General features: G+C 46.2%; 2 protein-coding genes across 2 annotated transcripts; both read left to right on the forward strand.

Annotated features, from left to right (window-relative positions):
- The first annotated feature begins 12,317 nt into the window (after positions 1-12,317).
- CFAP221 (cilia and flagella associated protein 221) lies at positions 12,318-94,772 on the forward strand. The gene is made up of 23 exons (XM_045575523.1): positions 12,318-12,577; positions 15,670-15,770; positions 24,580-24,666; positions 24,820-24,918; positions 26,765-26,865; positions 44,684-44,787; positions 51,523-51,682; positions 53,917-54,037; positions 54,121-54,232; positions 54,429-54,537; positions 61,650-61,737; positions 65,608-65,697; positions 67,162-67,260; positions 72,671-72,776; positions 73,818-73,948; positions 75,302-75,382; positions 79,414-79,521; positions 79,604-79,738; positions 82,972-83,130; positions 84,424-84,515; positions 89,158-89,250; positions 91,815-91,901; positions 94,390-94,772. The coding sequence occupies exons 1-23, from the start codon at positions 12,439-12,441 to the stop codon at positions 94,496-94,498; spliced, it is 2,511 nt and encodes an 836-aa protein (XP_045431479.1). The 5' UTR covers positions 12,318-12,438; the 3' UTR covers positions 94,499-94,772.
- Positions 94,773-101,412: 6,640 nt separating this feature from the next.
- TMEM177 (transmembrane protein 177) lies at positions 101,413-105,122 on the forward strand. Its single transcript, XM_036422087.2, has 2 exons — positions 101,413-101,500; positions 103,298-105,122. The coding sequence occupies exon 2, from the start codon at positions 103,320-103,322 to the stop codon at positions 104,253-104,255; it is 936 nt and encodes a 311-aa protein (XP_036277980.1). The 5' UTR covers positions 101,413-101,500; positions 103,298-103,319; the 3' UTR covers positions 104,256-105,122.
- The last annotated feature ends 39,057 nt before the right edge of the window (positions 105,123-144,179 follow it).

The following is a 144,179-nucleotide window of genomic DNA, read 5'->3' on the forward strand; positions in this document are numbered from 1 at the left end:
GATTACCATATTTTTAGGTAAAATAGATTTGAATAATGACAACTTTATAAGGTTCAACCTAATTGTATGTTGGTTGTGTCTGGCCAGACTTTATTCCCTTTTCCTTTGATACAAGACCCCTTCCCCGCTCTCAGACCACAGAAGCTTGCGTGGGGCTTTCACCGCCAATAGCCCAGGAGTGAGCACATGACCCTGACCTGGAGGAGGAGAGTCACCTCGCCAACTAAGCACAATGATTGGTTCAAGAAGGAGCACCTGACTCAAGCTGGGCCAATAGGGCTGACACAGCAACAACAAAAACAGTATGTGTTGGCAATAAGCTCAAGTTGGGAGCAAGACGACAGCATTTCCAGGGCATGAAGAGCTTCTGGCTAAGAATGCAGGCCACGCAGAGTGAGAGAACCAGGGAACAGAGAGACACCAGATCTTGACCGCATCACCTGACACCTAGATGCAGCTGTGGCTAAAGCCTCTCTCGATAGATGATAGATTATTTTTAAGTTTTTTTTCCCCACTTTTGAATCCATTCTGTCACTGGTAACAGAAAGAGCCCTGACATACACAAGCCTTCCAGGGAACGTAATATATGCGCTGAAGGGGTTGATTTGGGGTGGGCAGGGGGAGAGCATTGGAAGGAGTGAGGAGTTGGCTTTCCCTGGTTTAAGGCCTTCACCAAGTGACTCTACCAATGAAATGAACTTGCTCTGCCCCATCAGCTGCTCAATAAATCAAACAAAAAGGTCTGTCCTCCCCTGAATGTGAGCTTTACCGGGAGTCGAGCTAATGTATTACTGATGAGCCATAAATGATGGGACATGTGTGATTTCCTATTCAGTGCTGAAGTACAGAGATGTAACACTGACATTTTAATGAGACTTTTATGGTCCGGGTTCACTGTTTACACTCTGGAAATGTGGGCTGGCTTTGTCCGGAAAGCAGTTTTTCCTTTACTTTTATTATTCCCTCCTCCATTTGTCAGCATCCTTTTGAGCATTTATGTGGAATATTATGGTTAAAACAGATCAAAAGAGAGGAAATAAAACTGCACAGGAGCTATTGCTCCCAATGCCTCACCTCCCAACCTCCCAAGGGCTCCCCACATTTCTGCCCAGAAGGCGATTTGGTTTGGCATACAGAAAAGAAAATTTACAACAGACAAAACTGGGTTCAAATTCTGACTAGACATCAATTAGCCATGTGACTTGGACAAGTTACTTTGGCCCTTTAAGCTTCAATTTCTTCATCTGTATGATGGGAAAAGTAATCCCCATATTTCAGCATTGCCATGAGGTTGAAAATAATTTAGTGCATTAAATTGTCTGGATACATAAATTAAGATGTATTTGGCTGCAGAAAATAGACAAACCAACATATACGGAGTGTGACAGCAATAAGGATAGGTATCAGCTCGCCTGGTGGAGAGCCAGAGATAGAGCACGCCTCAGCGTGGACTAGGGCGTGGCGCAGGCTCTGTTTGCAGTGCTTCTCTTGGCTCCGCCCTTTCCTCTGGGGCGGGGGATGGGGGGTGGGGGGGTAGGGGGGGGAGGGGATGACCTCAGGCTGATCTTGCTGTGGGCAAAATGCGTGCTGCAGCTCAGCAGCCTCACAGCCACAGCCAATGCCAGAAGGAGACAATCTCCTCAGAAGCTGACCCTCCTTCGCCAGAAGATAGAGTCTATGTTGCTGGTGGAGCTTTGCAACATTCTCAACTGACAGAGTGAGGTGGGGTGATGCTGCATAATTTCCAAGGCCAGGTCGTAACAGAAATGCAGCATAAGCCTGGCTCTCTCCTGGAACCCAGCTGCCACATTGTGAGGAAGTTCAGGGCACGTGTGGGAATTTTGGTCAAGAGCCTTATCTAGGTTCCCAGCTGGCAGCTTTAGCACCAGCCACCAGATGATGCCTTCAGACTCTCTCACCCCCTAGCTTTTGGGGGTCTTCCACTTGAAGCCCCCAACATTGTGGAGCAGAAACAAGCCTTCTCTGCTTGCCCTGTCTGAATTTCCACCCTTCAATATTGTTCAAGACATGATGAACATAACATAAACAATTTAAAAAACTATGGGGGGACATTTTACAACATCACAAATAATATCCCTAATATATGAAGAGCTCCAACAACTCAATAAGAAAAAGATCAAAAGCCAATGGATAAACAGAGGCATGGATTTATGGAAAAGGAGGCACAAATGTCCCCTAAACATATAAAAACATGCTCACCTTTACTTATATTAGAGAAATAAAAAATAAAACCATATTGAAATACTATTTTTTATCCATCAGATGGGTAAAAATGTAAAAGTTTTATAATATATTCTGCTTGTGAGGCTGTAAGGAAACAAGTGCTCTCGGGCATTACAAGTAGGAGTGAATAATTAACACAAAGTCCGTGAGGGGAAACGACAATAGTTATCAGTGTCACCCATGTGCAGACCCTTTAATCTAGCACACTTCAGGGGCTTTTCTTAGAGATACACTCAGGTGTATATCAATGGATGGATGTACATGTTTGTAGAAATTATGTATTCACTTGTTTAAATCATTACAACACAGTTTATAATAGCAAAAGATGAGAAATAATCTACATATCTAATGATGGGGGACTGGTTATATAAATCATGGAGTATTTATAGTCAGTCACAAAAGAGAATGAGGAGGCACTTGATGTATGGAATGATGATATAGTGATATGGAATAATCATCCAGATATATATATATATATATTTAAATTTTTTAAAAATATATTTTATTGATTTTGTACAGAGAGGAAGGGAGAGAGATAGAGAGTTAGAAACATCGATGAGAGAGAGTCATCGATCAGCTGCCTCTTGCACATCCCCTACTGGGGATATGCCCGCAACCAAGGTACATGCCCTTGACGGGAATCGAACCTGGGACCCTTCAGTCCCCAACCCGACGCTCTATCCATTGAGCCAAACCAGTTTCGGCAATCCAGATATATTTTTAAGTGAAAAAACGTAGTCAGGAGAGTACGGTTCTTGGGCTTTTAAATAGGGGTGAACTTTTCACACATGTAAGCATACATATAATTGCTTCTATACATGTAACACATCCCTGGAAAGATAAATAAAAATCTAGTAACATGAGTTACCTCTGGGAAAGGGAACCTGGTGGGTAAGGACAAGAGTCAAAAGGAGAATTTTTACTTCTTGAATTTTGAACCATCCTAATGTATATATATATAAAAAGAAAAACCCTGGGTCATAACAACCAATAACAACCAAGGCTGTACCAACCAGTCTGACTGCTTCCGATGCAGGTGCAGTGACCCAGCCCTGACTGCTGAGGGGGCTGGGAGAATCAGGGCCAGAGAGAGGCCTGAACAGAGAAGCAGGGACTGATCCATTGCCTCTGTGGCAGCTTTTCATCAGCACTTTCCTCTCTCTTTCTCTCCTGGTCTGGCCAGCAGTGTACCTCCATTTCTCTCCAGACCTACACGGGGGCTGCTGATCAGCCCTGCCTTTCTGATTAGGCCCCATTGATAGGCCCAGAGACGCTGACTGGCATAGGAACTGACCAATCAGAACCAAAAATGGCTGCCTAGGAGGCAGAGCTTTTGACACTGACTGGCATTGAAACTGATCAATCAGAACCAATTCTGGGTGCTGTGGGGAGCCAATGGCTGCCTAGGAGGTGGAGCTTTTGAGGTTGACTGGCAGAGAAACTGACCAATAAGAACCAAATTGACCAGCAGAGGAGGGCAGTTGGGGTGAGATCAGGCCTGCAGGAGAGGGCAGCTGAGGGTGACCAGGCTGGGAGGAGAGGGCAGTTGGGAGTGAGATCAGGCTGGCAGTGGGGGAGGGGCAGTTAGAGGTGATCAGGCAGGCAGGCAGAGGCAGTTAGGAATGATCAGGCAAGTAGGCAGGTGAGTAGTTAGGAGCCAGCGGTACCAGATTGCGAGAGGTATGTCCTACTGCCAGTTTAGGATCGGGCCTAAACTGGCAGTCAAACATCCCCCAAGGGATTCCCAATTGAAGAGGGTGCAGGCTTGGCTGAGGAGAATCCTCCCCGGGCGTGAATTTCATGCACAGGTCCTCTACACTCTCTCTCTCTCTCTCTCTCTCTCTCTCTCTCTCTCTCTCTCTCTCTATATATATATATATATATATATATATATATATATATATATATATATATATATAAAACCATTAAATCCCAACAGACAACTGAACAGGCTGCATGGGGCAACCAGGCCAGCAAGGGGGGATGAGGGTCATTTAGGGGCAACCAGGATGGGGGAGGCAGTTGGGGCAACTAGAATAGTCTTGGGGAGGCAATTGGGGGCGACCAGGCAAGCAGAGGCAAATAGTAAGGAGTGATCAGGCAGGCAGACAGGTGAGCATTTAGGAGCCAGTGGTCTCAGATTGGAGAAGGTGCAAGCTGGGTTGAGGGGAACCCCACCCCCCATGCATGAATTTTGTGCACCGGGCCTCTAGTATTAATATATTGTCCATATTCCAAAAATGTGTATTTAGAACTCACTTGACATAACTCATAAATAATTAAATTCTACAATCATTTGAGGTCCCAGTGCCAGGCAGTGCACAAGGTGATGAGTGTACAGTGGTGAACAATCATCCTTCGTTAAACTCATCCAAGAAGCAAGCCCATCAGTGGAGAATCACTCACTGCATTAAGGGCATGGAAAGGAGAGAACCCAGAGTAGGGAGAGGATAAGAGGTGGGACCTGTATTAGAAAGTGTCAAATATAAAATAAAAGCCAACTAGCCACTCCATCACCAAAAAGGGTTTATATGGAAAAAGGAAACACTGCAATATTGTAAGTGCGGCCCCGGAGGGCCAGGTGGATGTCCTGCTCAGAGATGGAGGCAGCAGTTCACAGAGGGGAGAAGTTAAGGGGAGGGGCTGTTACACCCACCCAGCTGTGCTGTACAATACCTTCTTCCTGTGGGCTTTCTTGATGATGAGAGACAGCTCCTCCCACAGGCCCTAATTCCTTCTGGATTTTGTCCAGATTAAAATCTCTCACAAATTTTAACTAAAGGGAAGCCAGGGGGAAAAACAAAAAACAAAAAAACCTTTGAGGAAGGGATTCTTCGGCTATGTAGGAATTAGCCATGTTTCTGGTTATTTTTTTCCTGCAGCTATAGCTTTGCTCAAATGTACAGGATTGAAACAATAACCACTTTATTATTTCTCACTAATTTGGGGATCCGAAATCCCCCCAGGACTGGATGGGGAAGTTAAAGCAGTCATAGACCCACCTAGGTTCAAGGGGAAAACACTGGGAGACCCTCCCAACAGCCATCCATGGGAGAGGTGTCAAAGAATTTTCAGCCAGCTTTAACCCACCACACCAGGCAATGGGGGTGTGGGAGGAGCACAGAGACATGGTGAAGAGAAGGGGGGAGGAGGGGCCAGCAGTCAGGACTTGCAAAGTCTTGAAACTTGTGTTAAGAATTAGAATTTTAGTTTCTGTACAATGTGAAGACACTGGGGGGGTTTAAGCAAGGTGATGAATTGCTCCCCTTTTGCTACCAAAGTGTGGGCTTGCAGCTTCTGCACCTGTTATCACATTCACCTCACTGATTTAGTTCTCAGGAAGCTGGGATACCTTTGTATTCTGCTCCTTGCAAACACTAAGCTAAATAAATGTGAAATACATGAATGAAATGATTAAATAACTGATAATCTAAAACAGCTATAATTCTAAGGCATCAGTTCAGTGATTCCCAAACATTAATGTGTTTACAAATCTCCTGAGGGGTCTTCTTAAAATGCAGAACCTGATTCATTAGGTCTGGGGTGATCTGAAATTCTGCATTTCTAACCAGCTCCTGTGCTACAGTTCACACTTTGAGCAGTAGCACACTCAAAAAAAAAAATATGTTAGAATGTTTTCAGCTGAAATAAAGAGATGGGTGGCAGGTGCCAAACAGTCCAAGGTGAAATGCTGTCATCTACATCAGTCTTCTTCCTTGTCTCCTGCCATCCTCATCAGCATCACCCTAATACCTGGGCCCCTCGTGGCCTCTGATGGCTACGGCAATTCCAAGGAACCTCTTCTGGTCACTACAATGTCCAGACAGAGGAAGACACTATCTATGTGTGTCTCTTTTTTAGGAGAGAGGAAGCCGTTTCCAGAGTTCTCCCAGAAGCCAACCCCTAATGTCTCTGTCCAGAATTGGCTCACATACTCAATTCAAAATCAGCCATGTGTGGAGAATCCAAGATGGTGGCATAGGTAAACACCTAACCACAGCCTCACACAAAAATTTCAATAAAATATAATTAAAATACAAAATGGACATTACCCAAAACTACAGGAAAGTCGACTGACTGGAAATTTTACAATGAGAAGGAAAGAGAAAACCAGAAGGAAAAGCAGAGGAGCTGTAAAAGTCTAAGGTATGGAGACACAACACGCTGCATGTGTGGAGAGAACAGAGTCGGAGAGGAGGGGCAGCTGAGTGCCTGGCTGGTGTTCCTTAGCAGGAAGGAGATAAAAGCTTCTGACTGTGCTGAGCCCCAGTTCCTACTGCACTGAACCCCAGTTCTAGGCCAGACCCCAGGGACCCAGGCTCATACAGAGGGAGCCTGGGCTGTAAGGTGGAAACCCAGGGGAGCGGCAAAAGGAAGTCCCTGAGGCACGCACATTGTAGGCAGAGAACGGGCGGTTGACTGTGCCGCTGATTGCCCTAGCAGGAAGGAGACAAAAGCTCCAGACTGCTCTGAACTCTACTTCCAACTCCACTTCCAAGTGAACTGAACCCCAGTTCCAGTCTCATTGGGGGAGAGCCTAGACTGTTTGGTAGCAGGTGAAACTCGAGGGCACCTTTCTCTCAGAGGTGCTTGCAGTGAGTACCGAAGGACCCTGAGGAACACTGAGACTCAGGAGACTCATAGGGCGGGGCTGATGGAAGCCAAGGCTGTAGGCTCTACCCTGAAACTCCACCCCATTCAAGCTGAACACAGAGACTTTTAAGGCTACCAACTCAGGAAGCTGTGAAAATGCCGAGACAAGGAAACAGATCACAAATGAAAGAAATGGAAGACAAAAAGCGACTGGATATAGAGTTCAAAACCACACTTAGAAGGTTTTTCAAGAATTTCCTAGAAAAGGCTGATAAAATAAACAAGACCTATGAAGATATAAAAAGGGATCAACTAGAAATAATAAGGGATCAACAAGAAATAACAAGGGATCAACAAGAAATAAAGAATACATTGTCTGAAATAAAAAAATATTATACAGAGTCCTAAAAACAGAATTGAAGATCGCAAGAATCAAGTCAAAGATTTGGAACATAAAGAGCCAGAAGACACTCCTCCACAGAAGCAAGGAGACAATAGAATCCAGAAAGTTGAAGATAATGTAAGAAACTTCTGGGACAACTTCAAGCGAACCAATATCAGAATTATGGGGGTCCCAGAAGAAGAGAGAGAGCAAGATACTGAAAACATACTGAAAGAAATAGTGTCAGAAAACTTCCCCCACCTGGTGAAAGAATTAGACTTACAAGTCCAGGAAGCACACACCCCAAACAAAAGGAATCCAAAGAAGACCACACCAAGACACAACATAATTAAAATTCCAAGAGCAAAAGACAAAGAAAGAATATAAAAAGCAGCAAGAGAAAAGCAAGTAGTTACCTATAAAGGAGCACCCATATGATTGTCAGCTGATTTCGCAACAGAAACCATGCAGGCCAGACGGGAATGGAAACAAATATTCAAGGTGATGAATAGCAAGAACCTACAGCCAAAAATAATCTGCCCAGCAAAGCTATCACTCAGAATCGAAGGCCAGATAAAGAGCTTCAGTAAAAAAAAAAAAAAAAAAAAAAAAAGCTAAAGGAGTTCATCATCATCACCGCCAAACCAGAATTATATGCATTGCTGAAGGGGGTTCTTTAGGAAGAGAAAGAAATTAAAGATAAAAATTATGAACAACAAATACGTAACTATCAACAAGTGAATCTAAAAACCAAGGGAATTAAAAAAAAATCTGATGAACACTATTAACTGGTGAATATAATAGAATTGGAGGTATGGAAGGGGAGTGAACTGACGATTCTCGGGGAGAAGGGGAGTGGGAAGAGATTGAACATAAACTGTGCACCTATGGATGAGGACAATGAGGGGTGGGGAAAGGGCAGAGGGTGGGGTGGGAACCTGGTGGAGGGGAGCAATGGAGGCGGGGGGGAAATGAGGAACATTTGTAATAATATGAACAATAAAGATTTATTTTTAAAAAAATAAATCAGCCATTGGTGAAAGGGTCAGGAATTCAAATACTGGCCTAGACTAATCGGGATCTACTGCTGGAATTGGAGATGTGGGGAGAAACCTAATCAATGCTGAGGTTCTGTTGCTAAGAAAGCAGAAGTAGGCAACCACACAATTTGGTTAATTGATTATACAGAGACAGACATATTATATATCATATCTATGTATAAAATAGGGAATTTGGAAATTGTTCCAAGGAACAAATTAAGTAAAAAGTATTAGGTGCTACTCAATACTCATTTTAAAAAAATGTGTGGAAACAAGCACTTGATGATTTGAGCTGGGTGGAAAATTCTGGCACTATTGGAGACATACCTGCCCTGAAATCTACAACCTTGTTGGGGCAACAAAGCAGAAAGAACTAAAGTGACCTACCATACAAGGAAATGAATTTTTTACCCACTTGGCCAACAGTTACTGGGTAATCACTATGAACAAAGAACTATGTCAAGGGCTGAGGGAGATCCAAAGATAAAGCATTGTCCCCTCCCCCTAAGAATTCTGCAATTTAAGACATATACACAAATAATGAGAGGTACAGCATTTAAAAGGCTGTATTGAAAAAGACGGTGGAACAAAGTGTTTGGAGACCCAGAGAGGGAACAGCGCTTGTAACCTGTAAGGTTACAGGAAGGATAGGGGATCCACCATCTCTAGCTGTAGCCTTGAAAGATGGACAGATTTTTAACCAGTGATGACCATAGCCAGGAGGGAGGTATCGGAGAATGGGAAGTTGGAAGAAACCAAGAAACCACAAGAGCATAGCAAGTGACGTGGGTGTGAGAAGGCAGGTATCATCTCTTATCAGCACAAAGCCATAGATGGCATCAAACAAGTGTCGAGTGATAGATGGAGGGAGAAGGCAAGGGCAGCTGTGTGAGGAGCAATGTCCTCTGAGAGCAGGGTGGCGTAGACAGGGCAGAAAGTTAGGGGAACTGACCCAGTTTCATGGCGTAACCCTTAAATATCAGTAGCAAAGACAGAAACAACTTCTTTAGTGAATAAATTGCAATAACAACAAAATGATACAGAGGGAGAAGCCACTGATTAAAAAAGACCTGAAACATATCAATCTATCTCAATGTGTGGATTTTATTTGAATTCTAATTCAAATAGGCGAATTATAAGAATATTTTATGACACTTATAAGACAATTGAGTACAGATATTAGATGTCTAAAGTTATTGTAATTTTTTAGGTACTGATATTGTGGTTTTAGTTAGTTTTTTAATTCTCACCTAATGACATTTTTTCCATTTATTTTATTTTATATTATATTATTTTATTTTATTTTATTATAATATTTAAGGTGTTACAAATAGTAGCATATATGTCTCCTTTTCCCAACCCACTGACCTCCCACATGCCTCCCCTACCCCCCACCCCACAACTTGCTCTTGCCCTGCCACCTCCAGTGTCTTGTGTCTGTCGGTTGTGCTTATATACACATGCATATAAATCCTAACCCTCCCCTATCTTCCTGATCTAGTTTGACAGTCTGTTCAATGCTTCTTTGCTTCTGTCTGTTTTTGTTCAACAGTTTGTAATGTTCTTTATTATCCATAAATGAGTGAGATCATGTGGTATTTATCTTTCACTGACTGGCTTATTTCACTTGGCATAATGCTCTCCAGATCCATCCATGCTGCTGCAAATGATTTTTTAAGAGAGAGTGTAGGGAAGGGACAAGGAAGGGGGAGAGAGAAGAGAGAAGAGAGAGAGAGAGAGAGAGAGAGAGAGAGAGAGAGAGAGAGAGAGAGAGAGAGAGAGAGAGAAATGAGATAAGAGACATGTGAGAGAGACACATAGATTGATTGTCTCCGCCTCAAGATTGAGACGTCAACCAAGGTACCTGCCCTTGACTGGGAATTGAACTTGAGACCCTTCGGGTCCACCACTGAGCAACCACTGAGTCAAACCGGCCAGGGCATCTTGTGGTTATGGTCTTTAAAAGAGCCCTTATCTTTTGGAGTTATATTCCTAACTATTTATGGGGGAAATGATGCCTGGGGTTTTCTTAGAATGATGCAGGGAGTAGGGAAATGTACAAACTATGTAAGATTGGCAGTGATTTGATCATTGTTGCAGGCGAGTGCCTCAGGTTCATCATACTATTCTTCCTACTTTGCATATATTTGAAACTTGTCCTAATAGAAAATGCAAAACAAACAATTTAAAGCAAGGCGCCCTTGAACGTGTCGGGGAAGCTGTCCCCGCCGCGCCAGGGAGGCCACGCCCCCTTCAGCCCGGCCTCTCCCGCAACCACCTTCCAGGCGCCCAGTTTGCAGTCTCCCCGGACTTTCTCACTCCCCCCGGGGAATCCATCGGCCTTGCACCGCCTGGGTGGCTGTCTATCCCCCGGGGCCCCACACACCGCTCAGGGTCCCCAGGAGACACCCACAGCCTCCGGGCCCCGCGCTGCGATAGCGCAGCTCCCCCCGCGGCTCTGGGCAACTTGGTCGCGCCCGTCGCCACCCCGGGAGCGCGTCCCGTTGTCATGGCGACGCTGTGTGCTAGAGTGGACGCAGCGACATCCTGCCGGGGACCAGGGGACCCCCTCAGTGTGAGCCGCCCCGGGGCTGGGGCGGGGTGGCCCGTGGCCTCTGAGCTGCTGGGCAGCCCGAACCCCTGGCGGAGTCCAGCCGCTGCAGGCGAGGCCGGGCCCGAAGGATTAATGGGGATGTGGCGGGCCGGGGTCCAGGGTCCATCCCAGCCCCGCGCAGGGGATGGAGTCCAGCGAGCGGAGGGAGGGTTAGGGTTAGGGTTTGGCAGGGGCGAGCGAGGGGACCAGGGCTGGGGCCTGCTTAGAGGGTGGGGCGAGGGGACCAGGGCGGGGGCTGTGAACAGGGAAACAGGGTCACCCTGGCGGTGGGTGGAGGGAGGATGGTTGCTCTGGCACCTGCCTGACAGGGCATGGCATCTGAGGGACCCGGTGGAGAAGGGGCCGGAGAAGGAGCTGGGGAGGTAGATGTTAGGGGTGAGCAGGTGAGGTGGCGGCTGTGCCGAGGAGGATGGGGATGCAGCGATGCTAGAGAGAGGGATGGCCAGCGAGGGGAAAGGAGGAACTTCTTTTGGGAAGTGAGTGTTAAGCCCCTGCAGGGTAGCCAACCTCCTTTTGCTCAATGCCAAAGACGCTTTGGGATCTCAAGTTATGAACCTTCTCAGAAACACAACCACCGCCACAACACACAAGGACACAGAGATTTTACATCCAATTTCAGAGGCTTTACAGAGCAGTCCCGTCTGTACCAGGCACCGGGTTAGGGCATTTAGCTGGGGAATATGAAGATGTGTGGGATTTGTAAGGTGCCATGGCAGGGCAATAAATTGTTTTTGTTGTTGTTGTTGTTTTTGTTTGTTTGTTTGTTTGTTTTGTGTGTGTGTGTGTGTGTGTGTGTGTGTAGCTTCCATTTTGAAACAGACATTCTTAACGAAGCCAGGGCAATAAACTGTTAATGCCAGATGAGAAGGAGAGGCAGCCATTGCTGAAGTGGTGGGATGGGTGTGGACTTAAGAAGAAGGTGGGACTTGAAATGACTGCGTTAAGGGAAGGCAAAACTGGCAAAGGGTGTGACATGCCCGGGCCCCTCCTGGGTCCTCAGACAGAGCTTCCAGGAAGGGCCAGGGCAGGCAGAGGGTGTCTGTGGCGCTCCACCCCCTCACCGCAGAGGCAGCCAGGAGGTGGCTCATCAATGCCAGGGTCCTCACAGCGTCTCCAAGATCACAGGGTTTCACAGCCGCATCTGAGAATCTGATTGGGGGGGATCTCAGAAAGAACAGGCCCGTTTAACTGTTTCCTGCAACATTTTCCAAACCTACTCGACAGTGAGGGCCCTTCACTCTGCTTTCACTCGCCTCTATTAATAGCGCAGGAAGCATGTCAGGACTACATTTTGGGAAAAGCTCTTGAGAGTTTAGGACACGAAAGGGTTGGGCCATGGCACGATACGGGTGTGATGGGTGACTCGGGGAGATTAATGGGACCGCCGTGTGTGGGAACGGGGTGGCCAGAGGCCGGGAGGGCCGTCACACGGTGACGCCATAGGCACATTTGTCAAGGGCTGAGGGGAAATGTGGAGGTTTCTCACGGATGACTCTACCATCACTGTGTTCTTCCCAGGACATGACCTTCGGCCCTAAGAACAACACTCCGTTTTTCATGCTAAAATGGCAGCAGTGAAAACCCCCAGCCGAGAACTGCAGAATGCAGAGGAGCCGCTCAGTGACATTTCGCCCCTCCTGTTGAAGAGCCTAGTGGAGGAGCCCAAGAAGAGGAGAGAAGTGCCCAACCACCTGCTGCAATCCAGTAAGCATGGGCACGGATGTGCTGTCAGCTCACGGCCCAGCGGCCCTGGGGCCCGGGGAGCGTGGTGGGTGCTGGGTGCTGGGTGCTGACTGTCTAGGTGGTTTTCTAGGCGCAGATCGTTTTTATTAAGAACATGAGCCAAAACGGTTTGGCTCAGTGGATAGAGCATCGGTCTGCGGACTGAAAGGTCCCAGGTTCAATTCCGGTCAAGGGCATGTACCAGTGGGGGGTGTGCAGGAGGCAGCTGGTCAATGTTTCTCTCTCATTGATGATTCTAGCTCTCTATCCCTCTTCCTTCCTCTCTGTAAAAAAAAAAAAAAAAAAAAAAATCAATAAAATATATTTTTTTAAAAGAACAATGGCCCTATTTAGGTCCACTTAACTGATAGGTTTTTGGGGCATGAATTAGTCACCAAGTTCTAAGGCTTCCGCTTCCTCAAATAGTTTTCCTCTGTGTCCCCCAGCCTTGCCCATGGTCCTCAGCAGGTCCCAGGCTTATGGCGGTGCTTCTCACGCCACCATACTCTCCCCAGACCACCTTTCACACCCCGCCAGTTTCCCTTGTAGAATCCCGCTGGCCTCTGCCCCCGTCCTGCTGGAATATTCTGAGAGGTTTCTCTTGCAGGCAGGACAGAGTTGCAACTCCTGCAACTGGCTTTGCAGACCCCTCCCACCCCCAGCTCCAGCCCCTCCGTGACACACCTCCTCCAGTGCCTCTGCATTTTATAACTTCTTTCCTTTCCCCCTGCACATCTCTTAGCCTGGGAAGCCTGGTAAATCCCATTGCTGCTAAGTAAAATGCTAAAGCATTTGCCTGCGTTATTTTCACTTACTCTGCATGGCACCAGCATTCCATTTCCATGTTCGTGTTGGGGAAGCTGAGGTTCCGAGAGGCCTGGCGAACTCTCCAAAGCGGAGAGTCGGTGTAGTGCTCCAGCTGGTGCAGCCCATGCCCAGCTTTCTGCCATCACACGAGGCTGCTGCCCCTCGTCTTCCAAGGCCCTGCAGATGCTGGGAATGCAGTATTGATGAGGCTCTTCTGTCATTGTGGAACTTGAGTGTGCATTAGCACACTGGACTTATTTCTGGGTCTGAAGAGAAAAATGCTCATCTACATGTATTTGTGGCCCTAAAAACAAAAACAAAACCATCAGTGTTTAAAAAAATTATCAAGGAATGTTAAGTTCAGTATTTTAAAATTACCTAATAGCCGAAAATGGTTTGGCTCAGTGGATAGAGCATCAGCCTGCGGACTGAAGTGTCCCAGGTTCGATTCTGGTCAAGGGCATGTACCTTGGTTGCGGGCACATCCCCAGAGGGAGGTGTGCAGGAGGCAGCTGATCGATGTTTCTCTCTCATTCATGTTTCTGACTTTCATCTCTCTCCCTCTCTGTAAAAAAATCAATAAAAGATATATTTTTTTAAAAAAAAATTACCTAATAACCTGCAGAGCTGGTCAGTCCCTGTGAAACGCCATCCTAACTCCATCCCAGGCCTTCAGTTTGGCCCAAAGCTGATGGCAGCAGCAGAAACACCAAATGGACCACACACCCTAGGTGAACGCTGGCAGCACAGCTGGCAGCACAGTGGGCGAAGGGATGGACAGGGTGCCGGGGCTCACAGGACTGGCAGGTGGCCAAAGGTGAAAGGTGATTGTTTATTTTTTATTTTTTAAACTGGACAGTGCATTCATATTGAGGCAGTTTAGCGGTTGGAATAACACAGATCTGGGCTTAATTTGTTTTTTTAATCCTCACCAGAGGATATTCTTTTCATTGATTTTTTTGGAGAGAGTAAAGGAAGGGAGAGAGGAGAGAGATAGAGAGAGACATTGATGTGAGAGAGGCACATTGATTGGTTATCCCTGAACATGGCCCTGGTCTGGGATCGAACCTGCAACTGAGGTATGTGCCCTTGACAGGAAATCAAACCCGGGACCTTTTGGTGCGCAGGCCAAACTGGTCAGGGCTAGGCTTAATTTTTAACTATCAACTTGGGCAAGTTGCTTAATCTTGTTGAGTCTCAGTTAGCTCTCTTAGCTACAAATGGAGCTAATGCCTGCCTCCTCCATAGGGGGGAGGAGAGAGAAGTGGGAGTGCAAACACACGCCTGGCTTAAGGCACTGGAGGCGCTGGAACCGTGGTGCCTGTGTGAGCAGCCAGGGAGCTCTGTGGACCCCGGCACTTTTGTGAGCTCAGCAGTTTAACATTCCTCTCAAAACTGGGGGTGTGTGGGGGGAGATATTTATGTTACAGTGGCAGTCTGAGACTTTACTGTCCAGAGCGATGATTATTAAAAGCCTTAAATTACATCAAATAACAGATATTGCATAACATCCATTTAAAAAGTATTTTTCTGTATCACATTGCAATTCTATTCAGAGGAAAACAATAACAGTTAAACACACAACAATGCAATTAAACGGTGTGAGATTCTTGTAACCGAGCTTAGATTGCACAGTAAGCACTCACGGTGTTACACAGAGCAAAGGCCATGTGCACTTTGTGAGCTCGTGTTTTACCGCAGAGACTTGTACAAAACATGAAGAGCAAATTATTTTGTTATTTACTTACTTATTTATTTTTATCCTCACCCAAGGATATTTTTTCATTGATTTTTAGAAAGAGTGGAAGAGAGAGGGAAAGACAGAGAGAAATATCGATGTGAAGCACATCATTTGGTAGCCTCCTGTAAGTGCCCTGACCAGGGCCAGGGCCAGGGAGGAGCCTGCAATCAAGGTACCGGCCTTTAACTGGACTCAAACCTGGGTCCCTTCAATCTGGAGGCCAACGTTCTATCCACTGAGCCAAACCGGCTAGGGAAAGAGCACATTAGTTTAGTAGGTAATGAACAATACACATGCATTTGTATTGTGGTGATAATATCTCCCATGTCATGTGTAAAAGTAGGAGGAGAGGCACAGCATTTATTTGAAACAGACTATTCATGCTGACAGCTATATTCTCCAGCTGAAGCTTTCATGTGCTGAAAACGTCCTTAATTAAAAAGAGCCGTGTTAATAGGATCTGCTCTCATTTATATTTTCCTTTATGTCTCATCTCATGATGTACTTATATGCATTGTTTTTATAGAGGTCTATGCAAACGTTCTGAATAATAAGGTTGTGCAAGCAAAGCCTGGCATACTGCATTTTGGAGGCTACCAAATAGGAAAACAACACCAGCAGATTGTGGTAGGTGCTGTGTAAGTGGAATAACTAATCATAATAATGAGAGATGTGAATTTTCTGCATATATTTACTCATTCATCTAAAGAGCAGCAGAAGTGCAGGTATAAATCGGGCCAGAAAAGTCGTTGAAGGATAAGAGACATTGGGTTGCATGTGTCCTTGGACCAGCTGCTGTTCCTGTGCCAGAGACTCCTCCGAGCACTCTGTACATGTGCGAGTAGGTATCATTGCTGAGCGACTCCCAGAGGCAGGGGACTGTGCCTTGTGTCCCTCAAAATTCAATTCAGTCCTCATACCGGCTCTGTGGGTATTGCAATGTTACTATCTATCTATCTATATATCTATATCTATATCTATATCTATATCTATATCTATATCTATATCTATATCTACATCTATCTAGATATATAGATATATAGATATATAGATAGATAGATAGATAGATAGATAGATAGATAGATAGATATATAGATAGATAGATAGATAGATAGATATTTAGATATTTAGATATATAGATATATAGATATATAGATATATAGATATATATATATGCAGAACCCAAGATTCCAGAGGTTAAATAGTTGGCTCAAGCACCCTGAGCTACAAAGTGGTGGAGGCCGACTCTTAGACTGCCTTTCTCCAAGCCAGTGTCTGCCCAGTGGTGCCTACACCAGCAGGGAAAGCAGGTCCCTTCCTTACAAGGCCCCAGCCAGGGTCCTGTTTCACTTGCCCAGGTCATATGCCCATGCCTAAATCAGTCATTCTGGCCAAAGATATTCTGCCCAGACCTGGACGGCAGGGGCAAGCTCCACTGGACAGGCCTCGGAAGGGACAGCGGGAGCCTGCAGTGACCACAGTCCACCACGGGGCCACACCGAGGGCCAGTCCTTGCTGCGCCCTCTCAAGTGACCTGGATGCAGTGGGTTATGGGCGACCACAGCATCCCTAACTCCCATGCCAAAGGGCACCTGAACAGTCAAATCCACTCTACAAACCTCAGTGACCTCTGCACAGTCCCCTGAGGTTGCACGGAACAACACGTGAGAATCACTCCAACTAGGAGGCCTTGGAACTGAGCCAGACAGGCCTCTGAGCAGGTGCGGGAATGGGGGGAGGTGAGCTCTGCTCAGGTGGGCCCTCGGAGAACTGGCTTTGTATATGATGTGACCGCTGGCCCTGTCCCCAGCCACAAGAGACTCTTCTTTTAAATGTAGTGAATTGTTAAAAGCCATGACTTTTTTTTAAAGATTTTTTTATTCATTTATAGAGAGAGAGAGGAAGGGAGCAGGACAGAGAGAGAGAGAAACAAAGTGAGAGCAAAACATCGATTGGCTGCCTCCTGCATACCCTTCAGCCAAGATCGAGCCCACAGCATGGGCATGTGCCCGGACTGGGAATGGAACAGGCAACCCTCTGGAGCACAGGACTATACCCAACCAACTGAGCCACATTGGCCAGGGCAAAAGCCATGTCTTCTCATGGGTCATTTTAAGATAGAATTCTGACTGCTGTGCTGGATGCTCTTAAGTGAGGAGAGTCACTGAGAGGCCCTGACCAGTGGTGATGCTCCCCAGCGAGGGAGATAGTTTCATCAGAGCCCCCAGTGAGCAGAGGGGCAGCTTCCAATAGTCCTTATGCGTTGAAGTGGGGAGAATAGGGAGATCAGGAGAGGAACCTGCCAGGTACCAAGTGTCTCCTCTCAGGAGAAGGGTTAGGATTTGAAACTGTAATTAGAAACTTCACCCGTCAACCTTTAGGGGCACATTTCTTAGAACGTGGCATCAAAGACCATGGTCAGTAATACATTCTGGGGCTTACTTTTCCTGGTTATTAGGTTTGCTGTCTAGATTATAGTAGGATAGATCTAGAATGATTATCACTCATAAATACTCATTGTTTCATTGTTTATGATGAATAAACAATTCACCACCCATCCCTAGCCCCCCTCACTCTCCTCATCAACCACACCACCCCCCTCCCCACCCTAGGCAGCTACAGTTTCTTTCTGTTGGTATAGATTTGCCTGTTCTGGACATTGCATATAGATGGAACAGTAGGGCATGTGGTCTTCTGTGACTAGCTTTTCTCACTCGGCATGTTTTCCAGGCTCATCCAGCTTGTAGTATATACCAACACTTCATTGCTTTTTATGGCTGAATAATGCTCCATTGTATGGATGTACGGCGTTTTGTTTATGCGTTCATCACCACTGATTGACAGTTGGGTTTGTACTTTGGGGCTATTATGAAGAATGAATGCTGTTATGAACATTCACATCCATGTCTGGGGTGGGCATATGTTCTTGGCTATCTATCAAAGAGTGCAATATTAATTTTCTGTGGCTGCTCTAGTAAATCACCACAATTTTAGGGGTTTAAAGAACAGAAAATTATTCTGCATGGGAGAGTCCAAAATCAAAGAGTTGGTACAGCTGTGCTCCCTCCAAAACTCTTGAGGAGAATCTTCCTTTGCTCTCTCAGCTGGTGGTGCTCCAGGTTCTTTTTCTTGTGGCTACATAACTCCACCTGCACGTGGCTTTCTCTTCTGATTCCCTCTATCTTCTGTCACTTAAAAGGACTCCTTTTATTGGACTTGGGACTCCTCTGGGTAATCCAGAATGATCTTATCTCAGGGTCCCTAACTTAATCATATATGCAGTGACCCTTTTCCCAAATAAGGTCACTTTCACAGGTTTGGGTATTAGGTGTGCACATATTTTTTGAGGCCACCGTTCACCTCACTGTTGTTTTATTTGCATTTCCTTAAACGTCTTTCCATTCACTTACTGGTCATGATGCATAAAAGTCTTGGGCGGAGAAGCCATTTGGGATATTCCAAAAGCAAAGTGGGAAGTGGGAGGAGACACTCTGGGAAGAGAGGAAGGCATGGAGAGGGCTGCAGGGGAACAAACTCTGATGAAACTACTTCACTCGCTGGGGAGCATCACCACTGGTCAGGGCCTCTCAGTGACTGTCCTCACTCAGAGTGTCCAGCACAGCAGTCAGAATCCTATCTTAATTTGGAATCCAGAGGCTATCTGATTTATTGCGGGGGGCAGGGGGGATGAGGAAGGGAATGGTGGTTCCTGAAGAACAGGCCGTTTCTGTCTTTTGTACAGCACAGTGCCCAGCACACAGGAGGCACTCAGTAAACACTTAGGAAGATATTGAACTCACTTTATTGCGTCAGCTAATGGTTGTTGGTCCAAATCCAATGCCAACAGGAATCCCCAAGTTAGGGTGTTGTGAAGAAGGAAACTTTATTTAGTGCAAACAGCTCAATTGTGATACAGCGCAGCTTGGAACAGTACCCTGTGAGGTGGCCCTGGGCGAGGCAGCTCTGCTCTGCTTTGCTTTAGTGTCTGCCACTAGCTCTGGTCTGCTCTGCTCCATTCTACTCTGGTTCAGTGAGACTTCTTCCATTTCAGCTCCCTCCCGGGAAACTCAGTCTTCCGTCTTCGGAAGAAAGGAGAAGTGCTCTCTCTGAGTCAGGGTCTGACTTAAGAGAGAGGAGTCCCTGCCCCTCTTCCCTGGTCGCTCTACACTCATGCAAATGAACACTCCAAATCCTCACAGTTTTACTGGCCCAAAAGGCATTGTCCTGATTGGTTACGATGGAGTTGCTCTGATTGGTTGGTGAAGATGCTGATGGAGATATTGCCTTTCCCATTGGACAGGGAAAGCCTCAGTCCTGTTAGTTGAAATACATATCCAGGAACTCCTTGGCAAGAGCTGGCTCAGAGGTCGGGAACACAGTGCATGCGCATGGTGGAAGGCAGGCTTCCCGCTGAAGTGTGTTTTGTGTTGCTGCTTAGACATGGCTGCCAGGCTCTGTCTTCAGGGGTGAGCCCAGGGAGCCACCAGCAGCCTTGTTGGTCTGTGTCTTCTTTCTTGGGGCCCACATTGAGAAGGGAGTGACCTGGCGAAGACTCAGTAATTCCAGATAAATGCAGGGTAAAGCCTAGATAATCACACTGCTTCTATTGGGCATCGAAACAAACAGAAAGAGATAAAAGTACAAACTGATTTCATCTTAATCACATTCTGGGAGCTCTTAGGAGAGCTAGCCTCCTGTTCCCATCAGCAAAGTTAAGCAGAAGCTTAAGGCAATTGCCTTGAGATTCCTGCCAAACAAGGGGAAAATCCAAACCTGCTTTTATCTTGGTTTTGCTACAGGAAACTATGCAAATTGCCCAACAATGGAATGATTGAACGTGGGTTTAAAACCGCAATAAATTGTTCATTAACATTTGAGCTTGATCCATGTCTGGTGAACGAAGTGAAAACATTTTACGTGGATTCATACTGAAATCAGTGTTTCAATATACTTTAAAATTTGAAATAACGATGTTCAGTTTTCTCTTAAATTCTTTTTCCTCTGTGCTAAGGCTTTGTCTAGGAAACTACATTTATTCATTAAGTAATCAATTTCCCCATGAGACATCCGGTATTGGTGTTGCTAGCCCAAACCACAGCTCTTAGCTTCTATAGCCTTACCTTACGCCCCTTCACAGTCCCAGCATTCTGTAACCACAGTGTGTCTTCAGTTTCCAGTGCAGCACCAGACACGCCTCCCCACCTGGTCCGCAGCCTCTCCCCAGGGTGCCAGGAGGGAGTGAGGACCCCGTGTAAACATCTTTTTGGAGCATCAGTTTGCTCACTCGTTCTAGAGAGCTGCATTATAGAGCAACATTTTAGAGTAAAATGCGTGATTGACACTTGAAGAACTTAAGACTGCTTGGATTTGGTCCCCCAATCCCTGGGGTTGGGTGTTAACCTTCCCTGGCTGAGAAGCTGTGCCGCTGAGGGCAGCTATTAACAGACTCCAACTTTGAATCTGAAATGCGGTGTTTGGGAAAACACTATGGCAAGTGCTTGTGTTAAAGCCCCCTTTAACCCAAGCCAATACTTCACTGAGGGGGTGGGGGGGAGGGTTGCTGCCTCGTAGAGGGGAGGGTGGAATCTCCAGAGGGGACACAGGAGGGGCTTGTGAGGAGCAGAGATTGGAGGGGGAGTTTAGATAGCTGTGTGCAGGACCTGAGAAATCCCTGTAAATCTGAGTACAAGCTGTTTAACCCCTTGTTTGAGTGGGATTTTTGTTTGTTGTGGGATCAGTTCTGAAAAACTGAAGTTCATATGGTATCCTGTGGAGGCAACATCAAGGTCCTGAGGGCCAGGAAAAGGCCAGCCCCCACTGGAGGGAGATCTTGGAGGGTTTGGGGACATCTTCAAATTGACCCCTCAAATTGGAAGACAGGGTAGGATCTTAGGCAGTTCTCACACTCAGTTACTCATGTTTTCAAATAAACTTTTGTTATTCATTTAAAATACACTTTCTAGCCATGACTGTTACAGAAAAACGAAGAAGAACCAAGCAATACTTAGAGAGATGTAGTTACATTTATTACGCGTGGGTCCAGAGGAAAATGTCTCTCAAATTCTGGGCCCCAACATCCAGGAATTTTCCCTATTTATATGTTTTTATCTTCTTTGTCTCCCAAATATGGGGTGTTTTCAGCCCCTTTTGCAAGTTCTTAAAGAGCCTGTATGTACTGGGGCCTTAAGACCTCAACCAGAGGCCTGCCTGGAGCCAGCACTGATAACCTTGTCTGGGAAAAGTTTAATGGCCTCTCTGAAGTGGGAGTGGTCTTAGCAAGCAAGAATTTACAGAAGCCAAATAGCAGGGTTAACATTTCAAACAGCAGTTTTTATATAAGATGGATGCTTCATGGCCAGTGTTACTCAGTGGTTGGAGTGCTGGTCTGCACACACAGGAGAGTTCCAAGAGCCAATTGAGATGTATCTCTCTCTCATCCATGTTTCTCTCCCTCATTCTCTCCCTCCCTTCCTTCCATTCTCTCCGAAAAAGAAAAAAAAATCAATGGAAAAAAATGAGTGAGGATTAAAACATAATATTAATAAAATACATTGTCTAAACACTTTCTTCAACTTCTCAAGGCTTTCCCCCCTTGAATGAGCATTATTTTCCTCAGTTTCAGTTATAAATAGAAAGGAGAAGTGCCATTTCCATTTTAGTCCTGAAAGGATATTATTTTGAACCATTTAAAACAACACTGACCTGCTGATAAAATACTGAAAGAAAGCTGGGGAGAGCAGTCTGGGCCCTGGGCTGTGCTGAGCTGAGAGGCAGTGGGATGTAGTGGACGGAACCCTAGAGCAGAGCTGGGCACAGGGTCCTAGGCCCAGCTGGACCACTAGTCCCGGTCGGTGAACAGAACCCAAAGGCCATCTGCATGCAGCAGGGGGTGTCCTCAGTGCCTCAGTCCTTCTGGGCTCAGACAACAGTCTCCAGCAGGCGAAGGGCATGGTTATGACAGCATGCAATGAGTGTCTGAACCCAAAAGTTGAAAATTGCAAGACTTATAGACTCTCCAGTGTTCCTGGTGTATTTCAGAAGTCAGTCTGAGATGTTGACTTTGTTTTCTAAAATGTAGAGGGCAAGTTGTTCATTTCTTGCTTTAATTTGTTACTATATTTTTGTATTGTTTTAAGTTTATTAAAAAACTCATTGGCAAACATGCCCCCGGGCATTGTCTTAGGAACATTTGGTTTAAAAGCCCTCTGAGAGGAGGGATCAGCCCTCCCATCAGGAGGTCTCTTGGCTGCCTTCCTAGCACCTGCCCACCCCCTACCCCCACTACCCACCGCGGGGGACCCTGGGCCCAGCCTTCAGTCTGAGCGAGTCTTCCTTTCACGTCAGATGTCAGGCAAAGGCTGAACATCTTCTTCCTCTCTTTACACTCCCTGTCTAGATAACCCTAAATATCTACATTTTTACATGAGCCTGTTCTTTTTTATTTTTCATTGATCCAAATGCATAGTTCCAGATCAGTGAACTTTTAAAGGGGCATATGGGAAGCGGCAGCCAATGGGGTCTCCGAGAAGTGTGGGCACAGCCCCTCCCCGGGGAGCCCTCGGGCAGCAGTCCTGACTAGGACTGGCCCACCTTCGTCAGTTGGCAGCATTTTTTGTGCAACAAGAAACACAGGGCCTGAGGGGGTCCTGGGCCTTTACACGCTGTTCCAAAGGACACTGGGCTCTGGGCTCTTCAGATTCTCACAGCCCTTTGCTCGAGAGCAGAAATGCCAGCATGACATTCCTGTGTACATCCCGGGCATCCGTTCTGCTAACACCGGAAACCCTGAGCGCCAGCCCAGGCGAGCGGACCTGCAGCCCCCTCGGCGCCCACTGCGCTCTCCTCTCCCTGTCCCTGCTTCCTCACGCCTCCTTTGTTGTACTGTCCTTCCTCCATCCTGACTTAGTTTAAGGTGCATGGCCACAATGCAACTTCTTCTGCTCCCAGTGCTTCCTGAGCTCCAGTCCTCCCTCTGTGACCCCTAAGGGGACAGAGGTGTCTGTGAAGACTTCAGAGCCTGGCGCTGAGCGTCTCCCTCTCTGTCTCCAGGCGGGTGCCTCCACCCCGGACTCCGGCTCCAGCACTCGGTCCTCCCTGCCTCTCCTGGAAGGACCCACCTCCCAGGTGGAAGGCCCGGGAGCCACACCTTCACCAAGACTGCCCTCTGCAGGGCCCCACGGAGGTCAAAAGATGTCTTGGCAACTTCGGGTGTTTTTTTAGGCTTTTAAGGAATTGAAACAAAGAGAAAATATGTCAAAACAGGATCACTAACATTGTACTTTGAGAATGTTGGCAGGTGATAAATGGGAACCTTTAACAAATGCAAACACCAGTTTAACTTCACCAGGAAATATTGTCTGAAGTCTAATCTGGGGCTTTGATAGATGTGAGGCCTCGGGCAAGGGGTCAGGGACAGGCCAGCCTCTGGCCCAGACTTTGGAAACCAAAGGCCTCTCAGCTGTCCCTTGGCCCAGAGGAAGCCCAAATGCCCAAAGTTCTTGCTCCTCTGCCATGCAGAGGAAGGAAAGCACGTTTCCTCAGAGACGCACCTCAGTCCCCAGCACTGTCCTGCGTCACGGGGTTGGCCTCCTGTCACCATCAGAGCACCCCGACCTTGGGTTCCCTTAAGTTTGCCCCAGGGGTAGGTAGGAGGCTATCCTAGCCACACTCCCTTTCCTGAAATTTTGACTACCTGAGTGTGTCCGGGTTCCCAGGATCAGTGGCATGTAATCAGAGAAACTGTGAGAGTTGGTGGGTGGCTGGCTTCTTAGCTCAGTGAATCTCGGAGCTAAACTGAGTTCAACAGGAAAGTACATGCAGTAAGCTGTCAGGACTGGGAAAGATACAGGCCCAGAATGGGGAGTTGCGGGGGGGGGGGGGGGGGGGGGAGGGTTGGCAGGAGGGAGACCCTGTGAAGATAGGGTGTGGCCTCTGGCCAAGCCCTTAAACTGGGCAGAAGGCACATGGGCATAGTTTATTATTCATTCAATGGTGTTTGCTTGGCTTATTTTATCATTCTTTAAACTAGAGGCTCAGTGCACAAATTCATGCGCTGGTGGAGTTCCTCAGCCTGGCTGCTATCAGGGGCAATCGGGGCTGATTGGAGCCAGCCGGCCAGGGGGAGGGATGATGGAAATTGGCTGGCCGTGGGAGGTTGGCTGTGGGAGTACACTGACCACCAGAGGGCAGTCCTGTGTTGAGTGTCTGCCCCCTGGTGGTCAGTGCACATAATTGTGACCAGTCATATGGTTGCTTTGGCTTTTATATATATATATATATGGCATGTGATGGGTTTACAATCTTTTACAAATTAAAAAACACAGCACATCTTCTCAAGTTGCTTTTAAAATAAGATGAGGGATAACTAAATGAGGAGATGAATTTTCAAATAGATTAAATGGTGTGTTTATTCTGATTGCTTCTTTTTCTCTCCCAGCAACTGATCAATATTTCCAATGAGGACATACATGTTCATATTTTACCCCCACAAACCAAATACTTTCAGATCAAGTATATGAAGAAGGTAAGCCCCGCCGGGTGGCCCCTGTCTCACGGTGTTCTTTGTCGGGCTGTAGTTTTCTGTCCCTGGTCACCTGGGCATGGTGTGGAGGTTGTCCCCGGATCCTGCCTCTGAGCGCTCTGGGGTTTGTCCCAGCCAGAGCCCCTTTTCTTCTAGGAGCACCGCCTTGTCCCTGGCTTGTCCCTCACCATCACCGTCACGTTTTCTCCAGATGAGTGGAGATACTATTATGATTGCATCCGTGTTCACTGTAAGGTAAGTCTCTTACAATCAGGCTTTGGGGGGTGGGGTGGTGTCAAAACTAACATCCTCAAGGGGAGCAGAGGGAAGGAATGACGGGGGTGGAGTTTCCCGGCCCAGCTCCTGATGGCCCTCTTCAGCCAGTCCGATGGCATGAGGGCCCTTGTGCAGCGGGTCCCAGCTGGGAGCATGCGAGGCTGCGGGGAACCGGGGCAGAGCCACGAGACTCGGTTCAGGGCTGGGTTCCCACCTGCCCTGGCTACAAGCCTCATTTGTCATATGGGAGAGGCGAAGGCTAGTCAGAAGTGTAGCCACTCTCTGTAAGTGCTAGATTGAAAAGTTAGCAAGAACCTCGAGTTGTGTTTATAAACTCTGGGGACTGGATCGTATCTTTAGTGGGAATGTCCTCGGAGCCAGCCCTGGGCTCTGCGGAGATGTGGGAGCCCAGGGAACTGACCCCAGGAGGCTGGCTGTGCTGCATGCCTTCTTAGGAGCCTTCCTCTAGGTCACCTGAGTCATCCTGTGGCCTCCAGCCAGAGCCAGCTCCTGGGCCACCGGTCCTCTTAAAACTGTCACTCCACCCTCCCTTGCTCTGTATTCCAGCCCTACCTCTTGTTAGTCCAGAAGCCTTAAGGTTAGCTGAAACCCGAAACCGGTGTGGCTCAGCGGATAGAGCATCAGCCTGCGGACTGAAAGATCCCAGGTTCGATTCGGTCAAGGGCACGTACCTTGGTTGCAGGTACATCCCCAGTGTGGAGTGTGCAGGAGACAGCTGATTGATGTTTCTCTCTCATTGATGTTTCTAACTCTGTATCCCTCACCCTTCCTCTCTGTAAAAAAATCAATAAAATATATTTTAAAATAAAAAAGGAAGAAGTCTTAAGGTTAACTAAATTTGATTTTCAAAACTAAAATGGAAGAGTATGCTTTCATAACAAATGAGTTTCAATTTTTTAAATTATTGATTACAGAGAGGAAGGGAGAGGGAAAGAGAAACATCAATGATGAGAGGGGATCATTGGCCGGCTGCCTCCTGCACATCCCATACTAGGGATTGAGCCTGCAGCCCAGGCATGTGCCCAGACCAGGAATGGAGCCATGACCTCCTGGTTCATAGAGAGATGCCCAACCACTGAGCCACACCAGCCCAGCGACTTTCAATTTTTTAAAAGAAAAAAAATACCTAAAACTGAAAATAGAAAATTGCTTTCAGAGGAATATTCTGCACCAAGAACTCAAATCCCTAACCAGGCGTGTGTAGGTAGCTTGGTGCGTGTCCTGCTCCCGGCAGTAATGCTAAGGATAGCCGCACCTGTGCAGCACTTTACACTGTGTGAGGCCACCACCTACTTTAATTCTCAAAAACACCTTTAAGGAAAGGCAGAATATCCCCATTTTGCAAAGAAAGAAGCAAGGCCTGAAGAGGTTAAAGGTCATGGCTAAGGTCGAGTTTGATGCAGGACTAGAAGCAGGCGTCTGCAGGCTTCCAGTGCTGGTTCCTATCCCGCTCTGGGCAGCTGATTCTATGCCCGTTTCTCTTTTCTTCCCTACAACTTCTTGAAATAGAAACAGTCAGACAACTGACTTCATATCCACACGAAGGCATCACTGTCTTTAGCAGTTCTGTGTGATAGTGAACATTGTTTAAATGTCATATATTTAAATTATTTACACTTTGGTAAAGCAAAGAAAAATCAATGTTTTAAATGTTGTATTTAAATACTCAGATTTCTTAAAAACTATTTTTTCTAGAAACTTTTTTTTTTTTTAATGATAGAGAACAAAATAAATATCTACCAGTTCATTCTTCTAAAATTCTGGTCTTCAGTGTGGTAAGCTGGACTTTTCCCATTAATTTTAGGGTGATGACACTTTGCTTATTCCCATCCATGCCTATCCTGTCATGAACACACTGGATTTCCCCTCATATATAAACCTATCAAATGTTCTACTTGGTGAAAGGTGAGTTACCGAATGAACTACCAACATGTCATAGAATGTGAAAAATTAAGAGAAACATATATAAAGATTTATATTTTTCCTAATAGAAGGTTACCTTTCTAGCTGAGTTAGACCAGACTTGTAATTGCAAAAGAAAAACAAACAAAATAAAAACACTCGGAGTGAGAAATAGAATAACTCTGGTCACTTAACTGCCAGGTGTGAGGTGGATCTTCAGGCGTAGCCAGGTCTGGGGGTTTAAATCGAGTCACAGGAACCTCACTCTCCCCATATCAGGGTCTGGAGGCTTCTTTCTCAGCAGCCCCTCTTCCTGGGCACAGTTGCCATAAGCTCCAGAGACTGTTAGCAACATGGGTGGTTGGTTGGAGGGGCTGGAGAGGCTGGGGTATTTAAGCAAAAGTCTCAGGACTGAGTCTTATTGGGCCAATTCGGAGCTTGTGCCTCTCCATGAACTGATCTTTATTTTTAAATGAAGGGAAAATAAATGCAGAGATGACAAAGACAATAGAAGTCACAATAGATGCCACATTTCAGATTCCTCCTCCTCCTTGTTGGGAAAATAGTTGATGATTCTAGTTGTAATTTATGTATGTCTTTTTTTTTATCAATAAATATTTATTGAATATCTACTCTCAGGCATAGTGCTATTTGTCCCTAGAATATAAAGAAGGTGAATATCTAACAGCCCAAGGCCATGCCAGTTGTTGAAATATGGAAATACTCCTCTACTGGTTGAGAAATATATACTGTCCTGAGCCCTGTCCCCAACCCCCCAATCCCAGCTCCTATTCCTTCTCTCTTGCCGTTCCCTGGCTTCCCAGTGATTCAGCAATTAAGTTGTTGATACAGCATTTGGGGTTGGGAAGCTCCTGCAGGACCTGCTGCAGCCCTTTCCCCATTCTAACTGGGTGCTGTCTGGAAGTCCTGACTGAGCAGCCAAAGGCTCTGATTCCGGAGGTCTTAGAGTCTCATCAATGAGCTGCTCTAATTCCTGAGTGCTGTAACAGAGGCACACAGGGGGGAGTCCTCATTCATCTGGGGAGGACATTCATTTGGGGTTATCCTAAGAGGACTCCATGGGGTGGGCTGGGACGGTGGCATTCCAGGCAGGGAAGTAGCATGTATGAAGTCTTGGTGGCAGCCGAGGGCATGGGCTTAGGAGCTTGAAGGGCCACTGAATGATTTCAGTTCACACAGTTCCTGGCAAATACTACAATAGATGCCTCTTGCTATAGCCCCGGACTGTGAGCAAAGACCTTGGGCTCCAGCATGCTCTGCAGGTAAAGGCTAAGGTCACCAGATCTTCCAGGTGTTGGCGGGACAGTCCTGATTTCTAACAATTTTTCCCGCGTCCCACAGCGTTTTAAAAAAGTCCCGATTTTTTTGAAAGATTGGAAACATTGGAAAGATTCTTTCCAAAAATCGGGACTTTTTTAAAATGCCGCGGGATGCGGGAAAAATTGTTAGAAATCAGGACTGTCCCACCAACACCTGGACGATCTGGTGACCTTAGTAAAGGCCAATTCAAGCCTCTGCAGGCAGCACCGAGCAGGTAAGTGTTTCAAAACTCTGGAGGTAGAGAGAGGGCAACTGAACCCTTTGGAGGAGGTGGGAGGACTGGTGTATACGAGTTCCAGGACCTTTCCTTTTCACTCCCACCTGTTGTCCTGGAGAGAAACCCCCCCAAACTGGGTCTGGAGCAATGGCCTTGGTTCAGCCGGTGGGTGCCCCTCTTCTCTCGCCTCCCACACCTTCCCGTGAGCTCTGACTCACCACTCTGTGCGCTCGTTTTAAACAGCTCTCTAGGAGTTGTAAATAAATAATACAAAACAATGTATGATAATCTGTACAAATTAAAGAATAATAAAATAATATAATGAAAAATAGTTTTAAGACATAAAACATTACCAGTAACTTTCCAACCACTATTCTGAATTTTGAGATAATCATTTTTTATTTATTTTAATAGTTTTGATATATACAATACATATGTACACCTAAATAACACATTGTTTAGCTTTGACAGTGTTTTATCTTTATATAAAAGGGATCATACTGTATGTACATTCTGTTGTAACTTGCTTTTATTCATTCTATATTCTGTTTTGGTGGTTCAGCCGTGTTAATGCATATGACTGTATTCACAGCTCTAGTGTCTTGCTGTATAGAGGTGCCAGTTTTTTCTCTGTCCTACTGCTAATGGACCTAGGTGTTGTTTTCACTTTTTTTTCTTTGCCCAACACTACTGTTGAGTTTCTTTGTAAATGGCCTGGGGCACATGTCCTACAGTTTTCCCTGGGTATATATGTGGAAACAAAATCCATTGTTACTGTCTAATGTCAAATTATTTTCCAAAATGGTTGTACCCATTCATACACACACTGCAGTGCATGAGAATTTCTTTTCCACATCACTGCCATCATGGGTATTATCAGAATTTTACATTCTGGCTCCTTGTCCTTTCTTTTCTGTTTATTTGCCCCAAAATGTTCTGCCAAAACTATACCAGGGCTTCCTCCCTCCCACTCATTAGCCCTTCCTGTCTTCACCTTGTCCTTCTCAGGGTTAAGTGCTCTGTTCAGGGACCTCAAGATTCACCTAACAAAGGTGAATCCCTCCTGGTGGGACCCACTCACTCTATGCATTTTGAGGTCAAACATTGCTATTTTCTTTAAATGGGCGAATATTGCAATTTTTACCAAAATCCAAGTGGCAGGAAAAAACTGACTTCATTCTTTTTTCCTTCCTTCCTTCCTTCCTTCCTTCCTTCCTTCCTTCCTTCCTTCCTTCCTTCCTTCCTTCCTCCTTCTTCCTCTCTTTTTCCTATTCCTCTTCCTTTCTTCCTTATTTTCTTTACTTTCTCTCTCTCTTTTTTTTCTTCCCTTCTTTCCTTCCTTCTTTTTTCCTTTCCCTCCACAAATTATTTCTTGTTTGGATCATAAATCAGGCTTATGAAAACAATGGTTTAATATACTGTTGAAAGTTACATGTCTTAAAATGCAGACATCAATCTTGGTTCTTACAACACAAATCTACCAACTTCCCTAGAGACTTTTCCAAAACTATTTTGTATATAATTCCCTTCATTTGTAATCAGAAATGAACATTTCAGCTAAACTGTTTATTAAACTGAGTTATAATGTATAATGATATAATATTTTTAAAAATCTTTCCAACAATAAGCATGCTGTCTTTTTCCTTCAATCCAGAATGTCTGGTAGCACGACAGAGATTTTCACATGAAAGATTTCCTACTAAGCAGGTAGCATTTGGGTAGATTCTTTATTTAGCATTATTCACTAAAGAAATCTTTATGGAATGCCTATGATGTCTCAGGCACAGTGTTCGGTACTGGAGGTGTAGAGATGACTCAGACCTGATATCACGATTAAATGGATGATTGTAATTTCTAATTCCATGTATTCTGAGTGAAGACACCTAACCCAGCTCAGTGTGAGGGGAGTTAGAGGCATGTGAAATGGGGAAGCTCCACAAGACTTCCTAGAGAACATGTCTGAGCTGAGTTGTGAAGGCTGACTGAAATCTACCAACTTCTCTAGAGACTTTTCCAAAACTATTTTGTATATAATTCCCTTCATTTGTAATCAGGAATGAAAATTTCAGCTAAACTGTTTATTAAAGAAGGGAGTGGAGTAGGAGAGAACAAGGTGTGTCGGGAAATGCTGTAGCGTGGGCAAAGGCAGAGGTGAAATGGCACAGGCAGCTGGGCCTGTCTGGAAAGTTTGTGTGACTGGACATGCGTTGCAAGAGCTGTGGCAGGGGACTAGAATGCGGGCTGAGAAAGATGTTTCGCAGGGATGTGTACGTGCACCCTGAGACTGTCACCGAAAGACTTAAACAGAGAAATGGCATGATCATGGCTTCCCTTTAGAAACCTCATTTGGTGCCCCTGCAGAGATGTGGAGGAGGATGGGTAGGACTGCTGTGGACACCCAGGCACAATATGGCAGAGCACTGGAAGTGCCTGGACACTACAAAAATAAGCAACGAGGGGGGTGCTGGTCAAGATGACGGCATAAATAAATGCGGTACTTGAGTCCTCCTACAACCACATCAAAATCACAACTAATGAACAGCTTTGGACCACGCTCTATCCACTGAGTCAAATCAACTAGAGCAAGTTTTTAATATATAGTAGTAAAAACAATGTTTAGCATATAGTTAGTGATTTATATTAGCCATCATCACCACCACCACCACTCAAGAGATTTTTACCTAAAGAATGCACAATGAGACCCAGCCAGTTTGGCTCGCACAGTAACAAAGGTAGACAACATAAATTCTAGTTGCAAAGAGAGACTTGGTGTGGAAAGGCTGGTGGCCAAGTTGAAGGTGGGCTTATGGCAGGTAGGGATGTGGAAGCCCCCAAAGCAGTCTGTCAGAAACTGCACAAGCTAATGGCCATCCCAATGGCCATCCCACGGGGGCACCGAGCAGGGACTGAGATGAGGGTGTGGTTGCAGGTCTAGGATGAATGAGCAGCTTCTTTCTATTGGCTTTTACATTTTAGGATAAGTCTTGTTGAGATTATCTACATATCATAAAATTCACTAACTTAAATTGTACAAGTCAACAGTTTTTGTATATGCAACTACCACCATCATCAATTTTAGAACATTTTCATCCCCCTCAAGAGAAACTGCACACCCATTCCTTATTTTCCCTCCAAACTTCTCAGCCTCAGCAAATTTCTATCTCTATAAGTTGTCTACCTGGAAACTTCATTATGTGGTCTTTTGTGGCTGACTTCTTTTATTTGGCATAAGGTTTTCAAGGTTTATCCCACTTATAACATGTGTCGGTACTGCATTCCTTTTATTGCTGAATAACATCCCATTGAGTGGATGGACCACATTTTATTTATCCATTCATCAGTTGATGGACATTGGGTTGTTACTACTTTTGGCTACTTTGAATTCCTATTGTGAACATTTGTATGTTTTTTGCAATTATAGTTTACAAGTAGAGGCCTGGTGCATGAAAATTCATGCACTGGAGGGGGGTCCCTCAGCCTGGCCTGTTCCCTCTCACAGTCCAGGAACCCTGAGGGGTGGGAGTTGGCCCGGTGATCAGGGGACCCATCACACCTCTGCTGTTGCTACTGCCAGCAGTGCAAGTCTTGGCCGGCTCTGGTTACCTAAGCCTCAGGCCAGCCCTGGATAGCTGCAGGGCTGAGGAGATTAGGCATCGCCATCTTGTGGCCGTGGGTGTCACCATCTTTGAGAGCGGACAGTCAATTAGCATATTCCCTCCTTATTGGCTGTGGTGCCACCATCTTTGCGATAAGGTGAAGGGAGAACACAAATTCAGCAGAAGGGAAATTCAGAAGTATATATTTCACTTTGTATCTAGAATTGATTTAGACAGAATGGCCAGAAGTTGCAGGATTTACATTTAATGCCATTAAGTTTGCTTTCTTACGTTGAGGCTGTGTTATTGGGCAGAGCCTCCCTGAGGCCTGGATGGCATCAGTACATTTCCACAAGGTCATGAAGTGGACTCGTGTATATTCATCAGTCACATGTTCATTGTCCAGGTTTGGTGCTTGTAAATTTTCCATGTGGACATTTGCCAGCTACCTATAAACAGCCTTGGTGGCTTAAGCTCTGGTGAGATGAATTGTGACGGCTTCTGTAAATAACAGAAAGCTGCATTCCAGTTTCCGTCCAATGTCTCAAAATCAAACCCTGGTGCAGAGGACGTCCAGCTCTCTCTCTCCTGGGAGCTGAGGTTGTGCTTTATAACTGGGCAAACCTAACCATCGAAGCTGGTTAAATTTTGTCATCTCTTTGTATCTTAGAAAGCTCCATAGGTAAAGTACAATTTCCCCCTTTCTATATACACAAGGAAGCAAGAACATGCTTATGTGAGGTGCTGAAGTTTTATCTTTCCAATCCCATGGTCCTGGAAAGACTTGTGTGAGTCTATTATGCCCTGTGGTTTCTCCTACAGAGTCTACCTGGCACCAAGTAAGTGGTTAGAGCAAACCCAGGCAGCTGGCCAGTGTTCTCTCCTCAAGTCATCAGCTGACCCTCCTTTGCTACAGGCTGACTGCCCTGGCCAGCCGGTTCATGTGTGTGCAGGCAGAGCTGACAGGAAGTCACCGAGTGTTCCCTGGGTTCCCCCTCACTTCCCTGTTTCTACTCTGCACCTGGTCCCACAGGCAGGGCAACCAGGCTGCTCTCCCAGCAAGTGGGACCGTGATGCTGGGCAGACCAGAGGCCACGTTCACATTGCAAACAGAGAAGGTTCCCTCCACTCTCTTCAAAGCCAGTATATTTTAGTCTCTGGAACTTTCACATCGTTAATTTAAAATTTACCAAAGGATGCTTTTCCTTAAGTGGAGAGACTGTGTCTGATTTTAGAAAGTGTGGGAATAACCAAGGTCAGAATGGGATGTCCAAATGGAGCCGAATGCCCTCACTGCCCCGGGCCACGGGGGAATGGGAACTCTTACCCTAGGCCTGGGAGGGCAAGATTGATGAGAGCAGTTGCCCAGCTGGAACAGCAGGTCCTGTCTGCACTGCACCAGTACGGGCTCTGAATGGGGGCCCGAGAACCAGCTGTGACTGGCTTAGGACGAGGGTTTAAGAAGAAGACTATAATGTTGACCTTCAGAAGGATATTTGAAACCAGCTCAGAGAATGAATTCACATTTCTCAGCTCACTGAGGGAAATATGCTTTTTCCTCATGCTGGGTCGCATGTCCTAAACTCAAAGTTGATTTGAAGGAACAGCAGCATTTCATGAGACCATTCTGACAAGGATGATTTGAACTAATCAAAAAACTTGTTTTTTACTTCAGCCCCTATGTGGGTTGAACTTACATTTTAAAATTGCTTTGAAATGTTTATTCAGATAAAACATCACCGTTAACTCTCAATAGCCTGAATTTTTACTGCATGAAAATTTCTGCCATATTTTGTAGTTAAAATGTCTTTGATTTAATATCCTTTTGCTGACGTAGCATTGATCGAGTTACTTATCTTGACCCTGTCTTTTTTTTTTTTTAATTTTAGCAGGAAAAGAAAATTATCCAACCCCTAAATCGCAAGGATCTATAATAATGAAAGAGTTTATGTGCTTCACTCTTCATTTATTATTTTTATTTCATTAAAAAATATTTATTGTTGAAAGTATTACATGTGTTCCCCGTTTTCCCCATTGACCCTTTCTAGCCCACCCCTGCCCCTGCCCCAGGCCTTTACCACCCTATTGTCTGTGTCCATGGGTTATGCACATATGCATACAAGTTCTTTGGTTGATCTCTTCCCAACCACCCACCCTCCCCATGCCTTCCCTCTGAGGTTCTGCAGTTTGTTCCATGTTTCTATGTCTCTGATTCTATTTTGTTCATCAGTTTATTTTGTTCATTCCACATATGAATGAGATCATGTAATACTTGACTTTCTCTGACTGGCTTATTTTACTTAACATAATACTCTCCAGGTCCCTCCATGCTGTCACAAAGGGTAAGAGATCCTTCTTTTTTACTGCTGCATAGTATTCCATGCTATAAATGTACCACACCTTTAAAATATATATATATTTTATTGTTTTTTTTTGTTTGTTTGTTTTTTGTTTTTTGTTTTGTTTTTTTTTTACAGAGAGGAAGGGAGAGGGATCATCTCTAGAAACATCAATGAGAGAGAAACATCGACCAGCTGCCTCCTGCACACCCCCTACTGGGGAGTGCCCACAACCAATGTACATGCCCTTGACTGGAATTGAACCTGGGACCTTTCAATCCACAGACCAGCGCTCTATCCACTGAGCCAAACTGGTTTTGGCATACCACACCTTTTTTGTCCGCTCATCTACTGATGGGCACTTAGGCTATTTCCAGATCTTAGCTATGGTAAATAACACTTCTATGTACATAGGGGTTCATACCATTCTTTCTGATTGGTGTTTTGCATTTCTTAGGATATATTCCTAGAAGAGGGATCACTGAGTCAAATGGAAATTCCATATTAATTTTTTGGGGAGACTCCATACTGTTTTCCACTGTGGCTGCGCCAGTCTCCATTCCCACCAGCAGTTCACTAGGGTTCCATTTTCTCCACATCCTTGCCAGCACTTGTCATTTGTTGATTTGTTGATGGTAACCATTCTGACAGGTGTGAGATAATACCTCATTGTCATTCTAATTTGCATCTCTCTGATGATCAGTGACTTTGAGAATTTTTTCATATGTCTCTTGGCCATCATCTGTACGACCACATTGGAGAAGTGTCTATTTAGGACCTTTGCCCATTTTTTTAATTGGATTGCTTGTATTCCTTTTGTTAAGTTGTATGAGTTCCTTATATGTTTTGGATGTATCAGTGCATCCAAATATTATATGTTCTCCCATGCAGTGGGAAGCACAAATTTATGGTCAGCATCTAAAGCAAATAAAAGTGTGTCCTGGACAGTAATTAAATGTGGAGCATTTTTCTTGTTTTGGGTCTTTTAGTCTTTGTATAAATTCTTGGACTGATTCATTAATTTCAAAAGCATATACATTTTGTCGCTTCTATGAAACTCAGTATCATGGACTAAGCAGTAAGGAACTTTAAAATATTATTATAAAAATAGCTGTGGATTATTCTCAAGTCTAATATTTAAGAATATAACAAGGAATTTCAGTGTTTACCCAAAGCACATTCTTTGAAGAAGCAAAGGCAGAAATTGTGGATTATTGTCAGTCTTGGAGAGACACCCTCAGCTGGAAGTGTTTTCTGGGCATTCCTCCTCCTTGCTGGTTTATATGCTGTCAGACCTCATTCATGTGCTGTACAGGCTGCTTCTACTTCAATGCCAAATACGTCCATGCTATCGAACCTCATTCATGTACTGTACAGGCTGCTTCTACTTCGATGCCCTATATCACAGGCTTGTGATGCCTACACACACACACGCATGCACTGTTCACATGAATTCAGGAATGTGATTATTTAATATTGTCATAGTATTTAGAACAGAGTAACAAGCAACCATTCAATTTCAGTGTGATTTTTTTTCTTAAATAGTTGCTTTGTCTTACAGATGCCCAAATGTTCTCACTAAAAAGTCTTATATACTACAATTTCAAACCCCAAAATACTTGAACTTAAGTTGCTTTGCTTTAAAATGTGTTTCCTATTCCACTGTCAAGTGACCTTTTCGTTCTAATAATTGCTGGTGGGTACGTCGCAAGGACCCCAGCTGGCAGCTGTTGCTGGCTGGCTGTTTCAGGCCAAATATCATTACAGGTCATTTAGCTCCAAGGAAGTCTGATCGAACACAGTGAGCATGTGGTTCCTTCTACCCTCGGTTTTTAAAGGTGCAAAAGCTCCCAGTAGTTTTAGTGTATTCTTATCTTCTCTGAATAAATGCTGTTTTCCTCAACAAAAATGAAATCAGCCTGCAGGAGGCTTCTCCCCTCCTTCCCTCTAAGGCGACTTTCTTGCTGATGCCAGACCCCCCCTACTCTCTGGTCCCCAGCCACGGGCCCTGCTGTTTCCAACAAGCCTCCCCTGATTCCACTCCTCACCCCACATTACCTGCAGCTCTGGTGAATTGTAAGGTGTTTATTTTCTAGTTAATGCATTATTCATATTGATACATATTTTTAAGTGAAGTTAGTTTTAAAGGTACTTTATACTGCATAATTCCACTTATGTGAGCTACCTACAGTAGTCAAATTCAAGGTGGAAAGTGGGAGGGTGGCTGCCAGGTCCCGGGGAGGGGAATGGAAAGTTACTGTTTAATGGGAACAGAGTTTCAGTTTTACAGGTGAAGAACGGCCTGTGGATGGAAGGTGGTGAGGGCTGCAAAACAATGTGAATGTACTTAATGCCACTTAAAAATGGTTAAAATGGTAAACTTTTTCATGTACATTTTCTCACAATTTTTTGAAGTGTTTTTAAAATATATAAATAGGGTAAATAGTGTCTCTGCCAATGACAGTGCATCCCTGGTCACATGTACCTTTTCCTGAACCCAGTTCCTTTCATTCCTTTCGAGTCTCCAGTTAAATGCCTTTACTTTCTCACCGAGCACACGGAGGGGGCCTCATTAATTCTGCTGGTTCCCCAGTGTTTGCAGCAGAATTCCAGCCTAATCCGCTGGGGCAGGGGTGAGCCTGGGGAGTGGGGGTGGTTTCATCAACGTGCAGGATTAACTACAGTTTGGGAAGGAATTAAACCAAGGACAATAAAGGAGTCAAGGGCCAGGCCAGCAAGAGAGAAACATTACGCCTCCCTGACTCCACCTCTTCATTTATCTCTGCCTCTAATATTGGTCTGAACTTAGTCTAAAATGAGGCTGGTGTTTAATTCCCTGGGTATAAAAATAACTAAATGCCTGTCATGTGAACATTTATTTATGTAAATTGTGTTTTTATTTGACTGTATCATTAAGGACCCATGAGTCTACTATGAAGTTCCAATGCCAGTTAAATTGTGTCTTTGAGCCGAAACAGATTTGGCTCAGTGGATAGAGTGTCGGTCTGCGGAGTGAAAGGACCCAAGTTCGATTCCAGTCAAGGGCATGTGCATTGGTTGCAGGCACATCCCTGGTAGGGGGTGTGCAGGAGGCAGCTGGCAGATGTTTCTCTCTCATCGATGTTTCTGGCTCTCTATCTCTCTCCCTTCCTCTCTTTAAAAAAATCAATAAAATATATATTTTTAAAAAATAATAAATTGTATCTTTGAAAATAAGACAAACAGCCCAGCAGGGTGTTCAGTTGGTTGAGCATTGTCTGGTGCACCAAAAAGGTGCACATCCTGATTATTCATAGTCAGGGTGCTTACTAGAGGCAACCAATCAATGCTTCTCTCACACATTTCTCTCTCACTCTTCCTTCTTTTCTCTCTAAAATCAATTTTTTAAAAGTATCATTTTTTCCATATATAAGAGGCCCCTTACTTTTCCAACCCCAAATTAAGAAGTCAATATCAGAACACATTTTTATTTAGTAACTAGAGGCCCAGTGCATGAAATTAGTGCATGGGGGGAGGGGGAGGGAAGACGGTGTCCCCCAGCCCAGCCTGCACCCTTTCCAATCTGGGACCCCTATAAGATCAGGCCTAAACCAGCAGTCAGACATCCCTCCCACAATTCGGGACTGCTGGCTCTTAACCACTTGCCTGCCTGCCTGCCTGCCTGATTGCCCCTAACCACTTCTGCCTGCCAACCTGATCGCCCCATAAATGCTCCCCTACCAGCCTGATTGACCCCCAACTGCCCATCCCTACAGGCCTACTCCCCTCAACTGCCCCCTCTGTTGACCCAGTCACCCCCAACTGCCCTCCTCTGCTGGCCTGGTTGTCCCCAACTGCCCTCCCCTGCCAGCCATCTTGTGGTGGCCCTCTTGTGATGATGTGAGGATGGCCATCTTGGGACAATGTGGGAGCAGCCATTTTGTGGTGGCCATCTTGTGAAGATGTGGGGGCGGCCATCTTGTGATAACATGAGGGTGTCGTGTAACAGCGCAAGGGCCATCTAGGCTTTTACTAATATAGATTACCACAGGTTCACATACCAGTATTATGATATTATGCAGGATATCACTTTATTCAGAATAGCCTCAGTTGCATCACTGCTCTCCTCTTCATCACTATTAGTTCCAGACTTATCGATTTATTCAACTTCTATTGTATCACTGCTGCGCTCTGAGTCACTGTCTATATGTGAGATCATCCTTAGTTCAGTCCGTGGCATTGCTGCTTCCACATTTCTTGAAGGACTTCACAATCACCTCCTGTTTGACAGCATACCATAAGTTTGAGACCCAATAATAGACCTCAGTAATTTTTTTTTTCACTCTTCGCATCAGTGTCAAGTTATCACCTGCTTATTGCATCCATCTACTCCATTATTCTCTCATCAGGCTTTAGTGGCTTGTTGATTAAAACATCTCGTGGCTGTAGCTGGCCTGTAAGTCCACCAGGAATAACTGCTAGGTGCGTTTGCAAATCTGATGCAACCCTTCTTGTATTTTCTGTTAAATGTACTCAGAATTGATCAAGGACAAATAGAGCTGGCTTCTTTAAGAGCCCCCAGGGTCTGCTGGACCAAACCTTTGCAAACCAGGTGGCCATAATGTCTTCATTCATCTATTCCTTCTCTTGAACTTGCACAATAATGCCAGGTGGTACGGTCTCTTTAGGGTATGTTTTCTTCTTAAAAATAAGCATAGGAGACAGTTTTGTACCATCTGCACAGCATGAAACAGCAGCATAGTGCGTCTTTTCATGGCCACTTGTTTTAATTGCCAGTCTTTTTTTAAAAAAATATATTTTATTGATTTTTTACAGAGAGGAAGGGAAGGGGACAGAGAGCTAGAAACACCGATGAGAGAGAGACATCAACCAGCTGCCTCCTGCACACCCCCCACCCAGGATGTGCCCACAGCCAATGTACATGCCCTTGACCAGGATCGAACCCGGGACCTTGCAATCCGCAGACCAACGCTCTATCCACTGAACCAAACCTGTTTCGGCTAATTGCCACTGTCTTGACTCCTTTCGTATCAACAGTTCTGTTGGAAGGCACATCAAAATTGAGAGGCATCTCATCCATGTTTGCAATTTGACTGGGTTTAAAATCATATTTTTTCTGCAGTTGTATGACATAGGAGTAAAACCATTAGATTTTATCCTTATAAATTGATGGCGTTTTCTGAGCTAACTTTATTCGTGTTCTCATGGCCAGCCCTTCTCTCTTCATGAAATTGAAGCACCATTTTGCCTTTCCTGTAAAATCAACAATGTTCATTTCACTTGCAAACATTCTTGCCTGACATTGAATAAGCGTGGTTGACACACATAAGCCACTCTGGCACCCAGTCTTAAGCCTCTGTTCCAAGTTTGCCGTTTTTGCTGGTTTTCCTCTTAAGGCCTTATTTTTTGGCATCTTAAGGAGTTGTTCTTCCTGTTTTCTCCACTATCTGATCAGACACTAGTGGGAGGAGGTCCAAATTATCTCTCTGCATCTCTATTTCCATGTTCTTTTGCATAGCTGATTACATTCAGTTTGAATTTTGCAGAGTAAGACAATCATTTATAGGCTTTTATCTTTTAATTTTTTGACATTTTTATGGGCTTAGAACACTCTGGTCCCTGTTACACCTGTGCACTCTCCACATCCATCTCCAATTATGGCATCAGCTTAGGCATGGTTTTACAGCTTGGCCATGGAGCTCCAGCTTGGCCATGGAGCTATATCTTGGGCAGGGAGCTATATCTTGGGCAGGGAGCTATAGCTTGGGCATGGAGCTATAGCTTGGGCATGGAGCTATAGCTTGGGTATGGAGCTATAGCTTGGGCAGGGAGCTATAGCTTGGGCAGGGAGCTATAGCTTGGGCAGGGAGCTACATGAACTACAGGTTACAGCTTGGGCATGAAGCTGCAGCTTTCGCATGGACCTGAAGTTTGGGCAAGGAGCTGCAGCTTGGGCAGGGAATTGCAGCTTGGGCATAGCTCCATGGAAAAGGCCAAGCTCTGTTCCAGGTAGAGTCAGCTGGCTCTGCTCACCTGGGCCAAAAGGTCCACTTCCAAGACAGTCCCTTCACCTGCTGGCTCTTATCTGGGAGCTCAACTGGGCTGAGTGCTGGGATCTCCATGCAGGCCTCTCCACAGCTGTGTGGGCTTTTACAGCCTGGTGGTCAGGTTCCAAGAGGCGCATCCCAAGAGAAGTGGAAGGTGACAGTTTCTCGGGCTTGGCCTTAAGAAACAGTATGGCAAAGTTTCCACTGTGTTCTGGCTAAGAAGTCAGAGAACCCACATTCCAGAGAAGGAGACACAGACTTCACCTCTCCGTGGGAGAATGGCCAAGCGTTTATAGACTGGTTTCAGAACTGCGGCTATGTGTAGTCCCCAAGCTTTCCCAGACCATCTTTCTCACGAGTCTTGTGTGCATTTGGAAGGGAAAGAATGGCACACAGACACCTCACTGCTACCACATCTTCTGATCTGTGATTTGTCTGTCAGTAGCAGGTGGCCATATAAAACTCCTACTTCACTGAGTGTAGTCTGATAGTTTAAATGGTCAGCCGCCTCTGAGGGTACCTTCCCTCTACCTGCATGGCATTTCCTTCAAACGTTACACACCCATAACAGCTTACTGCTAACTTACTGTGCTGCCTGAACCCAGTATCTTGATATCAATTAAAACTTGTCATGCTCATTGTCAATTACCTGCATTGCCCCCAAAGGAGTCAAATCCTACTTATGATAAGATAACTGCTCATTTACTCTCTAGGCATTGAGATTTTCTAATCAGGGAGAAGATTTAATTTTTACTATCCACAATAAGTTCACAAGATGACACTCTCTCAAAAAAATCCTTGATTACTCTTTTGAGAAACACAATGTTAAATTTGGGATAAATGAGAAAATAACATCAGAGTGAGGTAAAAATAAATGTTATATAATTCACTAGAAACTAAAGGGATGTCTGGCCCTCTGCTAGCATTTGTTTAGGGAAGAGACAAGAAAGAAATTTGAATTTATATAAATTATTTTATAATTTTACTTACTATAAGGCAAATTTATGCTCTCTTCTAACAGGCACAAAATGTGTACATGATCATAATATAAGTTTCATTTTGTTTTTCGTTTGTTTTTAAATCCTCACCCGAAGATATGTTTATTGATTTTAGAGAAAGAAGGGGAGAGAGAAGAGAGACACCAATGTGAGAGAGAAACATTCATCAGATGCTTCCCTGTATACACCCCAATCAGGGATGAAACTTGAAATCTACCATGTTTCTCCAAAAATAAAACATCCTCCGAAAATAAGACCTACTTACAGGTTTCCTTCTGAGTGAAATATAAGATATCTCCCCGAAAATAAGGCCCCTCCAGGCTCTGTCTCAGAATGAAAATTAATTTACCATAAACTGGTAGCTAGGGCCGCCCCGACGGCGACTAGCAACCAGTGAAGTTATGCGGAGTCCTGAAGTCAGTGTGGGCGGAGCGGAGGTCGGAGTGAGCGGTGAGCACAGGGCAGGAGAGAGGAGGAGACTTTCGCAGATGCATGTAGAACAGGAGGATTAGAGCGGACAGGACGCGGCGAAGATGATGAGAGCTGGTCTGTCTCTGGTGACACTACGTGATGCTCTCAGCCGCCCTCATGATGACTGAAGGTTCTAGTCAGTGGCAGACCCTGCTCCAGCCCAGATCCAGGCCCCAGCAAGCCCAGTGACAGTCCCCAGGCAGGCCCCAGGGGGTAAATGTCTGATAAAGGGGTAGGGGGGATGTCTGGTGAAGGTTTTCAGTGGCACAGGGGTGGGGGGAAGGGGATCACTTAAAATGACACAGGAGGATCAGAGGGGGCAATCAAAATGACACAGAAGGATCAAAAGGGGTTACTAAAATGGTAATTCCCCCTCTGATTCACCTGTGCCATTTTGACTCCCCCCTTTGATCCCCCCGTGTCATTTTAAATGATCCCCCTCCCTCCACCTTGATACCCCAATTCCTTTTCTTTACCCCTAGAAATGAGAGCAAAAAGAAAAAGCTACTCTGTGGAGTACAAGAAAGGAATCGTGAAACACTTTTGGGGCCAAAATCTTACTGCTTTCTGCAAAGAGAAGATGTTGAGTATGCGATTGGTCCGAAAATGGCAAGCAGAGTATGGTAACCTCATTGAACAAGTGGACAAGGGAAATGCTAAAAAGCGCAAGTGTGGATCAGGTCGGCAACCATTATTTTCCGAGCTGGAAGACCTGATCTGTGAATGGGTTGTTGACAGGAGAGCAAAAGCTTTGGTTGTGAATAGGGCTCAGATTCAAGAATTTGCCCTTGCAATGGCACCACAGTTTGACATAGCCCCCGAAGACTTCAAAGCATCACAACACTGGCTGGATAATTTCCTTCAGCAAAGTGAACTGTCTTTAAGAAGATCTACCTGTACAACATTGTTTAGGTTGGAAGATACACAAGTTATTAAGTGAGCACTTGCATTCAAGTCCTTTATTGATGATGCTGACTTCTCTAAATACAATCTTTCCAACATGATTGCTATGGATGAAACTGCAGTGTTTATGGGCCAATCATCTCAAACAACAATTGAACAACGGGGTGCCTCCTTAGTGTACATTCCCTCCACTGGTTACAAAAGTGTACCTGTTTCCTGTATTTTGGCAATTCGTCTGGATGGCACTAAAATCCCACCTTTAATCATTTCTAAGGGCAAGAAAGAAAAGATTGAACATGTTTTGGGCTTTTTTATTCTTGAAACTGAAAAAGCCTGAGCCACACAAGCAGTTATAAGGAAGTGGGTCGATTTAATGCTGCCCCTTGTTATGCGAGGAAACCAAAGAGGTCTGCTAGTCTGGGATGCAGCCAGCACACCAAGCTAAAGACATGAAGATATTTCTTCACGAAAGAAAAATAGATCAGATAATGATTCCCGCAGGAATGACGGCCTATCTCCAGACGCTTGATATTGCAATAAACAAGCCATTCAAAGACAATTTGCACATAGAAATTAATGACTACATTGAAAATAGAATGGAGAGAAATCAGCGTGGAAACTTTGTTAAACCTAAACTGCAAGAAGTTGTGACTTGGGTGAAGAATTCATGGGAGAAAATCACTGACAGTTGCATTGCAAATGCATTGCGAGCAGGCTACCTTGACAAGAAGTACTCATTTAAAGACAGTGCTATTGCTAAACATGAGAGATTTGGTCCACTGATTCTGAAAGAAATGGAGTCACAAGAAATTCACCAGGAAATTCAGGAATTGGATTGTTAGGATGATGTTCCAGAAGATGTTGACATGATTGTCATTAAATAAATGAGTAAATTCTTGATACTGTAGGATTCACAGTTTGTCTGGTTTGTGTTGACAACTACCGTACTACCATACCATATACAGGTAATAAATTTCCTTTATTTTCATTTAACAATAAATGTGTACCGGAAAAATAAGGCACCCTCTGAAAATAAGACCTAGCGCATCTTTGGGAGCAAAAATTAATATAAGGCACTGTCTTATTTTCGGGGAAATGGGGTAGGTATGTGCCCTGACGGAGAATCAAACCTGCAACCTTTTGGTGTACAGATGACACTCCAACCAACTGAGCCCCCTGGCCAGGCCTATAAGTCTAATATTTTAAAGGTTCAGGTTTGTTTCTATTTAAAATAGGGAATCATTCTCTTACTTTTTTTTTTTTTTAATCTTCACCTGAGGCTATTTTTCCGATGATTCTTAGAGTGAAGAGAGAAGGAAAGACAGGGAGAAATATCGATGTGAGAGAAACACATTGACGGTTGCCTCCTATAGCCGTGTCACCGTGAGCAGGACATTTATTCTCTCTCCCTTGTGCCTGTTTCGTCATCTGTGAGTGGGAGATCATAGTCCTACCACACAGGGTTAGAGTCATTGCCACCTGGACATGTGTAGCAGGCCAGTACCCAGGAATTATCATACTGGCGTTGACTGCTGTCATTGTTGTAGCTGTTTATTATACATTGAGTCTCTATTCTTCGTTACTAAAGAGGGAGATATATGTCGAACACTACAATGCCCAGGGCCGTTTGTGCCTAGCGGCTTTGGGAAGGGTCTGGTTTCCTGTAGAATAAGGCAGTGCATACATACTCTCTGTGGGTCCAAATCTCAGCTCCACCGCATACTACAGAGTGCCCTTTAATCCCTCTGACTCATTTTCCCCACGGTTTTCTGATGAAGACATTCCTCAGAGTGCAGTTTGAGGTCACTGTACTAGCCTATCCTGCCTGAGGGCCTATAATTCTATTAAGTTCTGTAGGCAGAAGGAAGCTGCTAAGATTGCTGATATTTTCTATTTTTCTTTTTTGCAGCAAAAGATACGTTATTCCTTTGAAGTGCAGCTGCCCTGTAGATTTTGAGTTCCGGATAGATATGATTCGGTCTCATCCGGCCTTTACTATTGAGCCAATGTCAGGTAAGGAGAGGCAAGATTTCAAGTTTCTAATTTCCTTAGAGTTCTTAGATCAAAGAGGATTTGGAGGGTAGGTCTCAAGTGACACAAGAGAATAAGCCACATTTGAATATGACATTTTCAAATGCATAACAGTGACAGATTTTACATACCTGGCACAGTGTAAATTGGAATCAGACACTTGGAGATAGACACTTAAGATCAGTTGTGTTGTGCAGATAATTTAAAATAATGCCCAGATAAATTTTTTCCAAGATCAAAACTTGAATTTACCCTAATTCTAATTTTGCTTCTTGGTACCTTATATTCATCTTTCAATTCAATGTCAAATAAAATGAGAGTATTATTTTCCCCAAGCTCTCAGAGGCCTTGGGAGGTTTCGGATGAATTGTGGACAGTCCGTCTCTGGGTGTCCCAAAGGACCTGGGTCCGGGCTGCTCAGGACCTTTTGGGAGAGAAGTCCCCCTTGAAGTGGGTGCTGCTCCCCAGCTTCTGGTGCTGGGTGTCTAGGTTTGGGATTTAAATAACATCAGGGGGAGTTATCCATCTGCTTCCTGCCCTTTCGTTGTTGCCAGTGCATGTTTTGTCCAAAATGAGGGTTCAATCACTTCTGAATTATGAAATGTACCTTGATTATTTCCTAGAGAACCATGAGCCATTCTGAGATTTTTGCCATACATTGTAGGAAAAAATATAAATAAATTGTTTTCTGCAATTTATTTATATTGCAGAAAACAGGGCTTGATTCTCTTTCCAGAGAGAAGAATTTTGTTATTTTGAAGCTTTAAAAAGAAGATAAAAATAAGTGGTTACAAAAAGAATAAACTAAACAAGATAATATTTCTGCTTTTATTACCGTTGATGTTCTCACAATAGGTCTTTTGGTAGAACAATAATAATAACAATACTTAGTGAGGCTATACATATAGATAGAGATACATTATATACATACGCTTAATCTCTACCAGAACCACATGAGGTCTACAATCACTATTTCAATCTTATAGACATAGAAATGAGGCTCAGAGGGGTTAAGTAACTTGTCCGAGGACACTCAGTAGTCAGTGGCAGAGGAGAGATTTGGACCCATTCGTTCTGGTTACACAGTGAATGTATGCACTGCCTCTGCCTCATATGTGCAAACTGGACCTCACCCTCCCTCTGGAGAGGTCATAAAAATGTCACCTACAAGGTGAGTCGGTAAAATAAACTCCCTCCTGCGATCTTAGTCTGGACTCTACTCAGAGAAGTAGAGATTGTAGTAAGAAAGAGAGGGTAACCCTGCCCCCGGTGGCCCATCAAGACCACACTGAACCCCTGGGTTTCCCTGAGAACCACCCTCTAAGGCAGGGCCGCGGAGTCCCAGTGGAAGGACGTGGGGTCAGTGAAGCGTGGGGATGACATGCCTCGGAAGGGGAAAAGGGCCCTGGAGGCAGGTTAGCTGTGTCAGTGCTGAGGGCCGCTGTGGAGAAGAAAGGGACGGGCTTGTGCCCCGTGGCTCCCGAGGGCAGAGCTAGAACCAGTGCAGCGTCTAGCTGCCCAAAGATGGTTTCGTTGCTTAGCAAGTAGCTGGTTCGCCACCACCGCAGACTGGTGGGAATGCAACGAGGGCAGTCAAACTTCAGAATGGGGATTCAACTGGGTCAGTGCCCCAAAGTGTCCAACACTACGATCTGGGCTCAGCAGCCCTGGGCGTGGCCTACCGGGCCTGGCGGTCTGTGACTCTCTTAGTGCCACAGCAGAAGGAAGCTGCTGAGGTTTCTGGGCAGGCTTCACAGGAACGGCTTTCAGGAAGGCCGTGGAGCCGCAGGGTGAGGGTGTGACCGAAGTGGGGGCAGCAGAGGAGCAGGCGATCATCGTGTTGGGAATGAAATCATTTAGGCCTTGAGAGCCTGAATTAAGCTGGTGTCAGCAGCAACAAAAAGAAAGGGAGAATTTGGGAGAAGGCTAGAGATTCTTATGGCCAAGCCATTCTTTAAAAAAAAAAAAAATTCCCAAGACACAAAATATTAGTTTACCCAGAGGGTTTTGAAACACAACGTATGGCTACGTCCATAAACAGAGACAGTGTTCACACATATGAATAACAACTGAACGTGAAACACTAAAAAACCACGCAGGCCTTTCCACTAGCGCTCGGGTTGTGGATTGCACAGCCACACAATTCAGATCAAGAGTGGTCCCTGAGCACATTTCCTGCTCCATCTGATAAGCTTTGGTGGTGGTTCTGGTGCTTTGTTTGTGGCTTGCCTTTTAAATTCCTCCTTAAAGTAAAATTAAATTTAATATGCCAGTTTGGAGTCAAAAGAGAGATGAGAGCTAGCGACATAAATTTGGCCTGAATATCGACGACCGTAGAGCTGTGGGGCTGGCCATGAGTCACCCAGGGATTGAGTGGACTGAGGACAGAGCCCTGGGCACAGGCACTCAGAGGGAAGTGGGTCGAGGGCAGAGACCAAGGAGGAAGTCAGGAGAGTGTGGTGCAGGAGGAGACATGAGTGGATGGATGGATGGATGGATGGAAGGATGAAGGAACAAGGGCAAGCCCGGGCCCTTAAACTTTGGGAACTCCGCTTCTGCGGTTTTAAATGATCTGCTTCATGTGGATGGTGCTGCTGACCTGGCTTTACAAGCTGGTCTCACTGAGCCTCCTGGGTAGCTTCTTCTTCTTTTTTTTTTTTTTTTTTTTTTTTTTTTTTTTTTTTTTGACTTCGCCCATCACTCTGCTCCCCTGGTCTCGGCATTTTCTTGCTTTGGTTTCTCACTTTGTTGATGTAGCGATACATTGTGGCTTTAACTCTTCTGAGGCTATGAATTCCGTGATGGCTTTATTCGCCTGCAGTAAACCCCTTGGCTGCATGGACAGTGAATGCAGTTTGGGTGGCACGCAGCCCAGTGAGCTTTGGGCTTTCCTGGCTTGTCGGGCACCTAGCCTGACTCACAGGCCTGACAGCTGGACAGTCCAGGGTCACTTTTTCTGCTAGCAAGTCACCTCGCCTTTATTTCACAGGTAGGCTAAGAGCTCCAGGCTAATTTTATGCAGTGAGCAGGCGTATTTTGTACACACGGTTTCAGATACTTCTTTGCTAACTGACTGCCTAAAGGCTTGTGGAGCTGCCCATCAGTCCATTAGGTTACAAAGCAACTTTGTCTCTGGGCACCGGGAGCACCCAACGCCCATGCCTTCCAGGCATCTTGTGCTCAGGCTTGCCACATGCAAACATCGGGGTAAAGCTCATTCCATTTACAAGATGTGAACCTGACAGAGAGCCCGCAACTTCAACTCACTGGCCTGTGCCCACTGCTCACCCTCATGCGAGATGACTGTCCTGCCAGGACCTGGGTCTCATGATGGCGCCAGGAGCTCCCTGAGCATTGGACATGCATAAAGGAGTTTGTGACCTGCCTTGTACTGTGGACAAGAAATCATGCACAATTAAAACACCAAGACACTGTTGATGATTTTGGAAGAACCAGCAACACATGAGTCTGGCCAAGATCTTATTAGTGTTGGAGACCAGCCAAGCTCCACAAAAATGCTCGGCACTCGTTTACTTCTGACTACTTTGAGATCTTGGACATTCACCTGGTGTCACACACACACACACAGCGGGGATGAACCCATTCATAGGAATGGTGACGTAGCATAAAATGGCTCGGTTAGCAAGAATGCCTAGGGCTGGGGCCCAGTGCTCTTACTTCAATAGTTTTGTTCTCTTTTCTTTTTCGACTATGATGAGCACAGCAGGCATTTACAAGTAAGTTTCTACTTTCATTGTCTTCCAAAATGTACACTTTTACAATGTTGTGTTGATTTGGGTATAATCCCAGAACGTGCTTATTTGGCTCAGTCATTAGGAAGAACACATTGACAGGACACACAAACGTGTGCCAGCGTGGTCACAGATCAAGTTGTTATTAACTTCCCAACTGTGGCTTGGAGAGATTAAGAAGCTAGTGAAAGCCTAAATTTGGAAGATTAAGGTTCATACTTGCTGTCACTACAAGCATGTGGGAGAATGGTCTATACTTTCTGAGATGTTTGAAGAAAAATGTTACTTTAAAATTATAACAACATTGTAATAACACTGTGTGGGCACGTAAGAAAATAAATTTTTTAAAAATAATCCCCATCCTGGGCCTATGCCCTAACAAATAATATGCTTTTTAGTTTCCCTTTTCTTTTAGTAACTGCCCATATTTAATGCCCATTTTACACAATTGTAACCACAGCAAATATACTATATTTGTGGTATACTATTTGTGGTATACTATATACTACAAATATACTATATGTAGTGGTATTTCCTGGTGACTTCATTTATAATTGCTGAGTGTTGTTACATTTTCTTCATAATACTCATTTTACTGATAAACTGGTATTTTCTTAGCCTTTGTCTCTGCCTCATCACCGTCCCTGCCCTGGAATTACCATTATCCCTGGTTGTGTTAAGGGTAATGATCTGAATTGAATGGAAGCCACAGAATCATGGGGGGGGAGGGGAAAGGAGATTAAATGAAGTAGTAAATTTTGGGGTGCTCTTCTCATTTTTAAAACATGAAACAGTCTCTCGTTTCTCCACCATTAATTTTTGCCAAGCAATAAGCTATGAGAGCTTGGCACACCTTTGTAGCTGTTAACATTTGTCAATGGGCTACGACCCAGTTCTGTTAACAAAGCTGTTAACTGTGTCCCTGTTAATGGAAAAGGCAGTGAGTGTACTTCGGTTGCCTTGGCGACCGCCCCCATGCACTTTATGTATTTGAGCTGGGCCGGGAGCACTTAAACATAAATGAGCCAGGTCAAGGCAAACATTAATCCTTGCTCCAGAGCTTGTCCTTATTTTCCACTTTAATGAGCTGGAGCCGAAGCACTGTTCTTAGCCTGAAGCCCCCGGTGAATTGCAGGTCAAACGGGTGTGTTTTCTGGTCAAGTGGGTGACTGAGGTACTGAACTGCTGGGCTGACAGACAGACAGAGCAAGCTCTTCCGATTACCTCTTCCCTCAGTGGTCTCAGGAGTCACTAGTGGCTGTTATTTAAAGATTTTCATGTCTGCCCTCAAGAAATAAATACCTGTTTCTGAAGCACTGGGCTTGGGGTCTATGAAGATAAAAGAGCTTTGGGCCTGTTGCCTGCCTTGGGGGCTTGCAACCTAGTTAGGAGCTTGTAAGCTCTGAAAGGCTGCAGTTCTCACAGCACTGGAGTCCTGTAGGGCTGGCAGAGCTGAAGGGGTTTCCGCCTCCTGGAGAGAGTCAGGAGGAGTTTCATGAACTTGGCATTGACGTGCGGATTCATCTACTCATTCAGCAAGTGTCCACTGAAGTCGGGACACAGCTGTGAGGAGGTACCTGCTTTTGTAAAATTTACACTCAAATCCAGGGAAAGGCAGATAGTAAGAGGTAAACTTTGTTTTGTTTATCTCTATTTCTTGAGTGCCTAAAACAGCGCCTGGCGAACAGTGAGTGCTCCAGGAATGTTAGCTGGCAGCGTGGGGTGTCCATGTGGTTAAAGCTCAGGGAGCACAGGGGGTACAAGGTTCAGAGGAGAGGGAAACGGGAAGGAGGGGTGCCAGGAGTTTATGAGAGAATGTGCGAGGCCCCTGCAGAGACAGGGGAGACTGAGGCGCAGGGCATGAGGAATCATTTGGAAAGCAAGCCGGAGAGCCTTCAGTGAGTCAGAGCATCAGCCCTTCTCAAATGGAACACTTTGGTCCTCGCCCTCCACCCGCTCCCCTCTCTCCCTTTCACTTTTCTTTCCACGTGTATTAAGCACTTGCTGTGTTCCAGCCCTGGGGGCCACAGAGACACAGAGAGGAATGAGACCTGGTGGGATATTTGACGTGGAAGAGAACAGATGTCCATCGTGAAAGTTTTAAAGCAAAGAATCAAGTTACACAACACTATAGGGAGCTGTGTTATGTGGGCAAAAACGTTTATGTGTATTCCCAGCTTTTCTTTGTTGCTCCCACCATTCACACTGACACCTGGTAATTAGTTCAAAGATTGCAGTTCTGGGAGTTCATCTGTGATTTACTGACACTGGTTGATACGCGTATATTTATGTAAATGGAACAATCCAATAATTATTATGTCGTAATCTATATATATGAAAGCCTAAGCAACTGTTATAACTGAATGACCAGAATGATGAGAATGACCAATCCCTATGAGGCTCACTGACTACTAGGGGGCAGCCGGTCAATGCAGGAGCTGCCCCCTGGTGGTCATTTCCCCTACAGGGGAAGCACCACTCAGCCAGAAGCTGGGCTCACTGCTGGCGAGTGCAGCTGCAGCAGCGGGAGCCTCTCCCACCTCGGTGGCAGTGCTACCAAGCTGCCGTGGCAGGCGCAGCAGGGCAGGGATGAGTGGGAGCAGCACCTTATCGGCCTGGCTCAGGCTCTTCCCGGGCCGCCTGCCCCTTTGGCACTGCCACATCCCTCCTGGCCTGCGGGGAGCAGGCCAAAACCAGCCGTCTGACATCCCCCCAGGGGTCCAGGATTGTGAGAGGGCGCAGGCCAGGCTGAGGGACCCCACCCATGCACGAATCCATGCACTGGGCCTCTAGTTAGTAAATAAAGTTGATGAAGACACCAAAAAGTGGTTCACGTGTACCTAATGAAAAGAGTATATAAAGAGGATAGAAACCTGTGCTTATCCTGGGAAGAATGTGTGTGTGTGCATGGACTTGGGACTTTGCAGAAGAGAAAGCATCAGTTTTTCCTCATTTCCTCCCTCAGGGATAATCCCAGCTAATGGGAAGACGAACGTGACTGTCAAGTTTACGCCCTTTCAGTACGGGATGGCACAAGTAAGAATGCAGTTGAGGATTTCCCAGTTCAACTCTGAGCCCTACGAGTGTGTCTTCACCGGAACTTGCTATCCCAACATGGCTTTAAAGTATGGCAGCCGGGGACTGTGTGTGTTTATCCTTAAGCCCTTTTTAAAATCCAGTCTTCCTTCCACTCTGCTTTCCTTCCTTCTAACAGAATGCCATCGAACACTTACTTCACATGCACTTTAAAGTATAATGGTGATACATAGGATATCTCTGTGCTGAAGCAGCCGTTGCTTCTGCCAAGAGGAGGAGCACTGACTGAGATAAAGGGGCTTTCTAGGGAATACATTCTCTCGCCGATGATTACTGGTGTGCTGGTTGAATTTCTGACCAGAAATTAACTCAAAAGTTAACCCATGAGGCCAGAACAACATAATTCTTTTTAAAGTTTCAGTACACTATTATAACGTATAGAGTGGCTCTCTGGGCAGTGTCCACTGCAATGCCCCATGGGAAATGGTCCAAACCCTGAATATACCTGCAAAAAGGGAGCCGAAATAAGTCCTCTCTAACAATGGCTTCCACATCAGGCAGAAAGGAAGACGTGCCACACGGCAGGTGCATTAAATACCATCAACATTAAGTCAGAGGACAGATGTGAAAGGGGGTTAGGTTGTAGGCCACCACAAATTTTTCCTGAAGAAAATAAGAGCTCACATTCTACTTTCATTCGAATGTGAGCTCTTATTTCTATATCCCAATGTATCTGGATAATATTATGTTTTATCCTAGCATACATGATTTTATCAATGTTAAAAGAAAAATTTGCCAAAGTATAAATACTAATTTTGGAAAACCCTTATAAATATTTCAAAAATGATAAAGAAATACCTTGATATTCTTCTTCTTGTCGTGAATAGATATAGATTACATATTTACATCGTAAGGCATATTAAACATGTAACTTCATGATTTATTATATATTTATATCATGGTTTTCTTCCTAAAGACATTACTTGAGTAAGATTTTTGCTTACATATCTTTCCACAGACATGTTCTTAAGTACACAAGAGCACTGTATGGAAATGCTGATATACACTATTTCTAAACTGTCATGTTTTGGTTTCCCAGCTAGTTTAATATCTTATTTAGCACACTCAACATTTTCAAGGACTAGGTTTCAATACCTTCATCTCTCCCCGCATTGCATGTAGACCAATAGCATGTAAATTTCACAGGAAGGAGAAAATTGCCCTGCAGCCATGTTCTCTGGAAGTTTCATAGGTTGCTTTTTGTTTCACTACTGTGTGTGTGATGGACTTACTCACGTCCTAAACTTGGCATGGCCAAATGTAACTCTTTATCACTGTCTTAGACCCCTTCATTTATTTTTGTTGTCAACACTAGCAATTAGATTTCTTGAGGAGACTGTTTTGTAACACCCTCATTTTCTATTGTTCCCCTATATTTACAGCAGAAGTGATGTCACGGCTCTGTAGAGACGTAGAGGCTGAGCTCCCTAACCAAGCGCCTCATCTCTGCACATCACAGCACACCCGTCAGTGTGTGGGTCCCCAGCAGACAGGTGCTCCCACGCCATGGGCCTTGCGGGACACCTTACTTACGTGCTCATGCTGTGCACGGGGCCTGTTCAATAGGTGCTCAGCAAACGCACGTTGACAGTTGGAATGGATGAATGTTAGCATATTCTTAACTTCTATCTGTATTAACAAGGAAATCTGTCATCTTGTAAGACAAGTGTTCAGGCATTCTTGCTTAAAGAAACGCTTCATAAGCAGCACTTAGGAAAGTAACGTAGCTCTACTACATCTCTTTAGGAATAACTCTAATAGTTTCCGTGGACATGTTAGCAGCACTATCTCTATCTACATATGTCCAAAGGCAGTTTTCAGTTGCAGAAAATATCTCAAACATTTGTCTGAATCATCTTTTGAAAGATCTTATTATACACAGTGGATATAATCATTCTTTTGCTATAAAGACAAATCAATGTAAGATTTTTTAATGTAGTGAATTTAGCTAATGAAAACCAATGGCCTACAAATCAGTTATGCTAGACCATGAGAGCAATTTTCAGCATATCATGTTTTCCACTTGTTATGTTCTTTGAGAATGTAAAGAAAAACAGCCATTGGTAAACTATTTTGATGTAAATGGTTTTCCTTTGGTATACTGACATTGCATTTATCTTGGTAGGCCAATGTTTTAGCACACCAAATTAACCTGCAATTACTAACAAATGGACTATAAGTCATGGTATAACTAGAAGGAAGATAGAAAAAGGAATCTTGAGTTGTTTGATTATATACAAATTTAATATGTTTTAAACTATAGATTAGAAGAATTTGAAAGATTAAATATTCTTTCTAAGAAAATAGACCTTCCTGCAGAGAAGTCAATGACACGGATAAATTTTCACCGACAGCCAGCGAAGATAAAACCTCCAAAGGTTAAGGTAAGTGGCCATCCATGTTAACCATCACGGAAGGGGTGAGAGAGAAGCAAAATAATGACTTTTTCTTCCTGATTTGGTCCCAGGAAATTGAATATCATAACTTGAGATTTCCAGTAGATTTATCAAATCCATTTGCTGTGGCAACTGTTTTAAACCAAGAACCAGGAAAACTGAAAATTAAAGAATTAAGAGAAGGTAACCAGCTGACCCACTGTAAATCAGCACCTGGGCAGAACCGGAAAGTATTATTGCTTGTGGCATTTACTATTCATGAGCAATAACAACAAAACCCAATTAGGTCACTGAGTTTCATATTTAGAAATGTGTTTTCCTCTCAGCAAATGGTTCTGATTTGATTACCGGTATAATCATTGTCTGCTCCTGCCCCCAGTTTTGGACCAAGGCAATGAGGTTTCAAAAACAAGACAGATGAAGGAAGCACTTTTTGAACAGAAAGTCAGACAGGACACTCTCGAAGAGATTGAAAATCATCTTAAATGGTAAATATTAAGCAATTATTTGTATCAAATGACAGTACTTTGTTTTAAGTAATGGCTTTTATTATATGAGACAATGAAATGTTCATAACTCTTGAAAATTTTAATTATTCTTTCCCTCCACTGGCCCCTCTATTTTAGAGCCAAGTTACTTTTGGGAATAAATCAATGTGGTCAAACTCTGCCCTTTCCAGTGTGGCCAGACAGTGGCAGAACCAGGGTGCACGTGGGAGAAGGGGACACTCCTTGCTGCCTGCTGCTGCCCCAGCCTCCCCTCCCCCCCCCCCTCCAGTCTCACCACACCAGGAGCCCATGGGCCTGCTGAGAGCCCAGCAGTACAGGGTGGGGGAAGCTGCTGATGGAGGTTTTAAAAAAGATGTGAGACTGCTGCCTGTGCTCCTGCAATCAAAATGGAGCCCTTTTTCCAGTTTCTTACCAGGACACACCAGGCCTTTCCATGTGTTCAGATTCAGCTGAAAGAAACTTCAGAAACTCTTACATTAAGCTAAAAATTAAGACTCTAGGAAAGGGTCTTTTGGAGGCCATCTTGTCCATTCCCCTGCCTAAGCACTCCTCACCCAGCCACCCTGCTCGCATGGGAGAGAAAGTGCCCTTTGTTCTCATGGAAATACCTTCTACTTCAGCAAATGTCTGTATTCAGGATGTGACCTCAGCTAAATAGAAAGTATACCAAGTAACTGAAAAGCAGTTTTAATATTTTTTTATTTCAGTTGACATACAATATTGTATTAGTTTCAGGTATTCAACCCAGTGATTAGACATTACTAACTGATCATCTCAATGAATTTAGTACCCATCTGTCACCATACATAGTTATTACAATATTATTGACCATATTCCCTGCCTGGTACTTTACATCCCCATGACTTTTCTGTAACTACTAATTTGTCCTTCTTAATCCCTTTACCTTTTCCACCCAACCTCCCACCCCACTGGCAACCATCAAAATGTTCTCTACCAGTCTGTTTCTGTTCTTCTTGTTTCTTCCTTTTGTTTTTTAGATTTAATTATTGTTATGTATGTATTTATTGCCATTTTATTATTTTTAAAAAAATTTTCCCCCTTCTTCTTAAATAAGTCCTTTAACATTTCTTGTAATAGTGGTTAAGTGGTGATGAACTCCTTTAAGTTTTTCTTGTCTGGGAAGCTCTTTATATGTCTTTTGATTCTAAATGATAGCTTTGCTGTGTAGAGTAATCTTGCTTGTAGGTCTTTGCTTTTCATTACTTTGAATATTTCTTGCCAATCTATTCTGATCTGCAAAGTTTCTGTTGAGGAATCAAATGACAGTCTTATGGGAGCTCCTTTGTAGGTAACTTTTTCTTGCTGCTTTTAAGATTCTTACTTTTCTTTAATCTTTGGCATTTTAATTATGATGTGTCTTGGTGCATGCCTCTTTGGGTTCATCTTGTTTGGCACTCTCTGTATTACGTACTAGATACAATAGATACATGTTTCTATGTCTATTGCCTTAAAGAGGTTAGGAAAGTTTTCCATCATTATTTTTTCACATTTTTTTCCTGTCTCTTTTCTCCTTAGGCGCCTCCATGGTGCAAATGTTAGTATGCTTGAACGTTGTCCCAGAGGCTCCTAATACTATCCTCACTTTTTTGGACTCTTTTTTTTTTCTTTTCTATTCTGATTGGATGCTTTCTACTTCCTTGTCTTCTAAATCTCTGATTTGATCTTCTGCGTCATCTACTCCCCTGTTGATTCCCTATAATGTATTCTTCATTTCAGTTAGTGCATTCTTCATTTCTGACTGATTCTTTTTATGTTTTATACTTCTGTTTTTGTTTTATCTTTGTTGAAGCTCTCAGTAGTTAATTTATTCTTCCCCTAAGTTCATTGAGCTTCCTTATAACCAGTGTTTTGAACTCTGCATCTAGTAGATTACTTGTCTCCATTTTGCTTAGTTCTTTTTCTGGAACTTTCTTCTGTTTTTTCACTTGGAACATTTTTCTTTATCTCCTCATTATGGCTGCCTCCTTGCATTTGTTTCTATGTTATATAGGTCTCCCAGGCTTCATAGATTGGCCTTGTGTCATAGGTGTCCTGTAATGCCCAGTTACACAGCCTTTCCAATCATCCAAGCTTGGCATTCCAGGTTGGTCCCCCATGTGGGCTGTGTATACCCTCCTGTTGTAGTTGAGCCTTGATTGCTTGTTGGCACCTCAATGGGAAGGATCTACCACAGGCTGACCAGTTGTATGCACTGTCTGCAAACACTGCGGAGGGTCAGGGGTTGACCCCTAAGAGCAGGACTTTTCAGCAGGGCTCTGGTGCCTTCTGAGTGTATCCCTTGGTGGAGATGGTTGGGTGGAGCTTTGATGAGGTCCAAGGCTGGTGCCCACCTTCCAGCTCAGTGGGGAGGGACTCAGAAAAGAAACAATGGCCTCTGTCAACACTTCTGTCTGGAGAAAGCTGACCCTCCAGCTCTCACCCTGATGCCAAATAATTCAGTTCCTCCCATCTGTCCCTGGTGCCCTTCCAGCAGCTCTCCCAGTGCTAGAGCTCAGAGAGAGTAAGTCTAAGGAAGTCTGTAAATGAGTCCTTTAAGAGGAACAGCTGGGACTCCAGCTGCCCTTCACCTCACTCAGTCACAGTCCTCTTTGGCTTTTACAGCCAGAAGTTATGGGGACTTCTTTTCCTGCCACTGGAATCCTGGACTGGCAGGCTTGGAGTGGGTCTGGGACCACTCACTCCTCAGGGGGGACTTCTGCAGCCTAGATATCCCTCCCAATTTTTTTTTTTTTTTTGTATTGCCACATGTAGGAGTGGGACCAGTCCATTCCACATTTTTGCCCCTTCTATAAGTTTCAATGTGGGTTCTTCTTTGTATCCTTAGTTGTAGGACTTCTGTTTAGCTTGCATTCAGGTAGTTCTGAATGATGTTTATTCTATAGGTTAGTTTTGATTTTGATGTGTTATGAGAGGATTTGCATACCAAATTTACCTATCCACCATTTTCTTTTTCTTTTTTTTTTCTTTTTCTTTTTTATAAGTTTTTATTGTTCATATTATTACAAATGTTCCTTTCCCCCCCCCCCACCATTGCTCTCCTCCACCAGGTTCCCACCCCACCCTCTGCCCTTTCCCCTCTCCCCATTGTCCTCATCCATAGGTGCACAGTTTATGTTCAGTCTCTTCCCACGCCCCCCTCTCCCCTTTTCCCCAAGAATCGTCAGTTCACTCCCCTTCCATACCTCTGATTCTATTATATTCAATAGTTAATATTGTTCATCAGATTTTTTTAATTTCCTTGGTTTTTAGATTCACTTGTTGATAGTTACGTATTTGTTGTTCATAATTTTTATCTTTGTTTACTTTCTCTTCTGAAAGAACCCCCTTCAGCAATTCATATAAATCTGGTTTGGTGGTGATGAACTCCTTTAGCTTTTTTTTATTAGTGAAGCTCTTTATCTGGCCTTCAATTCTGAGTGATAGCTTTGCTGGGTAGATTATTTTTGGCTGTAGGTTCTTGCTATTCATCACCTTGAATATTTCTTGCCATTCCCTTCTGGCCTGCATGGTTTCTGTTGAGAAGTCAGCTGACAATCGTATAGGTGCTCCTTTATAGATTACTACCTTCTTTGCTCTTGCTTCTTTTAATATTCTCTCTTTGTCTTTTGCTCTTGGAATTTTAATAATGATGTGTCTCGGTGTGGTCCTCTTTGGATTCCTTTTGTTTGGAGTTCTGTGCGCTTCCTGGACTTGTAAGTCTAATTCTTTCCCCGGGTGGGGGGAAGTTTTCTGTCACTATTTCTTTCAGTATGTTTTCGATATCTTGCTCTCTCTCATCTTCTGGGACCCCAATAATTCTGATGTTGGTTCGCTTGAAGTTGTCCCAGAGGTTTCTTACATTATCTTCAATTTTCTGGATTCTCTTGCCTTCTAGCTTCTGTGGAGGAGTGTCTTCTGGCTCTTTATGTTCCAAATCTTTGACTTGATTCTTGTGATCTTCCCTTCTGTTTTTAGGACTCTGTAAAATATTTTTTATTTCAGACAATGTATTCTTTATTTCTTGTTGATCCCTTATTAATTCTAGTTGATCTCTTTTCATATCCTCATAGGCCTTATCCATCTTTTCTAGGAAATTCTTGAAAAACCTTATAAGTGTAGATTTGAACTCTATATCCAGACGCTTTTTGCCCTCCATTTCTTTCGTTTGTGATCTATTTTGTTGTCACATTTCGCAGTTACAGATGGGACGGGGTTTCAGGGTGGAGCCTGCAGCTTTGGCTTCCGTCAGCCCCGCCCTATGCGGGTCCTTCAGTGCTTGCTGCCGGCGCCTCTGAGAGAAAGGTGTCCTCGATTTTCGCCTGCTGCCAAACAGTCTATGCTCTCCCACAATGAGCCCGGTATTGGGGTTCAGTTCAGTTGGAAGTGGAGTTGGAGGTGGCGTTCAGAGCAGTCTGGAGCCCCTGTCTCCTTCCCGTCAGGGCAATCCCGCGGCACAGCCGACCGTCCTTTCTCTGTGCGCAGTGTGCGCACCGCTGGGACCTCCTTTCGCCACTTCCCCGGGGTTCCGCCTTACAGCCTGGCTCCCTATGGCTGAGCCTGAGTCCCCGGGGTCTGGCTTAGAACTGGGTTCAGAGCAGTCCGGGGCCCAGCACAGTCGGAGTTTTATCTCCTTTCCGCTAGGGAACGCCCGCCAGGCACTCGGCCTCCCTCCTCTCGGGCTCTGTCCTCTCTGCGCGCCGTGTCTCCGCGTCTCCGTACCTTGGCTTTTCCAGCTCCTCCGCACCTCCTTCTGGTTTTCTCCTTGCTTCTCACTGTAGAATTTCCAGTCAGTCAACCTTCCTGTAGTTCTGGGCAATGTCCGTTTTATATTTTAGTTGTATTTTATTGAAATTGTGTGTGGCTGCGGCTAGGTGTTCACCTGGGCGCAGCCATCTTGGATCCTCCATTTTCAAAGAGCATTTTTAAAAATATTAATTCCCTATTATAAAAATGAACACATTGTCATGATAGAAAACCTGAAAATTATTATTGGGAAGGAAAAATAATCACTATATTTTATCACTTTATATATTATTTTTAAAATAATAATAATAATAATAATCAGTATGATGCAATGGCCATGTCCCTCCTTCTATCTTTGAAATCACATCCTAAATTCAGTTTCTCCCAACTTTTTTTGTTGAAAAATTTTAAACCTGCCATTAACACCCATATACAGTTGATGGAGTTTCGCCAGTTGTTAACATTATGCCACATATACTTTCTCTTACACACACCCACACACACACACATACGCACACTTTTTCTGAACCGTTTGAAAGTAAATTGCAAACATCATGAAGCTTCACTCCTAAAGACTTTAGCATGTAGTTCCTGAAAACAAAGACATTCTCCAACATTATCATAATCACTTCTGGGAAATTTAAGATTGTTACAATAATATTGTCATCAGCCAATACACAATGTTACCCAGTTGTCCCATTAATGTCCTTTATACCTGGGTTTTTGTTTTTAGAGAGGAGGGATCCAGGTTCCAAGCAAGGCCCATACAATTTGTATTTAGTTTTCATTTTTCTTTAGTCTCCTTTAATCTAAAACACTTCTCCAGAAACACCCTTCCATTTTTAAAGTATAGTTTTATTGATTTCAGAGGGGAAGAGAAAGAGGGGGAGAGAGAGAGAGAGAAAGAGAAAGAGAAGAGAGAGAGAGAGAGAAACTTCAATGATGAGAGAGAATCGTTGATCAGCTGCCTCTGGCATGTCCTTCACTGGAATCAAGCCTGCAACCCAGGCATTTGGCCTGACAGGGAATTGAATGTGACCTCCTGGTTCAATCACTAGGCCACACCAGCTAGACCCCCTTTCATTTGTAAAACCATAGCTACTATTTCTTTTTAACATGTATCATGTTTCATGATAAATACATTACATGCCAGATATTTTTAAACTGTGATAAAATGCATAAAATGTAAAATTCACCATTTTAATAATTTTAAAGTGTGCGATGCAGAGGTTTTAGGTATATTCACAATACTGTGTCACTATCACCATTAATTAACTCCAGAATATTTGCATTACCCCAGAAAGAAATCCTATACCCATTAAGCAGTCATTCTCATTCCCTTCTCTCTTAGGCCCTAGCAGCCACTATAGATTTGCCTACTCTGGACATTTCATATAAATGGGATCATATAATATGTGGCCTTTTGCAGCTGGCTTCTTTCATTTGACATGTTTTCAAGGTTCATCTATGTCATAGCATCTATAGGGACTTCATTCCTTTTTATGGCTGAATAATATTGCATAATATGGACATACTGCATTTTATTTATCCATTCATTAGTTGATATTGGGTGGTTTCCATTTTTTGGTGATTGTGAATAATGCTGCTATGAACATATATTTTCAATTCTCATGGGCAGAGAGCAAGGAGAGAATTGCTTGGTCATGTGTTAACTCTATATTTAACATTTTGTGCAGCTGCCAAAGTTTTCCAGCATGGCAAACCATTTTATATTCCCATCAGAAATGTTTAAGCATTCCAGTTTCTCTACACCCCTGGCAATACCTGTTATTTGTCTTTATTATCATTATCATTATCATCATCGTCATCATTGCCATACTAGTGGGTGTGAAGTGGTACATCATTGTAGTTTGATTTTCATTTCCTTAATAACTAATGATGTTGAACATCATATTTTTTTAAATATATTCTTACTGATTTTAGAGAGGAAGGGAGAGGGAGAGAGGGAGAAAAACATCAACGATGAGAAAAAATCATTGATTGGCTGCCTCCTGCATGCCCCACATTGGGGATCAAGTCTGCAACCCGGGCATGTGCCCTGACCAGAATCAAACCCTGACCTCCTGGTTCATAGGTCAGTGCTCAACCACTGAGCCATGCCAGCTGGGCAAACCAGATTTTTTTATTCATAAATATTTCAGCATGTGTCATTAGAAGATAAGCTTAATTTTGACTTCTAGAACACATTGTTCATCTTAATTATGTTGCTTACGTCTACAAGTTTCTTCCCCATGATGTCTCCTCCAATCGTAGAGTATAGCTGAGAGACTTCATTCTGATGGGTTCTGGAGGTTATGTGTGTGTGTGTGTGTTTTTTTTCTTTCCAGGCAGGTGCACCTTGGTAAAGATCACATGGCTTTTAAATTTATAAAAGACCTTGCTGATGAGCAGCAAAAAACAAACGAAAAATACAAGGTCAGAATTACTTCTAATTGTATATCATGTAGTTTGCTAGCTATTTTGAATTCCTGCTATAGGCAAGATGCCATATCAGGGAAAGAAAACTTAACGTTAAGTTGGGAGGGGAGGAGGAGGATGGCAAGTTAATTGTTACCTGTAAATCAGGGCTGGCTGTAAGTATCACAGGAGACCTATACTAAGTATTAGGGGAACACAGAAGCCAGAGAGGAAAGAGAACTCATCTAATTGAAAAGCTTTCATTAAGACATGGTATCATTTTTGAAATATTGTAAAGAGGACAAAGGCATTCAATTGAGAGTGATGGAATGCTTAAAATTTGGGCTGGAATTCCGGGTGTGAATTTCACCCAGATCTGCAGATCATGAAGGCAAGAGAGGCCCAAAGACAATAACTAGGAGCCATGCCAGATCCAGATTCAAATGGAAGTTCCAAGTCAGAGTCACTCAAAGAGCAGAAAGCGGGAGGCCACATCTGACTCACCAAGTCAGCACCTGCAGGTTCGGGGAACTGAGAGTAAAGAGGGGACTGTGGGGCTGTGCAGCACCCCTGAGACCACTGTGGCACAGGCATTGTCATGTGCAGGGCAGGCCCAGAGAACAGCAAGGACGGGTCCATACTGGCTGAGGCACAGGGCACACAGTGGCCAGAGGTGATAGGACTTGGCTAGGGGCTTGGACTTGATTGATAGGACTTAATGGAATCATCACTTATTGCATTAGTCAGCTAGTGCTGCTATAACAAAATACAAGACTATGTAGCTTAAACAACAGAAATTTATGTTCTCACAGTTCTGGAGGCTGGAAGACCAAGATTAAAGTGTTGGCAGGATTGGTTCCTCCTGATGTCTCTCTCCTTGGCTTGTAGAAGGCCATCTTTTCCCTGGATCTTCACATGGTTTTCCTTCTGTGTCCAAATTTCCTCCTACCCTAATGACCTCATTTTAACTTGATTACCTCCTTAAATACCATATATCCTGACTAGGAGTTGGGATTTGAACATATGAATTTTGGAGGGGCACAATTCATCCATAATACTCTAGTACATGTATTTAAGCTTAGGAGTGTGTGTTTCCCACACTCAGTGCTACACACAGTGGCAGTACTAGGTAGGAGGGATTGGGAAAATCATGTATCTTATCATATATGAATATATTTCTCATATGAACATATCTCCTTTCTAGATTTGAAGTACAAATCAGATATTTGAATAAATTTGTTCCTTTTTTTATTTTTTAAAGGATGTTAAATCATTACATAGATAAATCTTAGCATTAAGGAAAGGAACATATTAGGTTGGCATTTAAATTTAGTTTGGTATGTTGTTCAGATCCTTTGCACATGATTTTAAAAACAAAATGTCAAGTGTTTTCTGTGAACCCCACAATGGAATATTTTCTAACTGTTTTAAAGATGAAGGTGACACAGACGTGAGAGATAAGGCTGTAATTGGCAGCATTTGGTTGACAAACTCAAGTGTTCATTTACTTGGCCAGTGCATTGAGTGAATGCCCACGGTCTGTAAGATTCTGTGCCAGTGAATAAGGGATGGTCCCTGCCTTCAAGAAGGTCAGTCCAGAAGTGGCACAGAATCATTAAGAGATGATACGAAATGTGCTTTGTGCAGTGATAGAGCTAGAACCTGTAGATATATTAGAAATGAAGGGTAAGGTTCGTAGGTTCCCAGCTTGGGTGCATGTGTGTTCAATGAGATCTCAAATATGGAAGCAAAGCAGGCTTAGTGGAAGATGAAAAGTTTAATTTGGGCTATGTTACATCTGGGGTGCATCCAGGTGGTAGCTGAAGGAACAAACCTGAGCTGGAGGCAGAGACTTGGGAGTGACCAGCATAGAGTAGAGATTGGCACCAGAACACCTGTGGTGACCTGTGAAAAGTAAATATCTTGAGAAAGATGGTAGCTCAAGGCAAAAATTCTAGAGAACTTCACGATTTAAGGGGAGAGCAGCGGACGACCAAGAAGGTAGAGCAGAAATGGTTGAGAGGTCATGGAACCTGAGAACACAGAGAAAGCAGACGCAGAGGGATCAGTCACATGCAAGGAGGATTCCAGGGTCATAAGGCCTGAAGAGTGCACATTGGATGTGGCCATTTGGAAGTCCTTGTGTGCCTCAAGTGACAGCGACTCCAGTAGACCTGAGGAGGGGAAAGCCAAATTGGACTTTCGGGAATGGGTGGAAGTGAGTTGAGGTGAGCAGGTGAGGTGAACAGGGGTAAAGAGTGATGGAGGCATCACAGAGGAAAAGGCGGCAGAAGCTTGGGAAGAGGCCATGGTCAGGCGGAAAGACTGTCTTGAACAGGAGGAAGGACGGGAGGAGGCTGCAGTCTTGCCTGCAGAGTGGGAGCTGTTGAGGCGAGCTCGTGGTCTTGTCTTCCCGATGACACAGGAAGCAGACCTCTGCAGAGACTGTGGGGAGCAGGCCCCGGAGAGAGGCTTGAAAGGCTATTGAGGGGAGCAGGAGAGGAGCTGTCCCATCCTTGCTACCCATCAGCAGGGAGGCAGAAGGAAAGCAGGCCACCCTGCGAGCCCAGGGTAGTGGGAGAGCAAGTGTTTCGGGAATGCCATTCAGTGTGCCCAGACTTCCCCTGGCAGCTGCATCCTGGCTGCTGACTCAGTGGGAGGAACCCTGGAGGCCTGAGGCATGCAGCACAGAGAGAGCGGGAGGGAGTGGGAGCATGTGGAGGGAGTCAGCACTCTAGCTGGAAGGCGCAAACCCTCAAGGATGATGAGCTCATGGGAGAGGGATAGACTGACTTCAGAAGTGTTCGCCATAGTAGGTAGTGTCTTACTCAAGATGTAGGAAATTTCCCTCCTTGCTTGTAGCTAACAACCTGGTTGCCAATCCCTTCATTAGCTGCCTGTTTTAGTTTACGGTCAGTGGTTGTGAGGATCTGGGTTTGTATTTAGAACCTAAGATACCCAATCTCAAACTCCCTAATGAGTGCAAATTAGAGATGGACAGCTCACCCCCCTGAGTCAATTCTGTGCCCCTCTTATCTCTGAATAGGGTGTTATTGTGGTGACCAGAATAGGTTTCTTCTAGTTCAGTCTTTTAAAATGATTATGAACAGTATACCTAAGAGCCTAGCTAGTTTTGGAAGTTACCTATCAAACAAGTAATAAACGGTACAGACAGGTGAAATGGTTGCAGCGTGCATAGTGGCGGGCGTGTATAGACTGATCCCAGCCCAGTCAGCCTTCCCTGCAGTGACCAGGGGCTCTGGGGACTAGGAAAGAGAGCTCGGGGGCCACTGGGGAAGCAGGGGGGTGGGGGAAGGAGAGCAGGGGGTGGTAAGGAGAGCAGGTGGGGAAATAGAGCTGGGGAGGGATGCCATTGGGGAAGCAGGGGGCAGGGGGAGGGGAGAAGAGGAGCAGGAGGGAGAAGGGGAGCAGGCAGGGGAACTTACACCCAGGAAGGGACAGACCCCCTCAACCTCTGCCATGCAAGAAAGGGGAGGCATCCTTTGCCTTTGTTGAACCTGGTACTTGGATAATCAGCTATGGGGAGCTTAAAACGGACATTACATTTCAATGAAATTTCTGTAGTGCTGTGGTTACATGGTTCCTTAAAATCCTTTCTGTGGCTTTTAAATGGCTTGGAAACAATTTCTAGACACTTTCCTCTAGTTACAAAAAGAAGGTATTAGTTTTGTGATTCTATAAAAATTTCCTATGTGTAAACAGTAAAGTTATCACAATTACAATGATAACTTCAACCTAGTTATACCACCACCTCTCCCAATGGAACTTTATGGGTGGATTTGACCCATTGTATGATGGGGTTCTAGCAGTTTTGAAAAGAAATAAAATTGTATTCAATTTTTATATTTTTGGTGATTTAAAAACCAGCAAGATAGAGGAGATCCTGTCTTGGAAAAGGAATTTCAGCGACTGAAGACGGAGATTAACCAGAAGCGGGTTGTTCACAATCTGGATGAAGTGGGTAGCTTTCCTTTATTTTGAATCTCATTATTGGCAGCTCTTTAAATGCTTACTTTTAAAACGCTAAACAATTTTAAAGAAATCCTCTTAGCAAGGGATATTTAATCTTTAATATGCTAGTGTTTTCAGAGTGTCTTTTACTACATATTCACAGTAAAGCATCACAATTCATAATTAACGTTTTCATTGAAATTAATGGCATCACATGCTTTGGCTTCTCCTCCCCACCCCTCACTTTCTCCGCCTGTCTCCTTGGGCATTTCATTCCCTCTGCTCCCCATGCCACTGTCTGAGGGGCCTCCGTGGGTCTCTGGGCCTCTGCTCATTGGACTTCCCCTGGGTGGAAGCTAGAAGCCAGACTTCAGGTCCCAGCTCTCCCACAGACTGGGACCTTGGAAAGGCCTCTGGGCCTTGGCGCCTTGGTTTCTTCAAATGACAACTGGGAACAGTAGCCCCTCCACCTGAGTATCCACTGTCATGTGATAGTTTCTGATTAAACCCCAATTTTTACTTTTAATGAAAAGATTCTTCCTAATCTCCCCACCTTCATCATTCTCACGTTCTTTTCCTGGATTTGTCACATCTGAATTATTTCAACCTCTTTTCTTCTCCCCCACATTTAATCTGGCCACCATGTCTTGCCAATAGCTCTTCTACAGGGTCATACCCAAGCCCAACCTTCAGATCTCACCCCAACTAATCCAGCAGACTGTCTGTTCATATCCCTGTCCCTCTGCCCTCTCCTCTCCAGCCCACTGCCTGTGCAATGTGAGACATTCATTTCTGATACATTTTCCTCATATTGTTTCCCTGTTCAAAAACCTAGTGCCTGAGGCTCTGGCTGGCCTCAGTAAACCCTCAGGCACCCTTTCCTCTTCACTCACTCCCTCAGCACCTCACACCTGTGCCCTGGTATGCAGGTGCTGGTACTGGTGCTGGTGCTGGTGCTGATGCTGGTGCTGGTGCTGGTGCTGGTGCTGATGCTGGATGCTGGTGCTGGTGCAGGTGCAGGTGCAGGTGCTGGTGCTGGTGCTGGTGCTGGTGCAGGTGCAGGTACTGGTGCTGGTGCAGGTGCAGGTGCAGGTGCTGGTGCTGGTGCTGGTGCTGGGGGGAAGGCTGAGCATGGCAGTCCTCCATGGCATCATACAGTCGGCTCCTCTCCGTCCGGATTCAGTGCCAGCACCCACCACATCTGACTTCATTCTTCTTCCTCAAGGTCACATGTGTTTGCTTGAAATAGACTATAAATTTTTTTAAGCCCAAAGCTTCCACTTTTAGACCCAACCCTATGTATTCCAATACGTATTCCCTATGATGCTAAGTATACTAAAGTGCTTAATAAATGCTTATTATAAAGCAGAACAAATAAAAAGTAAACTAGGGATCAAATCCAAACATTTTTATTAAATGCTTATATTAGGGGTTACATTTCTAAGATGTGCTTTTATTTTATATTCACAGAAAATCAAGGATTTTGAACCTGATTTTGATCCACTTATCAATAATACTTGGGTCAGCAGGTTCAGGGCACAGAGACGGTTTCAGCAAGCAGCTCGCAAGGTATGTCTCAGCACCAGATTGAAATTTTAATTTGTGTAGTCATCAGCATAAGGAAGTCAAACATTGAGTACCTTCTTTATTGAGATATAATTTGCATAAAATTTAACCTTATAAAGTGTACAACCCAGTAGATTTTAGTCTATTCACAGAGTTCTACAACTATCACCACTATCCAATTTTAGAACATTTTTATCGCCACAGAAAGGCACCTGGTTCCATTAGCGGTCACTCTCCATCCCCCAGCCCTGGCAACCACTAATCTACTTCCTATCTTTGTGGATTTGCCTCTTCTGGACATTTCATATAAATGGAATCATACAATGCATGCCCCTTGGCAACTGGCTCCTCCTTAACGTGTTTTCAAGGCTCATCCATGTGATAACATATATTAGTACTTCATTCCTTCTTGTGGTTAACTAGAGGCCCGGTACATGAAATCATGCACTCAAGGGGTCAGGGTCCTGAGTCCAGCCTGTGTCCTCTCACAGTCTGGGAGCCCTCAGGGGATGTCTGACTGCTGTGGAGGCAGGAGAGCCTCCCACCACCTCCACTGCACTCGCCAGCCTTGAGCCCAGCTTCTGGCTGAGCAGTGCTCCCCCTGTGGGAGCACACTGACCACCAGGTTATAGCTCCTTCATTGAGAGTCCGCCCATGGTAGTCAGTGAGCATCATAGCGACCAGTCGTTCCACTGTTGGGTCTATTTGCTTATTAGCCTTTTATATATTTATATTTACCTGATATATAGGATACTGTTCCATCAGATGGGTAGTCCACATCTTATCATTCACCAATTGAAATATTTAGTTGTTCTCATTTTGGGTTATTATGAATGATAATGCTGTTAACATTTGTGTATAGTTTTATGAACATATGTTTTCAATTCTCTTGGGGATATATATATATATATATATATATATATATATAGAGAGAGAGAGAGAGAGAGAGAGAGAGAGAGAGAGAGAGAGAAAGAAAGAGAGAGAGTGTGTATGTGTTTCTGGATCATATGGTAACTCTAGGACAATGGGATATTGATCAGCACTTTCTGGGGAGAACAATGGAGAATTCCTGTGGGCTCTTGTCTCTTACCATTCAGGCTCATGGCTCCCCCTTCATAGCAATCATCTTGCTGCTCTGGCTTCTTTCCCTCACAATGGCCTTCCATCTGCCACATTGCTAGCCCTCAATGGCTTCCTAGGGTCAGAAAATAATGAAGACCTATCCTCTAATGCCAGTAAAGAGTATAAGGTGGGTCCCTGGTCTGGCTACAGGCACACCTCCCCAGCTGTTCCCTGTTCTCTATGTTGTTTCAGTCCTCATCTTCCAAACTTATTCCCTACTACAACCTGTGTTTCTGCTCCTTGCCCTTCAACTGACATGCCATTTCATCTCCCCTCCATCTGTCTACACCTGTCATCTGTCCTTTGGGCCAACTCAAGTCTACCTTTCCTCTGAGAAAGAGTCCCTGTGAGCTTCAGCATCCAGCAGTCCTTCTGTTACTTCTTGTATCTTATGCTGCCTGTAGCTCTCTTGACCCTGTCACTCAAATGTGGCTGGTTTGCAGGGGGTGGGGGCAGAGCTCCTCCTCAAGCAGGGGAGAGCAGTGATTAAGACTTGGACTCTGAAGCCAGGGCTGCCCACCCTTAATTCTTGGTGCTACTTCTCATAGCCTTCTGGTCTTGGACAAGTTACATTACCTCTGTGCCTCAGTCTCCTCATCTGCAACTGAGGATAGCAATAAGAGCTGTTTCATAGGGTTAGTGTGAAGATTAAATGAGTATATATTCATAAGGGACTCTGAAAGTTTATGGAATAGATCCTCTTTCAAGTAGTGCTTTCTGCCTCAACTGATGACAGTCTAGGCCAGTGGTTCTTAGGGTCACCTAAGACCATCGGAAAATACAGATATTTATATTACAATTCATATTATAACAGTAGCAAAATTACAGTTATGAAGTAGCAACGAAAATAATGTTATGGTTGGGGTCACCACAACATGAGGAACTGTATTAAAGGGTCGCAGCATTAGAAAGGTTGAGAACCACTAATCTAGGCCAAGAGCAGCAGAGCTCACTGCATTGGTGACCTGCTCACCAATCTCTAAGGCCCTTGAGAGCCAGAGTCCCCACTGAGGCAGAACATAGGTGGCCACAGGTGTTCAATGTGGGAAAGAACGTGGTGGAAGGAGGCAGCACAATGCTGTGCTCTGAGGGAGGGAGCACAGCTGTTGCCAGTGGATGAACAGCAGCAAAGGACAGGCTGGGCGGGCTTCCCACCAGTGGGACCACCCTAATCCATTTGGAACAAGTCCGCCAGGGTAAAATATATATATAATATATATATATATATATATATATATATATATATAGTCAACAATTATGTGTTTTGCTTGAGTAATGGCTCATCCTTCTCACACTCCCAGCAAGTACTATCAGTTCAATGTAAATATATTCCCAGTATGATGACTTCTGGCCTTCACCCCAGCTCAGTAATAGCCACATCATCTTCCACCTGGGTCATTGCAGCATCTTCCACCTGGGCCATTCCACTCCCTGTGGCCCCACCCTGCTGAGTTCAGCCCTGTAGGGAGATCAGAGTGCCACAGAACTGGGATTTTTGGAGCACATCTCCTGGGAAGAATTCATGAGAGAAGATATTTGCCAATGTGATCTTAGATAAGGATTTAATCTCCGAATTTTCAGTTAACTCATACAACTTAACAAAAGGAATATAAACCATCCAATAAAAAAAAAATGGGCAAAGGATCTAAATAGACATTTCTCAAAAGAGGGCATACAGAAGGCCGAGAGACTTATGAAAACATGCTCAAATTCACTAATCATCCAAGAGATGCAAATCAAAACAACACTGAGGTACCATATCACACCTGTCAGAATGGCTATCATCAACAAACAACAAGTGCTAGCCAGATGCGAAGAAAAAGGAACCCTTTTGCACTGCTGGTGGGAATGCAGACTGGTGCAGCCACTGTGGAAAATAGTATGGAAATTCCTCAAAAAATTAAAAATGGAACTCTCACTTGACCCAGTGATCCCACTTCTAGGATTATATCCCAAGAAACCAGAAACACCAATCAGAAAGGATATATGCACCCCTATGTTCATAGCAGCACAATTTATAATAGCTAAGATTTGGAAACAGCCTAAGTGCCCATCAGCAGATGAGTAGATTAGAAAACTGTGGTATATCTACACAATGGAATATTATGCTTCTGTAAAAAAAGAAGGAAATCTTACCATTTGCAACAACAAGGATGGAACTGAAGAGCATTGTGCTAAGTGAAATAAGCCAGTCAGAGAAAGATAAATACCACATAATCTCATTCATTTGTGGAATATAAAGAACATTATAAATTGATGAATAAAAAGATAAAGAGGCAAAGAAGCATCGAATAGTCTGTCAAACTACAGCAGGAAGGCAGGGGAGGGTTGGGGGGTGGTAAAAGATCAACCGAGGACTTGTATGCATGCATATAAGCATAATCAAAGGACGCAAGACACTGGGGGGCGGGGGCGGGGGGGGGGAGGCAAGTGCTGGTAGGTAGGGGAGGCCTAGGGAAGGTCAATGGGGGGGAAGAGACAAATGTACTACTATTTGTAATACTTTAAACAATAAAATACAATTTAAAATAAAATTTAAAAGCTGCAGTATTTTACACAATAGAATACTACTCAACTGTAAAAAAGAAGGAAATCTTACCTTTGACAACACCATGGAAGGACCTTAAAGTTATAATGCTAAGCAAAATAAGCCAGAGAAAGACAAATACCATGTGATTTCACTTATATGTAGATTCTAATGAACAAAATAAACTGATGAACAAAATAGAAGCAGAGGCACGGATACTTGGAACACACTGACAGCTTTCAGAGGAGATAGGAAGGGGAGGCTGGATGAAAGAAAATGAAGGGATTAAGCCAAAAAAAAACACGCAAAGCCATATATATATATATATATATATATATATATATATATAGAGAGAGAGAGAGAGAGAGAGAGAGAGAGAGAGAGAGAGAGAGGACAGTGTAGTAATAGCCAGGGGGAACAGGTGGTGGGAGTTAGGTGGAGGGGGGCAAAGTTGGAGGGAAACAGGAACAGAGACTTTGCTATAGGCTGTGTGCAGATGATGTATAGTTGAGTTATACTCTTGAAACTTGTATGTTTTGTGAACGAATGTCGACCCAATAAATTCAATAAAAAAAAATAAAATAGTCTATTACACAGTTATTATCAAGGCTACAAGGTCATGCTGGATTTCTCTTTGTCTCTTCAGCACATCTTCTTTGTTCCTTGATTAGGATCTTTGTACTCACTGGTTCCTCTGCTCAGAACTTTCTTCCCAGGATCATTGTTTCCTTATCATTCAAGTCTGAGATCAACCCTCTCAGAGTAGCCTTCCCTAATTATTCTTGCATAATGGCCAGACCACTCCCTCCCCCCCCCCCCCCCCCCCCCCGTCATGTTTCCGTGCATTTACTCTCATTTTCTTCACGGTGTTGATCTTGTTTAAGTGTTCACTGTCATCCATTCCACACCCCACTTCCCAATATACACACACACACTTGGACCATCACCTCTGTACAGGCTAATATTTGTTTGTTCCCACTGTATCTCCAATACCTTGCACAGAACTGGCCACAGATTAGCTACTTCATGATATCTGTTAAATCAGCAGTGGGGAATGTCCACCCGCAGACTGTATAAAGCCCAGGAAATCATTTGGTCTGGCCCTGCCAAGGCATTAGGGGTGAGCTAATTCCATGTTTGACCAAATATAACAGGCTAATCTTTAAGTTGATAATATTGTATGGCCTATGAATTTTGTTACAAATATCCAATGGCCCTTGGCAGAAAAAAGGTCCCCATGCCTGTGTTAAAAGAAAGAATTTTCACAGGATGGAAAGGAGTGTTGGTTATGGAATGAACAATCGTTCCAATAACTAGGACTGATTTGCGCGCATCCACTCTGAAGTCAAAGCACAGCGGAGTACAGTTAGCATTGCCCATATTCCACAGCCCCGTTTCTGCAGAATTGTCCATTCAGTTTGTCCTTCAGCTGTGGGGGAGCATTTACTACTCAGATACACTGGGGGAAAGGAATGTAGAAGCAGTCATTGCTTCCACTCTGGAAACATGGGGAAACGGAGTCTCGGACACTGGGTAAGACAAGGCAGATGGCAACCTGGTCTTGTCTGTGTTCAGGGAAGTCAGCAACACCCTGACATTGAAGTCCCCGGCCTCGGTCTCAGGCAGCAGCTTGCCATTCTCCTGGTGAATTCTGACTGACAGCCGTGGCCTTAGCCCTTCGCTGGAGAAAGTGAATTAAATTAAACAATAAAAATGAGCATGTGTCAACTACTCATTTGAAACCCTTATTCTTTCTAATTCTAGATCATGGTTCACCGACGATTACTTAACATGCTGGACATCATGCGTACCATGGACAGAGAGACCTTACTGAAGAGGTTCAGGCATAACAGACAGTCCATATCACATGGTGAGATGCAGCTGGGGAGTCAGCGATGCTTCGACCAGCCGTCCCCACAGCATGAGTTTCTTTACAATGAAGTTGGCTGCGTAGAAATACGATATTTTCATAAATCACATGTGTGTTTTCTATGGCTGCTAAACAAACCACCACCAACGTGTGGCTCAGAACGACACACAATTATGATCACACAGTTTTGGAGGTCAAAAATCTAAAATCAGGGATCTGCAGGGTGGGTCCCTGAGGCTCCAGGGGAGAATGTGTTCCAGGCCTTTCCCGGCCTTTCCCAGCCTCAGGAGGCCACCTGCACGCCTTGGCTCCTGGCCACTTCCTCAAGTCACTGACCTCTTGCCTCTGTCATCACTCACGTCTCCTTCTCTGACTCTGACCCCTTTATCTCCCTCTTTTATGGGCCCTGTGATTGCTTTGGGCCCACCCGGATCCCCCAGGACAATCTCTCCATCTCATTCAAGACCCTTAACTTACCGGTAATCACACCCGCAAAGCCCCTGTACCATGTAAGCTCACCAGAGACCAGGACAGTCAACACTTACACTTGCTGACTGATTGGCTGGGTCTGGTTTTATCTCACAAAGTGTTTTACCTCATATTATTTTTGTTATTTAAAAAAAATTCCAATCCACAGGTGGTCTGGGGCTGTTGGAGGCCCATCCTCAGAAGCTCTAGGAGCCCAACAGCCATCTCACCACCTCCTTCCAGAAAAGGTGCTGCCAGTCTGTGGCTGGTGCAGACCCACAGCAGGCCTGGTCTCTGCAGCCCTCCTCCCTCCCGAGCCCAAGCCCCTGGACCCGGCTCAGGCTGCCCTCCCCGAAAATGAAGTGAACATAAAATAACGTTTTTTATAAATTGGAGCGGGATGGAGGTACAGGACAAACGAGACACTAAAAATTGGAGTAAATACGTACACACATAGATACAGTGATTGAAATGGCACATGGCAGGTACAAATAAGCAAATGAAGGTGGTGGCTTCACATAAAAATACCTTGGAAAATCGCCCCAAAAGCACTGTTTTGTTTTTCCCTCATAGACAAGAGTGTCTCCAAATTCTTTCTGCTGTCCAGTCAAGACAATCATCTCAGCCCGGTCTCTGTGTCACCCAAGCACGTGCTGCCCTTCGCCTTCCCCTCCTACAGTCCTCCCCAGGGCTTCGATGAGCTGGTGGGTGCTGCTGGGCGGGAGGGCCCAGGCTTGGTCAGAGGGTTGTTCGGCAGACACCAAGGCAGGCCCTATCACTGTCTCGGTCCCTGTGCCTCCTCCGAGAGGCTCCCACGGGAGACCTGTGCCCGAGAACTGTAGCCAGTGGGAAACCAGGGACCATGTACTGCTGCGGCCTGACATCTGGCTCGCCTGTGCAGAGCTGCTGAGAGCCGGGCTGGCCCTTTCCTGCCTGGGGCCCAGCAAGAGCACTGAGCAGAGCTTGACAGCCAGGCTCAGGCCTGAGAGCAGACGGGCAGACGGAGAAACCCAGAGGACCTGGCCTGGCCCGGAAGGCAGGTCCTGCTCAGCTGAGCCCTTCTGCTGCATGAGCAATGGAGAGGCCAGAAGGACGGCCCAGAATGCCACAGTCTAACTCATCAGGCTCACAATTCCCTTCCCCTTCCTCTCTCTCTCTCTCTCTCTCTCTCTCTCTCTCTCTCTCTCTCTCTCTCTCTCTCTCTCTCTCTCTCTCTCTCTCTCTCTCTCTCTCTCTCTCTCTCTCTCTCCCTTCTTCTCTAAAATAAATAAAAATGTATTTTTGAAAATATTTATCATCTTTGAAATTGGGAAGGGTCTTATAATTGATGGCATATAAACATTGCATCATGCTAATGTAATGCAGGCACTGTTTCAGATTCTCTAGGTGTCTGAGGCAGCTTGGCCAGCAGGAAGTTGATTGGGTAGTACTCTAGGGATTAGCACTGTGGAAGGGTGGTGGGAGTGGACAGAGTGGGAGTGGGAGTGGACAGAGTGGGAGTGGGGTGGACAGAATGGGAGTGGAAGTGGACAGAGAGAGAAGCAGTATGCAGACCTTCATGTCAAAGGCCTCAGCTGAATTCATGAGGAGCTCTGCTGCTGAGACAGAGTGAGAGGGCCCGGCATGTAGGCCCGTCATTGGAGGTGGGCTGCCTCGGAGGGGCACATGCCTTCACTGAGGCCGCTTCTGCAGCCAGGGCACCTCCTCAAGAGGGCTGGCCCCAGAGAGTTGTTTGCATGAACTGGACTCCTAGAAACTGGGGGACTGAAACCTTCAAGTCTAAAGGTGATTCTGGGTGGCACATTGCAGCATCCATGACAGTAGAAAATGGAAATGCAGAATCACTTCTACTAAGAGATGGGGGGACAGGGGGGGAGGGTTGGCGTGGCGGGCAAGGCCACCTGTAGGCCCCACACATGCAGTAACGACTGTGGTTGTGGGAAGGGATACGTTAAGAATGGAACTGTTCGTTTAATGTTCAAAGTGTAAGGGCTAGAAACACAGCTGCCTTTGCCCAGTGTGATCATGTGTCAGTTGTTTGCATTTTCCCCTTTCAGGATCCTCTTGGCCTTGGACCTGTCCCAATTAAACCTTCAGATGTCCAAGTCAAGCACCGTCATTCCTTCTTCAACCTGCAGGTCAGACCTATCCCATGGTATCCTTACTGAGGTTTCTTATGACTTGAACAGAACATTTGAATGGCGTTATTTTAATAGCTTGTTTTACTATGAATTATACTGTGTCACATGCTCTGCGTACTTTCCTGCTGTCATTTTATGGTATGTGTGAGGTTAACAGACTCTGTTTTCCTGATGTGGCTCACAGGATCCAGGATCCTTCCTTATTCTGTGGAAATACCATATATTATGCATACATAAAGACACACAGATTAGAAACTTCAAGAAAAAACACAAGATGAGGTGAACAAAGTTAGTCAGTCCTCCTTGAGTATATGTGACCACTTCTGCTTTTGAAAATGTAAATGTTTTTATTTTTTAAACTTAAGAATTAGTTGAAAGTATTACATATTCCTCTTTTTTTCCCCATTGACCCCATTCAGCCCACCATCAACCCCCACCCCAGGCCCTCACTGCCCCACTGTCTGTGCCCATAGACCATACATATATTCATATAAGGTTCTTAGTTGATTTCCTCACACCCTCCCACCATCCCCTACCTTTCTTCTAAGGTTCCCCACTTCCATGCTTCTGTGTCTCTGCATCCACTCCATTCATCAGTTTATTTTGTTACTTAGATTCCACAGATGAGTGTGATCATGTGATACTTATCTTTCTCTGACTGACTTATTTCACTTAGCATGATATCCTCCAGGTCCCTTCATTATGACTCAAAGAGTAAGAGGTTCTTCTTTTTTACTGCTGCATGGTATAAATGTACCACAGCTTTTTTATCCACTCATCTATTGATGGCACTTGGGCTGTTTCCACATCTTAGCCATTGTAAATTGTGCTGCTATGAACATAGAGTGCAAACCTTTTTTATGATTGGTGTTTCTTATTTCTTGAGATATTCCTAGAAGTGTGATTATTGAGTCAAATAGGAGTTCCATTTTTAATTTTTTGAGGAAACTCCATACTGTTTTTCATAGTGGTTGCACCAGTCTGCATTCCCACCAGCAGTGCAGGAGGGTTCCTTTTTCTCTGCATCCTCAACCAGTACTTGTTGTTTGTTGATTTGTTGATGATAGCCATTCTGACAGGTGTGAGATGGTATCTCATTGTTGTCTTAATTTGTGTTTCTATGATGATCAGTGACTTTGAGCATTTTTCCCAAATGCCCAAAGTCTCTTAGCCATCTGAATGTCCGCTTTGGAGAAGTATCTATTTAGGTCCTTTGCCCATTTTTTAATTGGATTGTTTGTCTTCCTTTTGTTAAGTTGTATGAGTTCCTCGTATATTTTGGTTATTAACCCTTTATCAGATCTATCTTTGCCAAATATGTTTTTCTATGCAGTGGGGTCCCTTTTCGTTTTGTTGATGGTTTATTTTGCTGTACAGAAGGTTTTATTTTGATGTAGTACCATTTATTTATTTTCTCCTTAGTTTCCTTTGCCCTAGGAGATGTATCCATAAACATATTGCTATGAGAGTTGTCTGAGATTTTGCTGCCTATGGTTTTCCGACTTAAATTTAATTCTTTTAATCCATTTTTAGTTTATTCTTGTGTATGGTGTAAGTTTGAAGACTATTTTCATTTTCTTTCATGAACCTGTTTGATTTTCCCAACACCATTTATTGAAGAGACTTTCTTGACTCCGTTGTATGTTCTTGACTCCTTTGTCAAATATTAATTGCCTTAGGTTTATTTCTGGGGTCTCTGTTCTGTTCCATTGATCAATATGCCTATTATTGTGCCAGTACCAGGCTGTTTAGCTTAGAGTGGTTTGTAGTATAAGTTGATATCTAGTATTGTGATTCCTCCAACATTGTTTTTCTTTCTCAAGATTGCTGTATTCAGGGTCTTTTTTTATTTCATATAAATTTTTGGAATATTTGTTCTAAAACTGTGAAATATGCTGTTGGTATTTTAATAGGGATTGCATTAAATATTTAGATTGCCTTGGGTAGGATGGACATTTTAATGATGTTGATTTTACCAATCCATGAACACAGTATAATTCTTCAACTTGTTTATAACTTCTCCTATCTCTTTTTTCAATGTTCTGTGGTTTTCCAAGTACAAGTCTTTTGCCTCCTTGGTTAAGTTTATTACTAAGATCTTAATATTTTTGTTGCAATGGTAAATGGTAAATGGGATTCTTTGTTTAGTTTCTGTTTCTGAGAATTCATTATTGTTGTATAAAAAAAAAGCCATAGATTTTGGGGTATTGATTTTGTATCCCGCTACATTGCCAAATTCATTTACTAAATCTGCGGGTTTCTTGGTGAAGTCTTTAAGGTTATCTATGTACGATATCATGTCATCTGTGAATAATGAGAGTTTTACTTCCTCCTTTCCAATTTGGATACCTTTTATGTTTTCTTCTTGTCTGATCACTGGAGCTAGAACTTCCAGTACTATGTTGAATAAGAGTGAGGGAAGCAGACATCTCTGTCTTATTCTTGTTCTTATGGGAAATAGTTTTAGTTTTTGGGCATTGAGTCTGCTGTTCACTGTAGGTTTGTCATATATGGCCTTTATTGGGTTAAGATATGCTCCTCTATCCCCACTTTGCTGAAAGTGTTTATAAAAAATGGCTGTTGGATTTTGTCAAATTCTTTTTCTGCATCTATTGATATATAATGTGGTTTTTGTCTTTCAATTTGTGTGACGTATGGTGTTTATTGACTTGTGAATATTGTACCAGCCTTGATTCCTTGAATAAATCCCACTTGATCATAGCATATGATCCATTTAATACATTTCTGGAATCCAATTTGTTAATATTTTGTTGAGGATTTTAGCATCTACAATCATCAGAGATATTGGCCTTCAATTCTCTTTCTTTGTAGTATCTTTATTTGGCTTTGGAATTAGGGTAATCATAAAACAAGATTGGAAGTGTTTCTTTCTCTTGGATTTTTTGGAATAGTTTGAGGAGGCTAGGTGTTAGTTCCTTATTGAATGTATAGAAAAACTCTGTTGTGAAGCCATCAGACCAAGACTTTGTTTGCTGGAAGTTTTTTTTATTACTGCTTCTATTTCATCAGTTGCTATTGGCCTATTCAAGTTTTCTGATTCTTCACTGTAAGGAAAGGTGTTTTCCAATAGGATGGATCAACTGTCTTCCCACAAGGTCTCCTATATAACGAATGTCTATGTGGGAAAGATGACCTCTGCAGCATAAGGGAATGACAGCACAGGAAACCAGGGTGCCTGCCCTCTGAACTCTAACCCCAGAGCCCCTGATCCTGGCTTCTGCTCACACAGCTCCAGCCCACTCTGCCCTCCCTTTGCTGGAGCACAAGGTGGGTGGCTGGCTCCACAGGGAATTTTATGCACTGGCCCTTTAAGAGGGTGCCTGAATTTCTAGCTGCCTCTCCCTGGCAGACAGCAACCCTGCTGCTTTTCACAGCCAGGTATCATGTGAGTACCCTTCTCAGCTCTGATGCTCCCTGCTAGGGGAGCTCAGGTTGAGTATTAGACTGCAGAGTTCTCAGTGGCAACCCCTATCGCCCAATCTGAGCTATCTTTCTGGAACTTCAGTTGCTGTCTGTGGGAGCCCAGCCAGTCCTTTCATGCCTCCACTCCTCCTACCAGTCTCTATGTGGTCTCCACTTTCAGTCCACAGGTATCAGGGTTCTCTCCAGCAAGTCTTCCGTTGATTATTCAGGAAGGTTTTCTATATTTCAGTTGTGATTCCAGTTTGTTCCTGGGAGCATGTCTGTGCAGCATCCACTTATTCTGCCATCATTTTTAATCCTACTGGAAAATATAAATTTTGTAATTACTAACCGGTATTCGAGGCATTTCTAAGCATGTGGCACTGAAGAGTCCTGGTGGGTGGCCCTGTGTGCTGGCACCAGGACTGGCATCCAGTCATTCCAGCACAGTCAAATGAACCATTGCCACAGTCTCGTGGCAACAGCATGGAGCTTGTTTTCTTTTACTATCAGGCAGCTCAGAATGGTTATTGTTGAGAGTAGACTCCATTAAATGATCACAAACTTTTAAGGATATTGAAGCAGTCATCTTGTTTCACCCCCAGGTTCCTCAAATCTACAAAATAAAGGGGTACCAGCCATTCTCTGTCCAGATGTCTTCAGCAAGTTATAGGCCTCAAAAGCTTGCTCGGCCGCTGAAGCAAGGAGCTGAGGTAACATGTCCCCCCTTCGGGAACTCACCATTCCCCTCTCGTCCCAGCATCAAGACTAACGGTGCTCTCGGTCCTCGCACAGGATGAAGCCACTACTGTGATAGCCCTGCCAAAGCAGGACGTCACCCCTCAGTCCCCTGGCAAGATCTCAATCTTGAACATGAAACCACCCGAGGCCTTAGTTGCATCTCCAGATTACGACCCACTTTACATCTTTGTAAGTGACCATTGAAAGAAGTCTTGTGTTCTGTGTTCCTTTATTTCAGCAGTTGTTTTATAAGAAAATAGATGTATTAATTGGGAATATTTTTACCTCTTTGGAATTTCAAGATTTAAATAATATGTCATCAAAATTGCTTGGTTGGAGAATATCAATGCTTCTGTCTTTTAATAATCCTAGCATTTATTTTTATGACAATAGCTTTGTGATCTTTTCTAATTATATATCATATATAATATACTAGAGGCTTGATGCATGAAATTCATGCAAGGGACTCAGCCCTCGCAGCCACAGCAGCCTGCCTCGGCCCTCGCAGCCCCAGCTTTGTCCGGAAGTTTATCCAGAAGGATGTCTGGAAGGAAGGTCGTTTGGCTGTCTGGTCTAATTAGCATATTACACTTTCATTATTATAGATTATATGTATATACATGCACACACACATAATATTTAAAAAAGAGAGAAAGAAAAATCACAACAGAAAAAGAAAGTAAAATTACCCCAAATCCCATCACTCAAAATTCTATTGGTTCCTATTTCACGCTTGGGCAGTGCATCGCTGCCACACTCACGCCTCTGCCTACCAGATTTCTCTGTCCTGCTCTGTTTCTGTAGCTGCACATGCTCACCCACCAAAAGCACCCTCACCATGCCACTTCCTGCTCATTAGTCTTCATGGGCCCCCTTTTCTACCAAATTAAGCCTACTCTCCTGACACTGTGAGTCTGGTCATAACCCCCATCCTCATGTGTGTAGAGAGACATGCGTCCTTGTCTCTCTACACACTTCCCTGCCAAACATTATGTGCTTCCCTCCCATCACCAGGTCTCTGCTTATTGTGACCTGCCCTCTTCTCTCTTCTACTCACATTTCCAGCTGCCCAAGTCCCACCCAGACAGGAAATCTGATGAAGTTCTACGCAATAATTGCATTACATACACACAGAGAATGGGGGACCTCAAACACTACTTGGGAAAGCCCCCTTTGTGAGAACCTACAGTGCGGGCAGAGGTGCTAATGGTCACAGCCAAGGTCACCCAGCCAGTTAGTGGAGAGCTGGAATGCCACCTGCCTGTCTCCTGGCCATTCTAGGGGCTCCTCCTCAGATCTGTGCTGCTTTTCTGTGGAGAGCTGTGGTGTTTGGCCATGCTGAGGCATTTTCTTGTTGTCTCTTGGGTTGAGGAGAATGCTCCCCAGAGACAAAAAATCTTAGAACTAGAATAACTTTGCACTTGAAAATCACTTTAACTCAGTGATTTTCAAACTTCCTCTAGTACCAGAACCCTCTCAACTGATGAAATTTTACAGAGAAAGGCAAAATGTAAAACAGATAAAGTTCTGGTTGCTTGGATGGCAGTGGGGCAGGGGCAAAGCCCTAGGGTCCCCGCAGCAAGGTCTGAACAATCAGTGTTTGTTCCCCAGACCCACCCTCTACCATCTTCTCATTGTTTTAAAAGTGAGAACACTGGTCTGGAGGAGCTAAGGGATTTTCCAGCCATACCAAACTTCCTTAGAAAATATCAGTAGTTATTTATTAATCTATTAATTACACTAATACTTAGGGTGTGCCTACTATGCATAGGATAGGAATCCAATAACGGAGCAATTCATCTAAGAGGCACAACAACCCTAAATATCTAATATCAGAGCTTCAGAATGATGCAACAAAAACTGATTGAACCACAAAGGAAAAAGTAGACAAACCCACATTACAGTTGGTCAATTAAACACCCCTCTCTCACAAACAAGGTTCAATAAAATGGAAAAAAAAATCCAATTAAATGAAGAATTTTTTCTGACTTGGATAGATTAAATCAAAATAACTAGCATAAAAATATCTAGGAACCCCCACTCCTCGCCCCCCCCCCCACACACACACACAATTTGGAAGCAAAACTATATACTTTAAAATAGCCAAAAGGCCAAATAAGAAATTACAAAGTATTTTTAACTGAATGAAAATGAAAACATAACACTAACATTTTGTAAGAAATTTATAACACTATACACCTACATTTAAAAATGAGCTCAGGACCTAACTGGTTTAGCTCAGTGGATAGAGCATTGGCCTGCGGACTAAAAGGTCCCAGGTTCGATTCTGGTTGCAAGCACATCCCCAGTAGGGGTGTGCAAGAGGCAGCTGATTGATCTTTCTCTCTCATCAATTAATATATATATATATATATATATATATATATATATTTTTTTTTTTTTTTTTTTTTTTTTTTTTTTTTTTTTTAATGAGTTCAGGCAAGAGCCCTCTTCCATCTTTCTCCCTGCCCCAGCAGCACATTAGCCCTCTGCAGAAGCAGCTTGCAGCCTTCCCGGTCAGCTTAGCTGGAACATTCAATGCTGGCACCACACTAAGCTCCCCTTTCCCCATTTCTCTGCCTCCCCAGTTGGCTGCAGTTCCCTTAAGTTGTGGGAGACCTTTGTTTCTTGGCAACGAGATTGGGTTTCTACAAGCCATGTGTTTTGTGATTCTTAAAAATATTTTAGAAAAATATACAGACAAACAAATAGGACAAAATCTCAACCTACAAGTTCTTAAACATCTGAAATTAAACAGCTGTGAAAGGGGGAACAGCTATGTTGTTGTTGGCGACAAGAATGGCGTTTAGGTTAGAAAACCCTGGAAGAGTCGTTGCAAGGCTCTGATCTCATACTGAGGTATAATTGCTCTGTGCCTCCTTTAGTCCTGCTGGAAAACTAATAAAACACAGGATCTTCCCTAAAACCAGATACTGCCTCCATATGGAGCCTTCCTCAATTAAAACCATCACCAAAACCATGTTAACTGTTGACATTTCCTGATAGAGCAAATGGCATGTTCTTCTTTGCCTTCTTTTCAAGTTTTTCAGAAGCTGCTTTTGTTTTCAAAGCCAGACGCTTACTTGCTTTTTAAAACCACTTTGCTTATTTAATAAAGCCCCCTAATTCATCGAGCTGAGAAACAAATGCTTTAAGCCGTTTTAGGTTGTCCTTGTTTCCATGTGATGAGTTTTAGGGCAGCCACGTGGGCTGTGACATCCGCAGAGACACCGAGGAGCGAGGAGCGACTGGCATTGGAGACTGCGGTGTGAAGACACCTGCTCTCCTGCTCCTCCCCAAGGCGCGGCCACGGAGGCCGTATCAGCGCGAGGGGAAGCCCCGGAGAACGTTAGCGGTGCCTGCCCTCCGCCTGCCTCACAGGCCAGTCAAGAAAGGAGAATCGTTTTCTCTCTCTCCTGCAGAATCCCAACCCAGGATTGTTTGCTGTGATGCACCCTCTGACCTACACAGAAACCTCAATGGATTACCATCTGTGCACTCACCCCAAGTACAAGTACACCAAGGCGTCCCACGTTGGGTCCAGCATTCCTGTCACCCAGAAACAGTTTCTCCATCACACGGTAATGCCGTCCCCACGCGCTGGCAGAGCTGGCCCCGGGAATATGGATGTGGGCACCCCTGGAATTGAGACAAAGAAGGTTTGCAGCCACAGCTGCGGAACAAGAAAGCTAACAGCGATGGCCATGTGCACTCTCGTGCCCACAGCCCTCAAAGGTCCAAGGGGAGACGCAACACCACTCTGGCCCCATCCTTGCCCACCTCTTTGGCTGCAAGGCGCCCTTTTTCCACATTCCACTCTCTTTTTTCCTTGAAGATGACACCACTCTGCATTTTTATTCCTATTTCAACCACGAAAACACCATCACATGGCAGGCATACCCCCACGGCCTGATTGACTCTTTCTTTATCCCCAATCAGGTGCTGATATGACAAATGCACATTAAGGAAAAGACTCCAAAGAATTCCTCTTCCCCCAGATAACCAACCTGAATATCCAGTGACATCTCTTGGGAGTTACCCTCAAGATCTTTACACTCATTATCCATGCCCTACTGTGGCCAACTACACCTCAAACAGCTCCTCCTCCTGACCTTTTTGTTCTGTGATTTGTGCAATGGCCCATGTGACCCCTGATCCCTGCTTCGCCCTCAAGTATCTCACCACCACTGGGTTCTACCAGTCTGCCCCAAACGCTTTTGAATCTCCCTCTACTCCCCCCGCGGCCACCACTGTGCTGTCAGGCCTCTCTCGAAAACTTCCTTCAGTGCACATCCCTCCACTCACGTTATTTTTAGTTCGAACCCTCTCCATGGTCCTGCTGCCTGTGGGACTAGCTCCAAGCTCATTAGCTTGGCCCCAGGCCTTTCCTAACCAGCCCGCCTCTCCAGTCCTATTCCCTGCAGCCTTGCCCCCCTCACTCTCAGCCCAGCTGGCGCCCTCCTGGCAGCACCCGTGCACCTCCCTGCCCTTGCAGGTACTTCCCCTGCCTACATGCCCTTTGATGCACCACCTTCAGCACCACAGTCCCAATAACCAAACAGATGATAAGGCTACATCTGCCCTCCCCGCAGAACCTGCTGAATCATGATGTGTCTAATGAATTGGGAGAGGGGTAGCGGGGAGGAGTTCCGTTGGCCCCACGTTAATTGTGTGCTGCATCGTCGAATGCCTTTTGCTGAAGCAGTTGTCTTTTAGCTTCATACAAATTCAATCAAACTGAATGAAATTATAAATTTTGGAATTAATATTTGAGCATAAACTATAGTGATTGAATGAAATGAAAGTCCGTCCTAGACTTCGCCTCACCAAACAGTTCCTTTACATGTCCTGTCCTGTGCTGGCTCCCATTCCAGGACATTATACCCGGAATAATGCACTGGAAGAAATTCCAGCCCCTGGTCCTCTCATCTCTGCCGGACACCTTCAAAATAGAGACAACATCGAGGTAAGCACAGCTTATCCCTCTTGGAGGCTGCGGTCCCAAAGCGTGACATGCCAACCGGTGTCAGGTGATGCTTTCTTAATGCATGAAGGAAGTCAGCTAGTCACCAAAAAAGATGATGTACACTACTTTTCAAATTTTGAATTGGTCTTAAATAACTTTAAAAACAACTAGTGTCTGCCAAACCTGTTTGGATCAGTGGATAGAGTGTCAGCCTGCGGACTGAAAGGTCCCAGGTTTGATTCCGGTCAAGGGCATGTACCTTGGTTGTGGGCACATCCCCAGTAGGGGGTGTGCAGGAGGCAGCTGATCTATGTTTCTCTCTCATCGATGTTTCTAACTCTCTATCTCTCTCCCTTCCTCTGTAAAAAAATCAATAAGATATATTTTTAAAAAATAAAATAATAAAAATAACTAGTGTCACAGGTGGCTAGTTGGCCATATTTTAATAAAAGTGAACAACCAATCCATATAATTCAGCTGAAATATTCCTGGTTCATTCTCCACATTTTAAAATTGCCAAAATGAGCCTTCTACACCATCCTGGTCCGGTCCCAAAGGATCCATGTTTCCCTCACACCACAGCCTGTGAGAGAGCCACAGCGAGGCCCACCGTCATCATCTTACAGAGACACAGCTCAGCTCCAGGCGCAGAATGGGGAGATGAGAATATTGTTGGACCAAAGAAATTTAGAGCCATCCCTTTCCTCTAATTGGCTTATACACCACCTCTTCAAGTCCCGAGATACCAAACCAGAAGCCTGCTGCCTTTTCTTCAGGGCTTCGCCTGATCAAGAACCCACTTCCGAACCCTTGAATTTGCATCTTTAGTTCATTGTCCTTATAAACATAGTTAAATAAGTTGTTGGTGAGAAAATTTGACCAGAATCCTGGAATGATTGTTATCACCTTATGTTCAAATCCTTGCTTCAGAATGAGGCCTACCCCAAGGGGACAGAGCCCTGCCATGGCCCGGGAATGGTCAAGAAAACCGAGCTCTGCTCTGCCACCAACCAGGATCAGCGGGTGATCTTCCCCCCTTTCTTCTCCCTCCTCCTCCCCGTGACCCTTCTCCCCTCTTCCCCTCCTCCCCACAGTGTGTCCAGTTGCTCTCCCTCAGCAGAATGCCACGCCCACTGCTGCCTCCAGGGGCTGTAACTCAGCCACACACACCTCTGATCCCAGCCTCTGGCCCAGAAGGAGGGGATTGGACTTATGGAGAAGACCCTTCTCAGCCTTGACATTTTCCTTTAGGAGGAGGAGGAGAGCTTACCCAGGGCGCAGCAGCCTCAGATGTAGTCCCTCCACCGCTCCCGGGTGGAGGGACCAGCTGAGTTGAAATCCAGTGTGTGACTCCAGAACACTTCATTTACTTCCTTCTTTGCCTGCGGAAAAGCTTTTCCTGAATTAAGGAAAATCCAGACTTGCTTCCAGAGATTTTCCGAACACCATCCCTTTGTGGTTCCTCCTCAGCGCGTCTCTATCTTCCTCCTTGCCTGGAGAGTCCATGACACCAAACATAGGACATGTAGGAGTCCAAAAACAGTAGTTCTTTTTCTATGCGTTTATTCATACCACACCCACCACGGCCACCTCAGAATAAACTAAGCCTCTCTGAGCTCCACTGAGCATATCTCCAAAGCCCGAGATCTCCATAATGGCAGTGACATGGTGACACTGTAGAGAGAACAATGTGCTGGCATGTGAGAGACCTGCCTCCATTGCTTGCTAGCTGTCACCAGCTCAATGTCCTTGGGCACGTCACTTGTTACTGAAGCCCTTTGCAGTTTCCCTGCCTGTGACACAGTCATGGTGAGGGCATCCTCCCCCCGCCGTCTGCGGATTAAAGTAAAATGATGGTGTGAAGTATTAGCACCATCTTTAGTAACTTCCTCTCTTCTCCCTTCCATTCCCACCCACCACAGCTTGCAATCCCCCTGTTGCCACCGGATGGCGACTGTCCGCCACCACCTGAACGCCTGCCTCATTTTGCTGTGGGGCAAGGACACTTCAAACCTGACGCACACAGTCCGTAAATGTGGCTGGGTGTGGGGTACTGCCAGGAGGCTGGCTAAGCAAGATGAGGAATGGCGAGAGGTGGTGACTGCCTGTGCCCACCAACTGCCCCCTCCTCCCCACACACACACAGGTCTCCAGAACTAAGGGGGGATCTCCCGAGGCTGTTCTTTCAAAAAGCAGTCAGAACGCAGTGACCTGGGGCTTGACTTAACCATGAATTAAACACGAATTCCACGTGAATTAAAGAAAAGTCCTGACCATGAGTTGTTACTTTCAGCTTCGGGTCTGGGTTTCCAAATAAACCATAATTGGTAACATTATAAAGTCAAAAGAGGATTCTATATTTCTTCATTCTGGGTTTTCATGGTATAAGATTCTAGATAATGGAGGGGTTTTTTATTATTATTATTTCTAATAGGAGTTATAAAATAATGACATTTCTTTTTACATTCCTATAAATCCATTAATGATACTTCAACTTTGCCTGAATAAATTACTTATTGCTTATGAGGTATTTCCCTTTTATCTTTTCCCCCTGAGAGTTACCTGTTTGTTGTTAAACCGTGTGATGTAGTTAGTGTTTATTCCAAGTCGTTTTGGTATTCAGAATAATCAAAACAGCTCAACTTGGTTTCTTTACTCCTTAGTGAGTGTAGAAAGAATTTGTTGAATCTCTAGGACTTTCATAAAATCTGAGAGTCGACAGCAACTGAATGAGTTGTCTAGTCCGGTGCCAGAACTCTGGGTTTGACAGGTGAGTGAGATGGCCAGGGGGCTTTGGGGCTGCTTTGGCATTGTCAGCATTTACTGTGCCAACTAAGGCTTTAAAACAAACAAAGCAGAGCAAAACCCCACCCACCCTCTGTTGTTGCCATTACTTCGTTTCAGAAGAACATATTAACATACAAAATTAAGAGGAGCCCTGGCTGGTATGCTCAGTGGTCAGAGCACCAACCTGGGCACTGAAGGGTCGCAGGTTTAATTCCCTGTCAAGGGGATGTACCTGGGTTTCAGGTTTGATTCAGGCCGAGTAGGGGAGGCAGCCAGTTAATGTCTCTCTCACATTGATGTTTCTCTCTCCCTCCCTCCTTCCCACTTTCTCTGAAAAGCAATGGAAAAAATATATATCTTCAGGTGAAGATTAACAAAAAAACTAATAAGAGGAACATAGTCTCAAAACTTTAAAATCGGGTCATCAGGGAAAGCACGTGGTGGCTGCCATTCTGTCTTCCCAGCCCTGCCTGCTTTGGAGATAGTCGCGGCTTGCAGCCACTGGGCCTCTTCCGGACACGAAGTCCTGACTGTCCCCCGGGGCAGAGGGGATGGGGGGCCCAGTGCGCTGTCAGCTAGAACCTGCACCCTGCCATAGTCAGGCAGTAAGCCACTCCCTGGGTTCCTTTCCGTGAGGAATGACATGAAAGCCAATATCAGGCGCTTCGCATACACATTGCCCCGTTGGGGGAGGGGGGGCGGGGAGGGGGGGGGCTTCTTTCTTGGCCTCTTCTGCAGATAAGTCAGGGTGTATATGTAGGGAATACACACACACACACATATATATACATGTACATACCAAAACACTGTGCGCACACACACATAGTGTGTACATGTGTACGTATGCATGTGCACATAAGCACCTGTACATACACAGTATACATATCAGAAATCAAGAGTTCACACCAGTGCTTATATAAATTATCTATCCATAGAGTATTGCTTCCTTCCCCCGCTCATTTTTGCATGTTCCTTCTCTCCCTCTCTCCCTGTGAGAACCCTGGCTCCTAGCACATTTACTCACTCAGTGTTACAGCTCATCTAAACTTGTCTCAGAATCACTGCACCTGTAACCACCCTAATAAGCAAGCACAACAGAGTTCAGATTGATTTGTAGTTTCCCCTACCCCCTCCACACTCAAAGCAGGAAGTATACACTGAGTGGCCAGATTATTATGCGTTCAGAGATCTTAATAATCCGACCACTCAGTGTATAGTCAAGTACGATATTTATAAACTGTTTGGATTACTTCTTCCCACCCTCCTTCACCTCCCCCCCCCCTTTCTCTTTCTCCCTCTCTCTCTTTCTCTTCTTTCCCTCCAGTGTGATTATGGAATTCATGTGAAACATTATTTGTTTCAGTCTAGGGTTTTTTCTTTAATTCCTTATGGATTTAATGTTATTTTTTTATATGTAGAGCATTGACGCGCTTTCCAAACTCAAAAGTACAAGAAAGGCATGCAGAGCAACGTCTCACCCTCCCGGCCCCTCCCAGCCTTTGTGGTAACCAGCTAGGTCTTCTATCTTACCCATCTTTGTTTCTCTTTATAATGCTCAGCAGAACATATGTATTTTTCTTACTTTCCCTTCTTTCTTATACAAAAAAAAATATCTATATTTCTGAACCCTGGGAAATATCTTATTTGGCAACATATTCTTGCATTTGCCTGGGACCTGTCACACCCCCTGCCGTTGCCCCGAGGGAAACCTAAGTGGGATTTCGGGAGTAAAGGAGGACAGAATGGAAAAGGCCTCCACGGGGGTACAACAAACGTGCTTTAGAAAATTATGCAAAGACCCCAAGACTGCTAATGTGATTGTATACCTTTGGTTGCTCGTGTGCTTCTCCCACAGCTGTGACTCCCTCAATTCAGTCATGCTTCCTATAGAAGTCCCTGCGATTCTCAGCGCCTTACCAGAAGAGGACAGACTGGAAACGGTCGAACGGTAGGTAGAGTCTTCCCCTTTGTCTCTGATGTCATCTGTTTTCCAGTTATGCTGGTGCTGGGAGAGATTTCAGAAGAGCATGCGGTGCCTGAGCTTGCAACCCAAATGAGACCAGGCTCCTGCCGGCGAACCCCTAAATAGATAAGATGCCAAATTCTTTGGGAGGATACACAGTCTCTAGGTCTCATGTGCTGATCATTGGGTGTCTGGGAGCTCCAGGGAGGGGAGAGCAGAGGCAGTGTGGGTGGGTTGGAGGACTTCAGTGGTCGTGTGGACTTGGGTCAGTACTTGAAAGACAGGTAGATTATGGCTTGTCTCAGTTTCGGTTCTTACAAGGGTATTTCTTGTATCACATGATCTCACGCATCTAGGGGAAATAATGAGCGACATAAACTGATGAACAAAAAACAGACCCAGAGACAGGGAAGCAGCAATCACACTGTCAAACCTCAGAGGGAAGGTAGGGGAGGGTGAGGATAAGGGGGAGAGATCAACCAAAGGACTTCTGTGCGTGCATATGAGCCTAGCCAGTGGCCATGGACAACAGGGGGCTAGGGACATGCATGGGGAGGGGTTTTGGATGGGAATGGGGGGATGAGGACAATTATGAGATACCATAATCAATAAAGAAATAAAAATTAATTAATTAATTAATCAATTTAAAAAAATAAAAAGCAAAGCATGGGCGGAAAAAAGAAAGAAAGACAGGTAGGACTTGGATTAAAAAAACATAGGCTCAAAACCAAGGCACTTACGTTTCATTTTACTGATGAACATGCAACAGCCAGTGGAAACCTATCCTTGAATCTCCTATCACTGTGCCCACTTAAGCATTTTTATATGTAAATAATCAGTTAGTGAAATGCCCAGTATCTGAGACATAGCTGACCTCCTATCATCACTTCTCCTAAGACCTGCCCACGTGCAGTGACACTGGGCAATACCTGGGCATCTAAAGCAGGAATCCAAGTTTGAACAGGAAGGCTGAAGTGTCTTCTGTTCAGACCACCGCCTGGGGGCGTTTCTGCCCCAGCTGTGGCCACCAGGTGCACACTTGCTTGAGGATCAGCGGAACAGGTCCTGCTGGCAGGGCCATTGGGGAGCGCTCAGCAAACCGAAACATAGCTAGCCCCTCCTCCACTCACCACTGATGTGAAGACTACTGTGACTTGGTTTCCTCACCTTTGAAATGGGAATAATAGTGCCTACCTCATAGAGGGTTGACAGTTGAAGGAGAGGATGATGCTAATGATGAGGGTGGTAACTATAGTAACACATTTGCTGAGCTGTCAGCATGGATCAGGTGCCAGTTTGGCCCATTTAATCCCCAGGATCAGCTCTTGTTATCATCCCCGCTTTAGAGGTGAGGAATCTGCTAATGGGAAGGTCATGTTTGCAAAGCAGTATAGCGGTTTGCATATAAGAGCTGCTTAGTAACTGTTAGTCTCAACCGTATGGGACTGCCACAACTTTTGCAGCTTTTGCAGGTGCTTTTCTTAAAAGAAACCTGCTGGGCCCACCCCCAGTCCTGTCTCACTGCTGAATACGTTCCTGTTTGTGGATCCAAACCTTGAGGCCGTTGTTGCCTTTGGCGATCTTGGAAGCATTTCTCTTTAGCGAAGTATGGTGGAGGGGGATGCTATCAAGCAATCCATTCTCCTCTTCTTCTAAAGTATAATAACAGAGTTGTCAAAACTAGGGGCTGTATTTCCCAGCCTCCCCTGCAGTTAAGCCATCCATTTGACTAAGCCCTTGCCAAAGAACTGTGAGCAGACGTGAGCTTTTCTATTTCCTGCACACCCCGCCCCCTCCCCTGCTCCCGCTGATCTGTACAGCGACCCAGCTGTAACCAGCAGGCAGCAAAGCTCTGGCCCAGGGGCCAGCAAACTGGCCCACAGCCAAAGCTGGCCTGCCCCCTGGTTTCGTGAGTAAAGTTTCACTGTGATATAACCATACATATTTATTTGAGTATTTTCTAATTGCTTTCATGATACAAAAAGCAGAGTTGAATAATTATACAAGAGACTGTGTGGCCTGCAAACTCTTTACAGAAAAAAGCGAGCTGACTCCCAGTCTAAGGGATAGCAGACCAAATACATTAATTTCTTCTGTCACCCATAGATTATTTACAAACATATTGTTTAATTTTTCAAACAGTTATGGATTTATTTTTTAGTTATCTTCTATGCAATTGAATTCTGTTCAAATTCCATTGTGGCTAGAGATTGTACTTCAATGATTTTAATCTTTGAAACTCATTTAGGCTTTCTTTATAGGCCAGGGTATGGTCAGTATTGGTAAATGTTCCACGTATACTTGAAAAGAACATGAATTCTGTAATCCTGTTTTTGAAATTGCTTTTTATACTCTGGTAATAAATAATGACTCCTACTGTTGTTCAGTGGTAGAAAGCAATTTATCAGCCCTCTGCTTCTCTTAACACGGACTCAACACAAGTAGGTAGAACTAACATTGAAGACCACAAGAGTTGCATAACTCTTAAATGATTCAGTATTTCTCTCTTTTATTTTGAGAAGGAAAACAGTTTTCATATTCCTTTTCAGTGAACAGAATATGGAAATTATGTTGACTCCAGAAATGATCGAAGTGGAATTCCCTATGTTGGACCACAGGAACAGCAAAAAGGAGAAGTAAGTGGATGCTTTTATGCCTACTAAGAGGTGGCCTTGGATAAAATTTGCCCAACATGAACCACAGAACTGTCATGTTGTCTGAATCCACATATCTCAAGTTTTAAGAGAGAGGTTTCCTGTGCTTTTGATAATTAGATGTGTATTTTATTTTAGGCACACAGCATTCTTTTAAATGTTGTTAGCAAATATGCCTTTAAAAACTGAATCCAATTTTTCCAGTTGCTTCTCTCAGAGATCTGTTTGTTTCTTATTGATAGTGAAGGAGTTTCATCCCATATGAAAGGAGTTTCATTCCAGGCTCTGGAGGCAAATGAGACATATGAGTCCCAACTCCACCATTTATGACATGTGAGATCACCAGCCAGGTTACTTACCTTTGGTGACCAGGTCTCAGTTTCCTCATTTGTAATGTGCAGAACACAGACTCTCCCAGGCAGTTGTGAGGATTAAATAAGACTCAAATGTGAAGACACCAAGCTAGTTGGTAGATGTGAACCAGATGCTTGGCAGATGTTGATGTCTCTCTTTGCCTCTACATCAGGGACCAACCAGCTAAGCAAACATCATCCTTAAAGAAACTGGGATTGATTAATCTACACTAATAAAAGAGAAACATGCAAATTAACCATCACTCCTCTATGCCCACCAGCCAATCAGGAGAAAGATGGCAGCTGCCCAACTGCTCCAGGCACGGAGTGGCCAGGCGCAGCAGGACACCTGCTATGAGAGGGAGTGGGGAGGTGAAGGGATCTACATGAGTGGCACTCTGGCACAGCAAAGACGAAGACTGCAGACTAGTCTGCAGCAAAGATGAAGATGGCAGACTCTGGTCGGAGTCTGCAGCGCAGCAATGAAAATGAAGGCAGCAGACTCCAGCCAGAGCAAAGGCCGGGGTACTGGGTGCTGGAGGAAAGCTGGTGCTGGAAGCCAAGGGAAGAAAGGCCTATTGCACGAATCTCTTCATGCAACAGGCCTCTAGTATTTTTATAATGGACACAACCACATGTTGCTCATATGGTTCATAAGTTTAAAAATAAAAATACTTTTTATTATTAAAAATAATCAAAAACTGCCTGGTTGGTGTGGCTCAGTGGTTGAGGGTCAACCCATGAACCAGGAGTTCATGCTTGGTCAGGACACATGCCCAGGTTTCGGGCTCAATCACTAGTAGAGGGTGTACAGGAAGTAGTTGATCAATGATTCTTTGTCATCATTGATGTTTCTAACTCTCTCTCCCTTTCCTTTCCTTTATCTGAAATCAATAAAACATATTTTTTAAACTAAAAAAATATATATAAGGAATAAAATAAAAACATAACCCTACCACCTAGAAGCAATAACATACATTTTGATGTATGGTCCTACAAATATTTATTTATTTAAGTAAATAAATGTATATTTATTTTACCAAAATTCAATCATATTATTTATATTGGTTTGTCTTTTTAATATATATTTTTTATTGATTTCAGAGAGGCAGAGAGAGATAGAAACATCAATGATGAGTGAGAATCATTGATTGGCTGTCTCCAGCATGCCCCACACTGGGAATCGAACCCACAACCCAGGCATGTGCCCTTGATTGGAATCGAACCTGGGACCCTTCAGTCTCCAAGTCAACGCTCTATCTAATGAGTCAAACTAATTAGGTCATATTATTTGGTATTTTACACTTTATAAAAAATATTATTGATTTCAGAGAGGAATGGAGAAGGAGAAATAGAAACATCAGTGATGACAGAGAATCATTGATTGGCTATCTCCTGCATGCCCCACACTGGGATTTGTTTTTCCACTTTGACAATAAGACATCCCTCTCACAATCCAGGACTGCTGGTTCCCAACTACTCACCTGCCTGCCTTCCTGATTGCCCCTAACTGCTTCTGCCTGTCAGCCTAATCACCCTCCAACCATTCCCCTGCCAGCCTAATCACCCTCTAACCACTCCCCTGCCAGCCTGTTTGCCCCTAACTACCCTCCCCCGCAGGCCTGGTCACCCCTAACTGCTCTCCCCTGTAGGTCTGGTCACTCCTAACTGCCCTCCCCTGCAGGCCTTGTCCCCCCAACTGCTCTCCCCTGCAGGCCTGGGTCCCTCCCAATAGCCCTTTCCTGTAGGCTCAGTCACCCCCAACTTCCCTCCTCTGCTGGCCTGGTCACCCCTAACTGCCCTCCTCTGCAGGTTTGATTGCCCCCAACTGCTCTCCCCCACTGGCCTGATTGCCCACAACTGCCCTCCCTTGCATGTCTGGTCCCTCCCAATTGCTCTCCCTTGATGGCCATCTTGTGTCCACATGGGGGCAGCCATCTTTGGCCACATAGGGACAGCCATCTAGTATGTTGGAGTGATGGTCAATTTGCATATTACTCTTTTATTAGATAGGAGATATATATATCTCGATTCCTTAAACCTCCACTGAGGCATTAGTGAGCTCAGGTGTTCTGTGAGTGCCCTGATGTATCCTTGTCTGGTTCTTTGACATTTAGAGAGGTGAGAGACCAGGCACAACCAGCAGAGAAGACAGCAGAAAAAGTGCTGGAGGAGATGAAAAATGTGCGGGCCAAAGCTTTCAACACGAACCTGATTCTAGAATGAAAACCAGCCGGTTGGTTCCTCTCATCTGCTTTCTGCAAGTCACTGTGGTCCTTTGTGTCCATTTATGTTCCAGCCATTTTTGCAACTAAAGTTTCTAGAGAAAAAAAAAAATGAAATGTGGATATATGGATGATGTATATATTTTTGTTATAACTTTTCTTTAAAAATAAAAGGTCATTAGTATGATGACAATGTCTAAAGCTTCTGGGTGGGAGACGTCGGGCAGGACAAAGGCTTCGAGCAGGGAGTGAGCCTCTGGGGAAAGGCGAGGGGTCAGGTGTGAGAGCCCGGGGAGGCGTGGCGCCAGGGCCAGAGGAGCGAGGCGGTGGGGAGGGCACCCTCCCACCTCTGCCCAGGACCAGCCCTCACTGACTTCGGCTTTGGAAGCCATTTCGGGAGAGATCAGCCTTGGCAAGGATGTTGGCTCCCAATAGCTAGGCATCGGCAGACACTAGCGAGGGGCGTTGGAAACGGAGGGGACACGGTGGGGCAGAGCTTGCAGGCTGGTTTGAGAGCAGCTGGAAGAAACACCCTCTGGGAACTCCCAGAAGCAGCTGGGCAGGAGATCATTGCCGAGGGGCCAAGGAGACCTGTAAACAGGTCAGAAATCAGGCCTTTGTGTTTGTCAGTGTCGCTTCATTCACGTACACCCACTGGTAAGGCTTATGGCAGTTGGAGTATAATCCTCATCCGAGACTATTTCTCCATTGGGAGGCAGAGGGAGACACCAGCAAAGGGAGGCAGAGCCCAGTTGCCACTCCTCAAAACTAGTGTACCAGGTACAGCAGTGCCCAGCTATTGTACAACTGAGTGTCAGGTCTACGACAAATAGTGCTTTATACCCCAGTAGCATATGTACTATTTGGGACATATTACACTAAAAAAAAAAGTAGTTCATTGTTTGTCCTAAACTCATAGTTAACTGGTGTTCTATGTCTTCATTTGCTGAATCTGGCAACCCTACTCAACACCCAGTGGTTTTGAGAGTGAACGTCTGAGTGGATATTGAGTGGATGAGACAGAGGCAGTAATTAGCACGGGAGTTGTGTGTGAGGCGTGAGGCAGGCTTTCCATCCAAGTGGGAGGACAGTGTTCCTTGGGGCCTCACATGTGCCAGCCCCTCTGCTGTCCCGGGAGAGCAGTGCACCAGTCCTCACACCCTCCCCTAGAGGCCGTGTGACTTGTCCCCAGGAGAGAAACTTTGAGGTTCACTTTAGCTTTCCCCTTCCTCATTGGTAACTTCTCCCTCCAGCAGTGCTAATCCCGCCCTCATTGTCCGCAGCGTGACTTAGCTGTTCAGTGTCAGCATATCCACAGAGTAGTGTCAGAAATGTTTATAGTGGGTGTGTGAAGGGTGCTGGAGCATCACAGTGGTTCTGAGAGCCAGACTCGGGCAAGTGTCCCGCCCCTCATTCCTCCTCCCAGTTCCCACCTCCTCATCTTATTGCCCCCGTCAGACTATCCCCCGTAGGGAATTAGTCTCTGCAGTTTCCGGTTCATCCTTCTGATTGGTAATCTTTCTCTTTTCAACTACATACATTTTATTGATTTTTTTATAGAGAGGAAGGGAGAATAGACAGAAACATCAATCAGCTACCTCCTACACACCCCCTACTGGGGATGTGCCCGCAACCAAGGTCCATGCCCTGACAGGAATAAAACCTGGGAGCCCTCGGTCCACAGGCTGACGCTCTATCCACTGAGCCAAACCGTTTAGGGCCTGATTGGTAGTCTTCTCAAGGCTCCCAGGGGCCAAGAACCCTGCCCTTCCCTCTGCATCCCTCCTCCACACTCACCGGCCTCAGCCGTCTCCTGAGTCTGCCCTCACACCTGCACCTTCACACCTGCTGCTCCTAAGACTCCACCACGTTCTGGTCTTCAAGTCCCTCACAGCTCAGGCTTCCCCAGGCCCTGGCCCTTGGGCCCTGCACTACTTCTGGGGAAGGAACTAAATCATCTCCTAGAGTCTAGTCCCCACAGCTACTGAGGAGGGAGGGGCCTGGCAGGCTTACTCCGGGAGCTGCCTCCCGGGATGTCCACCTTCCCCCCCCCAGCCACTGCTCAGCACTTCCAGCCAGGGTTCCTGAGCCCCTGCAACCCACCTCCGCACCCGCCTTCTTCCTGGCAGCCAGCACTGCATTGTTTGTGTGAGCTTTCTTACTTAGGGCTTGTTACACTGACTTTTAACCTGTTCTCATGTCAGTGCATGTCTCTGTATCCATCTGTTTCCCCGCCTACAACCCAGAGCCAATGCCTTTTCTTCTCTCCCTGCCTTCCAAGGCCCCTCTTCAGCTGTGGCCCCTGAAATGGGCTCAGTAAACTAGGGATCTGGTGCCACCTGGTGGATGCCACAAGAAAGGCCTCTTCTGCCTCCCAAGTTGTAGCCTAGGATTCCCACCATAGAGCCAAGTACTAGACTTCCAAATATGAATGATCGTCTCTGCTTTCCTTTTTTTTTTTTTTCTTCAAACGACCACTGGGTGGAAAAGGCCAGAAGACCTTATATAGATTGTCTTCTAAAAGTTCCTCCAGGGAAATCATTGGCCCATGAAGTGCGAGGGCTTCCTGTTTGAGGGATCAGAGCCAGTTCCATAGACATCAGATGTAGCCAAGGGCTGGCTGAGGGCATGAGGCGCTCGGGCTTAAACAGCTGTCCCTGGAGACTGCCAGCCCGTGCTCCTGCATCACTTGGGTTATCACCTCACTCTCTCTCTAAAGCCCAAACTATATAAAACCAAAGAACCTCAGGATAAGTCACTTCATTTTACAAGTAATTGTAATTGCTTCCTTTTAGTGAAGCATTTTCCTCACAACGTTCTGAGACACACAGAGTAGTTGTTGTTGCTATGGTGATTTGCATATGGGGAAACTGAGGTCCAGAGATGTTCGTGGATTTGCCCAATGAACAAAAGGGCCTGGTTTGGGCTTCCTGATCCCTAGCCCACTCTTCTCTCTACGACATGAAAATCAACGAGAATATTACAGATCTGCATTTCTTTACTTTTTATTTAAACTTTTAAATTTGGGGTCTCTAAATGTAAAGGTATTACATAACGATATTTATGTTTTACTTAGCTATTTGTTCTTAAATAGGGCATGTAGGAAAAATACAAACCTAAAAGCCCTGCTCTAAGGCCTGGATCTAAGAAATCCAGCGGTGAGCTTGTCCCACAAGGGCAGTGGCCGCATCTCACTCATTTATGCACGCCAGCATTGTCTGGTGCAGGTAGGCTCAATAAATGTTTGTTGGATCAAAGAATGTAAAAGAATATGAGAACTATGTGTCTAACATCTGTTCACCTCCCCATGGACATACATGCTCATAGAGTATATTTGTTATAGGAAAGAAAGCAGTTAAACCCAATAGAGAATTTAAAATCCAGAACATCAGAGATGGAAGGACATGGAACATCATCTAATCCCGTCCTGTTCAACATGGGTGTGGTCGCCACAAATGTAGCAAGTTCATGCAGTTTTCCTGACTTCTATTAAATAGGGGGAATAGCCTTTTTTACTTTATGGGATGCTTATGGGTTAAATGAGATGTTACTCACAGCACAGTGCATACTAACATTAGCTATTATTGGGATCTCAGTGTTTATTTGTTGAGGAAGTATCTTCAAATAAATGTTTTGTTTCAGATACTTTGTTTGCAGGAAGTTTGTTAAAGCCATTGTGAAAAGACTTCAAAGGAAACGATGCAAAAAATAAGTAAAATAAAAACCACAAAAGACACTGAGATGTATACAGAAGGTTGTCAGACAATGCTTACTCCCCAGTATCCAATAGCTCCTCCCAACTCCCTGAGATATGTCAGTCTGTTCTGTGTCTCCGTGTCTCAGGTCGGTCTTATTTTGTTGATTCATTTTGTTCATCAGATTCCACAAATAAGTGAGATCGTGTGATATTTATCTTTCCATGATTGGTTTATTTCACTTAACATGATAGTTTCCAGGTCCATCCATGCTGTCTCAAAGGGTAAGAGAACCTTCTTTTTTACAGCTGATAGTGTTCTATTGTAAATGTACCACAGCTTTTTATACATTGATCTATTGATGGTCACTTGGACTGTTTCCAAATTTTAGCTATGGCAAATAATGCTGCTATAAACATAGGGGTGCACATATTCTTTCTGATAGGTGTTTCAAGATTACTAGATTTAATAAATAAATTCAGCAAAGTAGCAGGATACAAAATCAATACCCATAAATCGATGGCATTTTTATATACCAATAACTAGAGGCCTGGTGCATGAAATTTGTGCATGGGGTGTGGGGGGGGTCCCCTCAGCCCAACCTGCACCCTCTCCAATCCAGGACCCCTTGGGGGATGTCCAACGATCTGGGACCACTTGCTCCTAACTGCCCACCTGCCTGCCTACCTGATCACCCCTAATTGCCCATCCTTGCTGGCCTGGTCACCCCCAACTCACCCCCTGCCAGTCTGGTTGCCCCTAACTGTTCCCCCCCCCCCCCGCCGGTCTGGTCACCCCAACTGCCCTGCCTGCTGGCCTGGTCACCCCTCACTGCCCCCCCCCAGCCTTGTCAACCCCAACTGCCCCCCATGTGGGCCTGGTCGCCCCACACATGCTACTCAGGCATTTGGTCGCCCCTCACTAACCCCCCTGCCAACTTGGTCGCCCCATGCAGCCTGTTCAGTCATCCATTTGGTTGCAATGGTCACTTAGGTTTTTATATATAGATGAACTTTCAGAAAGTCAGAAAGAGAATCTAAAAAAAACAATCTATATAGTCACCTAGGAATAAACTGTAGGAAATGGACCTCTGTGATCCATCTCCAGTATGGTCGGCTTTTGATAGAATTTGCTGAATTTCTCCAAGGCAAATAGAATGTAGGGTGGAGGAAAGAGGATGTAAGAACGAAGAACTGTGCATGTAGGCCAGCATCATGGTGGAAACTCCCTGAGAGGCCTGCCTCAGCTAGACAGAAGGTGGAGACAGCTAGAGAAGGCCTCAGCCCAATTTTTTTTAAATGACCCAATCGGAGAGAGCAAGACATAGGTGATGTATGGAGGAAAAGGAGACCCCTATGGTGTCCAGCCAATGAGGAGGGACTGAATAAATGGGCTATGTTTGCTGCCCCAGGTGTGCCTATATAACCGGATGGGACACCCACTCTGGAGAGTGTATTAAAAGTCTCATTTTCGCCATGTTTCTATCTCTGAGTCCTTTACTTGAATTCAGACAGTGAGCATTTCTCACATAAACTTAACCAAGAAGATAAAAGACCTATACTAGAAAAACTATAGGATGTTGGAGAGAAAAAACAAAAAATACAAACAAGGGGAAGTATGTACCATGTTCATGAATTGGAAGAATTAACATCATTAAAATGTCCATCTACTCAGAGCAATCTATAGATTTTATACAATTCCTATTAAAATACCAATAGCATACTTCACAGAACTAGAATAAATACTCCAAAAATTTATATGGAACCAAAAAAGACTCCAAATAGCCACAGCAATCTTGAGAAAGAACAAAGTTGGATGGATCACAATACCAGATATCAAACTATACTACAAAGCCTTTGTAATCAAAGCCTGGTACTGACACAAGAACAGACATATAAGCCAATGAATCAGAACAGACACCCAAGAAATCAATCCACACCATTATGGTCAATTAATATTTAATAAAGGAGGTAAGAACATACAAGGGAGTAGACAGTCTCTTCAACAAATGGTGCTGGGAAACTGTAGAGACCCCTGCAAGATGAAACTAGATCACCAATTTACACCATACACAAGAATAAACTCAAAATGGTCAGCCTATTTTTAAAGACACATTAAAAAATTTTATTATGGAAGTATCCAGACATATATAAAACACAGCACAGTCTGATAAACACCCCCCCCAAACTTGTCATGAAGCTTCAACAACTACCAACATTTTGTCAGTGTTGTTTCATATATGCCTGTTTTATTGGTATGTTTTTGGCTGTAATCTTTTGAACTAAATAGCAGACATTGTCTTTTCAGTCCTCAGTACTTCATATGCATCTCTAATTGATAAGAGCTTTTCTGTTTACATAAATATCATACTTCATCCCACCTAACAAAATAAACAATTTATTAATTTCACCTAATACTCAATCCATATTCAGATTTCCCCAAAGGTGCCTTTGCCTCCATCTTTTTCATGCCATTGATTTGTTAGGAAAACCACATCATTTGCCCTGTAGCAGAATATCCTACATCTGAATCTGGCTGAGGTCACGTATTTAAGATGTTATAGCATCATATGCATACAAACTGAGCAGCCAAAGTTGGAGTATCAGAACCAGAACAGATCTTAATAATAACAGCTAGTTACACAGCACGGGTTGTGCTGAGCACTATACACACGACCTCATTGAATTCCCAAATTACACCAGGAGGTACCTGGTACTCTCATCCCCTTGCAATTGGCTATATTCCAATAAACCTTTATTTACAAAAATAGGTGGTAATCGTGGCTTGGTGCACAGGCAAGCCCACCCTGACCTAATCATAGAGCTGCTGGAAGGCGAGGTAACAGATGTGGCGCTGCCTCTATGGACTGTACAGTGTGAATCACCGAGAGGACCTGGGGTGCGGGGCGGAGGGCGTGGTAATTAAAGAGCACCCGCCGGCGGTGCCCTTCCTACAGAAAAGCTCACGGACCCGGCGGTCGGGCGGGCGAGGGCTCCACCAGAGGCTGTGCTATGAGCCGCCTCCTACCCGCGGAGCCCGGTGTCCTCCAGAGGTAAACTGAGGGACCCACCCGCCGCCAGGACTCTGCAGGTCGCAGACTACTCGCGAGGAGCACAGTCGGCAGAAGAGCCTCCCGCGCCGGCCCGGCGCGCTTTTGCGGCAGGCCCCGCCCCCGGCGTGCTTTGCGGCAGGCCCCGCCCTCCGGCGTGCTTTGCGGCAGGCCCCGCCCCCGCCGGCGCATCTTGCTCCCGGCGCCTCCCCGCGCTCACGTTGCGGTGTCCCAGGCTGCGGCGGTGGAGGCGGAGGCGGTGAGCGTGCGGGTTGGGTGGTCGGTGCGGGTCCCCAGGGGCCATCCCCTCCCCAGGTTCTTTGCAGGGAGCGAGTTGGAGACCCGAGCGCAGCTTAGGGCCCGAATGGAGCCACAGGAAGCCGCCTCCCAGCTGCCCACGGGTGCGTGCCCACCGGGGGCGCGGCCTGGCGCTGTGCCGGGGCGTTGGGACCTGGCCAGACCCTCCCTTCCCTGGCCTCAGTTTCCTCGTTGGAAAAAAGGGCCAGATTTTGTGACTCTAGGAATTTGTTATTAAAATAAGTGCTCCACGTTCTTATTTGCGGCAATTCTCTAATTAAACATTTTTCACACATACACACACTTTATAGACAGGAGGACAGGAAGCTTCAACAAAAGTTAAATTAATTGTGACCTTTTCTGAAATATTTACATTTGAAATAATGGGTTGCCCGGGATGTTTTTCAAAGTAAACCAGTTAGAGGGGGAATATGGGTGGGAGTAGAGATGAAGCAAGATTGGCCATGTGATTAAAGTTGATGGAATATTTTTTTCTACTTTTGTACGTTTGCAATTTGGCATTACAATTTTGGTTTAATCCTTACACAAGGATATGTGGTTTTTAAATTGATTTTAGAGAGAGAGAGAGAGAGAGATGCATATCAATGTGAGAGAAATATCCATCAGTTGCCTCCCATACCTCTCCTGACCTAGGTATGTGCCCTGACCAGGGATCAAACTTGCAACCTTTTGGTGTAGGAATGGCACTCCGCAAGTAACCGCATCTCCCAGCCAGGGCTAAAGTTTTTTCTAAATGAAGTTTTCTGTGAACACCTGACAACCTGTGCTCAAATACTCTGCCTGTATCATTGCTTCTGAGGTTTCTCTCATTAGCATGTGTGTGATTGCTTTCTGGTTTGCACTTCTCATGATCTTCCCTCTGTGTCTGTCCTAATCTCCTCTTCTCATAAGGACATCATATTGGATTAAGACCTGCCCTAATGACCTTATTTTAACTTATTACCTCTGTAGAGGCCCCATCTCTATAAATACAGTCACATTCCGAGGTATTGGGGTTAAGACTTAAGCATATGAATCTGGGTGGACACAATGCAGCCCATAACAGCCACTTTACTAGTTTGAAATTTTGACCAATTTACTTAGCCTATCTATTCCTCAGTTTCCACTGCTTTAAATAGGGCCAATAGTAGTTATTAGGTCATGGAGTTATGACCATTTAATTGTGAGTTAATAAATGCAAAGCTGTCAGAATTGTCTAACATTCATTAGTACACAGTAAGTTGAACATAAACACCAGTAAATTAGTGGTCATAGCGCTTCAGTCTGGGATGCATAATGGACTGAGGCAGTTAGGCACTTACTACCCTGTTTCCCCGAAAATAAGACAGTGTCTTATATTAATTTTTTCTCCCAAAGTTGCGCTAGGTCTTATTTTCAGGGGATGTCTTATCTTTCCATGTGCTAGGTCTTATTTTCGGAGGATGTCTTATTTTCGGGGAAACACGGTAGTAATGCTGTGGAAATAAAAGTAATCACAGAAATGATCACAGGCTGTCCACTACTGTGCCAGACACTCATTGCTTTATGTGTCCATTCATTTACTCATCCCAGCCCCCCTAGTGGTGGGTCGGTTTCACATGCCTGGCAAACAGAGAGGCTGGTGGGCTGAGATTGGAACTCAGGCTCTCGCCACTGCGTTGTATTGCCCTTGTTAGAAAGGATGTGGCCCTGGGAGGATATTCAGGCTACAGGCAGACCCAGGGAACCACTGGCTGACTTCTCTCTTTTCTTGGCCCAGGTTTGTAGCCGTAGCAGCATCCATGGCCGGTCCCTTGTGGCGGGCCGCAGCGTTTGTGCAGAGACATAGGACAGGCCTGTTGGTGGGCTCCTGTGCGGGCCTGTTTGGAGCCCAGATCTTGTACCACCTCTTCCCAGATCCTGTGGTTCGCTGGCTATACCAGTACTGGCCCCAGGGCCAGCCAGCCCCACTCTCCCCAAAGCTTGAGAGACTTTTCCAAGAGGTGCTGCAGGACATTGGCGTCCCATCAGGCCATGGGTACAAGACCTTCACCGCTTTCACCTTCCAGCCGGTGAGTGCTGGCTTCCCAAGACTCCCTGCTGGGGCCGTGGTGGGCATCCCCGCCAGCTTCCTGGGTGGCTCAGTGACCAAAACTGACCGCCCTGTGATTGTACACGGGCAAAGAGTGGACTGGAAAAGCCCAGAAGGTACCCGGCTGAAAGACTCCCTGACCCTGTCCCATGATGCCCAGAAGTTTGCCTTGGCCAGGGAGGTGGTGTACCTGGAGAGCGGTACAGCCGCGCTGCAGGCCCTGCCGGCCCCAGCTTGTCTGGCAGGAACTTGGATGCTGAGCATAAGTGCGAAGCACGCCCTGGGGCTCTATGGAGGCCCCATGAACTTAAGAGTTGCCTTCAACCTGGTGGCAGCAGTGGTAGGCTTTGTGGCTTACGCCTTCTCCACAGACTCTCTCACGCATGCCCTGGAAGCCTGGCTGGACCGCCGCACAGCTTCCATGTCCGCAGCCTATTCCCAGGGTGGAGTGCAGTTCTATGAGAAGATCCTGTCTGGCAACCTGGCCCTGCGCAGTCTCTTGGGTCCACACGGAGAGAAGCTGTATACGCCCAGTGGGAACATCGTCCCCAGACATTGGTTCCGCATCAAACATTTACCCTACACGGCCCGTCGGGATTCCATGCTGCAGATGTGGAGGGCGGCTCGCAACCCAGGCCACTCCTGAGGGGTTCATCTCACGGGCAGTTCCAGCTCATGCAGGCACAACCCTGCCATTGATCCTGGGGGCTCTCTGTACCCACAGCTCAATGTTTTTGGAGTCAAGCAGCCTGGATTCTACCTCAACCCACCTCTTATGATATAAGCGACCTTGGGCACATCTCTTTATGAATCTGAGCCTTGGTTTACTCCACTGTGAAATGGGGATGGTGTACACTTCTGGCAGGATTGTGGGGTCCTCTGGCAAAAAGGATGTGACATAAGTAAATGGATGTCCCTCCTTTTTTGTTTTTGAAACCAGTAGGCTGTGGGGATGCGGTCATACCTATCTTACCACCAGAGGTGCTTGCAGGATGTGAACCCTCTTATGACGGAGAACCACCCGTGGTTTGCCTGTTGGTCAGATCCCAGTTTCCTTTTGCGATAGAGATTAAAAGCTTTGAGAGGGTGCCCAGCCAGTGTGGGTGAGCATTGACCCAGGAACCAAGAGGTCACCAGTTTGATTTCCAGTAAGGGTACATGTCCAGGGTTACACTCACAGAGATATGCACAGATTTTTATGCATACATACCTATAAGTTCATACAGCGTTTTCTGGAAGGATGGTCACGAAAGTGCTACAGCAGAAGTTCTGAAAAAGAAAGCTGGGGAACTGTGGTAATGGGTGACCCACTTGCTTTTTATTTTTACTGTGGGCATATTTCATTTTTTAATTAAAATAAAAATTGGTTTTAACATTTTGGATGTAACTCCATTGTGGACTTCTGCTTCACAGAGTAACTTCTTTTTTCTTTTTAATCCTCACCCGAGTATATGTTTAGAGAGAGAGAGAGAGAGAAACATAGGTGGGTTGCCTCCCCTATGCACCCTAACTGGGGATCCAACCTGTGATCTAGGTATGTGTCCTGACTGAGAATCAAGCTGATGACCTCTCAGTCCATGGGACAACACTCAACAAACAGCCACACCAGCTAGGGATGCTGTTTTATTTAGCCAAAAGTAATGTAAAAAAAAAAAAAAATAGCCTCTAATTTAAAGTCTGTTTATTCTGGCTTATTAGCACATGGTACCATATAGATAGAGTTTTTCATTTGTGGAATCAAAATGACATGCTAGGTATAAAAAAGAAAGAAATGTCTGAGATTTTACTGCCTGTGTTTTCTGCTAGGGTTTTTATGGTTTCCAATCTAACATTTAAATCTTCCATCTGTTTGGTTTTGGTTTTTTTTAATCCTCATCTAAGAAATGAGGATATTTGATTTGAGAGAGAGAGAGAGAGAGAATTGATGTGAGAAAGAGAAAGACACATCGACTGGGTGCCTCCCACTTGCACCTCTACTGGGGATAATGTCCTTGACTGGATCAAACCTGGGAACCTCTGGTGGGAAGCTGACTCTCTAACCACTGAGAAACACTTCCCAGGGCAAGTTTTTAATCTGTTTTGAGTTTTTCTGTAGAATGGAAGAAAGTGGTCTAATATTTTTTTTTTTTTTTTTGCGTGCATCTGTTCAATTTTCCCAATACCAATTATTGAATAGACTATCTTTAGCCCATTGTATGTTTTGTCTTCTTTGTCACATATTAATTGACCATATAGACGTGTGCTTATTTCTGGTCTCTCTATTCTGGTCCATTGATCTATATGTCTGTTTTTATGCCAGTAACTGCTGTTTTGATTATTGTGGTCTTACAGTATAGTTTGATATCAGATAGATGATCCCTCCAATTTTGTTCTTCTTTCTCAAAATTGCTGTTGCTATTTAGTTTCTTTCGTGGTTCCATATAAATTTTTGAAATATTGTTTCTAGTTCTGTGAAATATACCATTGGTATCTTGATAGAATTCATTGAATGTATAGATTGCTTTGGATAGTATGAACATTTTAATGATGTTAATTCTTTCTATCCATGAATATGGCGTATGCTTCCACTTATTTGTATCTTCTTTAATTTCTTTCCTCAATGTCTTATCATTTCTGAGTTTTTTACATCCTTAGTTAAATAAATTGCTAAGTATTTTTGAAACAATTATGAATGGTATTGTCTTTTTAGTTTCTCTTTCTGATAGTTTATTATTGGTATATAGGGATGCAAGTGATTTCTGGATATTTATTTATTTTGTATCCTGCTACTTTATTCAATTTATTTATCAGTTCTTCCTTTCCAATTTGAATGATCTTTATATCTTAGTCTTGTCTGATTGCTGTGACTAGGCCTTCCAGTACTGTGTTGAATCAGAGTAGTAAAAGGGGACATCCCTGTCTTGTTCCCAATCTTTAGGGAAATATTTTGAGGATGATGTTGGCTGTGGGTTTGTCAAATATGGCCATTATTACATTGATATATGTGTTATGTTCCCTCTATCCCACATTGCTGAGAGTTTTTATCATGAACTAGAGGCCTGATGCACAAAATTCATGCAAGGGTCTCAGCCCTCACAGTCCCAGCTTCGTCCGGACGGTTGTTCTGCTGTTCGGTCATCTGGTCTAATTAGCATACTACGCTTTTATTATTATAGAAGGGTGCTGGGTTTTATCAAGTGCTTTTTCTTCATCTATTGATATGATCATGTGTTTTTTATCCTTCAGTTTGTTTATGTGCTGTTTCATATTTATTGATTTGCAGATATTTACCCTCGAGGGGTCCCAGATTGGAGAGGGTGCAGACTAGGCTGAGGGACACATTGATGTTCTCTCTCTGTGTCTCTCCCCATCCCTTCCACTCTCTCTAAGAAAAATATCCTCAGGTGAGGATTAACAAAAGTAAAAATAAAATAAACCCATTTTAAAAGTTGTAATTATGAAGATAATGATAAAAACATGGAAATATTAGTTATAAATATTAAATATTTAAAACATGAGGAAGATGGTGACCGAACAGTCGGACTTGTTCTGACTCTGGTCCCAGAACAGATAAAAGTAGCGTCTGAGTCGCTCAGGGAATGTTGATTGGCAGCTAAGGGGCAGCGGAGTTTTCAAGGAAGGTAGGGAGCTGTCTGCTGGACAGGAATTCCTGGCCGGGTGGCCAGCACTGCCGCGGCGGCGGCGGCGGCGGCGAGCTGCGGATGGAGCTCGGAGGGAAGGCTGTGCCACCTTACCAGGAAAAGAGTAGCTTCTCTGAGGCCTGGAAAACCCCAGCGGAGAGGTCCATCGAGCAGCTGAGAAGCCCGAATCAGCACAAACACGTGGATTCAAGGGAGTTCTTCGGTCACCCATGGAAAGGAGAAGGAACACCACATAACCAGACATCCTGAAAAGAGAGGCCATGGGGAGACAAAAACATAGCCCACACGTGAAAGAAAAGCAGGCATCACCAGAAAAGGAAGTAAACGAGTCAGAGGCAAGCAGCCTACCAGAGCAAGAATTCAGAGTAATGATCATAGGATGGCTAAAAAGAATGGAAGAGAAATTTGACAATAGCCAAGAAGAAATGAGGAAGAACCATGAGGAACTGAAGAAGAGCCATGAGGAACTGAAGAAGAACCAAGAAGAAATGAAAAATGACATCGCTACCATGAAGAACTCAATAGAAAGCATGAAGAGTAGACTAGATGAAGCAGAGGACCGCATCAGTGAGCTAGAAGATAAAATGGAAAAAAATACCCAAGTAGAACAACTTCTAGAAAAAAAGATTAAAAAGCAGGAGGAGAGCCTACGGGAGGTTTGGGACAATACAAAACAAAATAATATTCGAATAATAGGGGTTCCAGAAGGAAAGGAAACTGAGGAAGACATGGAAAAAGTATTTCAAGAAATAATGACAGAAAACTTTCCTGAAATAGAGAAGTAAAAAACCACACAAATCCAAAATGCTCGCAGAGTCCCAAGCAAAATGAATCCCAGAAGACAGACTCCAAGGCACATTATAATTAAATTGGCAAACAACATCGACAAAGTAAGAATCTTAAAAGCAGCCAGAGAGAGACAGAAACTTACATACAAAGGAACCCCCATCAGACTAGCAACTGATTTCTCAACAGAAACTTATCAGGCCAGAAGGGAATGGGATGAAATATACAAAGTCATGCAAAGGAAGGGTCTGAATCCAAGAATACTGTACCCAGCAAGGCTATCAATCAAAACTGAAGGGGAAATCAGGAGCTTCACAGACAAAAAAAGACTGAAGGAATTTATCTCCACCAAACCAGCAATGCAAGAAATGCTAAAGGGTCTACTGTAAAAATAAAGAAATAAGAAGTGAAGAAGTAACACGGGTATAGAATAAAAATGGCGTCAAATGAGTACCTGTCAATAATAACCTTAAATGTAAATGGATTAAATGCTCCAATCAAAAGACATAGGGTAACAGATTGGATAAGAAAACAAGACCCATACATCTGTTGTCTACAAGAAACCCACCTCAGAAAAAGAGATGCACACAGGCTGAGGGTGAAGGGATGGAAAAAAGTTTTCCAGGCAAATGGAAATGAAAAAAAAGCTGGGGTAGCAATACTTATATCTGACAAATTAGATCTCAGAGTGAAGGACATAATAAGAGATAATGAAGGACATTCCATAATACTAAAGGGAACAATCCAACAAGAAGAAATAACCCTGGTAAATATATATGCACCCAATACAGGAGCAACCAAATACATTAAAAAACTGCTGGAGGACATTAAGAGAGAGATTAATAGCAATACAATCATAGTAGGAGATTTTAATACCCCACTGTCACCCTTTGACAAATCATCTAAACAAAAAATCAGCAAAGAAATATCAATCCTAAATGACTCACTAGACCAGATGGAATTAATTGACATCTTCAGAACACTGCACCCCAAAGCCACAGAATATACATTCTTCTCAAGTGCACATGGGACATTCTCAAAGATAGACCACATTTTGGGACATAGGCAAAGTCTCTTCAAATTCAAGAAGATAGAAATCATATCAAGTATCTTTTCAGACCATAATAGCATAAAACTGGAAATTAACTACAATAAAAATAATCCAAAGAAATCAAACACATGGAGACTAAACAGCATGCTATTAAACAAGGACTGGGTTACCAGAGAAATCAAGGAAGAAATTAAAAACATCCTGGAAACAAATGACAATGAAAACACAGCAATCCAAAATCTATGGGACACAGCAAAAGCAGTTTTGAGAGGGAAGTTCATATCCTTACAAGCCTATTGCAAAAAACTAGAAAAAAGGGTAACAGATGATCTAACTCTACAACTCAAAGAGTTAGAAAAGGAGCAACAAGAAAAGCCCAGTGTAAGCAGAAGGAAGGAAATAACAAAAATCAGAGCACAGATAAACGACATAAAGACCAAAAAAAAATACATAAGATCAACAAAACCAAGAGCTGGTTCTTTGAAAGAATAAACAAGATAGATGGACCTCTAGCCAGGCTAACCAAGAAACAAAGAGAGAGGACCCAAATAAACAAAATCAGAAACGAAAGAGGTTAAATAACAACAGACCCCACCGAAATACAACAGACTGTTACAAAATACTACGAGCAACTCTATGCCAACAAACTGAACAACCTGGAGGAAATGGACATATTCCTAGAAAAATACAAACTTCCAAAACTCAATCAGGAAGAATCTAAAAATCTCAATAGACCAGTGTCTTGGGAAGAAATTGAAACAGTCATCAAAAAGCTTCCAGCAAACAAAAGCCCAGGGCCAGATGGCTTCACAGGAAAACATTCAAGGAAGAACTAAAACCTATCCTCCTCAGACTATTCCAAAAAATCCAAGAGGAAGGAACACTTCCAAACTCCTTCTATGAAGCCAGCATCACCCTAATACCAAAACCAGATAAAGACAACTCAATGAAAGAGAATTACAGGCCAATATCCCTCATGAACATAGATGCCAAAATCCTCAACAAAATTCTAGCAAATCGACTCCAGAAGAACATCACAAAGATCATACACCATGACCAAGTAGGATTTATTCCAGGAATGCAAGGATGGTACAATAACAGCAAATCAATAAATGTGATACATCACATAAACAAATTGAAAGATAAAAATCATATAGTCATATCAATTGATGCAGAAAAAGCATTTGATAAAATCCAACACCCTTTCCTGATAAAAACTCTTAACAAGGTGGGAGTACAAGGATCATACCTCAACATAATAAAAGCCATATATGATAAACCCACAGCCAACATTATACTCAATGGGCAAAAACTAAAACCATTCCCTCTAAGAACAAGAACAAGACAGGGATGCCCACTCTCGCCACTCCTGTTTGACATAGTACTGGAAGTACTAGCCATTGCAATTGGACAAGAGGAGGAAATAAAAGGCATCCAAATTGGAAAAGAAGAAGTAAAGTTATCCTTATTTGCAGATGACATGATATTGTACATAAAAAACCCAAAAGACTCCATTAAAAAACTAATTGACTTAATAAATGAATTTGGCAATGTAGCAGGATACAAAATTAATGCCAAGAAATCCATGGCATTTCTATACAGCAACAGTGAAACTACAGAAACAGAGACTAAAAAAGCAATTCCATTTACCATCGCACCAAAAAAATTAAGATACCTAGGAATAGGAAGTAATGGACCTATATGCAGAAAACTACATGACACTGAAAAAAGAGATAGAGGAAGATGGAAGGAGATGGAAGAACGTACCATGTTCATGGATTGGTAGAATCAACATCATCAAAATGTCCATACTTCCTAAAGCAATCTATAGGTTCAATGCACTCCCCATTAAAATACCAACGGCATATTTCACTGACCTAGAAAGAACTCTCCAAAAGTTCATTTGGAACAATAAAAGACCCCGAATAGCCACAGCAATCCTGAGAAAGAAGGGTAAAGTAGGAGGGATCTCAATACCAGACTTCAAACTGTATTACAAAGCCACTGTTCTCAAAACAGCCTGGTACTGGCACAAGAACAGACATATAGATCAATGGAATAGAATTGAGAACCCAGATATCAACCCACATCACTATGCTCAATTAATATTTGACAAAGGAGGCACGAATATACAATGGAGTCAAGACAGTTTCTTCAATAAATGGTGTTGGGAAAATTGGGCAGACACATGCAAAAGAATGAAACTAGATCACCAACTTACACCATACACAAAAATAAACTCAAAATGGATGCAGGACTTAAACATCAGACGGGAAACCATAAAAATACTAGAAACATCCACAGGCAGCAAAGCTCAGACTTATGCCAAAAGAACTTCTTCATTGATACTGCCCCTAGGGCAATGGAAGCTAAAGAGAAAATAAACAAATGGGACTACATCAAAATAAAAAGCTTTTTCACAGCAAAAGAAACCATCAACAAAACAACAAGAAAGCCCACGGTGTGGGAGAACATATTTGCAAATAACACTACTGATAAAGGTTTAATCTCCAACATCTACAGACAGCTGATACAACTAAATAAAAGGAAGGTGAATAATCCAATTAAGAAATGGGCAATGGACCTAAATAGAATATTTTCAAAAGAAGACAGAAGGAAGGCCAAAAGGCACATGAAAACATGCTCAAAGTCACTAATTATCTGAGAGATGCAAATCAAAACAACAATGTGGTACCATCTCACACCTGTCAGAATGGCCAACATCAACAAATCAACAAACGACAAGTGTTGGCGAGATTGTGGAGAAAAAGGAACCCTCGTGCACTGCTGGTGGGAATGCAGACTGGTGCAACCACTGTGGAGAACAGTGTGGAATTTCCTCAAAAAACTGAATACGGAACTCCCATTTGATCCAGTAATCCCACTCCTAGGAATATATCCCAAGAAACTAGAAACACCAATCAGAAAGGATATATGCACCCCTATGTTCATAGCAGCACAATCTACAATAGCCAGAATTTGGAAACAGCCTAGGTGCCCGTCAGCAGATGATTGAATCCAAAAACTATGGTACATCTACACAATGGAATACTATGCTGCCATAAAAAAGAAGGAATTCTCATCATTTGCAGCAACCTGGATGGAATTGGAGAACATCATGCTGAGTGAAATAAGCCAATCAATGAAAGAGAAACACCGCATGACCTCACTCATTTGTGGATAATAAAGATCATTATAAACTGATGAACCAAAAGATAGATACAGAGACAGTAAAGCAACAAGCAGATTGTCAAATTTCAGCGGGGAGGGGAGGAGGATCTGGGGGAGATAATAGATCAACTGAAGGACTTGTATCCATGCATATAAGTACAACCAATGGATATAAAACTTTGGGGAGGGAGGGGATGTGTGGGAAGGAGGGAGGGGGGAAAAATCAATAAAATATGTAAAAATAAATAAATAAATGTTAAAAAAAAAAAAAAAAAGATGTCCTACAATGGTGTCAGAAATAACATAGAAACCCCGCATTAGGGTAATTGAGATTTGTATAAATCTGGAAAAATAAAAAATAAAAAAATAAAAACATGAAATACTACTTGCACAATGATTGCAATAATGTAAACATGATAAGACCTGGAAAGAAATTTCACACTAAAAGTAAATCTGTTATGGTGGAATTTTGAATACTTTATACATTCAATATATAGGTATCCTAAAAATATATATACACACACTTTGAATAATTATAAAGGCAGTGTTTATTAAAATATATTTCACTTTCAAAATTGTAGTATTAGCTGTTAGAGTTTGTACACATTTTTGGGACTTAGCACTATGTGTATTTATATATATATATGTACAACAACTTACTTGAGGGGGAGTCCATGGACCCCACTCCTTCTCCCTGCATCAAGGTGACAGATTCTGGCTTCCCTGCTTTTGGCCTTAGATCCTTAGGATGTAGCCAACCTTCTGTCTGTCAGTTACTGTGTCGGTCATGAAATGTGCTGCTGGGATCTGCTGTGGGAGCAGAGCTGACTGACAACCCCAGCTGTTCCTGCAGATCCACCACCACATTCTCACCCAGGCGCCCTCCTGCAGGCTGCTCCCGCCAAGGCTGATCACTGTGGCAGTACTAACTCAGGCCCATCCTGTGAACCGGGGGAATCCTCCAGGGAGGGACTAAGGCTCAAGGACGTGCCAGTGGCCTGGGCAGGTCTTTCTTAGAACTGCTCTGACACCGGAGACCCTTCCTCCCCAGCCTTTTTCCTCCCCGCTCTCCTCCTCAGGTGTCAGGCCTGCATGGTGTCTGAGGCTCTCCCCACCTTCTCCTGTCCCTTCCCCCTTTGTCCTTCACAGGCATTTCCCCAACACATCTCTTACTGGGTGGCCCTATCTCCGTGTCTGCCTCTCAGAGGACCTAACTAACAGGTTACCCCCTCCCTCAGTTAGGTGCAAGGTCTGAGGATGCCCTGCCCTCATGGAGCTGGCAGTCCTGCAGAAGACGGACAAGTAGCCCTGCAGTGATAACAGTGAGATCGGAGCCGTGAAGGATCTGAGGGACAGGCTCTGTGGGAGCACAGGGAGGGCACCTACCAGCCTGGGATTGGAGGTGGGAGGAAGGACTTCCCAGAAGAGGGCCCTGGTGCTGAAACGCCTGAGTGTGAGTGAATAAAAGCTAATGCTGATAATATCAAAGGCATATAGCCGTGACATGCCAGACCCTTTACACGTATTAATTTCTGTGATCCCCACAGCAATCCTGTTATCTCCCTGTTTCTGATGGGGAGATCAAGGCACAGAGAGAGTAAGAGATTTCGCACCAGCCAGTTCCAGACCTGGGATCTGAAATAGGTAGTCTGGCTCAGGTATTCATGCTCTTAGCACTATCGCGAGTTCGAACAGTAATAACTTAGGCCACGTATGTGCAAGTGGCCTCTGCAAAAGCCAGAACTGCGACGGTTTGTGTGGTTTTGTGTCATCAGGGCCCAACCAGGGATTGACACCACAAGGGAATTTGAACAAGAAAGTTCAATGTGAAGAATTATTATTCTGTAAGGAGTTCTTATTGCCCTTATAACAGGGGGGTAGAGTGATGAGGATTAGCTTATAGGAATGAAGAGAACTCTAGGAATCCATGAGGAGCAGCCCCTGCCCCTGCCCTGGCTGAGGCAGGCCTCACTGGAGACGGTGCCAGCAGGGCTCATGCTGAGAAGCTGCTCAGTCAGGTGCCACACTGGCAGAACTTGCTGGACATACCCTCTTCGGGGTGACAGGGAAGACATCCACAGCAGGTACCCTCTTGGGAACTTGATTCAAAGCCACCTGAGGGAATGCTGGGTCCGTGGGGGAGGGGCCTCACCAACAGCACTCTGCTGAGAGCCACGGAAGGGATGCGGGGCAGCTGCAGGGCCCTGACCCCCAGGAGGACCTGACACCCAGGAGGAACCCACACCCAGGAGGAGCCCACACCCGGGAGGAGCCCACACCCAGGAGGACCCGACACCCAGGAGGACCGGACTACCAGAGGAGCCCACACCCGGGAGGAGCCCACACCCAGGAGGACCCGACAACCAGGAGGAGCCCACACCCGGGAGGAGCCCACACCCAGGAGAAGCCCACACCCAGGAGGACCCAACACCCAGGAGGAACCCACACACAGGAGGAGCCCACACCCGGGAGGAGCCCACACCCGGGAGGAGCCCACACCCAGGAGAAGCCCACACCCAGGAGAAGCCCACACCCAGGAGGACCCGACACCCAGGAGGAACCCACACCCGGGAGAAGCCCACACCCGGGAGAAGCCCACACCCAGGAGGACCCGACACCCAGGAGGACCCGACACCCAGGAGGAGCCCACACCCAGGAGAAGCCCACACCCAGGAGAAGCCCACACCCAGGAGGACCCGACACCCAGGAGGAGCCCACACCCAGGAGAAGCCCACACCCAGGAGAAGCCCACACCCAGGAGGACCCGACACCCAGGAGGACCCGACACCCAGGAGGAGCCCACACCCGGGAGAAGCCCACACCCGGGAGAAGCCCACACCCAGGAGGACCCGACACCCAGGAGGACCCAACACCCAGGAGGACCGGACTACCAGAGGAGCCCACACCCGGGAGGAGCCCACACCCAGGAGGACCCGACAACCAGGAGGAGCCCACACCCGGGAGGAGCCCACACCCAGGAGGACCCGACAACCAGGAGGAGCCCACACCGGGAGGAGCCCACACCCAGGAGGACCCGGGAGGAGCCCCAAAGGAGCAACGGCCCTGCAAGAGCCTGGCAAGAGGGGCACAATGGAAGCAGGAAGAGAAAAGTCCAATCTTGCCCCAGTGTCCCTCCAGCGCCCTCTCCTAACAAAATCCAGCACTATGCCAACTGGGGAGAGGTGTTTAACACGCCAGTCTCTATTTTCTCAGAACAGGCACTGAAGAATGGATTTGTAATTAAGAGGCAATAAATCAATAATTGCTCAGTTGTGGGGGACATCTGTAATACTGTCAACAATAAAAAATAAAGCACCCAGCATGCTAGCATAGAACGCCAGGGCGGGTGTGGGGAGAGATGAGGCTGAGGGGCCTGGCAGGGACCAGAGTACGCAGGGCCTTGTGGGCCATGGCGGGATTCCCAGGGTTTATTGTTACGGCAGGGGAACCTTTGAGAATGTTCTAGCAAGAGAAGGCATGGTAACATGGTAGAGAAGGTGGTGGCCTGAACTTGGCGGTGGCAGTGGGGATGGAAGAGGCAGGACCTAGCTGCAGTTAGGAGATGGAACTGTGCCAGCGGAGAGGGATGGGGGGTGGGAGGGAGACATTTAGCGTGCACATCTCCGTTTTCCCCAGCGAGCAGGCAGTGAAGGGTGGGTTTGTGAGAGGTGAGATGGGCGGGTGGACCGGATCTGAGGATGGGGGAGAAATGTCTGCGGGGATCAGGCTGGGAAGCTGGTGTCTGGGGTGCCCCTCCGCCCCTTCTCCCTGCGGCAGGGCTCTCAGATGCCCTCTCTCTGTCTCCGGCACGACGCTCCTTTCTCACTGATGATGCCTCCTCGGAAACACAGTGTTGTTCTTAATGATGATGAATGAAGCCTTTTAACCCACCGGGATGCTTGAGAGCTCCCTGCCTGAGGCAGAGTGAGGAAGAGGAGCAAACATGGTCTGTAAAGCATCACAGATTGTTCAGAACGAAGGCTGAGGGAGGTGAGTCCCAGTGCACATGGCTGGACCCTGCCCGCTCCTTCCTGCACGCCTCTCCCCTGCTCTCCGCCCTGCACCCTCTCACCCGGCCGGAGCTCCCACGGGCTGGAGCACACGCTTATGGGCTGCTGAGCCCCTGGACTCAAAGCCTCCCTGGCCCTGGAGTTCTTCCAGCACCCCCGCCTCCCCACCACCACCACCACCCCCGCCCCCCCCCCTCACCCCCCCGCCTTTTCTCTGAGGGCCCTGCTCCCTGCTGCGCCTCAAGGGTAAATCACCTCCAGGATCAGCCCAGGTTCCCTCCCGCCTCTACCCTCCCTCTCACCCACCTGCTGCTCCGGATGGTTGCGGGTACTGCAGGGCTGGCGAAGGGGCAAACTGGAGCCAGAGCCCACGTGGAAAGAGGGGAAGGGGCGACAGCACACAGACTGCAGTGTCGCTGCTTCATAATCAGACCTTCTGATGATCCACAGATGGTACTTGCCATCACACAAGACCTGCCAGAGCCTGACACCTCGGGCTGCCCGCGCATGGGCAGGGACCTTAACGGCCTGCCTGCAATCCGCGCCTTTCCCACAGCAGGTCAGGTGGACGCTGCTCACTGCTCGGTTTTCCAAGACCCCATGTCAGTGTCAGCGTGGAATTGTGTGCCCCACCTCTGAGCAGACAAAGGGCCCGCCCTTTTTTCAAAAAGAGGGCCCCCCTCGCTTTCCTGGGTCCCTGAGCTTCACTCCCATGACCTCCCGGAGCTGGACCTGGGAGGCCCCTGCCAGTTCCCGCTGCTCCTGAGCCGTCCCGCGGGCCTGAGACAGGGGCCTGTCCACTTGCTGCCGCAGGAAAGAAGCGGAGTCAGGGTCTGAGGAGATGGGGCCCACGGGGGCTGTTGGCCAGGGCGGGATCTGGGCCACTCCAGGCAGCCTTGGGCCTCAGACACCTGAGTTAAGATCCTGGCTCTGCAGCCTTTTTCCTTGAGCACGTTCTTACCCTGGCTGCACCTCCGTTTCCATCCATAAGTGGCGCCCTGGCAGTGCCCACTCCTGGGTGTTGTGAAGAATGTAACACGTTGGTATTTGTAAAGCGCTGTAACAGCGTCCGGGACGGCTGAACAGGTGAGTCTACCTTCATCCCCACGGCACTGCGTCTGGGAAGCGGCCCGGTGGTGCCTTCAGACGTGGCTCAGGTACCACCTGGTGTGAGCCAGGGATGGCAGTGCTGCCCTCCACAGCGTCCTCACCCTGGCAGTCTAATTCCCGTGCCGACTCCCAGACCAGCTCGGAATGTCTCCCAGGGCAGCCCAGGGCCATCCACGCTCCTGCCCCCAGGCCGGGCAGTGGGTGTTGAGGAAACCTGCAGATACAGCGGTGACTTGTGCTGGGGTGAAGAGGTGTGCCTGGCACGTGGACCCAGAGGCGCTGGCCTGGGAAGCTCAGCTCAGCCCAGAGTCCTCGGGGACCCACAGGGGACAGGCTGCTGTAGTAAGGCCTCTGAACCCCAGTCTTGCCCCTTCTGGAAAGGGTACCTCAAAAAGAGCCCACAGCACCTTCTGATGCTGTTTCTGGTAGCAGCTGGAGGCCACCCTCAAGCAGTGACCCTCAGGTGCTGGTGGCACACTGATCGTCCTCTGCGGGTGCTGGGGGCGAGCTGGCACAGCCTGGCTGCTCTCAGCCCTGCAGAGGAGCCTGTGCAGCGCCTGGGCTGCAGGGAGCGCTCCCCTCGGGAGTTGGGCCACAGCGGCCCCAATCAGGCCCTGGCCCACCTCCTAACTGCAGACTCAGCTTCCTTCATCCCCTAACTCCCGTCCCCTCCATCCTGGATCCCCTCCCCGAGGCCTCCTCGCCAGCCAAATGAATGTCGGGAGCCATCTGTTTCATAAGCCAGCGACAGCTGTTGGGGAAATGCTTGCATACATGTGATTCAATTTTGTTTTGCCTCATGGCATGTTCTTCAGTTGAGCAAGGGGAGATTTGCTAAATTATTCAGAGATTACATTAACCCGAAGGCAGAACTGACAGCCTGGGGAAGGGCAGAAGGTAGAGGCCCAGAGACAATGGAGGCCCCGAAAGCAGGTGCCCTGTGGCCTAAGGAGGAAGTCGCTGTGGTGCTGGGCCCTCAGCCCCGATGGGCTGGCCGATGCTGGGCCAAAAGCAGGGGAGGCTTTTGGCAGGCGGAGCTTTCACATTTCCCCAGGCCCTCGCCGAGACTCCTCCACAGACCAATGTCACAGGCCCCGTGCCTGGAGCAGCTGCTCTGTGCCAGGCTGTGTCCTGATCCAGATGGGAAGCAGGGGCTCAGAGAAGTTAAGTAACTTGCCCGAGGACACACAGCTCTTGCTGGTGGGACCAGAATGAGACTCCTGAGCCCTCGTGCAAAGCCAGCGCTGTTTCTTCTAGCCAGGCTGCAGCCTCGCTGGGAAGTGGGGGCACCTAAGGTTTCTACAGCTGGGACAAAGTCTCCTGGAGACCCGGGAGCCCTCTCCCCTGCTGGGCATGCTCGCTGAGCAGGCTTAAAACAGTAGCACAGCGGGCCCCTGGAGCCCCAACTGGAGCAGCTCAGCCCCTGTTCACCGCTTTGTCATTTTGTCATCCGGGGAGATGATGCTGGCCTGCGGGCTCTCTCCTGAACACCGGGTTCTTCGAAAATCTTCCTCTAAGGAGAGAAAGGTGGAGAGTGAAATTCCACCAGCTTTCAGAAAGGTAAGCTCTGAGCCACCTGGGACTCTTGTGTATGCAGGTTCCAGACCCCCCTGAGAATCCGGAGTCAGACCTGGGGTGGGCAAGTCAGGAAGCCGCACTGCTCACAGTCCCCGAGGTGATCTGTGAGTTCCCTAAAGTTTGAGAATCACTGCTTTTGGGTAAGCCAAGGTTAATATCTTTTAAAAAAAATATAAATACTAGGTTTTGTTTTGTTTTTAATATGGTTTTTTTTTGGTTTTTTTTTTTTGTTTTAGGAAGAGAGGAAGGGGGAGGGATAGAGAGATAGAAACACTGATGAGAGAGAAACATCATGGATCATAGATTGGCTGCCTCCTACATACCTGCCACTGGGGATCGAGCCTGCAGCCCAGGCAGGTGCCCTGACTGGGAATCGAACCGGTGACCTCTTGGTTCATAGGTTGATGCTCAACCACTGAGCAACACTGCCCGGGCAGGTTAATATCTTTAAATGCTTGAGGAGCAAAGCCTCTCAAATTCATGCAGCTCCTTCTATGGCAAGAGGCCTGGGCCACGCCTGAAGCAAAGGCCTGCTGCCGGAATCACCCATGTGACCTCTGCACACCAACGGAAGCCTTGAAGAGTACACACACGGACATGCAATCTACATAACACACACACACACACACACACACACACACACACACACACACAACGACCCAGGCAGCCTTTGGAAGTCTATCCCTAACAAGGGTGATATTAATTCCCTGGCCCTGGCCATTCTCTCATCTCTCCCAGGGTTAAGCCCCCCGCCCCCCCCCCCCCCCCCCCCGTGGGGCCTGGAAAGCCTGGAGACTCTGGGTGACTGGCAGGGGTGGATCCCCTGCTTTGCCACCTGTGTGAACGTCACAGTGGGCCAGGTTCTGTTCCCACTGCTCCCTACCCCTTTGAAGGTGGCATGGCCACAGGACCCAGTCTGGCTGGTGGATTTGTTAGACCGGAGCATCGCTTCCACATGAAAGCATTCGGGAGCCAGGGTGTCTCCCTCCATCCTCCCCTTCCCAGTGGGCCTCTGGATGTTGGGTCCCCAGTTGGGGTGGCTGTAGCAGAGACCTGCCCACCCACGGATGTGCATGTAGTTAGAACAAAAATAAACTTTGTGGTTTGAAGGCCCAGATTTGGGGTTATTTGTGACCACCTACTTCCCTACCCCTCCTGCTGCAATGCCACACGTAAGACCCAAACCACCTCCAGGTTAAGGTCCCTCTGCTTAGACAGCATGTAACCAAGGCCCTAAACTAGATGGAGTGGCTCCTTCACAGGGCGAGGACTCTGCTCACTGGAAGCAGACCTGCAGATTCTTTTTTCTTTTTTAAAAAAATCTATGTTTATTGATATCAGAGAGGAAGGGAAAGGGAAAAACAGATAGAAACTTCAATGATGAGAATCATTGATCAGCTGCCTCCTGCACGCCCCCTACTGGGGATGTGCCCACAACCCGGCATGGGCCCTTGACCGGAATCAAACCCGAAACCCTTCAGTCCATAAGCCAACGCTCAAACCACTGAGCCAGACTAGCTAGGGCTTACCTACAGATTCTTAATGCTCAGCTCGGCAGCCAGTCAGCTGATGCTGCAAAGCTTTGCCGAGAAACACTCAGAGAAATGTCTGCTTCTCGGAGCTGCTAAAATGCCTTATGGTGGGTGAGTTTGTATGTTTCTTCTTTCTCCTCCATTGAAAGGGCTCCACTGAGGCGACAGTCCTGGAATGTGAGCAAATCGGGATGGGAAAACTCCATTTCCCAGTGTCTGTCCTCCACCTCCCACCTCCCCCTCACACCCAGTTCTTTGAAAAGCTGAAAGCAACGCACAAGTGTAAGGAGCTGTGTTCATCCCTGTGCTGCAGGCCCCCTCAGTTCCCATGGCAGCCTGGCACGCTCCGCCAGGCACTGTTCACACCACATTTTGTCTGGTACCTTGTCAGTCTCTCCCAACTGGGCTGTGAATGTCTCGGCAGGGCAGGGCCTTCCTTCCTGGGTGCCAGCCACCTGACTGAGCACCTGCGCTTTGTGTGTGTGTGTGGGGGGGGGGGGGGGGGCAGGGGAGAGAAAGGGGAGAAGGCCAGGAGGAGGCCCGGGAGAGGAGGACACCCTGGACCTGAGAGCAGCCCAATCCAAACGCATTTACTGAGCACCTCTGTGCAGTCACATGGTGAGGCATGGGGAAAGTCCTGATCGTGAACATTTCCTATATTTGTTTGTGAACTTGACAGCACTGTACGTAAAGTACCTATCCTAAAATAAGGGTGCTCTCTTACTGAGCTGACGTGAGATGCGGCAAAAGGGGGCGTGGCCTTGGACCAGGCACCTTGCTGTGAGTCCTCCTGGATTTGCCCCCAGTGGCAAGTGACCATAGGAACTTGGCATCTGGTTTATAGAAGGAGAGGGCTGGCCCTGCACCCGCACCCTTCTCCCCACACTCCGGCCTGCCGGCCTGGCCTGAAACCTGAGTTGCTTGATTCACTGAGCAAGAGTGTGCAGGTGCTTGAGTGTGACGGCAGGCTCAGGCCCGGGGGCAGGTGGGACCCCTCGCCTCCAGGTCCACAGAGCATCCTGCGGGGCCTGGCTTGAGGCAGGTAGTGAATAAATGCACGACCCAGGAATGGGCAGCGTGGATGGGACAGAGGCCAGAAATCCCAGCTGCTCAAGAGCACGTGGGCAGAGATCAGTGCTCAGAGAAGAAGTCTGGCCCATGGGGCCCTGCCCAGGGCAGGGGTGGCTGGGTGGGTAGCTGTCAAGGTCCCCACTGAGAGCCTGCACACCCCAGGAGGATGGGGCAGCTTGTGTGGCCACTGGCCTGTGGTAGCCACCATGTTGCAGGGGCCATCCTGGCATAGATCCATACCCTCCTCCTCAGCCTCACTCATCAGCACACACTTAGTGAGCACCTGCTTAGGTATCAGGCTCTATTCTAGGCTCTGGAAACAGCAATGGAGAAAGTCACTGCCTTTGTATTCTACAGTCTAATAATAAACTAGGAATACGTAGTTACACAGCAAGTAATATTTTTAAAGTATATTTTTATTGATTTCAGAGAGGGAGAGATAGAAACATCAATGATGAGAGAGAATCATTCATTGGCTGCCTCCTGCATGCCCCCTACTGGGGATGAAGCCCACAATGTCCTTGATTGGAATTGAACCCAGGACCCTTGAGTCCACAGGCCAATGCTCTATCCACTGAGCCAAACCGGGATAGGATAAGCAAATAAGATTTTTTAAAATATATTTTTATTGATTTCAGAGAGGAAGGGAGAGGGATAGAGATAGAAACATCAATGATGAAGAGAATCATTGATTGACTGCCTCCTGCCCGCCTCCAACTGAGGACCGAACCCACAACCTGGGCATGTGCCCTTGACCGGAATCAAACCTGGGACCCTTCGGTCCACAAGCCGACGTTCTATCCACTAGGACAAGCAAATACGATTTTGGTAAGGACAGCTGTGGGTCAGGGGTTAGAGTGCTGGGTGGCCAAGGAAGGCCTAGGCTGAGAAGGTGACCTTGGAGCCAAGACCTGAGCAAAGGGAGGGTGGGAGCCAAGTGGAAACCGGGGGGAAGAGCATCGGGCTAAGGGAGGGCAAGGGCAAAGGCTGTGGGGCAGGAGCTGTGCCGGCAGCTTGGGGTTCGAGCAGGAGAGGGAGCAGGAGAAGCGGGAGATGACGTGAGAGGTGAGAAAGGGGCTGGATCATGTGGACCCTGAGAAGATCCATGTGGTGTGAACGCTGAGAAGGAATTTGCCTGCTGAGATGGACTCTCTGGGGTCATCTGAGGACACACATTTTATGAATGACAAGAGCCTGGTGGCACTTGCTGACAGGGGCTCCTCACAGCTCTGCCCCCAGGAAGATCTCCCGGCTCACGACCCCCCCCCCCAACCCCCTCCCCTGTGTCCACTGCTGACGCCATCTGCTCAAGCTTGCAGGGCCTGGTCTCTCTTCCTACCAATTGCCCAGTCCAACTAGAAGCACACGATTTGGTGCCTCATTCCCATAAAATGGACTAAGGGGACCCGCGCAGGCTTTCTCTGTGAAGGACGGCCTCCCTCTGTCTCCGTGCACACAGTGTAGGTTACAGCGGAATCAGACTCCCAGGCTGCAGCTCCTTTCAGTCTTCCTCACAGCCTGGCGTTATGGTGGCCTGTCAGGGTCTTGTGAAGGACGACGACTGCTTCAGCCTGCAACCTTTGCTCGTCTTCTTGCCTCTGCTGCTGACATCAGCCCTCAGCCTGGGAAGGAGCCTGCCTGCCTGCCTGAGGCCCGCGCATGGTCGCTGTGGCAGCCAGGCCTGTGCGGACATCTGCAGCTGCTGGACACAGCTCCCGGGACCCTGGCCCTTTCCAGGAGGCCCGAAGACTCAGCTCTCAGAGGTGCCTATCACACCCAACTGCCTGTGAGTGCTGCTGCCCCAGAACACGGAACCAACCCCGTCACAGGACTGAGGCCAGGGCCCAGGTCTGCCTCTGCCTCTGCCTGTGCCCCGTGGCCACAGCCTGGCTCAGCGGCCACAGCCTGGCTCAGCGGCCACAGCCTGGCTCAGCACCCTGCTGTGTGACCGCGGGCTCTTCTGTCACCAGCATATGTGCACGTGCCTGAAACACCGCAGCCTTCCTCGTCCGGCTCCTCAGGCTTCGAGAAATGGCTGATGCCTCACAGCCTCCCTCTGTCTTCCTCTGTCATCACACGAGTCACTTGCCGGGGACTTCCCGGATTTTCTCCTCCTGAGTGTCGATTTCATTTCTCTATGCACCGGCATTATGGCCTCTGCATGGCATCCCAAGAAGTTCTTATTTAACAAGTGTTGGCTCCCTGGCTCTGTGGCCGGACTTTAGGGTGGAGAGGACCAGGGCTGGGAGTGAAACAGGAGCTGGGGACAGGAGCCTAGTGCTCCCAGACCCTGGAAGGAAGGCAGGGACAAGGGGGTGGGGGTGGATATGGTCAGAGCCCACAGGCGTCCAAGGTGACACTCCACTGAGTCTCCCGTTTACCTGTGCTGGGAGTTGACATTTAAACAGTGGCTTGCCCACCTCGGGAGAAGGCTCACGCCAGGCCGGCTTTCCGTGGGCCCCTCTGTCATCAGAGAGACGCGTGGATGGGCTTTCTCCACTGCCAGTGGGAGTGGGGTTCTTGGGACGCTGCTGGAATAAGCATTTCCGGAGGCCCCGCAGGAGGCTGAGATGTGGTGGAAAGCTTTATTTGCGTGAAATTGCACCCCTGGGTTTGCACAGTCAACATCCCTAACCCAGTCCCGAGAGGTGCAGCTGGCGCTCCAGCAGAGCTGGAGGCAGAGCCAGCCTCCAGTTTCCTTCCTGGGCGAGCCGGTCCTGTGTCGTGTCAGGCAGGTCGCAGTCCACTGTGTGTGGGCAGTGCAGGAGCGTGAGAGCCCCCGCAGGCAGGAGCCAAGTGCACCGCCAAGAGGCAAGAGAGAGAGAGAGAGAGAGAGGGGGGGATAAGGAGAGAGTGAGGGAGAGGGAGAGGGAGAGGGAGAGGGAGAGGGAGAGGGAGAGGGAGAGGGAGAGGGAGAGGGAGAGGGAGAGGGAGAGGGAGAGGGAGAGGGAGAGGGAGAGGGAGAGGGAGAGGGAGAGGGAGAGAGAGACTCTGTTTAGGAGTTTAAGTATCTCAGTTCTCTCCGCGCTTGCAGTGGCCACACCTCCTCTGTCCAATGACCTGTTCCCAGGTGTGACTGACAGACAGGTGCCTTCCCTTTCATCCAGACTTTCCTGGGCATGTGCCTGTTCTCTCCTGGCCCCACCCTTCCCTTCTGGTGGCTATCCGGGGAGTGTTCAAGGGCAGCTTCCTGGCAAAGCTGCACAATGCCATGCCTACAAAACTTGGCCTTCTCTTTGCCCCTCTCCAGCTAATTAGTAACTGGATTAATTACAATGGTATCACTTTTACAACTATTCTCAATTAATCTGAGAAGGCTAAAAAGGGCTAATTCCAATGTAATCCTGATATTTGGGGGGCTAGCAATCTGGATCTGTGCCAGCAAGCCCAGTGTACATTCTTTTTTTTTTTTAATATATTTTTATTGCTCGGATTATTACAATTGTTTCTCATTCCCCTCCCCCCATAGCTCCCTTCCAGTGTACATGCTTGATAACCTATAATTAACTCATTGCCTCCTTCCCAGGAATTGTTCTTGCAGAACCTGTTACTGTGAACAGTGCACTGCCCGGAAGGAGGATTATTAACGCTGACACCAGGCCAGACCATCAGATATGGCCTGGAGACCCCCAGCACCTGGGGGCCTTATTGCAATGCCTGAGGAAAGGACTGGAAGCATAATCCATATTTTTGGGACAAAGACCCCAGGAAGATATAAAAGAGAAGCCCCCTGCATGTTACTTTACTCAGATTTGGGGGGTTATTCCAATGAGTCCACTGGGATATTAAGTGTTACTCCTTGTCTCTAAAAGCTTTAGCTTTTCTTTGGTCTTCTGCAACAAATCCTCAGAACAGCACTGCATTGTGGAAGTTCTTTACAGATGAGGAAAATGAGACTTAGAAAAGGTTAACTAATTGCCCACGGTCACACCCACCAGTAGGCTATTTCATAGGCAGTATCAGCGGCAAAGACCATGATTTCTCTGTCTTCTTCTGCCTCCCAGTCTTAATGGAAGGACCAGCCCAGGCTAAGGGGGAAGCACCATTTCAAAGGTCTCCATGCACATGGGTCTCCCAGCTTTCAGTCAAGGGCTCATTTCTCCAAAGGCTGTTTCTCCTGGCAGATTTCTCCTCCTTTGTTTTTATCTCTGCCTCTCGCTGTCTTTGGCTCGCTCTTTCGGGAGTAGATTACCTCCTTTCTTTTCTGGCTGTCTTAAAATCTTTCTCATGGCTCACATTGACTGAGGACGAGCTGCGGGTCAGGCCCGTGCTAGGGCCAACAAGGATAGGCCTGCCGCCAAGGCTCATAGATAGCCCCTCCTCCACCTCTGAGAGGGCAGTCCTGACTGCCCCACCCCAACCAACCCTGGGACAGGAGGGCTGAGGACAAGTGATGCAAGAATGAGAACGGGAATGTGTGGTGGCATGACTGAAACATCAGAGGGTTTCTCCTCCACTTCCTCACCTCCTTTTCTTATTTAAAACCATTAATTAATTAATTGAGAGGGCAGGGCAGGGCAAGGATAAACTCCTGACTCCACTGTGGGGCAGGGCGGAGTTATCCTCATTTTGTTTAACTGGACGCTAGCCCTCACCCAACCAATCAGGGTCAGCCAAAGCAGTGACATCACCACCGGAGTAAAACCCCTGGACTTGTCGAAGTTTGCTGTCGGCGTGAGTGGGACAGAGCCCATGTTAACATGGCAGAGGCCCTCTTGTTAATTGCATCGGACTTGGCTCCCTGTTGTCTTTGGGGATCACGGAATCTTGGTACAACGTTAATTAGGTAGTTACCCCAATAGTTAGTTAGTTAATTCTTAGAGAGAAACATCAATTTGTTGTTCCACTTGTTTATGCATTCATTGGTTGATGCTTATCTGTGCCCTGACTGGGGATGGAGCCCACAACCTTGGTGTATTGGGACAATGCTCTAACTGAGCGACCCAGCCAGGGCTCCTCACTTCCTTTTCCCTTCTTCCCTTCTTCCCCGTGGTTCAGACAGCAATCCCTTCCTCCTGGAAGAAGTGTGAGAGCAGAAAGAATGAAAGCAGTCACTTCCTGGCTTTTGTTTTTCAAAATCCCTCCCAGATGGTTAGAGGAAGAGTCACCTGAGCAAGGACAAAGACCTGGGAGGGGAATGAGAGCCAGGTTTCCTGCCGGGATTCCCAGGCTGGGCGGAGATCCATGGAAGGGGAGGAGGGGAGAGGTGAGCCCTGGCCCTGCCTCCTGAGTGGAGCCCTGTGTTGTGACAGGACCGGCTGGGGCAATGATGTGAGAGTAGAGGGAACCAGGACCTCTTTTCTAGGGAAGCACCAAGTGCAGGGAGGGGAGAGGTCAAAAGAGTTCTGCTTTTTTTATTCCTTAGCCATTCTTTCTAGAAAGTCCTGTGCCCCTGTGCACGGGACCTAGAGGGGCCTCTTGGGAGAGACTCCCTGGCTGCTGCCCAGGGGCATCTCAGCAGGTGCCTGTGCAAGGACAGATGACTGAGAGGCCGAGGGGCTGCCTACATCCCCTGGGTCTTGGCTGGTAGACATTCCCTCGACCTCCCTCTAGTTCACAATCCCAGGGAAAGAGCAGAGAAAACCCCCGAAATGACTGAGATCAAGTTAATATCTTGCAGAATTGGGGTTCAAAATTAGAGAAAAATAAAGTTACTGTTCACCTGAATCAGAGACCAGCAGAAAAGCTGCAGGAACAGAAAAGGGGGCCTATATAACTGGAGGTTGGGAGTGTGGTCCTTCCTGGAAGGCTTCCTGGAAGAGGTGAGCTGAATCAAAAATGTGAAGGCTTTCAGTAAGTTTCCACCAATGTCCTACAGATCCTGTTCTAACCACATTTTCTATTCCAAGTGAAACAAATTTTAGGAGAATATAGGCAGGCTTAGAGAATTTATAGAATTAGAGTCCAAGAAAAAACACACACAGGGCTACAGACTGGGAGACAGTACATTTTCATAAGACATGGAAGCCAGGTGCAATTACAGCTCCATAACACAAGGGAGAGGCAACAGCTACATCTACATAAGATAAGGGAACTGGGAGTAGCCAAGAGGTCCACATTTACAAAATAAAGGAGGAAAAAAGCCCATAGGGAATAGGAGGACAATGAGGGAGGAGGGCCTCAGGAGTTACTATAGTAACCAATTCGAAGGGAATATTGACCAATCAGAGGGGATATCAGAACACAGGAACTTCAGCCTTTATAAACCATGGAAACAGGAAGTCTGTGGGACCCTTTCCCCCTCCCCACCTGGGAGTCTGTGCTTGTTCTTCAATAAATCTCCACCTTTGCTATACCACTTCTGTCCATGGATTCATTCTTCGACTCTGTCGGACAAAGAATCCAGGTTCCAGTCCAAAAATTCCGTTTCACAGGGAGGTGAATCCCAGTAGCGCTCTGGTGCGCAAAGCCCTGTGGGAACTTTTCAGGAGGCGGTCCCAGAGCCTGGGCACGTGCCCCTGACTATCTCAGGGCGGCTGATGCACAGGACCACCGGAGCAGGGCTTGGGCACCGTTTCAGGCAGGTGCCATGGCTGGCCAGCAGGGGGAGCAAGCTCACCTCAGCCCAAGGCCCAGGAGCCCCACGCAGAAATGTGGGTGGAAGCCCAGAGTGCCTAGTCCCTTGGCCTTTAGTAGTTTTCTAGGGAGAAGGCACCTTTGTGAGTGTCAGACCCGACCCTGGGCGTCCATCGCCCTCCCTCAGCCCCAAGGCCAGCCTTGCACTTTCTGAAGAGCTGTTCTTTCAGGTGCCGCCCAAACCTTCTCCTGACTGGCAACTGGGCAAAGAACATTAGACTTGATGGCTCCAGGTGGTTTCCAGGGATCTTGGGATGGGTGGGCCTCTGGTATCTCCCGCCTAGACCCTCCACGCCTGTGAACTGTGGAGAGACCTCCATGAACTGAGTCACTAGAAATGGCAGGTGAGAAGAATAGCAATAATGTTACTACTGCTGCTGCTATTAATAATAATAAATTGTAGACCCACCAAACGATGAAATATTACTTAGCCACTAAGCATACTGTCTTCAGAGGACCTTTAACAACATGGGATAGTGCTCATAATACAATGTGCTAATGCGTCTCTAAAAGATGAAATAGAGTGGGCTGGAGACGGGGATGCCAGGACACAGGCTTTATTGAAGAGAAGAGTACCACTGCCAGCTGCTTCCAGAGAGAGAGCAAAAAAGAGCGAGGGCCAGGGTACAAGCACCTTTAAGGGGAAGATAGGGGGCGGGGCTTAGGGCACTCAGCACACGCTGATTGGTGGTTTCATGTAAGGCCTATGATTAGGGACCTAAGGACTTAGGAATGTGGGGGGGAGCCTTAAGTGCTGATTGGTGGTTCAGTGCTCAGGAGTGTCTGGCTGCAGGTGGAATTTACGTCTGTCCATCAGTTGGAGGAAGGGAGGATCTGTCAGTCTCCATTTGTCCTTCCAGAGTTATTCTCCTCCTTGCTCTACACCCCAGGAAGTCGACCCCAGCCGACTCCTCTATCCCCACTCCCTTGCCTTCGGACTGCATTGGGTTCAGCCAATGGGGAACATCAGCAGGGGATGGAGGGTGGGAGGACGGAGAGGCTGATACATCTCCGTCCAATCCTTGTCTCGGTGCCTCCAGGATTACAGGTCCTGCTGGGCGCCTCCTCTAAGCCTCAGCCCTCTGGGGCCCTGCCGCCACCATTTCCCCTGCCCTTTTGGTGGAGGGTAACAGCTGCCAGCTATGGCCAGCTCCTGGTGCCTCAGCAGCCTTTGCTGTATGGCTTTAACCTTCCCACATCTCAGTAACTCATCCCTCACCAAGTGGCTCTCCATTTGGGCCATCAGAGTGAGAGCTGTTTCCTGCCAGGACTCTGACAGGTAACATGTTGAGTGAAAAGGAAAGCATACAAAGCTTTGCAGAGAAGGAAGGCCAGGTGCATTATGCCCGGATCCCTCACAGCAGTGCCGCCGGAGGCCAGAGGAGGGCTGGCACCCGGCTCACATTTAGAAACGTTTGAAGGGATGTTCCAACTGTGTCTTTATCGGAAGGGAAGAGCATGCCGACAAAGGAAAGGTAAAAAGGTACACTGGCGACATTCATTTCATTTTAAAATAGCCACAAGTTACAGGTTTTATTTTTTAATACATAATGTTTTAATTCTTTCAGGAAGGTTCTTCTGAGGAGAGGAAGAGGGGGAGGCGGAGGCTGCCTGATAAAGTAGGCCACATGAGCTCAGGTGACCTGATTTTTCCCAGTGCCAAATTCTAACCCAACGTGGAGCAAGAGGAGGGGACTTAGTTTCTTAGAATCCCAGCTCCACCACTGCTGTGCGACCTCAGTTCTTAAAATCTGTAAAACAGTGATTTTAATACAGACCATAAGGGTCGTTGTGATGACTGATGAGTCAGTGTAGGTAAAGTCTGGCCCTGTGCCCAAGTCATCATGGGATCTGTAACTGTGACTTCCCCTTCTATCCCTGCAGCCCTGTCTAGATTGGAAAAGTTACCGCTATGGCTGCCCGGTAAAGAAGAAATGAGGAGCAAGAGACAAAAGCTGTATGTTGTGACCTCGTGCCCAATACATATAGTAACTCCTAATAAGTAGTTGACAAATCAGTGAAGAAAGAAATGAATATTTTACCAGGATCAGCCCTCCTCAGGCTGGGTCCTAGGACGCCTCTTCTCCAGAGAGGATCTTTATTCTCTGTCCCATTGTATGAGTTTTTATTGCTGTGTAAAAAATTTCCACACACGTAGTGGCTTAAACAACACGCATTTATTATCTCAGAGCTTCTGAGCACAGATTAGCTGGGGCTGCTGCTCAGGTGACAGGCTGCAACCAAGGGGCTGGAGGGGCTGAGTTCTTATCTGAAGGTTTGACTGGAGTAGGTCTCAGAGCCTGGGCACAGGCAATCGACTCCCAAGCTTGTTGACTCATCCAGCTTGTAACGGAATTCATCTCCTTAGATGCAGGATGAAGGTCTGTTTTCCTGCTGCCTGTCAGCTCCTAGAGGCTGCCCACAGCTCCTTGCCAACTGGCCATCTCACCACATGGCAGCTTCCTTCTTCAAAGTCAGCATGGAAGAATCTCTCACTCCAGTCTGCCCAGTGTGCGTGTGTGTGTGTGTGTGTGTGTGTGTGTGTGTGTGTCACACACATATATGATTACCTTTGCCATATGCAGGCATACCTTAGTGATATTCCAGACCACCACAAAAATAGTGTATATTGCAATAAGTCATGAATTTTTTGGTTTTCCATTGCATATTAAAATTATGTTTACACTATACTGTAGTCTATTAATATGCAATAGCATTATGTCTAATGAAACAATGTACTTACCTTAATTTTTAAATGCCTTATTACTAAAAACAATGTTAACCATCATCTGAGCCTTCAGCAAATCAAAATCTTTCTGCTGGTGCCTCTTCAATTTGTAACAGTCTCAGTATCTGCAAAGCGCAATAAAGAGAAGCACAATTAAACAAGGCATGCCTGTAATGTAACCTTACCAACGGGATGTCAGAGGGTGGGAATTATACAGAGTGACTCATTGAGGGTCACCTTAGAGTCTGCGTACCACACCTATCTCCTCAGAGTCCTGCTATCTATTTGCCTTCCATGGACACTTTCTGCATTTTTTACCAGGACAATCAGGAAATAATATTCTTTATCCCAAGATAATTGTGACAACAGCAGGCACACGAGCCATGTTTGTTGTTGATTTCTCTTGGGTTGATTATGGGAGAGGTCATCTTACCACCTGAAGCCTTTATACCCTTCAGATTCACTACTCAAATGCCCACATTGATTCGCCCAGGCACTGGCATATGTTTCCGAGCATCTGCTGTGTGCCACACACGGAGATCATGCTGCCAGTCTCTTCCTCGGGAGCCAACTTACATACTCCCGTCTTTTCTTTCTGTTGAGTAAAAGCATATTTCTTTGCTTTGAGTCAAGGTGTGTGTTCAACTGAAAATCACACAAAACCCTTCAGTGGCTAAATAAGTAAGGGATCCATTGTACTCACCTACAGGCAGCCCAGGGCTAGGCAGGCCAGGCCTGGTGCAGCCTCTCAAAGATGCCATTGTTACCCAGACTCCCTCCCGCTCCAGCGTCGGACTTCGGTCCTCATTGTCGAGGCTGCTGCTGCCTGGCCAGGCCCGCACCGTGCTCACAGCAGAAGCAGGGCAGCAGGGAGACCTGCCGTTCCCCTCTGAGGGCCCGCCGTCCCCAAGGACTTCCAGCTACACCGTCTCAGCCAGACGTGTTCAGGCGCCACCAGTAACTCCAAGAGAACTGGGGAAGCACATCTTTTTTTTTTTTTTTTTTTTAATTTATTTATTTATTTATTTTTACAGAGAGGAAGAGAGAGGGATAGAGAATTAGAAACATCGATGAGAGAGAGTCATCGATCAGCTGCCTCTTGCACACCCCCCACTGGGGATATGCCCGCAACCACAGTACATGCCCTTGACCGGAATCGAACCCGGGACCTTTCAGTCCACAGGCCGATGCTCTATCCACTGAGCCAAACCGGTTTTGGTGGGAAGTGCATCTTTAAGCTGGGCATCTTGCCTGCAGGAACAAAGTCCGGGTCCTGTTGGTGGGAAGATGGAGCTGGGTTTGGGGTGGTCGTCAGCAGGCCTGCGGTGGCATCTTGGGCCTCATCTCCATGGGGCAGTACAGCTGCTGGCTCTGCACTGACCACAGCCAATGCCTTTCTGGGTCCTTGTCAGCAGCTGGCGCTGACACAGAGGCTCCTGGCTGATTTGCCAGGAAGGCATGGTCTGCTGGAAATGGAGCCGATGCTCTTCTACCCCAAGAGCGTGGCAGGGTGGCCCGGGGTCCACAGCCCCCACAGGCTGGGATGTCCCAGGGCAAGTAACACACACACACACACACACACACTCACATACATACACACACACACACACACACACACACACTCACACACACCACACACACACATACATCACACACATACACACACACCACACACACACATACACCCACACACACCACACACCACAAACACACACACACATACACGCACACACATACATCACACACATACACACACACACCACACACACACATACCACACACACCACAAACACACACACTTACACGCACACACATACATCACACACATACTCACACACACACACCACACACACACACCACACACACCACAAACACACACACACACACACACACTCACACACACCACACACACACATACATCACACACATACACACACCACACACACACATACACCCACACACACCACACACCACAAACACACATACACGCACACACATACATCACACACATACTCACACACACACACCACACACACACACACCACACACACCACAAACACACACACACACATATACACACACTCACACACATATACACACACACACTCACACACACACCCACACACCACACACACCACACACACAAACACACACACACTCACATGCACACACACACACCACACACACACATACATCACACACATACACACACCACACACACACACCACACACACACACCACACACACACATACATCACACACATACACACACCACACACACACACACCACACACACACACCACACACACCATACACACACCACACACCACACACACACACACCACACACACCACACACACCACACACACACACAGCACACACACACACACACACAGCACACACCACACACACACACACACACACACACACCACACACGCCACACACACACACACACACACACACACACACACACACACACACCCTACGCCCTGTTTGCTCTCAGACAGCCTCCACGTGCCACACCCCCCCTCGCTCTGCGCTGTGGTGTGAGAGGCGGAGCCCTGACAGGCTCATTTTGATTGGAGGTGATGCTGGCTGAAAGTGAGCGCTGGAGGAGACTGGGGGTGCAGGGGCAGGGTTTTCTCCTCCTTTCTGCCGTGGGTAGTGTCCCCACAGCAGTGGCTCCACGGTGACCCAGCCCCCCTCCCACCAGCGGCCTGCTGTGGTTCCCGCTTGGCGATGTGACCCCGGGCCCTGGGCTCCCGGACAGCACCTCCTGGGGTTGTCCCCCAGCCCAGAGCTGGCAGTGCTGGCCCTCATCTCTGGGTTCTCTAAGGGCTCCCCAGTCTCCCATCTCCTTCGCAACCAATATTCTGTCTCAAGTCCCTCTGCTTTAAATGTTCAAGTGGTTTTTGCCTCCTCATTAGATCCTGACTCATGCAAAGAGTGCAATAAACACCCAAACACTCATCCCAGATTTCACAACCATTGCCATCCTGCCATACTTCAGCTATTTTTATTTTTGTGGGGAAAAATCCCAGACATCATGGTGCTGCTAAGTGATCTCAGTATGTGTCTCTAAAAAAGAAAGAAATTTTCTTACATAACAGGCATATTTAATTGCTCTCACCCATGTACACACATTCACATCTAACAAAATGAGCAGAGGTTTCTTATGGTTTTCTAATACCAAATCCAGATTCAAATTCTCCCATTGTTCCAGCGGTGTGTAGTGTGCAGTTGTTTTGTTTGAATAGAGATTTAAGCAAGATCCATGCATGGTAATTGGTAGGTGTTTCCTGAGAGCTTTTCATCTTGAACAGTCCTCCCACCATAAGATATGTACACACACACACACACACACACACACACACACACACACACAAGCTCATGGTTGGAAGCACAGCCACACTGAGCTTCTGACTCCCCCTGCTGTGTCTACTCCTCGCAGAGCCTCTTCCACAAACTGGTTCCTCAGCTTCAGTCCACAGCCTTCCCTCTCCCCCTGTGCCCCCCCACAGCCCTTCCCCTCCCCCTATACCCCCACAGCCCTTCCCTCTCCCCCTGTGTCCCCACAGCCCTTCCCTCTCCCCCTGTGTTCCCACAGCCCTTCCCTCTCCCCCTGTCCCCCCACAGCCCTTCCCCCTCCCCCTGTGCCCCCCACAGCCCTTCCCTCTCCCCCTGTGCCCCCCACAGCCCTTCCCTCTCCCCCTGTGGTCCCCACAGACTCCACCACTGCTTAGTACTTAACTCTTTTTAATCTTTTCTACATTTGTTTATTTTGTTTCCATACTGTTGTGTAAAGTCAGGTGGAAGCAAAAACTAAGCCGCTCAATGACTTGTAGCCACAAAAGGATCTCCAGGATCATCTCCTCTAAGCCATGATTATTCTTTATGGAATTACTAACTGCATCCGTCATGGGCCACCCCTCGTTTTACGGATGGGAAAACTGAGGCTCAGGGTAGTTTACCTAAGGACCGCGGCCGGCTGGCTGACCAGGACACACCATCTGAGGGGATTTCCTCTGGGCCCGGTGCTCAGCTGCCCTTCCCCCTGAGACGTGGGACATACTCACTAAACCATGGCCATCTGATAGAGGTATCATGGCTCTGGGTCTGATTTTCAGTTACTTGAGGTGAGTGACATTGTGGCTTTTTAGAGGAAGTTGGTGAAAGTAAATAGTGGTTTCTGGCTAAAATCTCACTCCTGGATTTTCGGGGAGCATTTGATCCACTGGGCACAGGAAGCCACAGAGCTGGCTAGTAGCCAGCTAATCTGAGGGGAAAAAGTCACCCCAAAAAGGATCAAAATGCACTCCATCTGTAAACCCACAGAGACAGAATGCAGCTCGTGGTCCAGGGCCTGGGAGAGGGGGGGCGGGAGGAGCTGGCCAGTGGCATAGGGTTTATGTTGGTGGTAAAAGGTTGTGAAACTACAATAAATCAATGCGGTGGCTGTACGTTGTTGTCCATGTGCTCAGTGCCACGGCACTGTGCACTTTAAAATGGTTAATTTAAGGTTATGTGAACTTCCGCCCAATGAAAATAATACAGTACTCCTAACAGGATCACTGTCTCAGTTAAACTCTGCTAGATCCATACCCCAGCCTCCCACCTCCTCAGACTATGTCAGCGGACGACAGGATGTGAGTTAAGGGAGCACTGCTTAGCTCTCCCTCCTCAGCCACGTGAGCCCCTGTCACAGTGCTGCCTTTTGAAATCGAGGTGCCTGTGAGAAGGGCATTCCTGGGTTGGAGAGAGACTTTGGGGCAAAATGGAGCGGCTGTGATGAAGTGGCTTGCAGGCGTAGGCATTCCCCAGGAGTGCCATGGGGCAGGAGGTTTCCTGGCTGTCCTACCAGCCCCTTCCTCTCCCGGGGAAAGCCGCCCATAGCAGAGGGACTCCCGCTGTCTAGGGAGCCGGGGAGCGGCCCACAGTCAGGGAGCCTGCCTCCTGAGGACGCAACGAGGACCCACAAAGCCCAGGGGAGCTGCAATCACACGCCCAATGAAGCAGAAGGATTCACATCCCCCCTCCTCCCCTTCTCGAGGTCCCCAAGCACCGGACGAGAAAGGGACGAAGGAGTGAGGAGTCTGAGGACAGCCTCATCTTCACATCGGGCTCCTGGCTAAGGGCAGGCGGTGCTGGGAGAGGGGCCGGCCGTGGGCACCACATCCGATTCAAGATTCACATTTTTGCCCCTGCTCTTGTGTCCTGCCTCTCACCATGAAAAGGTGCCCGGTTGGACAGGAATTGTTTGATTTTTAATACCCGAAAGCAACTCAAAAGCTCTGGGACCAGCCCAAAATTTTATTAAGGATTGTGAAGAAGATATTGGTATAAATCCCTAAAAGAGAAGAAAGTAAATAATTAGATGTTTGTGTTCTAGAGAGTTCAAACTGTTGCTTATTCTGAGTCTGCTTCTCGTCTGCAAAGGGAGGACAATAATGCCTTCTTGCTGGGCAGTTGCAAATGTTCAAAGGAGTCCTAGTCACGGTGCACCTGGCACCTGGGGAGCCACGCACATGGACGGAGCAGGCGCTTGCAGGAGCAGGTAACTTTCCGAGGCAGAAACACCCACACCCAGAGGAAGCAAGTCCTCTTGAACAAGGCCCGGTTTTTCTCATGCCCTGGGTGAGAAATAAGGAAGGCTTCCTCTCTAATTGAAAAGTGTCACAGAGGAAAAGCAGGGGAGGACACAGTGAGAAGGCTGCCCTCTGCAAGCCAAGGAGAGAAGCCGCAGGAGAAACCAAACCCACTGATACCTTGATCTTGGACTTCCAGCCTCCAGAACTGTCAGGAAAATAAACTTCTGTTGTTTAAACCACCTGACTGGTATTTTGTTATGACAGCCCGAGCAGAGTAAGATAGTCATACTTATTTTATTCAATGGAATATAGACAGAAGTGACAGAGTGACAATTCTTACCCCAGGCCTGTGGACCAAAATCAGTGTTAGACTGTAATAAAGAATAAAAGCATTCATTTGAGCATAAAGAGCTACTGCTTAGGAGACAGATTCAGGTAGCAACCAAAATTGTTCTCTGCAGAAACAAAGGAGAGACCCCCTTTTATAGAGAAACTTGCTGTCCATAGTTTCCATTTTTGTTTGTTTTATGCAAATGAGGTTTCCAATTCATGTAATCTGATTGGTCCAAATTGTGCCATTCTTGTTGATATGGATGCAAATAAGGATACAATCTGTGCAATTCTGATTGGATTGGGCAGGTTTCAGTCCATTGGCTGACAGATGAAACCAGGGACTTTGTTATAGTGGCCGACTCTTGCAGGGTCAACAGGCAGGGCACAGCACTGGAGGTTGAGAGCTCAGCCTGTGGCTTTTCCCGACATGCAGCGTGTGTGGGAGGGTGAGCAATAGCTGCCAGACTCTGGTGGTGCGTTTGGGCCCAGTCAGCCATGAGGAGTCCATTTTGGTAGATTTAATTCTTCTCAGGATTCTCAGCCTCAGGAAGCTTCACACATTTCTGCCCCTGCTCTTGTGCCCTACTACTCGCCACGAGAAGAGCATGCCCTAGACACCCACTGTCCCAAGGAAGAGCAGAGACCCGTGGAGCGGATGTCAACCCAACAGCTGCATTGGCCTCGGGCAGGGCCGGGGTCCATGGTCTGGAGCCCAGCCTGGCCCAGATGCCTCACAGCCAACCACGGGCCCATCAGTTCTCTACATCATTGAGTAGACCAAGTTGCTGGCAAAGAAGCTTCCTCGTGGACCGGCTGTGAGAACTAAGTGCATGATATGGGGAAACACTACGCAAAGGTAAGACTGATACTATTTTTTAGTAACGAGATCAAGCCAAACTAGAGAACCAGTGACACACACAAAAAAATCATTTATAGACAGAGTGTCCCCAAACATGTATACACACTTGAACAGCTGATAGACCAATGGATGTTTCTTCCTTTTCAGATTTAATCCATTGGAATAGACCATCATTGAAAGTGTGTATACATGCCGAAACCGGTTTGACTCAGTGGATAGAGCATTGGCCTGCAGACTGAAGGGTCCCAGGTTCAATTCCGGTCAAGGGCATGTACCTTGGTTGCGGACACATCCCCAGTGGGGTATGTGTGGGAGGCAGCTGATTGATGTTTCTCTCTCATCGATGATTCTAACTCTATCCCACTCTTCCTCTCTGTAAAAAAATCAATAATATATATATATATATATATATATATATATATATATATATATATATTTCAATATTTTAAAGTGTGTATACATGTTTGTACCCTGAGTGTGGGGAGGGGGCAAAGTTGGAGAAAAAGGATTCATAAATATAAAGATAGTGTTTAGTTCCATAAGCCAGGTGGCTCATTATACTATTCCCCATACATTTTTACATGATTTAAATATTTTATTCCAAAAACATACATTAATCAGTCAAGGCACCTGCTTTCCCCTCCGTGCTGTGGCAGGCCCACCACCAGGCTCTGCCCCCATTCTCTGTGAGCCGGCTTCTCTCCAGGCCTGGGCCTGGGGCATGGCGGGGGACAAGGAAGGGATGACACTAGGCAGGTGACTGGAGGACTTGGGCTCCACATTGGAGACCGTGGGCTCTGTGTGTGGAGGGGAGCAATGGGGACAGATGGGTGGCTTGGCTACAGGAGATAGGGTGTCATTGTCACATACCTGAGGCAGTGAGAGTGGGGTCTGTGGGGTAGAAGGGACGCGGAGAGAAGGGGGTGTTCAGGAGAAATAGGCCAAATGCAGCCCCATGGCTGGCCTGCCAAAGGGTGGTAGCCAGTTCCAGCGGAGGTGGAGTTTTCCGGGGTAAAAATGGAAACAGCCAGCAATTGCTGTTTATAAAAATAACTACAAAGGCTTGACAGCCCAGAGAGAATGTTGAAAAAGTAAATTGAGGGCTGTTGGGGAAGTGCTCAGGGCTTCTCATCTTCAAAGCATTTCTGAGGCATGAGCTCAGGCCTCCTCTTTCGAGAGCCCTGAGAGACACAGCGGCAAGAAGGACAGGGGACAAATGTGGTGACTTCCTCCAGCAGCAGAGCTGGCAGCTGAAAGTTTACCATGGATGCCACTTGAGTGCTCACTCTTCAATCTGCTCCTCGGACACAGCCTGCTTAGAGGCCTGGAGGTGCAGCAGCAAGAGGGGAGGGCAGCCCGGACAGGCAGGGGTGGGCATGCCTGGCCAGCCCCCGGGGTGGGTCAGGAAAGCTGCTAAGACGAAGGTGCAGGTGATACAGGCACGCCTGGGCTGCTCGTCAGGAGCCAGCTGGTGGGGCCCAGGTAGGGCTCTGGCTAAGGCCATGGGACTTACCGTTAGGTTGCCCCAGGCCAGAGTCCAGGTGCAAGCCCAGTCAGGAGAAGAGTCTGAACCCAGACAAGGTGACAGGGAGGAAAAGGAGAGCAGGGGGGGGGACAAGAAATGTGTGTCCCCTGCTCTTGGCATGAGCGCTGCCTCCTACGAATGCAGGAGCCGGCCCCTCTGCTCCATGCTGTGACTCCTGCAGCGTAAGCCTGGCGGCCATGACCGCTCTGCCAAACAGGAAGAAGCTGAGTGCCTGCCTTACGCAGGGCAGGGATGGGATCTGAACCCAGACCCCTTTGCATGAGTCTCCTTGCTTCTGGCAAACTCTGGCTCATTTTTTCAAGTTTGTATTCAAGGGCACCTCCTCAGGAAGCCTTCGGAGTCTCCCCGGGCCTCAGCTGCACGGAGCCGGCAGCTCAGAGAGCGCCCACCGCCCTGAGCTGTGAGTGGCTCCTTGCTCATCTCCCCTCGATGCACACCCACAAAGGCAGCTGCTTGGCTTCCTCCTGGCTGTCTCAGCCCTGGCAGCACCAGATGCCGCTGCTGCCCTGTGTCCCGGGCTGGCCCAGGTCTCCTGCAGGGTGACCTCTACTGGCAAAGCCTTTCCCTGAACTTGAGGTCAGACTCCCAGGGAGAAGCTGGCTGGTCAGAATTCACTGCCCAGGGCCCCGCAGCTGAGGGGCAGGGGGCTGACTCCCCGTAGGCAAGGCATGTGCAATGGCTGATGGTCCAGAACAGACAAGCTTTCCCCACAGACAGGCCTGTGACAGTGTGGGCCGAGCATCTCGATCCCCGGTACTGGGGATACACCTATGAGAAAAACAGATCAGGAGCCTAGGTCCCTGTGGGGAGAGAGACCACACGTACACAAGCCAGGCAGGCCGTTTCCCAGAGTGGTCGGTACTGAGAACCAGTGAAATGGGGATGGGACGGGGCTGATGTGGAGCCTCCTTAGCAGGTGGCGGGGGGGAGGTGAGCACATCCCAGCAAGACTTGCACGCGTTGGAATCATGCTCCCAGGGCACTGCCCTCTGCGGAATGTCCGAGTTGTGCACTGCTTGGCGACAGGGCACAGGGCCTTTGCTCTGAAGAGCCAGACCCAGGTCTGAGAGCAGTGTCAGGGCCCGGCACATTTCCTCCAGCCTCCACGGGGAGAGATTATCTCGTCGCCGACAGCAGAAGGCGTATTTGAATGTGTACATATGCTTGAGAGAGATTTACTGAAAAGATGTGGGTACGAGACCAGCTGGCAACGTTTTCCAAGCCAGGATCCTCTTTCAGCAATCTGCCCAAGAGTTCTTGTTTGCAATGCTTGGACCCCAGCCAGGGGAGATGCAGGGTAAGGAACACACAGGGCCCTGACCTTGCAAGGAGGAATGGAATGAAGACTTTCCAAGGAAATGGAAGGGTCTTGGGCAACTCACTGCCCAGAGCACAAATCTCACATTCAGAAGTGGAAGAGGGAGATGCAATTATTCAAGGTCTCTCTTATGTCTCCTCCTAAAACGCATTTTCTAGAGCCTGAATTATTGTGCCTGCTCAATAGGTATAATTCCTGCTGCTTTCTCATTAGTAATTTATTTTTTTAAACTTTAAAATTTTTGATGATCTTCAAATATGTGAGGCACAGATGTGCTAAGGAGATGTGGAGTGGAGGTATGCAGGGAGTTGCAAACTGTAATATAAAGTCACAAATTGAGAGGCTATCAAAATGTTGCCTCTTCTGTCTCCTCCCTCTCCCCTGTTTTTCTCTCCTTTCTTTTTACATCATTTTCTATGATGGTTAGTTTGGAGGAGCTTTAAAAAGCCCGCTGGGCTAAAAAGTGTGCCAAGGGACACGATAAGCTGGGACCTCAGGCCGGGGGAGAAGGCAAAACGGTGTTATAGGCAGAAGAGTGAGTCCCCTCCAGCCTCCCACCCCAGATGGCCACAGCCTAATCCCCAGATCTGTGAGCACGTTAAGTTGCGTAGCCGGTGGGGAACCAGGATCCCTGATCAGCTGCCGGAGACGGACATCATGCAGGATGCCCGATGCAATCACCAGGGTCCTTGACAGCGGAAGAGGGTGCCACTGTGATGCAGTGTGAGGAGTGTGCCATTTTCAAATGTATTGAGGATTCTGAGACAGTGAAACAAGGGCTCTCAGAAGCTGCACAGCTCACATGCCCAGGAGGCCAGGCCGCTCAGTGTCACCTCCCTGACGGAAGCCTGGGATAGTCAAGAGCTTCCACCTGGGCACGGGGGTGGCCACAGCCACGGCTCCCGTGAACACCGCCCAGGCTGACCTTTACCCCTGACCCGAGGCTTTAAAAGGAGGAGGTGCCTGACACATGTGAGCAGAAGCCTCTCTCCTCTGCGGACAGCCCCTCTGCCTGCTCCTTCTGCCACCGCTCAGGACTCCGCAGCCCTGCAGGGGGAGCCCAGCCGGGCGGAGAGCGCTCACAGTGTAGGCGGGAAGCAGAAGCAGAATTTTTATCTTAAATCCGAGCAAAGGAATAAAGTGTACTGTTTCTAAAATGTCTGTGTTACTGGAGTTTAGAATCCCGGTTTATGTTCCTTCTTGCAAAACATATATTCTCGCAATCCACGTTTCTGGAGATTCTGAGTTGTCCCCCCACCCCATTCATCTGTGTGAAAGATTTAGCCACGTGTGGCACCACACCCCACCTCCACAGAATCCCCCGCCCCACCGGCCCTGAGCGAGCCAACTGGACCAGGGCCTGGGGCCCTGTTTACCACCTACGAAAGCAGTTTTTAAACTGACGTGTGATATCGTGTCTCCCGCTTTGTGTGTGAGTGCATCGTCTGGCAATCTGTTAAAATGCAGTTTCTGACACAGCAGGTGGAACATGAGATTCTGCATTTCCAACAAGCTCCCAGGTAGTGTGGGTGCTGTTTGGCCATGGACCACACTTTGAATAGCAGGATACCATCTCCATACAGAAAAATGCACAAACCATAATCAGCGGCTTAATGACGAACACGCCCAGGGAACACATCCCAGATTAAGAAATGGAAAATTATTGGTATTCCAGAAGCTGCTTGTGTCTCTTTCCAATGACTACTCTTTCTTATCTTTCTAAAGGGAACACCTCTTGACTTCTTACACCCTAGATTGGTGTGGCTTATTTTCGAACTCTATATAACATGTGTTATGGACTGAAGTTTTGTGTCTACTCCACCCCCAAAATTCATGTTAAAATTCTAACACCCAGTGTGGCCCTTTTTGGAGATTGAGCCTCTAATGTAGTAATTAAGGTTTAGATGGCATCATAAGGGTGGGGTCCTAGTCCCATAGGATTAGTGTCCTTATGAGAGACACCAGAGAGCTCACCTTTTCCCTCTTTCTCTCCATCTTTCTAACTCCACAGAGCACCAGGAAAGACCAGGTGAGGTCAGAGTGGGAAGGATGCTGTCTGCAAGCCAAAGAAGCGAGTCCCCAGCCAGAACCTTGGATTTCTGCCTCCAGAACTGTGAACAATAAGGTGCTGTTGTTTAAGCCCGCCTGTCTGTGGTAGTAGGTTATGGCAGTCCTGGCTGACTACACAGCAAGCCCTGAGCTTGAATAGGCTGCAGCCTCCACGGGGCATGCAGTCAGGGAAGGTGGTCCTTCCAGAGGCACAGACCTTGATCGCTCTAAGCCAAGCACCGGACTGCCATCACTCTTGCTAGTGGCTGGTTTAGATGTGGGCATGTGGTACAATTCTAACCAATGGGGAAAATCTGCTAAGAGCTTTGGGGAAAGTTTTTTTGTTTGTTTGTTTATGAAAAAGATCCACAAAAAAGCATTCCTTTGGGGTCCAGTGTGGGGGCTCGGAGCAGAGTAAGCAGGCCTCCAGCCTCGCTCTGTCCTGCACTCCCATCAATGCTTTCCTCCATGTTAGTCTGAAGGTCAGGGTGGAGAGTAAAGACCACACCTGGCCTCTGTCCCAGTTCTGGTTTGGACACAAAGCTTCCAAAACCCTTTCCTGAGGGAGGGCAGGGTCTGTTTTTCACCGGCTCGTGAGTCACCCCTGAGCTGATATTGCTGAGATCGCCCAGGATGCGGCTGGTCACCGGGAAGACGGGAGCGTGTGATTAGAGGGTTGGAGTTCTGAGGCAGCTCCACCTCCAGGAAGGGGAGGAGAGCTGGAAACTGAGTTTGCAATCATGTGGCCAAGATTTAATCAAGGTTTATTGACTGCCTAGTCAATAAAATTCCAATAAAAACCTTGATGCCGAAGTTCAAGTTCAGCGGAGCTTCCTGGCTGAACACACTGCTGCGCTGGGAGGGTGGAGCCTCCCTCCACACAGAGTCTGCCTCCCCCACCCCCACCCCACCCCTCGGGGAGCATCTCAGCCCTCCACACTGTCAGGGCCCCCTAGTTCCCCGGGAGAGGACACAGTGCTTCATGAGGGTCCTGATCTGTATCCTCGATATTAGAATTGTAAGCATAGTAAGGCTTTCCTGGGTTTGATCAGTCACTTTAACAAGGCATGGAACCTGAGGGGGGTTGTAGGAACACTGGAGATTTGTGGCCAGTTGTTATAAGGCCTTCTGGCTGAGACCACACTTGCAGCCAGCATCTGAGTAGCAGTCTTGTTGGGGATGGTGCCCTGTCCCTGTGCAATCGCACTAGGGCAGGGGGGTCTGCATTTGTGTCTGGGGAAGTGTACCCCACTGCTGACTGGTGTCTCAACACTCCTTTAGAAGCAGGGGCTTCCCCCACAGTCACAAAAAAGCAATGCACCTACTAGTTTATTTCCAACAAGCAAGAAAGAGTAATGTAGCCCCCAAACGCGGAATATATGCTCTTCTCTTCAGTTTTAGTATGCCCACTTATTTTATCCTACACCTAAGATAGTCACCATGAGAATGCCATACATTGATTGACCTAAATGCCCTGGCTCTTAAATCAGCCCCCGCCAAGCCGAAGGGATTGTGATTGGTTAGACAGATCCATCTTCCTACCTACCCCAAAGCGTGCAGAAGGCAATTTTTTTTTTTTTTTTTTTTTTAGGTAAACAACTAAACACAGTTGAGGTTCTGTT

This window comes from Pipistrellus kuhlii, unplaced genomic scaffold (assembly GCF_014108245.1).
Source record: "Pipistrellus kuhlii isolate mPipKuh1 unplaced genomic scaffold, mPipKuh1.p scaffold_m20_p_7, whole genome shotgun sequence".
NCBI lineage: Eukaryota > Metazoa > Chordata > Mammalia > Chiroptera > Vespertilionidae > Pipistrellus > Pipistrellus kuhlii.

What these genes read in the sequence shown, in the direction of transcription:
- CFAP221 (XM_045575523.1), top strand. Translation starts at nt 12,439, where the DNA reads ATGGCAGCAGTGAAAACCCCCAGCCGAGAACTGCAGAATGCAGAGGAG. An exon ending in ATTGAAAATCATCTTAAATG is followed by an intron (nt 54,538 to 61,649) that starts GTAAATATTAAG and finishes TTTTCTTTCCAG; the next exon opens with GCAGGTGCACCTTGGTAAAG. An exon ending in AACAGTTTCTCCATCACACG is followed by an intron (nt 83,131 to 84,423) that starts GTAATGCCGTCC and finishes CTCCCATTCCAG; the next exon opens with GACATTATACCCGGAATAAT.
- TMEM177 (XM_036422087.2), top strand. Translation starts at nt 103,320, where the DNA reads ATGGCCGGTCCCTTGTGGCGGGCCGCAGCGTTTGTGCAGAGACATAGG.